Genomic DNA, 130,216 nt, shown 5'->3' on the forward strand with positions numbered 1-130,216 from the left:
GATCTGGTCTGTAAGGGCAGCCCAGTGCTGACTCAGGGGGCAGTGGGGGGGCAAGGGGCTGCCGTGGGCCACAGCTCACTGCCGCCGGGCCTGGGGCTGGGCTCAAGCAGCTGGGGACACCCTGGATCCCAACACCACCCTGGATCCCAACACCACCCTGGATCCCAACATCACCCTGGATCCCAACACCACCCTGGATCCCAACATCACCCTGGATCCCAACATCACCTTGGATCCCAACATCACCCTGGATCCCAACATCACCCTGGATCCCAACACCTTGGATCCCAACACCACCCTGGATCCCAACACCACCCTGGATCCCAACACCCTGGATCCCAACACCCTGGATCCCAACACCCTGGATCCCAACACCCTGGATCCCAACTCCTTGGATCCCAACTCCTTGGATCCCAACACCTTGGATCCCAACTCCTTGGATCCCAACTCCTTGGATCCCAACACCACTTTGGATCCCAACACCACTTTGGATCCTATCTTGTTGGATCCCAACACCCTGGATCCCAGCACCATGGATGCAAGACCTTGGATCCCAGCACCACTTTGGATCCCAACTCCCTGGATCCCAACACCATGGATGCAACACCTTGGATCCCAACACCACTTTGGATCCCACCTCCTTGGATCCCAACACCATGGATCCCAACACCATGGATGCAACACCTTGGATCCCAACACCACTTTGGATCCCACCTCCTTGGATCCCAACACCCTGGATCCCAACACCTTGGATTCCAACACCCTGGATCCCAACACCTTGGATTCCAACACCCTGGATCCCAACACCTTGGATCCCACACCCTGGATCCCAACACCTTGGATCCCAACTCCCTGGATCCCAACACCATGGATGCAACACCTTGGATCCCAACACCACTTTGGATCCCACACCTTGGATTCCAACACCTTGGATCCCAAAACCTTGGATCCCAACTCCATGGATGCAAGACCTTGGATCCCAACTCCCTGGATCCCAGCACCCCGGACCCCAGCACCTTGGACCCCAGCACCCCGGACCCCAGCGCCCCGACGCCAGATCCTGCCCCCTGCCCTTGGTGAGGAGCTGCTGCCTGTCGCCGTGGGGCCGATGGACAGTGCCTGGCAGCCTCCCGGGCCAGCCAAGCAGCCCTGGCATGGATGTGGCTGCCACCTGCAGAGCCCTTCCCGGGGGCTCTGGGGCAGGACTGCGGCCCGCGGGGCGGCCGCGGGCAGGGGGTCGCCGGCGCCGTCCCCTCCCGCACGCTCCGGAGCAGGGTGGCGGCGCCGGGAGGCGGCAGCAGGGCGCCGGCGGCAGGAGGGTGGCGAAGGGACGATGGCGACAGCTGCGCCTGGCAAGCAACGAACCCAAAGCAAGGAGGGAGCCGCTTGGAGCCGCCTGAGAAACGCTCAATTTGCACTTCCCCTGCCCCTGCTCCTCCCCGCGCCCGCCCCCCGCCCGCCCCCAGCCCCTCTCCCCTCCCCGGCACCCAGCTCTGCCCAGCCCCAGCTTTGCGGCGCTGCTGCTCCCGGGCTCTCCCGAAGAGGCTTTGGGGCTTTTTGGGTTAGTTTTGGTCCTTTTTGAGCGTTTTGTGTCACTTCGGGGGGGGGGGGGGTGGGGGGTGGGTTAGGGGGGTTTGGGGGGGGGGTTGTTTTTCGGTGCATTTTCTGCCCTGTTCACAATTTGTGCAATTCTGAAGCTCTCTCTTGCCTCTTGACTCCGGGGGTCTGGGGCAGGGGATGTCTCTGGAGTGCCCCCCCCTTAGGACTTTTCCCCCCTCCTCCCCAGCGTCGCTCCCCGCCCCCAACTCACTGAGCACTTAACCCCCGAGGGGCCTGGGGGGCCCTGCCCCACCCCCACCCCGGGGGGGGCCCCTCCGGAGGCAAAAGGATTTTCTTTGGGGTCTAATTTGGGGGTTTTTGGAAGCTAGTGAAGGTAGAGGCAGATCTAGAGCCACAGATGGCTATTTTTTTGGGGGGGGGCGGGGGGGGGATGATGAGCTTCATCTCCTTTACCACCCCCTCCCCTTTCTTCACACCCAGGAGCACCAAGCTCCTCTCCCCTCCCCCCCCTTTGCTTCCCCGGGAGCACTTTGGACGATTCCTTTCTTGGCTAAACCTGAACTTTTTGGTTCATTTGAGGGAGGGGGAGGGGGGGGGAATGTTATTTTTCTTTAACCAGTTTACCCACTCCCCTTTTGATGTGGTCAAACCCCCTCTTCCCCCCCCCCTCCCCCCAAAAAAAGCCCCTTTGCTCAAGTGCCATCCCCCCCCTCCCTGCAGGGACCTGGGTGTGAGGCTCGAGAGGAGACTCAGAACCGTAAGGAAAGGCAAAGAAAAAAAAGAGAGAAAAAAAGACAAAAAAAAAATATTATCCAAGTGCAATATTTCACCCTGAGCCTCTCCTGGGGGTGGGGGGTGGGGGGGGGATGGGGAGGAGCAGCTGACAAGAGATCAAGATGCCAACTTCATGGTGCTATACCTGAAAACCCTTCCCCGGGCCACGAGGGGAGCCCTGCTCTTGGGTTTGGTTCTTTTCTGTTGTTTAACACCCCCCCCACCCCACTCCCCCCCCCCCCCGCCTTTTTTTTTAACCCCTTCCCCCTTGGGGGGGGTGTCATGGGGCCAGGATGGGGCAAACACCTTGGCCCTGGGGTCTGCAGGCAGTTCCCACCCCCCCCGCCCTTCCCTCCCTTCCAACCTCCTCCCCTCCAACCTCCTCCCCAGCCTCACTCCAGCCCCAGCACGGTGCCGTGGGGGGGGGGAGGGGGGGGGGGGAGAGAGCTCTCCCCCGAGGCTTCAGCTGTGACCTGCAGAGTTTTGTTATTGCTGTTTTGATTCTTCTTTTGGCTTGCCCCCCCCCCCGCGCCCCCCTCCCCCCCCCCAGGGATCTGATCTATGGCAGAGAATCCTTTTTTCCCCCCTTCATTTTGGGGGTTCCCCCCCCCCACCCCCCACCCCGGATCCAGAAGGATTTCCCTTGCTTCACCTTCCTTTCACAGCTAGGGGTAGAGCTGCTTGTGAAGCTGCTTTGTTTTTTGGGGGGGGGTGGGGGTGAGGGTGGGTGTTTCTATGGGGGCTGTCTTTTGGGGGGGGGTGGGGGGAGAAGGGGTTTTTGGGGGGTGGGGGGGGGTGGGGAGGGGAGAGTTGGTTCTTTTTGGTTCCTCCAAAGGCATAAACCCATCCCCACCCCCTGCCCTCCCCCATCTCTCTTCTCCCCCCTCCCCCCATTAGCTTCCCACCTTGCTGCCGAGATGCTATAACCAGGACTCATCCTGTACATAAGCTGTTTCCTGAACACATTAAAGAAAAGGATTTAAAAAAATAAAAGGTTTTAAAAAAAAAAAACACAGAAAAAAAAAAGAAGAAAAAAAAAAAAAGGAGAAAAAAGCTAAAAAGGAGAAAAAAGCAAAAAGGAGAAAAAAGAAATGAGAAAAAAGAAATAAGGAGAGAAAGAAAAAAGGAGAAAAAAGAGAGAAAGAAAAAAGGAGAGAAAGAAAAAAGGAGAAAAAGAAAAAAGAAAAAGAAAAAAGAAAAAGAAAAAAAGGAAAAAAGAAAAAGAAAAAAAGGAGAAAAAGAGAAAAAGAAAAAGGGAGAAAAGAAAAAAAAAGGAAAAAGAAAAAAAGGGAAAAAGAAAAAAGGAAAAAAGAGAGGGAAAAAAGGAAAAAGAAAAGAGAAAAAGGAAAAGAAAGGAAAAGAAAGGAGAGGAAAACAAAAGGAGAGAAAAAGAAAGGGAAAAAGAGAAAAAAAAGGAGAGGGGGAAAAAAAAAAAGATTAAAAAAAGAGGAAAAAAGAGATTAAAAAAAGGAAAAAAATGAGAGAGAGAAAAAAGACCAAAAAAAAGGAAGAAAAAGGCAAAAAAAAAAAAAAAGAGGGAAAAAAAATTATATATATATTAAAAAAGAGCAAAAGAAAAACTTCCTTGTACATTGTGTAGAAAAAAAAAAACAAAAAAACAACGAAAAAGGCAAAAAAAAATTAAAAAACACCAAAAAAAAACCCAAAAAAGGTGAAAACGACAGAAAAAAAAACAAAACAAAACAAAAAAAAAAACCCAACCCCAACCCCACAGAAAACAAAAACCCCACAAAAGAAAAACAACCAAGCCCCGGACCCCGGGGGGGGGGGGTGGGGAGGGGGAGGGGGAGCAGAGCAGCTTTTTCCCCCTCCCCTCTTCTCCCCCTCTCCCCCCCCCCTCCTCCTCCCCCCGCGCCCCCCTCCCCCTTCCCCCCCCCCAGCCGCGGGTGTCGTGGAAGTCGTCACGTCCTGTAGTGTGACCTCGTGTGTATGACATGAAACGTGCAAAAAGGGGGGGGGTCCCGGCGGCTCAGCTCAGCTTTTTGTTCTGGGGAGTGGGGGGTGGGGGTGGGGGGTAGGAGAGGGGTGGGGGGAAGGGGGGAAACACAAAAAAACAAACAAAAAAAAAAAAGGGGTGGGGGGATAAACGGTGCTTGGGGGAGGGGGGAACACACAGGGGAGCGGCGACCCTCCCCCTCTCCCCCGCGCCCTCCCCCCCCCCGGCCCTGGCGATGCACTGGTGGCGGCGGCCACCTCCCGACTCTGTGCCTTTCACACACGAACCTGGACCCCCCCCGCGGCACCAGCAGCCCCGGAGGCAGGGAGGGGGTGTCCCGAATGGGGTTTTTTTTTTGGGGTGGGGGGGTGGGGGGGTGGGGGTTACGTGTAAAGTTGGGGGGGGCGGGGGGAGGGGAAGGGTGGGGCGGGGGGTGGGGGGGGGTGGGGGGCGGCGGGCAGAGCGTGAGCACGGGGGGAGAGGGGCCGGGGGGGGGAGCGAGTATTGAACTGTACCTTGTATTTGCACTGTTTTTATTGCATTGGCATCTCTACAATATACAGCTCCAACGACTGCGCCTGCGCCTCCTTCCTCACACACAGCTACCCCCACCCCGGCACGGCACGGCACGGCACGGCACGGGGACAGCTGCCGGCACAGCTCCCTGGGGACAGCTCCCTGGGGGCAGCTCCCTGGGGACAGCTCCCGGCACAGCTCCCTGGGGGCAGCTCCCTGGGGGCAGCTCCCTGGGGACAGCTCCCTGGGGGCAGCTCCCTGGGGACAGCTCCCTGGGGACAGCTCCCGGCACAGCTCCCTGGGGACAGCTCCCTGGGGACAGCTCCCTGGGGGCAGCTCCCTGGGGACAGCTCCCTGGGGACAGCCCCGGGATAGTTCCAGGGACAGCCCCGGGACAGCTCCCAGAACAGCCCCGGGATAGCTCCAGGGACAGTCCCAGGACAGCCACAGGGACAGACACCTGGGGACAGTTCCAGGGACACCCCAGGAACAGCCCCGGGATAGCTCCCTGGGGACAGCCCCAGGATAGCTCCAGGGACAGTCCCAGGACAGCCCCAGGATAGCTCCAGGGACAGTCCCAGGATAGCCCCAGGAACAGTCCCAGGACAGCCCCAGGATAGCTCCAGGAACAGTCCCAGGATAGCTCCAGGGACAGTCCCAGATCAGCCCCAGGATAGCTCAAGGGACAGCCCCAGGATAGCTCCAGGAACAGTCCCAGGACAGCCCCAGGATAGCTCAAGGGACAGTCCCAGGACAGCCCCAGGAACAGTCCCAGGACAGCCCCAGGATAGCTCCAGGAACAGTCCCAGGATAGCTCCAGGAACAGTCCCAGATCAGCCCCAGGATAGCTCCAGGGACAGTCCCAGGACAGCCCCAGGATAGCTCCAGGGACAGTCCCAGGACAGCCCCAGAACAGCCCCAGGATAGCTCAAGGGACAGTCCCAGGACAGCCACAAGGACAGACACCTGGGGACAGTTCTGGGGCACCCCAGGAACAGCCCTGGGGACAGCCCTGGGATAGCTCCAGGGACAGCTCCAAGGGCACCCCAGGAACAGCCCCGGGGACAGCCCCCTGGGGACAGCTCCAGCACACCCCAGAGACACCCCCACGACAGCACCCAGGGGACACCCCCGAGAAACAAGACCCTAAGACACCCCCAGGGACAGCCCCCCCCAGAACACAGCCCCCAGGCCCAGTCCTGACCGCTGCTTATGGCCCAAACCTGCAGTCCCAGCCCAAACCTGCAGGGTTTAGGCCAAACTCTCAGATTTTTAAGCCAAACTTCCAGGATTTCACTAAATTTGCAGCTTTTCAGGTCAGGTCAGCACAAATCTGCAGGATTTTAGTCCAAATCTGCAGGATTTTAGTCCTAACTTGCAGATTTTAGTCCCAACTTGCAGGATTTTAGTCTTAACTTGCAGGATCTTAGTCCCAACTTGCAGGATTTTAGTCTAAATCTGCAGGATCTTAGTCCCAACTTGCAGGATTTTAGTCCAAAGCTGCAGGATCTTAGTCCCAACTTGCAGGATCTTAGTCCCAACTTGCAGGATTTTAGTCTAAATCTGCAGGATCTTAGTCCCAACTTGCAGGATTTTAGTCTAAACTTGCAGGATCTTAGTCCCAACTTGCAGGATTTTAGTCCTAACTTGCAGATTTTAGTCCAAACTTGCAGGATCTTAGTCCCAGCTTGCAGGATCTTAGTCCCAACTTGCAGGATCTTAGTCCCAGCTTGCAGGATCTTAGTCCCAACTTGCAGGATCTTAGTCCCAACTTGCAGGATTTTAGTCTTAACTTGCAGGATCTTAGTCCCAACTTGCAGGATTTTAGTCCTAACTTGCAGGATCTTAGTCCCAACTTGCAGGATTTTAGTCCTAACTTGCAGATTTTAGTCCAAACTTGCAGGATCTTAGTCCCAGCTTGCAGGATCTTAGTCCCAACTTGCAGGATCTTAGTCCCAACTTGCAGGATCTTAGTCCCAGCTTGCAGGATCTTAGTCCCAACTTGCAGGATCTTAGTCCCAACTTGCAGGATCTTAGTCCCAGCTTGCAGGATCTTAGTCCCAACTTGCAGGATCTTAGTCCCAGCTTGCAGGATCTTAGTCCCAACTTGCAGGACTTTAGTCCCAGCCTGCAGGATTTTAGGCCCCGGTTACCTTGCCGCATCCCAGGCCAAGTCTGCAGAGTTTCAGCCTCCATTCGCAGGACTTTAGGCCAAGGTTGCTTGGGCAGCTGAGCCTCCCCCCTCCCCCCCATGATGCTCTTTGGGGGCACAGTTCCTCACCCCCCCTCCCCCCACCCATGCCAGAGTTGTGTGTCCCCCCCCTCAGGCCCCAAATCACTGCTCCCCCCCCCCCCGCTTCTTGACCCCGCCGCTGCCTCCTGCACCCCCAGCCCCCTTGGCTCTCTTCCCCTCGTCTACCTTTGGGGGGGGTGGGCCAAGCATTTCCCTCCCCTCCCCCTGAGAAGTGGGGAGGGGAAGCCACCAAGTGAGCCCCGAACTCCACCTCCCCTGCAAGAAAAGAGGGGGTGGGGAAGGGTGGGGAGGGGGCACAGCTGAGCTGCCCCAGGCCCGGGGTGGGTGGAGGGGGTGCTTGGGTTTTGCACGGGGTGGGGGGTGGGGGTGGGGGTCTCTTGCATCGCGTTTGGGCTTCAGGACAAACAAAAACCGTTGGTTTCAGAGGAAAATTCCGCCCCCCCCCCCCCTTTTTTCCCCCCCCCCCCATAAAGAAAGGAATTTAATTAATTAGTTAATTAATTAATTGAATTAAAGCAAGGAAGGGGAAAGGAAGCAGAAAGCGAAAGCAGAGAACCCTTTGTACTGTTTCTGACTCTCAAGTGCTGGACAATAAAAGAGCTGAAAGGTTTCTAACCCCCTGCGGCTGCTGTGGTGCCTTGGGGCTGGGTGTGGCTGGGGGGCGGGGCGGGGCGGGGCGGGGGAGGGGGATAGGTGCCCAGCTCCGGGGGAAACACACCCCCGCCTCGGTCCCCCCCCCCCCCCCAAAAACACAAAGCAGGATGGCCCAGACCGCCCCAGCCCTGCACAGCCCCGAGGGACATGGGAAGGGATGGTGGCATCGGTGCCTCCTCCTCTCCTGGTGGCATCGGTGCCCCCTCCTCTCCTGGTGGCATCGGTGCCCCCTCCTCTCCTGGTGGCATTGGTGCCCCCTCCTCTCCCGGTGGCATCGGTGCCCCCTCCTCTCCCGGTGGCATCGGTGCCCCCTCCTCTCCTGGTGGCATTGGTGCCCCCTCCTCTCCCGGTGATGTCAGTGCCCCCTCCTCTCCTGATAGCATCGGTGCCCCCTCCTCTCCTGATGGCATCGGTGCCCCCTCCTCTCCTGATGGCATCGGTGCCCCCTCCTCTCCTGATAGCATCGGTGCCCCCTCCTCTCCTGATGGCATCGGTGCCCCCTCCTCTCCTGGTGGCATTGGTGCCCCCTCCTCTCCCGGTGATGTCAGTGCCCCCTCCTCTCCTGATAGCATCTGTGCCCCCTCCACTCCTGGTGACTTTAGTGCCCCCTTCTCTCTTAGTGGCATCAGTGCCCTCTCCTCTCCTGGTGACATTAGTGCCCCCTCCTCTCCTAGTGGCATCGGTGCCCCCTCCTCTCCCGGTGGCATCGGTGCCCCCTCCTCTCCCGGTGGCATCGGTGCCCCCTCCTCTCCTGGTGACATTAGTGCCCCCTCCTCTCCTAGTAGCATTGGTGCCCCCTCCTCTCCTGATAGCATCGGTGCCCCCTCCTCTCCTGGTGGCATTGGTGCCCCCTCCTCTCCCGGTGGCATCAGTGCCCCCTCCTCTCCCGGTGGCATCAGTGCCCCCTCCTCTCCTGATAGCATCAGTGCCCCCTCCTCTCTTGGTGGCATCGGTGCCCCCTCCTCTCCTGGTGACATCAGTGCCCCCTCCTCTCCTGGTGACATCAGTGCCCTCTCCTCTCCTGGTGGCATCGGTGCCCCCTTCTCTCTTAGTAGCATCAGTGCCCCCTCCTCTCCTGGTGGCATCGGTGTCCCCTCCTCTCACCAAGCACACCCCCACCCCCACCCCCAACCCCATTTGTGATGGGGGGGGGGAGGGGTTGAACGGGAGAGAAAGTGCCAAAGATTTGCTACAAAAGAGTTTATTTGTCTCCCCTCCCCCCCCTCCCCTCCCCTCCCCTCCCCCCCTCCCCCCCTCCCCCCCCCCAAGAAGTCTATAAGGAGCAGGACCCCAAAGTAGGGAGGGGAAGGCACCGGCGGCTGCGGAGGGCACCCCACGGGGGCAGGGATGGGGCAAGGACAGCCTCGCCCCCTCCCCCCCCCGCCCCCCCGGCATGCTGTGGGGAACCAGGAGGCACTTGGGGACAGTGGGACAGACACAGGGAGCTGCAGGATGGACCTGGGGTAGCTGGGGAGGACTCTGGAGGCTTGGGGATGGCTGTGGGCACCTGGGGGACGGACTTGTGGGGTGCCCAGAGCTGGCTTGATGGACGTGGGGCTGGGGATGGACATGGGGCTGGGATGGACATGGGGCTGGCAGGATGGATGTGGGGATGGGATGGATGTGGGGCTGGCAGGATGGATGTGGGGCTGGCAGGATGGACGTGGGGCTGGGGATGGACATGGGGCTGGGATGGACATGGGGCTGGCAGGATGGATGTGGGGCTGGGATGGACGTGGGGCTGGGATGGATGTGGGGCTGGGATGGATGTGGGGCTGGCAGGATGGATGTGGGGCTGGCAGGATGGACATGGGGCTGGCAGGATGGATGTGGGGCTGGCAGGATGGACATGGGGCTGGGGATGGACATGGAGCTGGGATGGACATGGGGCTGGGAGGATGGACGTGGGGCTGGGGATGGACATGGGGCTGGGGATGAACGTGGGGCTGTCAGGATGGACATGAGGCTGTCAGGATGGATGTGGGGCTGGCAGGATGGATGTGGAGATGGGGATGGACATGGGGCTGGCAGGATGGATGTGGAAATGGGGATGGACATGGGGCTGGCAGGATGGGCGTGGGGCTGGGGCTGGATGTGGGGCTGGCAGGTGGATGGGGACCGGCAGGACGGACACCAAGGGACCCGGGGGGGGCACCGCTGCTGGTGGGCTGGACGCGGGTCGCTGTGGGGCACCTAGCGCCAGGACCCCCCCGGCCTAGGGGTGCCCGGGGCCGGGCACTGGGCGCGTCTAAATGCGGAAGCTGCCGTCCAGGACCCCCTGCAGCAGCGCGGGGCCCAGGGGCACGTAGGCTCTGGCGGCCTCGTCCAGCAGGAAGAGAGGGTCAGGGACGCGAGCAGGGTCAAAGCCCTCCTGCGCCAGCCGCACCTTCTGCTGCTTGAACGTCTCCGTCATCGCCAGGCGCTCCTGGGAGCGGGCGAGGTGAGTCGGGGACCTCCCTGGTCGCCCCCCACGTCCCCTGTGTGCCCCCCGCCCCAGCCCAGCCCGGTACCTGCAGGCGGAGGAAGCGGGGCCGGGCGTAGGGCGGCAGCAGCTGCTCCAGGTGCCGGTAGAGCGCGGAGCCGTCCAGCCGCCAGCCGGGGCGCAGCACCACGGCCGCCATCCCGGCACGGCCCTCGTGGCCTGCAGCAGGGGCAAGAGCTCGTGGGGGGCACCCCAGGGCTAGGGGGGCAAGGGCAGCACGGCCGGGGGGTGGGCGGGGGGGACGCCAGTACCTGGCACGGTGACACCATAGACGGTGGCTTCCTGCAGCGACTCGTGGGCCACCAAGACTTCGGACACCTCTGTGGTGGCCACGTTCTCACCTTTCCACCTGGGAGGGGACGTCAGGGATCAGCAGGACCGGGCTGAGCGCCCCCCCCAGCCCCACTCCGAGGCCACGTCATGGACGGGGCCGCAGTGCCCCACGGAGAGGAGCAGGCCCCGGCGGGTGCGGGCCCCTGGCACCTGTAGGTGTCCCCAGTGCGGTCCCGGAAGCGCACGAACTGGGCCGCATCCTGCTCCATCAGGTCCCCGGTGCTGAAGTAGGTATCGCCCTCGGCGAAGACTCCGCGCAGCAGCTTCTGCTCCGACAGCTCCCGGCTGCCAGCGTAGCCCAGGAAGGGGGTCCGGGAGGTCACCGGGGCGATCAGCAGCCCCGTCTCGCCTGCAAGGAGGGGGGATGCATGGTGAGGGGCACCCATGGGGAGCCCCCCCACCCCGGTGCCACCCCCCCCCCAACCCACCCCCCCCGCGACTCACCGGCCCGCACGCGGATGCAGCGCCCGGCCGCGTCCCGCACCGGGGCTCCCTCGGTGACATCGTAGCGAACGATCTCGAAGGGCGAGAAGAGCTGCGGGCAGCGGCGGGGGGACGTCAGCAGCCCGGCGCCGGGGGGGACACCGCGGCGCTCCCCCAGCCCCCTCCTCACCTTGTAGATGAAGCTGCTGCGCCCCACGGCCCCCGGGGTCCCGGTGTAGTTGAAGAGGGTGACGTTGCCCTCGGTCATGCCGTAGGTCTCCACGATGCGGACGGCGCCGAAGCGCTGCAGGAAGCTCCTCCAGACGTCGGGGCGCAGGCCGCTGCCCACCGCCAGCCGCAGGCTGTGGTCTCGCTCCCCAGGGCACTACGGGGGGCGGCGGGGGCACAGGGTCAGGCTCGGGGGGGACATTTCCCCGGCCCTGGACCCTTCCCCGCCTCATCCAGGCCGCCCCTCGGCCGGACCTGGGGCTGGTTGACGAGGTAGCGGCAGAGCTCTCCGATGTACTGGAAGACGGTGACGCCCTCGGCGCGGCAGTCAGCCCAGAACTGGCTGGCCGAGAACTTCTCCTTCAGCACACAAGTGGCCCCTGCGCAGAGCCAGGGCGGGGGGCGGGGGGAGGACATCAGCCCACCACCCCCCCGAAGCGTCACGGGGCCCGCGCCGGGGACCCCAGCCCTGCTCACCGATGCCGATGCAGCCAACGATGCCCAGGAGGGATCCGGCCATGTGGTAGAGAGGCAGCGCCAGGTACACCACGTCCCGGCCCGACGCTCCCACCAGCTCGTAGAAGCTCAGGCACATGATGGACTTGAGGTGGGAGACGCGGGCGGCTTTGGGGAGACCTGGAAGGGGAAACCGGCGTCGGGTTCCTCCCCCTCCCCGCCCCGCCCATGCTCACCCAGGGCACCCAGCCCCTGGGCACCCAGCCCCTGGGCACCCACCGGTGGTGCCAGAGGTGAAGATGTAGAGGCAGGTATCGTTCATGTCCTTGGGCTGCCAGACGTCCTCAGGCTCCAGCTCCTCGGAGGCTGCGTCCAGCAGTTTCTGAAGGGCCACCACGCCAGGGGGGTAGGGCCCCGAGCCCAGCACCCACACCACGATGCCATCCTCCCGCAGGCTGGGCAGGATGGGCTCCACCGATGCAAAGAGGTCTGGGATGGGGGAAGACAAAGCTGGCGTGGGGGCAGGTCCTAGGGCACAGCCTGCGGTTCCTCCCCCCAGCCCAGCCCAAGGTGAGGGAGAGGATGGAGGACCAAGCAGGGTCACTCAGATGGAGCCAGTTCGGGGGGACCAAAACATGGCACAACTGGAGGGACTCACGGAGACACCCACATTCCCCACACTGCACCCGAGCTGAACCACGCTGGACCCCCTGCCGCGCTGTCCAGAGCCTTCAGTCTCTGGCTGACACTGCAGGAGACCCCCAGCACTGCCGGAGCCACCCCTGTGCCCCAGAGCCTGTCTCCGATGGGGGCCCCTAAACCATCCCGGAGCCCACAGAGCCCATCCTGGCCCTCGTACCCAGGGCCAGGCACCTCCCCGCTGCCCCCGGTACTACTACCCTTTCCCAAGCCCCGGGCCCACCCCATCCCCATCCCCATCCCCATCCCCATCCCCATCCCCAGGAGCATTTACTGCCCACGGTACCCCGGGTACCACCACCCCAATCCCAGTACTTCCCCACCCCCGCCCCCCCGGCTACAACCCCATCCCCCCAGCTCCTCCCCAAGCCCCGGCTCCCAGCCCCATTCCCGATCCCGATCCCTCCCAGCCCCTCCCCATTCCCCGATCCCTTCCCATCCCCCGGTTCCCGCCCGGTTCTCACCGTCGGCCACCAGCAGCCCCCGTGCCCCGCAGGCCCGCAGGCAGTGCCGGAGCGCGGCGGGCGGCAGCGCCGTGCCCAGGAAGGCAGGACGGGCTCCGAGCGCCGCCAGCCCCAGCCAGCCCCAGACGAACCGCGGCTCGTTCCCCACCAGCAGCCCCACGGTGACACCGGGGCCCAGCTCCCCGCTCCCCGCCAGGGGCCACCCCCGCAGCGCGTTGACCACCCGGGCCACGCTCCGCGCCCCGCTCCCGTACGGCTCCGCTCTCCCCCGCGCCCGCAGGAACGGCCGCGCCGGTGCCTCCCGAGCCGCCCGCAGGAACCGAGCGGCCAAGGAGCGGCACCCCCCGGCCGCCGCCGCCACCGCCCGCCGCCGGCACCGGGCGGCCCGGAGCACGAAAGCCAAATCGTCCCAAAGGTGAGGCCGGAGCAGCCTCTGCAGCAGCGCCAGAGCCGCCAGCGCCGCCAGCGCCGCCGCCAGCGCCATCGCGGGGACCGGGACCGGGGTGGGGGTGCCACGGACACGCCCCCGGCGCGGGGCACAGGACCCGCCCCGCCCCGCCCCTCCCCCGCCTCCCAGTGCCGGCCCCGCGGCACCGTCCCAGCCCCCCCAGCTCACCCCCAGCCTGTCCCACTCGGCCCAGACCCCGCACCCCAGGCCCGCGTCGCCCACCCCCCGCGGAGTCCCTCCTCGTCACGTCCCTATTGTCGCCACCACGACCCCCACCGAGCCCACCCCAGCCCTGTCCCGCTGTCCCCCCCCCCCGCCTCCAGCACCGTCCCCTTCACCACGGTCCCCCCCAACCCTGTCCCCCCCCACCCTGTCCCTACCCCACTCCCCCCAGACCCCTCGCCCGTTCCCAGCCCTGTTCTCGTCCCCCCTTGCTGTGGCCCCCAGCCCTGCCCAGCCTTGTCCCAGATTCCTTCCCGTTCCAGCTAGGGGCTGGGCGGCCGGGGGGGGGTGGGGGACACACGACACACACCTGGCACTGCCACGGCCTCGGGGCAGCCCCACGCCACGGCAGGCTCCGTGGGGCAGGACGTGGGGGCCGCTGCTGGCCCCGGGGAGCTCCCGGAGCACAAGGAGATGAATTTCAGCACAGAGCAGAGGGAGCTGTGCTGCTGCTTGGCCCCTGGAGCCGCCCTGGGGAGGGAGGGGAAGGTCACAGCAGCCTCCACTCCCGTGGGGGCCAAGCTCCGGCCCGAGCAGACTCCATCAACCCCAAGCCGGTGGCCGCTGGTGCGCGCCCCCCACCCCCCCCCAGCGAAGGACACGAGTGGCCTTGGGCCCCCCCCCACCTGAGCCTCACTCGGTCTGCACTGTTTATTTACATTTCTCGTATGAAAATAAGGGACCTGTGAGATTCCGACCCCCCCCCAGGCCCACCTCCCCTCCTGGGGGTGCTGCCCCTCCCGCCCCGGGGGTGGGCAGGGGCCGGCGCCAGGTCCTGGGCGTGCGCAGGGCTCACTCTCTGCTCCCCCCTCAGGCGTCGATTAAAAAACAAGGAGCTAAAAAGTCCAGCGGGGAGGGGGCTGGGGGGAGCCCGGAGTCCGCTGCAGGATCCTGGGGGGAGGGGGGGAGGGGTCCTGTCCTCCTCTCCTCCTCCCGACGCTGGCTGCCGCGGCGGGGGGCCGAGGGGCGGCGGAGCCTCAGTCGCTGTCCGAGCCCACGGCGGAGGAACCTTTCCTTTTCCGCTTGGCCGGCTTGGGCTTGGTGTCCTCTTCCTCCTGGGCCACAAAAGGGGATAGGGGGGTGGGGGAGGGCGCTGCGGGCAGGGGGCGTCCCCCAACCTCGCCTGCTCCTCCCCCCCCGAGGCGGGGCGGGGGGGGCTGCCGTCGGGGGGAGGCTCTTACCGAGGCGCTGCTGGACGCCGACTCCTCCTCGTTGTTGGGGGGCTGGGCGGCGCTCTTGCGGCTGCGGGGGCTGGCCAGGGCGGCTTTCCGGCGGCTCTTGGGGGGCTTGCTGGAGGAGTCTTCATATTCCTCGGCCAGGGAGAAGAGGTCGCTGAACCTGGAAGGAAGCAGGAGGTGGTTGGGGGGGTGGGCAGCGAGCTGCCTCCCCGGGCCCGGGGCGGGGCCGCACTCACTTCATCTTGTGAGCTTCGTCGCAGCTGGCCTGGACGTGCTGCAGCGCCTGCAGGATCGGCGTCTGGCTGAAGACTGCCGGGGGGGGGAGCAGCAGCAGAGTCAGAGCCCCGGGGTGGGGGGCACAGCAGGCAGGGCACCACCTCCCCTCCCCACCCCCCACGCAGGGGGTGCTGCAAGGGGCTCCCGGTACCCCCCCCCCCCCCCCCGAGCTTCCCAGTGCCCATGGAGGGGTTGGGGGGCCCAGGCCGGGTGGGTGGGGGCTGGGGGGGCACTGGGGGGGCACGGGGGGGGCACTGGTACCTACAGTTCTGCTTGGTGTTGGTGAGGTTGAGGCGGAGGCTGTCCAGGTGCTCCAGGATCTGCTCCAGGGTGAGCTGTGCCAGCTTGCTGCTGGAGCTGCGCAGGCTGGGGGAGGGGGGATAGGAGCAGCACCCATGAGCCTGCAGCCTGCTCCCCACCCCCCAGCTGGACACCCCCCACAAGCTGGGTTTGGGTCATGGCCCCCCCCCCAGGGATGGGGCACTGCCACTCATGGTGCCCCCCAGCAGCCAGAGCCGGGGCTCCTCTTCCCCCCGGCACCCACAGGGTGTCCTGAGGCTGTTCTGCTCCACAGAGGGGATTAGGGGATCAATCCTGCACTGAGTGCCCTGTGCTGAGCCTCAGGAGCGTGGTGCCACCCCCCCTGGGTGCTGCCATAACCCCCCTAGCTGGCTGCCCCTTAATGACCTGGGATTAGAGTGGCACAGGCCTGGGTCCTGAGCAGAGTGCCAGGGAGCTGCCCCCCGGGGCTGGGGGGAGGCCCTTCGGCACCTGGGAGGGTGCAGAGCTGCCCAGCAGCCTCACTGGGGAGGCAGGGGAGGGCACCCCGGGGGGGGCTGAGGCACTGCTGGCAGCGGGCACTGCCCCAGGGCACGGGGGATGGAGAAGCTGTGCCAGGCACCGGGGCAGGAGGCAGCTCCGTGCCACGGGGCCGGCGCTGGCAGCTGCTGCTCTGCCAGCCCAGGCCGCTAGAGGTCCTCCCTGCGCCGGCAAAGGGCCTGGCAGAGCCTCCCCCTCCCCCTCCTCCTCTTCCTCCTCCTCCTCCTCCTCCTCCCCCTCCCCTCCCCCCCCCAGGCCAGCCCCCAGCAGCGCTGCTGTGCCCCAGCACAGAGCTGTGCCCGGGGCAGAAGCTGCCTCAGAGCCCAGGGCTGGACCCCAGAGTCCGGCTGGAGGCTGGCACCGGGCACCGGGCACCTGGCACCGGGCAATGGGCACCGGGCAGCGGGCACCTGGCACCGGGCACCTGGCACCGGGCAGCGGGCACCTGGCACCGGGCAGCGGGCACCTGGCAGCGGGCACCGGGCAGCGGGCACCGGGCACCGGGCACCTGGCACCGGGCAGGCCACAGCTCGGAGCCTGGGGCCAGGCTGGGGCCAAGGAGGACACCGAGAGGCTGCAGCAGGGCCAGGGAGGGGCAAAGCAGCGGCAGGGCGGGGGCGGGGCGGGGCAGGGCGGGGGCGGGGCGGGGCAGGGCGGGGCAGGCAAAGGCCTCCGCATGGGAAGGTCCTGCAGGTCCTGCCCCTGTGGGGCAGGGGGGGGCAGAGGAGCCCTGGGTGGGTACAGGGGGGGCACCTCTGGTGCTTGGGGTGGGAGGGTACAGGGGTGGGCACACAGGGGGGGCACGGGGTGGGCACAGGGGGCACACAGGGTGGGCACAGGGTGGGCACACGGGCACACAGGGTGGCACGGGGGGCACAGAGGGGCAGAGGGGGCACACAGAGGGGGCACAGGGGGCGCACAGAGGGGGCACAGGGGGCGCACAGGGTGGCACAGGGGGGGCACACCTCTGTCTCTTGCGGGGCAGGCTGTTGATCAGCAGGGACTGTCTGTAGGGGGGCAGGGGGCACACAGAGGGGGCACAGAGAGGGGCACAGGGGGCACACAGAGGGGGCACACAGAGGGGGCACACAGAGGGGGCACAGGGGGCGCACAGAGGGGGCACAGGGGGCGCACAGGGTGGCACAGGGGGGGCACACCTCTGTCTCTTGCGGGGCAGGCTGTTGTTCTTGATCAGCAGGGACTGTCTGTAGCGGGGCAGGGGGCACACAGAGGGGGCACAGAGAGGGGCACAGGGGGCACACAGGGTGGCACAGGGGGCACACAGGGTGGCACAGGGGGGCACAGGGGGGGCACACCTCTGTCTCTTGCGGGGCAGGCTGTTGTTCTTGATCAGCAGGGACTTGATGTGCTCGGCCAGGAGGTCGTCGTGCTTGAGGCCCCAGTGCCGCAGGACGCTGGTGGTGAACTGGTCCCCGGGGTGGCAGGGGCGGCTCAGCACCATCTTCACCATCTCCTCGCTGGGCCTGGGGGCGGGGCGGGGCAGGGCGTGGCTGGGGCGGGGCACAGCCGCTGCCGCCCCGCCCCGAGGGGGAGGCCGCGGCGGCGCCCGGAGGGAGCTGGCGCAGGGGAGCCCTGGCACGGCTGGGAGGGGGAGCAGGCTGCCACCTGGCACCCCCTGGCACCCCCTGAAGGGTTGGCTGCCAGGCTGAGGGGCTGAGGGGCAGCGTTGGGTGCTGGGGGCCAGCTGCCAGCAGGCTCCTTGCCCGGCGGTGCCCGGCGGTGCCAGCTGCTGCCTCCCTGCCCTGGGCAAAGGGCTCCTGGCCCCGGCCCCCCCCCCCCCCCCAGGGCTCTGTGCTGCCAGGGGCTGGAGCTGGGAGCAGAGTAAGGAGCCTCATGTGCTGCAGCCCAGCGGGCACAGCTCGATGCCAAGGCAGTGCCCACTGGAGGCTGGGCACAGCTCCAGGCAGGGCAAGGCGAAGGAAGCTCTCCCAGAGCCCTCCAGTGCCAGCATGGGAGGGTGGGAAGTGACCTCCTGCACCCTCCCTCCCCCCCCAACCCCTGCCCCAGCAGCTTGCCCAGGGGGCACAGTGCCCAGGGGGGGCACAGTGCCCAGGGGGGGCACAGTGCCCAGGGGGGGCACAGTGCCCAGGGGGGGCACAGTGCCCAGGGGGGGCGTTGGGAGCTCTCCACAACCTCCCTGGGCTCAGCCTGCTGCAGGCCTCCAGCAGCCTCCCCCCCCCCAAACAACTTTCCCCCTCCTGGCCTCCACTCTGTGCCCCTTGGCCTGGGCACCCCTGAGCAGATGCCAGCCTCTTGCTGGGCACTGCTCAGATGCCCTCTGGGGCTGCTCTCCTCCAGGCTCAGCCTTTTGCCCCCCCCCCACCCTGAGGCCCCCCCCTGGCACTTACTTCTCTCTCCTGAGGTGCAGCAGCAGACAGGACAAGGCCTCAGGGTGGTCTGCAAAGGGAGGGAGAGGGTGAGCAGGGCAGCTCAGGGCACCCCCAGGCCCGGTGCCCACCCCCCAGGCCCGGTGCCCACCCCCTCCAGGCCCAGTGCCCCCCACCCCCCAGGCCCGGTGCCCCCCACCCCCCAGGCCCGGTGCCCACCCCCTCCAGGCCCGGTGCCCACCCCCCCCAGGCCCGGTGCCCACCCCCCCCAGGCCCGGTGCCCACCCCCCCCACGCCCGGTGTCCCCCCCCCCCCAGGCCCGGGGCCCACCCCCCCCGGCCCGGTGCCCAGCCCCCCTCCAGGCCCGGTGCCCACCCTCCAGGCCCGGTGCCCACACCCCCCAGGCCCGGTGCCCACACCCCCCCGGCCCGGTGCCCCCCCCAGGCCCAGTGCCCACCCCCCCCAGGCCCGGTGCCCGCCCCCCCCCCAGGCCCGGTGCCCCCTCCAGGCCCGGTGCCCACCCCCCCCCAGGCCCGGTGCCCCCTCCAGGCCCGGTGCCCACCCTCCAGGCCCCGTGCCCACCCCCCCAGGCCCGGTGCCCACCCCCCAGGGCCGGTGCCCACCCCCCCAGGCCCGGTGCCCACCCCTCCAGGCCCGGTGCCCACCCCTCCAGACCCGGTGCCCACCCCCCTCAGGCCCGGTGCCCACCCCTCCAGGCCCGGTGCCCAGCCCCCCCAGGGCCGGTGCCCACCCCCCCAGGGCCGGTGCCCGCACCCTCCAGGGCCGGTGCCCGCCCCCCCCCAGGGCCGGTGCCCGCCCCCCCCAGGCCCGGTGCCCGCCCCCTCCAGGCCCGGTGCCCACACCCCCCAGGCCCGGTGCCCATCCCCCTCCAGGCCTGGTGCCCCCCCCCCCCCCCCCCCCTCCAGGCCCGGTGCCCAGCCCCCCTCCAGGCCCGGTGCCCACCCCCCCAGGCCCGGTGCCCACCCCCCCAGGCCCGGTGCCCCCTCCAGGCCCGGTGCCCACCCCCCCAGGCCCGGTGCCCACCCCCCCAGGCCCGGTGCCCCCTCCAGGCCCGGTGCCCACCCCTCCAGGCCCAGTGCCCCCCCCCCCCAGGCCCGGTGCCCACCCCCCCCCGGCCCGGTGCCCACCCCTCCAGGCCCGGTGCCCACCCCCAGGCCCGGTGCCCCCCACAGGCCCAGTGCCCACACCCCCCAGGCCCGGTGCCCAGCCCCCCAGGGCCGGTGCCCACCCCACAGGCCCGGTGCCCACCCCCCCCCAGGCCCGGTGCCCATACCCCCCCAGGCCCGGTGTCCACCCCCCAGGCCCGGTGCCCACCCCCCCCGGCCCGGTGCCCACCCCTCCAGGCCCGGTGCCCAGCCCCCCAGGGCCGGTGCCCACCCCACAGGCCCGGTGCCCACCCCCCCCCAGGCCCGGTGCCCATACCCCCCCCAGGCCCGGTGCCCACCCCCCTCCAGGCCCGGTGTCCACCCCCCAGGCCCGGTGCCCACCCCCCCAGGCCCGGTGCCCACCCCTCCAGGCCCGGTGCCCACCCCCCAGGCCCGGTGCCCACCCCCCCCAGGCCCGGTGCCCACCCCCCCCCGGCCCGGTGCCCACCCCCCAGGGCCAGTGCCCACCCCCCCCAGGCCCGGTGCCCACCCCTCCAGGCCCGGTGCCCACCCCCCAGGCCCGGTGCCCACCCCTCCAGGCCCGGTGCCCACACCCCCCCCGGGCCCGGTGCCCACCCCCCCCCGGGCCCGGGGCCCACCCCCCCCCGGGCCCGGTGTCCACCCCCCAGGCCCGGTGCCCACCCCCCGCAGGCCCGGTGCCCACCCCCCCCAGGCCCGGTGCCCACACCCCCCAGGCCCGGTGCCCACCCCCAGGCCCGGTGCCCACCCCTCCCGGCCCGGTGCCCACCCCCTAGGCCCGGTGTCCACCCCCCAGGGCCGGTGCCCACACCCCCCAGGCCCGGTGCCCACCCCCCAGGCCCGGTGCCCCCCACAGGCCCAGTGCCCACCCCTCCAGGCCCGGTGCCCACCCCCTCAGGCCCGGTGCCCACACCCCCCAGGCCCGGTGCCCACACCCCCCAGGCCCGGTGCCCAGCCCCCAGGCCCGGTGCCCACCCCAGGGGCTGCCCACCTTTGTACTTGAGGTGCTGCAGGATGGGGATGATGGTCTCCAGGGGGATGCTGTGTGCCAGGAACAGCTGCCAGGTGCAGTACTGCTCAAAGGTCTCCCAGTCCAGGCTCTGGACTGTGGGGGGAGGGCAGAGGAGGGTGAGGGGCAGCTGGCCCTGGGCACCTCCTGCCCCCACACTCTGCCCCCCACAGCAGGGCGCTGGGGCAGGGCACAGTGCCCCACTGGGCTCCAGAGGCTGTTGCCAGGGCAGCTGCCTGAGCTTGCAGCCCCTGTGCCAAGGGCTGGGCCTGGCAGGGGAGCTGGCAGGGGGGCACTGGGGGCTGGCTCTGCCAGCTGAGGCACAGGTGGCAGAGCTGCAAGGTCACTCCAGCAGCTGCTCAGAGCAAAGGCAGTTCATGAGGGGCTTCAGCTCCCTGCCTGCAGGGCTGGATCAGGGGAGCTGGGGGCTGCTTCCCCCTCCCCCCCAGCCCCCCAAACCCACCTGGAGCCAGGGGGCTGTGGGCACAGCAGAGGAACTGGGCACCTGGGGTGGGCTCTGCCTGGGGCCAGGGGATAGGAGGAGAGGAAATGGCCTCCAGCTGTGCCAGGGAGAGGTTCAGGCTGCCCATGAGGAACCACTTCTGCCCTCCCAAGTGTGCTCAGGGCCTGGCCCAGGCTTGCCCAGGGGAGTGGTGGAGTCCCCAGCCCTGGAGGTGTTTGCCCATGGCACCTGGGGCCCTGGTTTGGTGCCCATGGTGGTGCTGGGTGACCTGGGAGGGCTTCTCCATGACTCTCTCTCCCTCCCCTCTTCCCCTGTGCCCAGGCAGGACCTGCAGAGCCCTGGGGCAGCCTTTGCCTGGCACTGCAGCCCAAAGCTCATCAGGGCACCCAGCTGCATCACCCTGCTCAGCCCAAGCCTCTTAGGGCTGCTGAGCCTTTAAGCAGCAGCAGCAGCAACACCAGGAGCAGCCTCAGCCCCAGCCCCTGGCAGGGCTCCAGCCCAGGAGTCCCTCTCAGAAGCTCCTGGGAGCTGCCAGCCTCTGCCAGGCTCTTCCTCCAGCACTGTGCCCACGCCTGGCACTGCCCAGGCTGGCACAGGCCACGGCCCTCCAGCTCAGAGAGGGGCATGGAGGCCTTGGGCTGATGGTGGTTGGCCTTGGCTGACCTGGAGAGGCCCTTCCCAGCCAGGCTGAGGGGACCCTGGCACAGGCTGCCCAGAGGCCCTTCCCAGCCAGGCTGGGGGTGAGCCTGGCACAGGCTGCCCAGAGGCCCTTCCCAGCCAGGCTGAGGGGGACCCTGGCACAGGCTGCCCAGAGGCCCTTCCTAGCCAGGCTGAGGGGACCCTGGCACAGGCTGCCCAGAGGCCCTTCCCAGCCAGGCTGGGGTGAGCCTGGCACAGGCTGCCCAGAGGCCCTTCCCAGCCAGGCTGGGGGTGAGCCTGGCACAGGCTGCCCAGAGGCCCTTCCCAGCCAGGCTGGGGGTGAGCCTGGCACAGGCTGCCCAGAGGCCCTTCCCAGCCAGGCTGGGGGTGAGCCTGGCACAGGCTGCCCAGAGGCCCTTCCCAGCCAGGCTGAGGGTGACCCTGGCACAGGCTGCCCAGAGGCCCTTCCCAGCCAGGCTGAGGGTGACCCTGGCACAGGCTGCCCAGAGGCCCTTCCCAGCCAGGCTGAGGGTGAGCCTGGCACAGGCTGCCCAGAGGCCCTTCCCAGCCAGGCTGGGGGGGACCCTGGCACAGGCTGCCCAGAGGCCCTTCCCAGCCAGGCTGGGGGTGAGCCTGGCACAGGCTGCCCAGAGGCCCTTCCCAGCCAGGCTGGGGGTGAGCCTGGCACAGGCTGCCCAGAGGCCCTTCCCAGCCAGGCTGGGGGTGAGCCTGGCACAGGCTGCCCAGAGGCCCTTCCCAGCCAGGCTGGGGGTGAGCCTGGCACAGGCTGCCCAGAGGCCCTTCCTAGCCAGGCTGGGGGTGAGCCTGGCACAGGCTGCCCAGAGGCCCTTCCCAGCCAGGCTGGGGGTGAGCCTGGCACAGGCTGCCCGGGGGGAGGGCTGTGGATGCCCTGCAGCCTTCTCCCTTCCCAGGGATCTGGGGTCTGATTTGGGGGGGAGGGGGTCTCTCTCTTCAGCAGAGGGGGTGGGCAAGGGCAGGGAAGGGCTGGAGGAGGGCCCAGGAGCCTCTCTCTGCCTCTCCACCTCCAGCCTGCCCCTGCTGCTACTCACTCAGGATGTTGAGCACCGAGTCCTTGCGGAACATCACCAGGTTGCCCATCACCACGTGGCACATCAGCTCCTGCAGCTGGGGGGGCACAGAAGGTGGCATGAAGGGGGGTGGCTGGGGGTGCCCTGGCCCTGCACAAGCCTCTCCTGACCTGGGGGGGAGCAGCAGGGAAGCTTCTGCCTCCCCGGGGCTGCAGGAGGCTCCTCCAGCAGAGCCGGGCGGAGGAGCCGCGGGGAGAGGCGGCAGGAAGCCGCTGGAGGTTGAGGGCTTCCCACCCCAGCAGCCAGGGCAAGGGCCACCCAGGCTGGGCAGCAGATGCCCCACAGGCTGGGTGGGGATTGCCCCTGGGGTCTGCTCTTCTCTGTGCCCCCCAGCTGCACGAAGCAGCCTGCTGGGCTGAGCATCCCAGAGCTCCGCTGGCAGCCCTGCGACGTCCCTGGAGGGCAGCACAGGAGCTGGCACTGCCCAGGCACAGAGGGCTGCCTGCACTGCCTCAGCCCTGGCAGAGGTGGGGGCAGGGAGCAGCATTCCCTGGCCCTGGGGGCTCGGCTCCAGAGCAGCTTTTGGCTCCCACCTCCCTTCCCTGCCTGCTCCTGAGCCCCCTGGGGGCAGCGGCGCAGGGCGCTGGCTGCAGGCTCTGCCCCACGGCTCCACCGCGGGGTGGGCACGGGGGGGGAGGGGCAGGCAAAGCAGAGCACGGGGGGGGAAAGAGCTGAAGAATGCCAGGAAGGAACGAGGGGACTGGAGGAGGGAGGGAGAGGAAACGCCGCGGGGCTCAGCCGGGAACAGCAACCGCGGGGCAGAGCCCGGCGGCAGCAGGGCCCCGGGGCCGGGGTGGGGGGAGGGGGGCTCAGGGCATCAGCCACGGCTCAGAGCTCTCCTGCAGCCACCCTGCAGCTCGGCCCTGCCAAGCCAAGCTGGCTGGCAAGGAGTCCAGGCCCCTGGAGCAGCTGGGAAAGAAAAGCAACTGGCCAGGAATGGAGCAGGGAGAGGGCGAGCCCCAGGGTTAGCCCCCAGGCAGCAGAGACCCTCAGCCCCCCCAGGCAGCAGAGACCCTCAGCCCCCCCAGGCAGCACAGACCCTCAGCCCCCCCAGGCAGCAGAGACCCTCAGCCCCCCCAGGCAGCACAGACCCTCAGCCCCCAGGCAGCACAGACCCTCAGCCCCCCAGACCCTCAGCCCCCAGGCAGCACAGACCCTCAGCCCCCCCAGGCAGCAGAGACCCTCAGCCCCCCCAGGCAGCAGAGACCCTCAGCCCCCCCAGGCAGCACAGACCCTCAGCCCCTCCAGGCAGCACAGACCCTCAGCCCCCCAGGCAGCACAGACCCTCAGCCCCCCCAGGCAGCACAGACCCTCAGCCCCCAGGCAGCAGAGACCCTCAGCCCCCCAGGCAGCAGAGACCCTCAGCCCCCCCAGGCAGCACAGACCCTCAGCCCCCCCAGGCAGCACAGACCCTCAGCCCCCCAGGCAGCACAGACCCTCAGCCCCCCCAGGCAGCACAGACCCTCAGCCCCCCAGGCAGCACAGACCCTCAGCCCCCCAGGCAGCACAGACCCCCAGGCAGCACAGACCCTCAGCCCCCAGGCAGCAGAGACCCTCAGCCCCCCCAGGCAGCAGAGACCCTCAGCCCCCCCAGGCAGCACAGACCCTCAGCCCCCCCAGGCAGCACAGACCCTCAGCCCCAGGCAGCACAGACCCTCAGCCCCCCAGACCCTCAGCCCCCCAGGCAGCACAGACCCTCAGCCCCAGGCAGCACAGACCCTCAGCCCCCCAGACCCTCAGCCCCCCCAGGCAGCACAGACCCTCAGCCCCAGGCAGCACAGACCCTCAGCCCCCCAGACCCTCAGCCCCCCCAGGCAGCACAGACCCTCAGCCCCCCAGGCAGCACAGACCCTCAGCCCCCCAGGCAGCAGAGACCCTCAGCCCCCAGGCAGCAGAGACCCTCAGCCCCCCCAGGCAGCACAGACCCTCAGCCCCCCCAGGCAGCAGAGACCCTCAGCCCCCCCAGGCAGCAGAGACCCTCAGCCCCAGGCAGCACAGACCCTCAGCCCCCCAGACCCTCAGCCCCCCAGGCAGCACAGACCCTCAGCCCCCCAGACCCTCAGCCCCCCAGGCAGCACAGACCCTCAGCCCCAGCATTCCTCTGCTGCCCACCTCCCCCCCCAGCTCCTCTTGGGTTGCTTCCTGGCAGCTCACAGCAGCACCCCAGGGCACAGCAGCTCTGCCAGGAGGCCTTGCTCAGCCTGCAGGGGGAATCTCCCAGCAGCCTGGGGGGAGCTGGGTGAGGGTCTCTGCACCTCCCCTGCACGTCCTGCTGGGGCCCAGAGCTTTGCATCCCACCCCCCCCAGCACCTCCCTGCTGCTTCTTTCAGCACTGCTCACCACTGCCACTCCTCAGCCATGGCTGTGCCTTCTGCCAGTGCAGCTCCAGAGGGGATCAGAGCAGATCCCCCTCCCCCCTCCCCCTCCAGGGAGGTCCCTTGGGAGCAGCACTTTGGGCTCAGCCTTCTCTCAAGGCCTCTCCCCTCACGAACGAGGCCAAGGAGGGCTGAGGAGCGAGCCCCCAGGGTGGGTTTAAACCCCCTGGGAGTGGAGCAGCCAAGTCTCCTGGCAGTGTGTGTGTGTGTGGGGGGGATGATGTGCTGCCCCCAGCCCAGCCCCCAAGCCCCCTCCTCACCTGGAAGGAGTCTATGACAGCCACGATCATGTTCAGCAGCTCGCTGCTCCGCAGGGTCTCGTCTGGGAACTGCAGCAGGACAAGGGCAAGGCAGAGCTCAGCCAAGGCTCAGGGGGAGAGGCCAGGCCAGGCCCAGTTCCCTTCCTCACAGCTGAGGTGGCTGAGGGGCTGGAGTGGGGCTGGAGCTGCCCAGAGAAGGGCAAGGAAGCTGGGGAAAGGCGCTGGGGCTGCCAGGCAGCAGAGCTGCACTTGGGCACAGAGCAGGCAGGGCAGAGGGGCTGAAGATGGGCAGTGTGCTCCCTGTCCTCGCTGGATCTGCTCAGCAGGGCCTCAGCTTTTGTGCAGCAGTGCAAGGAACTGAAGGAAAAAAAACCCAAGCCCAAGAGAGGGGCAAAAGGGCCAAGGAGCTCTGGCAGCAGCCAGCTTGGCTCTGGCTGCTCCCAGCACCTTCTGCCTGCCTGGAGCTGCTCCCTGCAGCCAGAGGGGCAGCAACAGTCTGACCCCACAGAGAGGGGGAGGCTGAGGAACCCCCCCCCAGAGCACACAGCAGAGAATCCCAGCGTGGCTTGGGCTGGAGAAGCCCTTGGAGCCCCCCCCCCAGGGCCAGGCCCCAACTCCACCAAGGCTGAGGCTCAGCCATGGCCCTCAGCACCACAGCTCTGCCACCCCTCCATGGGGTGGGGATTCAGCCAGGGCAGCCTGGGCCAGGCTGTGAGAACCCTTCCAGGGAAGAAGAAGTTCCTCCTCATGTCACAGCCCCCAGGAATGCACTGGGTGGGGAGGGAGCTCCCAAGGCCACCCACAGCAGGGCCAGCCCCAGGCTGCAGCAGGGTGCTCAGGGCCTCAGCAACAGCCTGACCCTGGAGTGTCTCCAGGGCTGGGGGCCCTCCACCACCTCCCCCACCCTGGACAACCTGTTCCAGGGCTCCTCCAGCCTCATTGTGAAGAGCTCAAAGCACATCCAAGCTGCCCCCACCCCCTCTCCCCCCTCCACCAGGCTGGGCTGGGGGGATGCTGCCAGCTCTGTGCAGGATCCTCTCTTCTCCAGGCTGCTGCTCTGCCTCTTTCCCCACAGAAGCCTCAGGAGGAAGGGCTTGGATGGCCTCAGGGCCCAGCAGATGTTCCTGCTGAACCAGCCAGCAAGGAGGGAGGAGCAGGGCCAGCTCATTCCTCCCAGGGAAAGAGAAAGCAGAGGCAGAGCTATGACCCCTCCAAGCTGCTGCCCTCCCTTCCCCCAGCCCCCCCCCCCCCCCCAGCAGCCTCAGAGATCCTGGGATGCTTGCTGGGAGCAGCCTGCAGCTCTCTCTTCCACAGCCAGGTCTGGAGTGCAGCCAGAGGCTTGGCAGCTCCTGGCAGCAGCAACAGCAGCTCTGTCCCAGCACCAGGAGCAGGCTGTGACCCCAGGGGCTGCCTCCTCCCTCCCAACGTGCTCCCTGCTGGCTCCACCTGGCTCCAGCTCAGCACTGAGTGCTGACAGCAATTAAACCTCTCACTGAAGGCCAGGGGCTGGGGCAGGGCTGGCTCTGAGCACTGCTTCCCCAGGGTCTGATATGGCTGCTCCAAGCCTTCACCCTCCAGAGCAGCAGCAGCAGAGAGCAGAAGCTGCCCTGAGCAGGCAGCACTGGGAGCCAGGTTCACAGAACCACAGAATGAGAAGAGCTGGAAGGGAGCCCTGGAGATAATCAGAGAAGCAATGAGCTGGGAGAAGACCTCAGAGGTCACCAAGCCCAACCTAGCACCCAGCACCTCCTGACAGCCAAACCATGGCTCCAAGGGCCTCATCCAAGCCTTCCCTGAACACCTCCAGGGACAGGGACTCCACCACCTCCCTGGGCAGCACATCCCAAGGGCAAAGCTCTCTTGCTGGGAAGAACTTCTTCCTAACATCCAGCCTGAACCTCTCCCTGGCACAGCTTGAGGCTGTGGCCTCCTGTTCTGCTTGCCTGGGAGAAGAGCCCAGCCCCCACCTGGCTACAGCCTCCCTGCAGGGAGCTGCAGAGAGCAATGAGGTCTCCCCTGAGCCTCCTCTTCTGCAGGCTCAGCAACCCCAGCTCCCTCAGCCTCTCCTCCCAGGGCTGTGCCCCAGACCCCTCCCCAGCTTTGTTGCCCTTCTCTGGACCCCTTCCAGCAGCTCAACCTCTTTCCTAACCTGAGGAGCCCAGAGCTGGACACAGGACTCCAGCTGTGGCCTCAGCAGTGCTGAGCACAGGGCAGGATGAGCTCCCTGCTCCTGCTGGCCACACTCTGCCTGCTGCAGGCCAGGCTGCCCTTGGCCTTCTTGGCCACCTGGGCACACTGCTGGCTCCTGTTCAGCCTACTCTCAACCACTACTCCCAGGTCCCTCTCTGCCTGGCAGCTCTCAGCCCCTCTGCCCCCAGCCTGTGGCACTGCCTGGGGTTGCTGTGGCCAAGGTGCAGCCCTTGGCCCTGGGCTGTGTTCAACCTCCTGCCCTTGGCCTCTGCCCATGGCCTCTGCCCCTCTGCCCAGCCTGCCCAGGGCCCTCTGCAGAGCTCTGCTACCCTCTACCAGCTCCACTCCTGCCCCCAGCTTGGTGCCAGCTGCAAACCCAACTGCTGATGGACTCCATGCCCTAGGTCTTGAAGGTCTCTTCCAACCTGGTCTATTCTATTCTATCAATAGGGATCTTGAACAGAGGACTCCAGAGCTGCCCTCCTGCCCCAGGCTGGGGCTGCTGGGGCCCTGCCTCACCTCGGTGTAGATGGAGGGGGTGAGGTAGCAGAGCAGGCGCACGTCGTCCTCCTGGCAGGCCTTCATGTCCATCATCAGGCAGGTGTGCAGGTCCCCCAGCTGGGTGGCCTGGGCAAAGGACTCATAGAGGTTCATCTTCCCTGCTGCAGCTTTGCTGGAAGGAGGAGGATGGAGGTGAGGGAGGGCCCCAAGGAGCTAGGATCACAGGGGGTTGGGGAAGGGACCCAAAGAGATCATCGAGTCCAACCCCCCCCTGCCAGAGCAGGGCCACAGAAGCCAGCTCAGGTCACAGAGGAACACATCCAGAGGGGCTCTGAAGGTCTCCAGAGAAGGAGGCTCCAACAACCCCTCTGGGCAGCCTGCTCCAGTGCTCTGTGACCCTTACAGTAAAGAAGTTCCTCCTTGAGTGGAGGTGAAACCTCCTGTGCTGCAGGAGAGTGTGGCCAGCAGGGCAAGGGGAACTCTCCTGCCCAGGGAGCTCCCAGAGGGACTCAGCAGAGTGTGGTCAGCAGGGCAAGAGGAACTCTCCAGCCCAGGGGTGTCCTGGAGGGACTCAGCAGAGTGTGGTCAGCAGGGCAAGAGGAACTCTCCTGCCCAGGGAGCTCCTGGAGGGACTCAGCAGAGTGTGGCCAGCAGGGCAAGAGGAACTCTCCTGCCCAGGAGTGTCCTGGAGGGACTCAGCAGAGTGTGGCCAGCAGGGCAAGAGGAACTCTGCTGCCCAGGAGTGTCCTGGAGGGACTCAGCAGAGTGTGGCCAGCAGGGCAAGAGGAACTCTGCTGCCCAGGGGGCTCCTGGAGGGACTCAGCAGAGTGTGGCCAGCAGGGCAAGAGGAACTCTCCTGCCCAGGGGTGTCCTGGAGGGACTCAGCAGAGTGTGGCCAGCAGGGCAAGAGGAACTCTGCTGCCCAGGAGTGTCCTGGAGGGACTCAGCAGAGTGTGGTCAGCAGGGCAAGAGGAACTCTCCTGCCCAGGGAGCTCCTAGAGGGACTCAGCAGAGTGTGGTCAGCAGGGCAAGAGGAACTCTCCAGCCCAGGGGTGTCCTGGAGGGACTCAGCAGAGTGTGGTCAGCAGGGCAAGAGGAACTCTCCTGCCCAGGGAGCTCCTGGAGGGACTCAGCAGAGTGTGGCCAGCAGGGCAAGAGGAACTCTCCTGCCCAGGAGTGTCCTGGAGGGACTCAGCAGAGTGTGGCCAGCAGGGCAAGAGGAACTCTCCAGCCCAGGGGGCTCCTGGAGGGACTCAGCAGAGTGTGGTCAGCAGGGCAAGAGGAACTCTCCTGCCCAGGGGTGTCCTGGAGGGACTCAGCAGAGTGTGGCCAGCAGGGCAAGAGGAACTCTGCTGCCCAGGAGTGTCCTGCAGGGACTCAGCAGAGTGTGGCCAGCAGGGCAAGAGGAACTCTCCTGCCCAGGGAGCTCCTGGAGGGACTCAGCAGAGTGTGGCCAGCAGGGCAAGAGGAACTCTCCTGCCCAGGAGTGTCCTGGAGGGACTCAGCAGAGTGTGGCCAGCAGGGCAAGAGGAACTCTGCTGCCCAGGGGTGTCCTGGAGGGACTCAGCAGAGTGTGGCCAGCAGGGCAAGAGGAACTCTCCTGCCCAGGGGTGTCCTGGAGGGACTCAGCAGAGTGTGGCCAGCAGGGCAAGAGGAACTCTGCTGCCCAGGAGTGTCCTGGAGGGACTCAGCAGAGTGTGGTCAGCAGGGCAAGAGGAACTCTCCTGCCCAGGGAGCTCCTAGAGGGACTCAGCAGAGTGTGGTCAGCAGGGCAAGAGGAACTCTGCTGCCCAGGGAGCTCCTAGAGGGACTCAGCAGAGTGTGGTCAGCAGGGCAAGAGGAACTCTGCTGCCCAGGGAGCTCCTGGAGGGACTCAGCAGAGTGTGGTCAGCAGGGCAAGAGGAACTCTCCAGCCCAGGAGTGTCCTGGAGGGACTCAGCAGAGTGTGGCCAGCAGGGCAAGAGGAACTCTCCTGCCCAGGGAGCTCCTGGAGGGACTCAGCAGAGTGTGGTCAGCAGGGCAAGAGGAACTCTCCAGCCCAGGGATCTCCTGGAGGGACTCAGCAGAGTGTGGCCAGCAGGGCAAGAGGAACTCTGCTGCCCAGGAGTGTCCTGGAGGGACTCAGCAGAGTGTGGCCAGCAGGGCAAGAGGAACTCTCCAGCCCAGGGGGCTCCTGGAGGGACTCAGCAGAGTGTGGCCAGCAGGGCAAGGGGAACTCTGCTGCCCAGGGGACTCCTGGAGGGACTCAGGATCACAGGATGTCAGGGGTTGGAAGGGACCCAAAGAGATCATCAAGTCCAACCCCCCCCCTGCCAGAGCAGGGCCACAGAATCCAGCTCAGGTCACAGAGGAACACATCCAGACAGGGCCTTGAAAGCCTCCAGAGAAGGAGGCTCCAACAACCCCTCTGGGCAGCCTGCTCCAGTGCTCTGTGACCCTTACAGTAAAGAAGTTCCTCCTTGAGTGGAGGTGAAACCTCCTGTGCTGGGATGGCCCCAAGCCAGCTCCTGGGGGCAAGCATGAGCCAAGCTGAGGCTCCAAAGCTTCCTACCTGGCTTTCAAATAGTAGAGGAGGTGGTAGCCAATCTTGGGTTGCTTCTGGTAGAGCTCTGACAGGAGGTCCAGCAGCAGGGAGAAGCCACTGTTGTCCTCCTGCATCTGGCAGAGGTTCCTTGGGGGTAGGGGGGGACAGGACAAGGAGACAGCCACATTACACCAGACCCCACACACAGCTCCCAAGGCCACCCTGGACACCTCTGCAGAGGTTGTGCAGCAGCACAAGGCTCAGGAGCCAAGAAACTGCACCCTGGGTGGGCACAGGGGAACCAGTTGTGGGGTCCCTGCATGTTCTGAACACAAGAGGGGCAAGAAGGAAGCAACAAACTCCTCTGACTGGGGGGGGGTGTCAGCCCTGGGACAAGAAGGGATGTGGCAGAAGCAGACCCCAGAGTGGTGGTGGGCAGGAGGCAGAGGCAGCCCTGAGAGGAGCAAACCATTTCCCAGGGGACTTACCTGAAGATTAGGTAGAGAGGCTTCCCCACTGACTCCTCCAGGGACCTGGGGGACAGAGATGGTGGTCAGAGCTCTGGGCACTCCCCACCCTCTGTGTCACCCCACCAATGGCAAGGGAAAAGCTTGTGGTGCTCCTCAGGCCCTGGGCAGGGGGCTGGGATTCAGAGCTGCTGGCTCTGCTCACAGCTTCCCTCCTGGCTCTTTGTGAGCTGGGGCTGACACACAGCAAAGAAGCTGTGGACAGAAGCAGCAGCTCTGAATCCAAGCCCTGCTCCAGAAGGTCCCAGAGAAGCTGCACAGAGCTGGGTTGGGCACTCAGGACCTCGTGGGTCAGGTGGCCCAGAAGCTACCAGAGCATCACCTGAGCAGCTCTGCCACAGGGGCCTGCAGCAGCAGGGGCCCTGCCCTCGGGGGGAGGAGGAGGATGGACTCCTTCACCCCTTGGCTGGGGCAGCTGCTGCCACCAGGAGCCCTGGATGGCTTCCCAGGGGAAGCTGCCTGAGCACAGCCTGAGGCTGTGGGGCTGGGCCCAGGCCAGGTGGCAGAGTGAGAGGCTGAGACACCAAGAGCAGATCCTTACTCCTCTGTGATTTCTTCTGGCAGAACCTCACCACGGAAGTGAGCCTTGAAGAGCTCCTGCAGGCAGGAAGCCAGCACAGACAACTGCTCTGAGTCAAAGTCCTCCTGGTGGAGAGAAGGGGAGGAGGGGGGGGAGAGAGGAGACAGCAGGAGCTCAAACCCAGCCTGCAAGCACAAGCTGGGAGAGAGAACCCCTGTGGGGGTGGGGGAAAAGACCTCCAAGGTCATCCAGGCCAAGCCACCAAAGCCTGGCCCCAGGGCTGGGGACTCCACCGCCTGCCCCCCCGGGCAGCCTGGGCCAGGCCCCTGAGCGCTCCTGCAGCGAAGGATTTCGTCCTCATGTCCAACCCAAACCTCCCCCCTGGGTGTCCTCAGGCCTGCCCAGCCCACAGCAGTGCAGCTGCTCTGCTTTGGCAGCCAGGCAGAGGGCTGCTCCCCAGCTCTGTGGTTACCTCCAGGACCTGATCCACGATTTCCTGCATGACCTCGCACTGAGCTTCCGTGTCACTGGAGCACAACAACAAGAGGAAGTCCAAGTTACAGGGGAAGACACCAGGGGCAGGGCCAAGAGGGGCTCTGTGCTGAGCTGCCTCTGCTTGGGGCAGCCCTTGAGAGCCAGGGATTGGTTGTCACTGGTGCCAGAGATGCAGCCCTGCTGGTGTGGGGCTGTCCTGAGGAGGCCGTGGGCCAGAGGACACCAACCTTCCCTTCTGCAGCTGCAGGACTTTATCCTTCAGGGACTCATCCAGCTGGTCCAGGAAGGGGGTGATGTCCACAGGTTCCTCCACAAAGGTTTCTTTGATGGGGTGGAACCTGAACTCCCTCTTCTTCCCTGCAGCAGAGAAAGCAGCAGTGGAGCAGCTGAGTCTCCCAAGCTGCTGCCCCTAGGAAGTTCTGGAGGCAACCTCGGTCCCAGCAGCAGGAGCTGAGTGGGGCTGGGGGGGCTGCCACCACCCCCAGGACAAGCAGCATGTCCTCAGGGAGGTGCTGGAGGTTCCACCCCTGGAGACATTCTAAGGTCAGTCCTGATGGGGGGCTCTGAGCAACCTGCTCTGGCTGAGGATGTCCCTGCTGGGTGCAGGGGGCTTGGACTTGGGGCAGCCCCTCCCGGCCCAGCGCATTGCATGGCTCTGATTTCATGCCACAGGGGTGGGAGGGAAGGGCTGTGTGGGAAGACTCTGAGCTCCAGGCAAGAAGCAGACAGGGAGATGGAGCCCAACAGCCCTTCAGGCACAGATCTGGCTCAGATCCATCGAGCCAGGCTGTCAGGGATGGGGAAGCAGCAGAACCCTGCCCCTCAACACCTCCTGCAGAAGGCAACCTGGATCTCAAGAAGGGGATCTGGCTGCTGCTGCTGCTGGGAAGGGGGCTCTGCAGGAACTGTGCTTCCAGAAGCTTCCAGAAGATCCTCCCAGGAGCAGCCAGTGGCACAGGGGCAGCAGAGCAGAGCAGGGCAGGGCACTGGTGCCCAGCTGGCTGCGCTCCTCACCTTTGCTGCTCAGATCCTCCTCATCGTCACTGAAGGCTGCCTCAGCGTTGTCATAGCAACTGTCCTCCTTCTCTGCCATGTGGTTGTCCATCTCCATGGAAACAGGCTCCTCAATCTTGACTGCAGGAGCCACAGAGGGGTCAGAGCAGGCAGGGAGGCGCTGGGGAGCTGCCAGGGCAGCACAGGCTGTGCCACCCCCACCCCCGCCCCAGGCGAGCAGCCAGCAGCGCTTGGGGAAGGGGCAGAGAGAGCCTGGGCTGAGCCATGGGCCCTGGAGAGCTCCCACAGGGGAAAGGCTCTCCCACAGGCCCTGCACTGGGGGCCAGGCATGGCAGGAGGGGGCCACTCTCCAGCTGACCTGCTCAGCACCCTTGGTGCTTCAGCCCTCAGCCAGGCCCCCAGCAGAGCCTGAGCCCCTGGCAGCTCTGCCAGCTCCACGGGGCCTGGGGACGGCTCGAGCACCCCGAGCCCTCCTCTCCCCACAGCCCCAGCTCAGCCCTCCACAGGGCTGCAGGGAGCTGGGCTAAGTCCCATCTCTGGCAGGCAGCAGCTGCCACAGCCTGCCTCCACCCCCTGCCTGCTCCCTACCTTCGATGGGGGGAGAGGGAGAGCTGCAGAACTCAGGGAACTTCTCCCTCAGCATGGCACGGAGCTCCTTGTCCAGCTTGGGGTTGTCAAAGAGGGGGGCCAGGTGTCTGTGGTGGGGGGCAGGAAGGGGAGAAGAGATGAGAACAAGCTGGGACCTGGAGCCTCATGGCATAACTTCACCTTGGTGGACACAGCAGGGATCTCCTCCCTTCCCTCAGGGCTTTGGTTTGCTGTGGGCCACAAGCTCTGAGGTCCCACCTCCCTTCCTGCAGCTCAAGTGGGGTCCCCTCACTGCCACCAACAGGACTTGTGCCACCAGAAGGCACCTGGGAAGGGAGGGAAGCTCCCTGGGAGGGGAATGTGGCTGAGGCAGAAGCCTTCTGCAGGCTGGAGCACCAGGAGCAAGGCTGCTCCCAAAGGCCAGGAGACCAGAGAGGGCTGGGGACATCCCACCTGCAGCCCAGTGGCCAGGGCCTTCCTAACCCACCCCCTCCCTTGCTTCAAGGAGCAGCTCTCAGGAGAAGCCTCAGCACCATAAAGCCTCAATCAAGGCTTCTGCCACGGCTCCTACACAGCACCAATGTCCTCTGCAGCCCTTCCAGAGCCTGGAGGTCACTGGGACCAGGCTGGGGAGCCCCAGGGAGGATGGTGTGCAGCAGTGCACAGGCATCACAGAACAGGTTGGGTTGGAAGGGCTCTTCCAGGAGCACCCAGTTCCATCCCTCTGACAAGGGCAGGGGACACCTCCCAGCAGCTCAGGGCCTGCCCAGCCTGGCCCAGCAGTGCAGCTGCAGCAGGGCCCAGAGCTGCCTTACGCCAGGACTCTCTTCTCCACGATGTGGGTGAGGGAGTTGAAGACCCCTTGCCGGACGTGAGCCTCCAGGGGAGGGTAGAAGTTGGGAATGATCTGCAAGCAGGAGGAGGAGCAGCACATCAGTGCCCAGGAGCCTTCCAGCAGGACACAGCCAAGGCCACCAGGCAGCTTTTCTTGGCTCACCCTGGACTCAAACCACCACACCTCGGCCGACCCAGAGGGGGCAGCAGGAGAGCTGGAGGGGGACCAGCCCATGCCTCTTCTGGCTGTTCCACCCTGGTGCACCTTGCAGGGGTGAGAACACCACCCAAGTGCTGCCTCAGGAGCTGTGAGGAGCTCTGGGGCTGGCCAAGTCCATGCCTCAAGCAGCAGTGGCAGCTGCAGGTGAATCCTTGGGCCGAGTGTCCGCAGCCTGCCCCTGCTCCTGGCGGACCAGCAGAGGAGAACTCTCCCTCAGGCAGCCTGAGGTGAGGGCAGGCTGAAGAGGCTCTGAGGACACTGAGCTCCTCTACACCCACTGAGGAATGGAGGGGGGAGGCAAAGGGAGGAGCAGGATTTCGTGGGGTCTGGAGGCCAGCAGCCAGAGGACACTTTGGCAGCTCCAGCAGCACTGCCCCCCCAGGGGCTCCTGCAGTTCCCTTCCCGTGGGATCAAGCAGCAAGGGGGCTTTGCCCTGCAGCCCTCTGGGGAGAGGAGCCACGTGTCCTGCCTGGCTGTCCCTGCCCTTCCTGAGCAGGGGTGGCCCTCAGGGAGCTGTGCAGCTCAGCCCTGGCCTGCTCCCAGCTCCCGTCTTGGCGGGGAAGGCAGAGCGGCGCGGCGCCGCCGCCGCACCGGCCACGGGCGGCCTGCAGCCCCGGGTGGGGGGGGGCCTGGCTGCAGTCCCTGTGGGAGCAGCTCCTGGCCAGCACATTTCCACTCTGCTGCACACCAGGGACAAGTGGAGGAGGACAAACCAAGCCCCAGCCCGACCCCGGGGGGCGCTCCCCGCGCGCCGCCCCCCGACCGCGCTCCCGGCGAGCCTCCTTGGCCCGGCAGAGCCGAGAGCCGGCAGGCAGGGGCCGGGGGCCGCTCCCCCAGCCCCACATCAGCCCCTCCCCCACCCCCAGGGTGCAGCTCCTGGGGCAGGGCAGGCAGCCTCACCCGGCACATGAAGTCCAGCAGCGTGGCGGTGATGGCGGGGTGGGGCTTCATGGAGTGGTGCATCACCAGGATGGCAGGCTCTGCAGGGACACGGCAGGGCGCCAGGCTGACCCAACCCTTACCCCCCCGGGGCAGCCTGAGCCCAGCTCCTCCTGCCCTGCCCCTCGGCACAACAGCCCCACCCCCACCTGGGGGCTCCAGCCTCCCCCCCCCCCAAGGGAGCTGCGGACCCCTGGGAAGGTCACAGTCTCACAGTGTAACTAAGGTTGGAAGAGACCCCAAGGATCATCGAGCCCAACCTGTCCCAACAGACCTCATGACCAGACCATGGCACCAAGTGCCACTTCCAATCCCCTCCTGAACCCCTCCAGGGATGGGGACTCCACCACCTCCCTGGGCAGCACATCCCCAGGGCCAACGACTCGCTCGGCGAAGAGCTTTCTCCTCACTTCGAGTCTAAACCTCTCCTGGCACAGCTTGAGACTGTGTCCCCTTGTTCTGGTGCTGGGTGCCTGGGAGAAGAGACCAACCCCTTCCTGGCTACAACCTCCTTTCAGGTAGTTGTAGAGGGCAATGAGGTCTCCCCTGAGCCTTCTCTTCTCCAGGCTAAGCAACCCCAGCTCCCTCAGCCTCTCCTCCCAGGGCTGTGCTCAAGGCCCCTCCCCAGCCTCTTGCCCTTCCCTGGACACCTTCAAGTCTCTCAATGTCCTTCCTAACCTGAGGGGCCCAGAACTGGACACAGGACTCTGGACACTGGACACAAGTTAGGTGTGGCCTAACCAATGCAGAGTCCAGGGGCACAATGACCTCCCTGCTCCTGCTGCCCACACTATTCCTAATGCAGGCCAGGATGCCCTTGGCCCTCCTGACCACCTAGGCACACTGCTGGCTCATGTTCAGGCGGCTGTCAATCAGCACCCCCAGGTCCCTCTCTGCCTGGCTGCTCTCAGCCACTCTGCCCCCAGCCTGTAGCTCTGCCTGGGGTTGCCGTGGCCAAAGTGCAGCCCCTGGCACTTGGACTTGTTGAATGCCATCCTGTTGGGCTCTGCCCATCTGCCCAGTGGGTCGAGGTCCCTCTGCAGAGCCCTTCTGCCCTCTAACTGCCCAACCTCTGCTCCTGTCTCCTCCCGGCCTCCTCTCCTCAGCAGGGCAGGGGGCAGATGCCCTCCAGAGAGGGCCTGTTGGGCCCTGCCCTGCCAGAGCCTCCCCTCTGTGGCCCCAGGAGAGGCTCCCCAGCGCCCACCTATGTTCATGATGCTGTCCTTCTCGGGGTTGAAGAAGAGCCAGTCGTAGAACAGAGCCAGCTTGGCGTTGGAAGCAGCAACATTGGACTGGGGGAAGAGCAAAGCGACCAAGGGTGAGAGGGGCACTGAGCAGCCCCCAGGCAGGGGCTGGGGGGGAGGTGATGGCGGGGGGAGGGAGAGGGGGGAAGGGATGGGGGGGGAGGGAGGGAGGGAGAGGGGGGAAGGGACGGGGGGGGAGGGAGGGAGAGGGGGGAAGGGACGGGGGGGAGGGAGGGAGAGGGGGGAAGGGACGGGGGGGAGGGAGGGAGAGGGGGGAAGGGACGGGGGGGAGGGAGGGAGAGGGGGGAAGGGACGGGGGGGAGGGAGGGAGAGGGGGGAAGGGACGGGGGGGAGGGAGGGAGAGGGGGGAAGGGACGGGGGGGAGGGAGGGAGAGGGGGGAAGGGAGAGGGAGAAGGAGAAGGGGGAAGGGACGGGGGGGAGGGAGGGAGAGGGGGGAAGGGACGGGGGGAGGGAGGGAGAGGGAGGAAGGGACGGGGGGGAGGGAGGGAGAGGGGGGAAGGGACGGGGGGAGGGAGGGAGAGGGAGGAAGCGATGGGGGGGGAGGGAGGGAGAGGGGGGAAGCGATGGCAGGGAGAGGGGTGGTGGGAGGGGGGGAGGTGATGGGGGGGAGGTGATGGGGGGGAGGTGATGGGGGGGAGGGGGTGTGGGGAGGGGGTGTGGGGAGGGGGTGTGGGGAGGGGGTGTGGGGAGGGGGTGTGGGGAGGGGGTGTGGGGAGGGGGTGTGGGGAGGGGGTGTGGGGAGGGGGTGTGGGGAGGGGGGGGGGGCGCCCCCGTGCCCCCTCACCGTGCAGGTGGTGAGCAGCCAGCCGATGATGGCCCAGCGCGGCAGGATGTCGGAGCTCAGCACCTCGTTGGAGGGGTGCACCACGCCGCAGATGTAGCGGATGAGGTCGCAGCGCAGGGACTGGCTGTCGGGGGTGGAGAGGTACTGCCGCTGGAACCAGTCCTGGTAGCGCTTCTGCTGCCCGAAGCGCACCTGCGGGCACGGCCGGAGCGCGGTTGGTGCCCGGCGCAGGCTGCGGCACCCCCCCGGCGCCGCTGCCCACCCCCGGCTGGCCTCCACACCCTGCTCCGCTCCTCTGCTCCCACCTGTCCTGCACAGCTCTGCCCTCTGCCTTCCCTGCCTTGCCCTCTGCCCTCCCCTCCCATGCCCTATGCCCTCTGCTCTCCCCTCTCCCTGCCCTGCGCCCTCCCTGCCCTCCCTTCCCTTCCCTGTGCCCTTCCCTGTGCCTTCCCTTCCCTGTGCCCTGCTCTGTGCCTTCCCTTCCCTGTGCCCTGCCCTGTGCCTTCCCTTCCCTGCCCTGTGCCCTTCCCTTCCCTGCCCTGTGCCCTTCCCTGTGCCTTCCCTGCCCTGTGCCTTCCCTTCCCTGCCCTGTGCCCTTCCCTGTGCCTTCCCTGCCCTGTGCCTTCCCTTCCCTGCCCTGTGCCCTTCCCTGTGCCTTCCCTTCCCTGCCCTGTGCCCTTCCCTGTGCCTTCCCTTCCCTGCCCTGTGCCCTTCCCTGTGCCTTCCCTTCCCTGCCCTGTGCCCTTCCCTGTGCCTTCCCTTCCCTGCCCTGTGCCCTTCCCTGTGCCTTCCCTTCCCTGCCCTGTGCCCTGCCCTGTGCCTTCCCTTCCCTGTGCCCTGCCCTGTGCCTTCCCTGCCCTGTGCCCTGCCCTGTGCCTTCCCTGCCCTGCCCTGTGCCCTGCCCTGTGCCTTCCCTTCCCTGTGCCCTGCCCTGTGCCTTCCCTTCCCTGTGCCCTGCCCTGTGCCTTCCCTGCCCTGTGCCCTTCCCTGTGCCTTCCCTTCCCTGCCCTGTGCCCTTCCCTGTGCCTTCCCTTCCCTGCCCTGTGCCCTTCCCTGTGCCTTCCCTTCCCTGCCCTCTGTCCTCCCCTAACCATCCCCCTCTACATACATGCATAGAATAAACCAGGTTGGAAGAGACCTTCAAGATCATCACGTCCAACCCATCAACTCTGCTCTCCCCTCCCCTCCATCCCCTCTGCTCTGCCCTCCACCCTCCTCTCAATATCCTTATTGATGATCTGGACCAAGGGACTGAGTCCATCAGCAGTGAGTTTGCAGATGGCACCAAGCTGGGGGCAGGAGTGGAGCTGGTAGAGGGTAGCAGAGCCCTGCCAGGCTGGGCAGAGGGGCAGAGGCCAAGGGCAGGAGGTTGAACACAGCCAAGTGCCAGGGGCTGCACCTTGGCCACAGCAACCCCAGGCAGTGCCACAGGCTGGGGGCAGAGGGGCTGAGAGCAGCCAGGCAGGAAGGGACCTGGGGGCAGTGGTGGAGAGTAGGCTGAACAGGAGCCAACAGTGTGCACAGGCAGCCAGGAGGGCCAAGGGCATCCTGGCCTGCATTAAGAGTAGTGTGGCCTGCAGGAGCAGGGAGCTCATCCTGCCCTGTGCTCAGCACTGCTGAGGCCACACCTGGAGTCCTGTGTCCAGCTCTGGGCTCCTCAGGTCAGGAAAGAGGTTGAGCTGCTGGAAGGTGTCCAGAGAAGGGTAACAAAGCTGGGGAGGGGTCTGGGGCACAGCCCTGTGAGGAGAGGCTGAGGGAGCTGGGGTTGCTGAGCCTGCAGAAGAGGAGGCTCAGGGGAGACCTTCTTGCTCTCTCCAACTCCCTGCAGGGAGGCTGTAGCCAGGTGGGGGTTGGGCTCTTCTCCCAGGCACCCAGCACCAAAACAAGAGGACACAGTCCTAAGCTGTGCCAGGGGAGGTTTAGGCTGGATGTTAGGAAGAAGTTCTTCCCAGCAAGAGAGATTGGCCTTTGGGATGTGCTGCCCAGGGAGGTGGTGGAGTCCCCATCCCTGGAGGTGTTTAGGAAGAGCCTGGATGAGGCCCTTGGTGCTATGGTTGGGTTAGTCAGGAGGTGCTGGGTGAGAGGCTGGACTCGATGATCTCAAAGGTGTTTTCTGACCTGGTTAATCCTATCCTATCCTGTCCTATCCTACCCTATCCTACCCTACCCTGTGCTCCCTCCCTGCCCTGTGGCAGTGTGGGGCTGGGCAGGGGCTGCCCCCAGCAGGCCGTTACCCTCGAGGTCATGAAGAGCAGCTTGGTTTCCATGTCGGGAGTGAGGCGGCAGGCCAGGAACTTCCGAGAGGTCCTGGACTGGAGGAGCTGCAGGACACCTGGAGGTGGAGCAGGGGGGGACAAAGAGGTGGCTCTGTGCTGTGGGGGACAGCACAAAGGGCATCCAGCAGGCACCTGCCAGCATCTGCTGCCAGCTGAGCCTGGAGCGGGAAGCTCCACTCCCCCGAGGCTGGAAAAGGTCTCCTGGAGTCACCACCCAATGGATTGGGTCGGAAGGGACCTCAAAGGTTCCCAACCTCCCACCAGATCAGCCTGACCCCTACCTGTGAACTGGGCACTGAGGACCTGGGGGTTGTGGATGATGTCCTTCCAGAGCTGCTCAAACTCAGGGATCCTGGCCACGTTCTGCAGCAGCCTCACGAGGTCCCGGCCGATCATGAAGCAATCCATGAACTGGGGGGGGGGGGGGATGGGGAGGTGAGGGGGGAGGCAAAACCAAGGAGGCAAAAAAACCCTCATTTAGTGTTTTACCTGCTCCTGAGGAGGGGGAAGGGAAAAAGGCACTGAGTGGAGGAGGCAGGAGGAGGGGGAGGGAGGAACAGGGAGTCCTTCACCCTTCCCACCAGCTCCAGATGATTCACTCTTCGCACAGTGTCTCCACTCCTGGCCCTGCTTTGAAGCCAGCAGCTCCTGAGAGCTGGGGCTGGCAGCAGGGAAGGTCAGCAGCTATTTTAGAATGTTCTGCTCTTGGAAAGCAAACAAAGCAGCCATAAATCTGCCCCTTTCTCCCCAGGACTGCTGCCAGCCTCTGAAGTTAAAAGATCTGACACTTGGTCAAGGAGGAAGGGCAGAGCGGGCAGGATGCTTGCAGAGCTGGGGCTGCCCCACGGGGCTGGACGTGAGGATTGCTACCTGCAGCCAACCTTTGGTGGCCTCTCCTGCATGGTGCAGGCTAAAGAGTGGCCTGGAGCTGGCTGCTGACTTTCTCTGTAAAGCCTGTGAGGACCCTCAGAGCCTCCCCCAGGGATGGCCTTGGTAAGCCACAAGCACTGAGATGCCACAGCAGCAGCGAGGTGGTTTCATAGAACCCTGGAATGGGTTGGAAGGGACCATCAGGATCAGCCAGTTCCAAGCCCCTGCCATGCCCCATGGACACCTCCCACCAGCCCAGGCTGCTGAAGGCCTCATCCAGCCTGGCCTTGAACACCTCCAAGGAGGGGGCAACCTGTTCCAGGGTCTCCCCACCCTCACTGTAAGTCTTGTGCCATGGATAAGAGAGGTTGAAAGGAGGCCAAGTCCTTCAGAGCAGCTGCTCTGCCTCTCTACAGGACAGACTGGAACCCAGGAGGCTTCACTTGAGCTCTTTGGTGTGAGGGTGCTGGAGCCCTGCAGCAGGCTGCCCAGAGAGGTTGTGGAGCTCTCTGGAGCACCTCCACCCCTACCTGGAGGCATCCCTGTGCAACCTGACCTAGAGGGACCTGGTCTGGCAGGGCAGCCGGAGCGGACGAGCTCCACCGGGCCGCGACTCCGCAGCTGCTGAAGGTCACCTCAGAGGCCGCTCCCAGAGAGCTGGGAGGGGGCCCTGGAGGAGCCACAGCTCACTTGCCCAGCTGCAGGAGCACCGTGGGCACTGCCAGCAGCAGGGAGGCTCAGCAAGGCCTCCCCTCCCTGCCAGCCCCTGCCCTGCTCACCCGCTCCCGCAGCAGGGAGATGCAGAAGTCGACCTCCTTCTGGCGCAGGGCCTGCAGCTGGGCCGTGCCGTGGTGGTCCACGATGAGCCTCAGGTAGGTGTAGACAGCCATGGCCACCAGCAGGCTGCTCTTCAGCACCCACTCCCTGCAAAGGAAGCCAGCAGGGACCCTTCAGCCAGCAGGGACCCCTCAGCCAGCAGGGACCCCTCAGCCGGCACCGCGAGGGCCCCGCGGCCAGCAGCGAGGCAGAGTCCCACAGGATGGCATCGAACAAACCCAAGTGCCAGGGGCTGCACTTTGCCCACAGCAACCCCCAGGCAGTGCCACAGGCTGGGGGCAGAGGGGCTGAGAGCTGCCAAACAGAGAGGGACCTGGGGGTGCTGATTGACAGCCACCTAAACATGAGCCAGCAGTGTGCCCAGGGGGCCAAGAAGGCCAAGGGCAGCCTGGCCTGCAGCAGGCAGAGTGTGGCCAGCAGGAGCAGGGAGCTCATCCTGCCCTGTGCTCAGCACTGCTGAGGCCACACCTGGAGTCCTGTGTCCAGTTCTGGGCCCCTCAGGTTAGGAAAGAGGTTGAGCTGCTGGAAGGTGTCCAGAGAAGGGCAACAAAGCTGGGGAGGGGTCTGGGGCACAGCCCTGGGAGGAGAGGCTGAGGGAGCTGGGGTTGCTGAGCCTGGAGAAGAGGAGGCTCAGGGCAGACCTCATTGCCCTCTCCAACTCCCTGCAGGGAGGCTGTAGCCAGATGGGGGTTGGTCTCTTCTCTTGAGCAACCAGCACCAGAACAAGAGGACACAGTCTCAAACTGTGCCAGGGGAAGTTTAGGCTGGAGGTGAGAAGAAAGTTCTTCCCAGAGAGAGTCATTGGCCATTGGGATGTGCTGCCCAGGGAGGTGGTGGAGTCCCTGTGCCTGGAGGTGCTCAAGAGGGGATTGGAAGTGGCACTTGGTGCCATGGTCTACTCATGAGCTCTGTGGTGCCAGCTTGGACTCAATGATCTTTGAGGTCTCTTCCAACCTTGGTGATTCTGTGAGGCTGTAAATGCAGAGAGCCAGCCCAGAGGCAACTGAGGCAGAAAGGGAGCAGCAAGGGCAGGGCCTGCAGCCTCCTGTGCCACCTCCAAGGAGGGTCATCCACAGGCTCCAGGGTGCTGGGGTGAGGAGGCAGCAGCAGAGGCGCCACGGAAGGCATGGCCACGGCACTTGGGACAGGCTCAGTGGTGCTGGGTGGATGGTTGGACTGGGTGGTCTCAGAGGGCTTCTCCAACCACCCAGGTCCTGTGATTGTGACAGCAAGAGCTGGCAGGGGCTTACATCTGGCAGGGAATGCAAGAGTTGAGCTTAGCACAACGGGTGAAGAGCCAGGGGCCAGCCAAGCCCCGTGTGAGGGTCCCTCCGTGCACGCTGGCACTAGCTGGCACTCACAGCAGCAGCACACAGCTCCTCCTGGCATCAAAATCCCCAGGGCTGGCAGCTGTGGCCAAACAAGTGCTGGAAAGCCTGGGGTTTGATCAGGGTAAGCAGCACCCTGAGGAGGATTTGCTGCTCCTGGGACAGCACCGGGTGAGAGGCAGGGGTCAGAGCACCGCTCCTGGCCCCGGGGCAGGGCCGCAGGAGGAATTCTGCTCATCAGCAGCTGGTGGCTGCTTTGCCAAGGCAGGACAATGCTGAGCCCACAGGACAATACCTCCCAGATGGCCTCTCCACAACAAATTAAAGTTGCAGCCCTGATGAGGCAGGAGCTGTTTAAACACAGGAAGCTTTTTGGGCAATTAACTGCATCCGACTCCTCCAAGAGGAAAAACCTCCCCCACAGCCCAGAGAAGATTCCTGGCTGCTGCTCCAGAGCCAAGCTGCTGCTGGAGGGGGAGGGCTCAGCACCTACTGGGTGCTGCACCTCGGGGAATGGTCCTCTCAGGGACACCCCTACCCCCCCACCATGAAAGCTTTGGGTTGGATTAAGCTGCTCCAGGCCAAGCATTCTCCAGCTCCGAGGCTGGGGCTAAGCCATGGCCCTCAGCACCGCAGCTCTGAAACCCCTCCAGGGCTCCCCCAGCCAGGGAGCTGTGTCACAGCTTGGTCACACAGAGGGGACACAGAGGTCTCCAGAGCAGGAAGCCCTTCAGCAGGCTCCCACGCAGGCTGTCACCACCCCAGCACTGCCTCTCTCAGCAGCAGCAGGATGAGCTCTGCCCTGCTCCCCACCCCAGCCTCCAGCAGGGCCTCCCCATCGGCCATACCTCTGCTCAGTCAGGATCTCCAGGACATTCTCAGCCAGCCAGATATTCTTTGCTGTCACATCCCCACCTGGAAGGCCAGCAGGGAAGAGAAAGCTCATCAGAGGAACAGCTGAGGATCTACTGCCAGACTCAACCCAAGCACCTGAGCTAGGGGGAAGGTATCCCTGCCCACGGCAGGGTGCTGGGGGGGTGGGGGGTTGGAACTGGGTGAACTTCAAGGGCCCTTCCAACTCAAACCATTCTAGGACTGGGAGAACATGGGAGGCAGAAAATCATCCCTCTGGAGGGCAAACAGAGAAGGCAGAAAGGGATGGGATTCAGTAGCTGGAAAGGAGCAAACATTTCCAGCTGCTGAGTTGAAAGAAGCAAAGAGGGGGAACAACATCTGCAAGGAAAGGCCAAAGCCTCACGCACAAACCAGGTGTCCAAGTGGTGGCTCCAAGCCCCCAGCCTGGGCCTTTGGCAGGCAGCAGAGGGGGAGCATGGAAAAGACCTCAAGCAGGCAGGTCAGAACAATGGGATCACAACAATGGAAGCATCATGAACACGATGAGCACGGAGGGCAGGGGCCCCAGGCAGGGAGGGGGAAGGGAGGGGAACCAAGGGGATGCCTCTGGCAGCAGCTTTCAGTCCTTCCCTCTTTGCTCTGGGACTGCAGGGCCAGGGCTGCTTGGCTGCAGCTCAGGACTCTGTCCCCACTCCCTCCCCATTCTTCCTCCCCTGAAGAGCACACAGGACAATTTCCAGGCTGCCTGGCCCAGTGCAGCACAGCCCCAGTGGCAGGGCTGGGGGTGGAACATTGTCCTCCTTGGGGGGGGACATCAGCAGTGCCCAGCACGGAGCAGGCACTCAGCCACCGCTGCGGTGTCCGCGGGAGCAGGGTTGACACCCAGGGACACGACCACCTTGGGGGACCCTCAGCCACTGCAGGGGGTGAAGCAGCTTCCTGAGGCTCTGATGAGCTGCAGAAGAGCTGCAGAAGAGCTGCACAAGTGGCTCCTGCCGACCCCGAGGTCAGAGCAGGAGCTAAGGCTGCTCCCGATGCCCTCGTGCAGGGCTGGGAGGTGAGCGCTGGCAGCAGCAGGAACCAAAACTTCCTGCTGGGCAGCATCTGCCAGAAGCCTCCTGGCTCTGGTGAGTCACCCATGGAGGCTGTTGGGAGCAGCAGGCTCTTGAAGGCTGATCCCTGGCTCCAGCCTCCCTGGAGAGATTTCCTCACCAGACAGGTTGGGGCAGGCTCGGTGCCCATCGGCTGGGCACGGAGACACCGGGGGAAGCCTGCCCGGACCTGGCTGCGTGGCAGCTCTGGGTCTGATGTCAAGAGCAGCCCTGGAAGGGCATTGACAGTACCCAGCCTGCTGGCACCAGCTGGGGGGAGGCCAGCAGTGGTCACCTGGCTGCCATGGCACAACTCACCTGCGATCTGCTTCATGAAGGTCATGCAGACGCCGTCGGCGCCCAGCACCCCGCTCTTGACCAGCTCCCGCAGCAGCCACACCAGCTGGGCAGAGAGAGAGCAGCAGAGAGCAGGGCAGCTGCAGAGGTCCCAAATGCCAGCTTCAGAGAATCCCAAAGGCCAGCATGGGAGGGTGGCAAGGGACCCCCAGAGGTCATCTCCTCCAAGCCCCACAACCCCCCCCCCACGGCTCCAGCAGGGCACCCACAGCAGCTTGCCCAGGAGCACGACGGCCCAAGGGGGTCTGGGGTTGGAAGCTCTCCAGACAAGGAGACTCCAGCACCTCTCTGTGGTGCTGAGCCTCCAGCTGGCAGGTGGGAAAGGGACAGTTCTGGGCAGGGAACCTTGACCTTCTCCTCACCTGGGTCCGACAGGTGTCCTGCAGCTTCAGGTACTTCTCCATCAGGATGTGGTTGATCTTGTTGAGGACGATGTTCATCCCATCCCTGCTCACCAGGGCCAGGTCCCTGTAGCACTGCAGCAGAGAGGGGCAGGAGGTGGTCACAGGGGAAGGACCAGAGCCCAAAACACCCAGCACAAACTGCTCTTAGCAAGCCTGACTGCAATGAACTGATCTCAGAGAGCACCGAGGCCTGCAGACCCCCCCCTGCCCTGGGGGTAGCCCAAGCCAGCACCCCAAGGCCCTGCTTCAGGAAGGAGCAGTCAAGAGTGAAGCCCAGGTCACTGCTCCAGGCTCCCAGCAGCAGTGAGAACTGGGACTGCACTGAAGTCACTGGCACAGGGCTCAGGGGCACTGCCCTGTGCTGATGTTTCAGCTCCACGGAGATGCAGGAGCTGAGGGAGAGCATCCCCAGGCCACCTGCTGCTGACACAGGGGCCTGAGGTCCCTGGGGACCACCCAAGGCCAAACTTGATGTGGTCCTGGGTAGCCTAATCTCAGTTGGAAGTGTCCCTGCTGCCTGCAGGGGGCTTGGAGAAGGTGACCTTGGAGGGTGCCTTCCAAGCCAGTGCCACCTTTTGAGGCTGTGATTCTGTGCCTCCAGCAGCCAGGCAAAGCAGTGGCCACAGAGCAAAGGGGGCAGCTCCCCCCACCCCTTGCCCTCTGCTCAGGACAGCAGGGGGTGGTGGTGGGGGAATGATTAGGAAGCAATTGGCTAATTGGTGCTGCAGCAAGGTTAATTTGAGCCAGAGAATGTCAGGATACTGCAGAGAGCAGGGGTCTGGTCCCTGCATCCTCTGCCAGGGAGATAATGAGGCCTCAGAAGATCTCTTTGATGAGACTCCCTGATGCTGCTCTGGCTTCCTCCTCCCTTTCTCATCCAGCACTGTGCAAACAACAACAAAAAACCCCAACCCCCAGCAACTCTCTACCAAAACATCCCAGGCAAAGGCCCAGACCCCAGAGGTGGAGACAATCTGGGGCCATGAATTGCTCTGGGAATGCTTAAATGAACACCCACAAAGCAGAGCCAGACCCAAAGGCTCCACGCAGAGGACGACCTGGCCAAGGGAGTCACAACTGCTCCCTGGGCTGCAGCACCTTTGGGAGAGAAACACAACCACCACCTGCTGGGCTGCCAGGTGCCCTGGGGAGGGCTGCCAGGTGCCCTAGGGGCTGCTAGGTGCCCCAGGGGGGCGCTGCCAGGTGCCCTGGGCAAAGCTTCTGCTCTGTGTGGGTAAACGACCAAACGCCAACTCCTGCTCCTCACCCTGCCTGGATCCCACCTCCTCTGCTTGAGGATGGGATCACCACCACCACCACCCCTCCCCCTTGGCACACCCCTGGCACCCAGGCAGGTGGTTTCTGCACCCCTAGGAGCACCAACAAGAGGAACATTTGGCCAGCTTCAAAGCTTTCCTAAGCACTGAGAGGATTCTCTCCGGGGCTGCTCTCAGCCCCAGGCAGCTCTCAGCTTTTCCTCCTCACAGAGCTGCTCCAGGCCCCTCAGCAGCTTCCCAGCCTCCTCTGGACACTCTCCAGCAGCTCCCAAGGATGGCAGCAGTGATCCAAAGGACTGGAGAAGGCTTTCAGGGCTCATGGAGGGGCGGAGGGAGAACCTGAGTGGCATAACTCCTGCCGAGGCTGGGAGAATCCAGCGTCCCCCTCCCCGCTGCCGGCAGCCTGGAGCCACTCACCCAGGCCACTTAATTAACAGGAAGGGACAAATGACAAATGGCTGCTTGAAACCAAGGTGGGGGGGGGGGGGGAAGCAAAAGAAAACAGCCAAGGAGTGGAGGAGAGAGGCCCCAGAAGCAGGGCAGAGGAGGGACTCGATGGGCAGCTGCCAGAGGAGATGGGAGGGCAGCGCGGGCAGGGGGAGGGCTCGGCGCCCCCTGACCCCGGGGCAGAACCTTAATTAAGGGGTGGGGGGGAAGGAGAGCTGATGGCCAGCTGCTGCCCCTTGGCTATTTGAAGGTGGCCAAGTGTCCTTCCTCTCTCAGCTGGACAGCTTTAGCACAGCTGATCTCTCCTGGCTGGCAGCCAGGGGGCTGGGGGAGACCCTGTGGGCTTCAGCTGATCCTGCAGGCAGGGCAGGGCAGGGCTGGGCTCTGCCACCTCCTGTCCCATCCACTGCTGAGGGCAGTCAGGCCCCAGGGCTCCCAGGAGAATGTAGAGGTTGGAAGGGACCTCTGGAGATCCCCCAGTCCAGTTTAGGCTGGAGGTGAGGAGAAAGCTCTTCCCAGAGAGAGTCATTGGCCATTGGGCTGCGCTGCCCAGGGAGGTGGTGGAGTCCCCATCCCTGGAGGGGTTCCCAGAGGGGATTGGATGTGGCACTTGGAGCCATGCTTTAGTCATGAGGTCTGTGGTGCCAGGTTGGACTTGGGGATCTTGGAGGTCCCTTCCAACCTTGGTGATTCTGTGGTTGATTTCTGGAGGCCTCCTCCCCTGGCTTGCAGCAGGGAACCCACCCTGGAGCACACCGGGGCTGAGGGTGGTGGAACGCTGCCAACAGGCTGCCCAGAGAGGTGGCACAAGCTCCAAGCCCTGGAGCCAAGCCAACTGCCCTGCTGCAGTAAACACTGAGGGCTCCAGCCAGGAGCCTCCTGAGGCCTGCAGGAGACCCAAAACTTCCCCCAGCTCCTGGCTGCCTGGAAGGGAAGGCACAAAACCACCTCCGGGGCCTCAGCCTCCCAGGGGCTTGCAGCAGTCTCTTACCTTCTGGGCCTGGGCAGGTTCAGTCAGCACCAGGGTGAAGAGACCCAGGCAGATCTCCTCGTGCTGGGGGGTTCCTTTGCAGATCTGAGAGAGGAAAATGCCAGAGCTGGTTGGTGAGCAGCCCCAGAGGGGGGCTTGGAGGAAGCACCAGCAGCCCCACCCCCCCACGCCAAGACCACTCGCAGCGAGGCAAGGGAGCAGCCAGCAGCCTGTGAGGAGCTCCCAGCAGGATCCCAAGGGACTGAAAGCACAGCCAGGGGCTCCCCCCAAGCTGTGCTGCCTGCTGGGAAGTTGGCACTGGAAGCTTCCCAGGGGGTTCTAGTGGGCACCACTTCAGGGACAACCAAGCCCTGGGCACAAGAGCAGCAGCAGGTCCCTGGTGCCTGCCCTGCAGCTGGGGCCCTGCCCCAGGCTCTCCCTTCTCTCCAGGCCCTTCCACAACCTGCTCAGGCAAGAGGGGAAGGGATTCCCTGAGCTTCAGGGCCCTGCAATCCAGGTCTGCTGAGCCTTTCCCATGAAAGGAAGGCAGCTCAGCACAGCTGACTCCAAGGTGTTCTGGGGAGGGGAACAAGAAAGGCAACCAACCTCCCTGCAAGCCCCTGGCTGGGGCACAGCTGCCCTTATAGGGTAAGATCTGCAGCTCCCTTGGGAGCACTCTCAGGCTCTGCAGGCTTGGAAAGAAATGCTCCAGCCCCAGACAGAAAGGCTGAACCTGCCCTTTTCCAGTGGCCTGGCTGTGGGGAGGCCAGGAAAAAGCTGATCCCAGCAGTGCAGGAGGGCAAAAATACCCAAGCAAGATAAACAGCAGCAGAGGGAGAGCCTCAGGCTGGGTGTGGAGAGAGGCTCTCAGCTGGGCTGCAGCAAGAAGCTGCTCTGCAGGTGGCCAGGGAGGAGACAAAGAGCAGGGCCACGGTGCTTGGGGTTAACAGCTCTGGGAATCCTTGAGAGCTGCCAGGCTCTGAGTCCCTGCCTGGGCTCTGAGTCCCTGCCTGGGCTCTGGGCCTTGCTGCTGGGGGTACAGCACACCCTGCTTCCAGGCAGGCAGGATGCCCCTCTCTGCCCTCCCTCTCCCCTCCCCAGGGCATGCCACTGCTTCCAGGCAGGCAGGGTGCCCCTCTCTCCCTTCCCTCTCCCCTCCCCAGGGGATGCCACTGCTTCCAAGCAGGCAGGGTGCCCCTCTCTGCCCTCCCTCTCTCCTCCCCAGGGCATGCCACTGCTTCCAGGCAGGCAGGGTGCCCCTCTCTGCCCTCCCTCTCCCCTCTCCAGGGGATGCCACTGCTTCCAGGCAGGCAGGGTGCCCCTCTCTCCCTTCCCTCTCCCCTCTCCAGGGGATGCCACTGCTTCCAGGCAGGCAGGGTGCCCCTCTCTGCCCTCCCTCTCTCCTCCCCAGGGCATGCCACTGCTTCCAGGCAGGCAGGGTGCCCCTCTCTCCCTTCCCTCTCCCCTCTCCAGGGGATGCCACTGCTTCCAGGCAGGCAGGGTGCCCCTCTCTCCCTTCCCTCTCCCCTCCCCAGGGCATGCCACTGCTTCCAGGCAGGCAGGGTGCCCCTCTCTGCCCTCCCTCTCCCCTCTCCAGGGGATGCCACTGCTTCCAGGCAGGCAGGGTGCCCCTCTCTCCCTTCCCTCTCCCCTCTCCAGGGGATGCCACTGCTTCCAGGCAGGCAGGATGCCCCTCTCTCCCTTCCCTCTCCCCTCCCCAGGGCATGCCACTGCTTCCAGGCAGGCAGGGTGCCCCTCTCTGCCCTCCCTCTCCCCTCCCCAGGGGATGCCACTGCTTCCAGGCAGGCAGGGTGCCCCTCTCTCCCTTCCCTCTCCCCTCCCCAGGGGATGCCACTGCTTCCAGGCAGGCAGGGTGCCCCTCTCTGCCCTCCCTCACCCCTCCCCAGGGGATGCCACTGCTTCCAGGCAGGCAGGGTGCCCCTCTCTCCCTTCCCTCTCCCCTCCCCAGGGGATGCCACTGTTGCCAGGCAGGCAGGGTGCCCCTCTCTCCCCTCCCTCACCCCTCCCCAGGGGATGCCACTGCTTCCAGGCAGGCAGGGTGCCCCTCTCTGCCCTCCCTCTCCCCTCCCCAGGGGATGCCACTGTTGCCAGGCAGGCAGGGTGCCCCTCTCTCCCCTCCCTCACCCCTCCCCAGGAGATGCCACTGCTTCCAGGCAGGCAGGATGCCCCTCTCCAGGGGATGCCACTGCTTCCAGGCAGGCAGGGTGCCCCTCTCTGCCCTCCCTCACCCCTCCCCAGGGGATGCCACTGCTTCCAGGCAGGCAGGGTGCCCCTCTCTCCCTTCCCTCTCCCCTCCCCAGGGCATGCCACTGCTTCCAGGCAGGCAGGGTGCCCCTCTCTCCCTTCCCTCTCCCCTCCCCAGGGGATGCCACTGCTTCCAGGCAGGCAGGGTGCCCCTCTCTGCCCTCCCTCTCCCCTCTCCAGGAGATGCCACTGCTTCCAGGCAGGCAGGATGCCCCTCTCCAGGGGATGCCACTGCTTCCAGGCAGGCAGGGTGCCCCTCTCTCCCCTCCCTCACCCCTCCCCAGGGGATGCCACTGCTTCCAGGCAGGCAGGATGCCCCTCTCTCCCCTCCCTCTCCCCTCCCCAGGGCATGCCACTGCTTCCAGGCAGGCAGGGTGCCCCTCTCTCCCCTCCCTCACCCCTCCCCAGGAGATGCCACTGCTTCCAGGCAGGCAGGATGCCCCTCCCCAGGGCATGCCACTGCTTCCAGGCAGGCAGGGTGCCCCTCTCTGCCCTCCCTCTCCCCTCCCCAGGGGATGCCACTGCTTCCAGGCAGGCAGGATGCCACTCTCTCCCTTCCCTCTCCCCTCTCCAGGGGATGCCACTGCTTCCAGGCAGGCAGGGTGCCCCTCTCTGCCCTCCCTCTCCCCTACCCAGGTGCCACTCACGTGGGCATTGAGGGCATCGTTGGCCTCCCGCTCGGACAGGCCGCCGGTCAGCGACGTCACGATGCCCACACACCTCTCCAGCCTCTGAAAGAAGAGAGCCAAATGTGGCAAGCAGGGAAGGGCAACAACAGTGCAGCCCCTCCCCAGCACCAGGAGCTGCAGCAGCAGCTGCTCCAGGAGCTGCTCCAGGAGCTGCTCACACCTGAGCAGGCAGAGCAGCAGCCAGCGAGGCCAGAGCCCTTCTGGGCCCCTCTCGAGGCTCTGAGCCCCCTGCCAGCTGCAGAAGCTTCTCCATCAGCCTCCACTCGCAGGCCCTGGGGCTGCCTCCTCTGCTGGCACCACCTGAAGGGCCACAGAGTGGCTGTGTGGCTCCCCCAGCCCCACAGCTTCGCCCCCAGGGCCACGCTGCGAAGGTTGGGTCTGAGGCAGGGCTGCCCCTGAGCTGGGCCCTGCCCCCCAGGGAGCAGAGCTGGGCCCTGGGAGGAAGCTGGGAGAGAATCCCAGAGCTGCTCTGGCTGGAAAAGGCCTTTAAGGGTCACAGAAGCCTGGAATGGGTTGGCTTGGAAGGGACCTCAAAGCTCATCCAGCTCCAACCAGGGACACCTCAGGATCAGCCAGCTCCAAGCCCCTGCCAGGTCCCAGGGACCCCTCCCTCCAGCCCAGGCTGCTCCAGGCCTCATCCAGCCTGGCCCTCAGCACCTCCAGCCCCCCTGGGCAGCCTGTGCCAGGCTCTCCTCCCCCTCCCTCCAAAGAACTTCTTCCTCACCTCCAGCTTCCATCTCCCCTCAGCCTGGCACCCCCAGCCCTCGTCCCAGCTCCCTCCCCAGCTCTCCTGCAGCCCCTTCAGGCTGCTCTGAGGTCTCCCTGGAGCCTTCTCTCCTCCTGGCTCCGTTCTCCAGCCTCTGATCAGCTTTGTGGCCTCCCCTGGCCCCAGCCCAGCAGGCTCCACACCTCCCTTGCCTCGTCCTCCCCACACACTGCAGCCTCTTTGCTGGCTCAGGGCTCTTCCTGTGTACTCTCTGTTGTTTCCTGCTTGTTGGAGCCTTTAACCCCAGGACCTCCACAAGTGGTGGACAGCAAATCCATCACCCCCTGACCAATGCCCAAAGCCTCTCCCCCTCCCTGCCTGGCCTTGGAGGGGCAAATCCTGCTGCCCAGTGGTGCTTTAAGAGCTCCAGGAGGAAGGTTTGCTGGTGGAGCAAGGGCTGCAAAGTCTCCTTCTGGTGCTTGCCAGGCTCTGGCACCAGCAGCCCCAAGCTCCAGGAGCTTTCCCCCCCAACCCCACTCCCAGTGGCTCCTTCCCAGACCTGAGGATCTCAGGGAAAGAGCCAGGTGGGAGCAGCCTGGATCCCAAGAGATCCACACTGGATGCCTGCAGCTGATCTGCCAGGGAGGGAGAAGACTGGGGGGGGGATGGGAAAACAACACAAGTGGGCAGGTTGGATGTGAGGAAGAAGTTCACAGCCTCACAGAATCACCAAGGTTGGAAGAGACCTCAAGGATCACAGAGTCCAAGCTGGCACCACAGAGCTCATGGCCAGACCATGGCACCAAGAGCCACATCCAAGCCCCTCTGCAACCCCTCCAGGCACAGGGACTCCACCACCTCCCTGGGCAGAACATCCCAAGGGCCAACAACTCTCTCTGGGAAGAACTTTCTCCTCACCTCCAGCCTAAACTTCCCCTGGCACAGCTTGAGACTGTGGCCTCTTGTTCTGGTGCTGGCTGCCTGGGAGAAGAGACCAACCCCCTCCTGGCTACAACCTCCCTGCAGGGAGTTGCAGAGAGCAATGAGGTCTGCCCTGAGCCTCCTCTTCTCCAGGCTCAGCAACCCCAGCTCCCTCAGCCTCTCCTCCCAGGGCTGTGCCCCAGACCCCTCCCCAGCCCTGTGCCCCAGACCCCTCCCCAGCCCTGTGCCCCAGACCCCTCCCCAGCCTTGTTGCCCTTCCCTGGACACCTTCAAGTCTCTCAATGTCCTTCCTAACCTGAGGAGCCCAGAACTGGACACAGGACTCAAGGTGTGGCCTAACCAATGCAGAGTCCAGGGGCACAATGACCTCCCTGCTCCTGCTGGCCACACTGTTCCTGCTGCAGGCCAGGCTGCCCTTGGCCTTCTTGGCCCCCTGGGCACACTGCTGGCTCATGTTCAGGCAGCTGTCAATCAGCACCCCCAGGTCCCTCTCTGCCTGGCTGCTCTCAGCCACTCTGCCCCCAGCCTGTAGCTCTGCCTGGGGTTGCTGTGGGCAAAGTGCAGCCCCTGGCACTTGGACTTGTTGGATGCCATCCTGTTGGGCTCTGCCCAGCCTGGCAAGGTCCCTCTGCAGAGCCCTTCTGCCCTCTAACTGCCCAACCTCTGCTCCCAGCTTGGTGTCAGCTGCAAATGTGCTGCTGACTGACTCCATCCCCTCCTCCAGATCCTCAATGAAGATGTTAAAGAGGCTGGGGCCCAGCACTGATCCCTGGGGCACACCACTGGTGCCTGGCTGCCAGCTGGCTGTGGCTCCATGCACCACCACTCTCTGGGCTCAGCCTCCAGCCAGTTCCTAACCCAGCTCAGAGAGCTGCTGTCCCAGCCAGGGGCTGACAGCTTGGCCAGCAGTTTGCTGTGGGGGATGGTGGCAAAGGCCTTGCTGAAGTCCAAGCAGACCACATCCACAACCTGCCCCACAGCCACCAGGCAGTCACCTGGGCATAGAAGGATCAGGTTGGAGAGAGTCTTGCCCAGGAGGGTGGTGAGAGCCTGGCACAGGCTGCCCAGGGAGGTGGTGGCAGCCTCATCCCTGCAGGTTTTCAAGGCCAGGCTGGAGGTGGCTCTGAGCAACTTGGTGTGAGGAGTCCCTGCCCATGGCAGGGGGGGGTTGGACCTAGATGGTCCTGGAGGTCCCTTCCAACCCTGTGATTTCCAAGCCCAGCTGAAGCTCTCAGCTATGCTGGGCTCACAGAGCTGCCATGGGGTCCAAAGCTGGGAACATTCTGTCCAGACCTGGACAGGACCCAAAACACACATGGGGACCAAGGAGTGCTTTGAAGGGCCATAAATACCCTGCCCATGGCAAAGGACAGCTTCCAGACCTTGAGACCTTGCTATTCCTGCTGCCACCCTGTTTGAGTCCTGGAACTGAAAGCCAGCAGAGTGGTTTGGTGGTTGTGTCTGGACCATTCCATGAGCCCCAAACACCTCACACCATAAAAACCCAGCTTGGGGGAGAGCCCCCTGAACACTCCCTGAGCTGAGCCTACAAGGCAGATGCAAACCAGGGCCTGGGCACTGCATCCAGCTCAGCCAGGTCCAGCTCTCCCCCAGCTCCTCCACACCAGGAGCAGATCTCAGTTGTCCTGGGGAGAGCCCAAGCCATCCCCACCTGTAAATCAGGTCTCTCTTCCCAGTGCAGGAAGGAAAGCTCCAGGGGAAGCAGGACAGCACTGTGCCACCTGGGGCCTGGTGAACAGAGGGCAGCAGCACCCCCAGGTCCTTCTCCACACACAGAGCTGCTCCCCAGCAGGTCACTCCCTCCCCAGTGCTGGGGCAGGAGGTTGTTCCTCCCCAGGTGCAGGACCCTCCACTTGCCCTGCTTGAACCTCAGGAGCTTCCTCTCTGCCCAGCTCTCCAGCCTAGCCCTGCACCACCACCTGTGGCCACCCTGCACAAAGGAGCCTGGGGCAAGGTGGCCATGGAGACCCCACCTGGGAAGTGGCTTCTGCTTGGAGTGAGCCCCCTCCTGGCACAGGGATGGGCAAGGGGAGCAGCCTGAGCCCTTAACCCACCCCCTGGAGCCCCCCTGCCCCAAGCCCCAGGCACCTACCTCCTCCATCTCATCCTTGGCATCCAGAAGAGTGGAGACCAGCAACTTCCCTCCTCCTCCTCCTCCTGCTGTTCCCCCCTTCCCCTTCTGCATCTCCATGGCTGGGGCAGGGGGGGGAAAAAGGGGGGAAGGCAGCCCCTATCTAGGGGGCTCGGCCTGAGAGAAGCCCCCCCCCCCTTTTTGCTTGGCGATGCCTCCCCACCCAGCTCTTCCTCGTGGGACGACGAGGAGGGGGCGTTATCGGAAGCGTCCCCTCTCTGGAGCGCCCCCAGTCCTGCAACAGGGTGGAGGGCACAGGGGCACCCCTGTGTCCTGCTCAGGAGCTTCACCCCAGGGGACACGGGGGGGAGGTCGCCGGGCTGCCCCCCCCAGCAGGGGTGAAGGGGGCTGCTCTTTGACTAGGGCAGGCCTAGGGCCTGCGGCCGCACTGGGGGCGCCCCGTGCAGGACAGGCCCTAGAGGAGGGTGCTGGGGATCAGGAGGGGGCCGTGGAGGGATCCCGGGGGGGCTGTAGGGAGGCAGGGGTGCAGGTCCCCGGCCGTGCCAGAGGAAGCCCGAGGGAAGGGACCCCCCCAGGGGGAGGCCTGTCGGGAGGGGGGTCCCGGAGGCGCCCCGCCGAGGCGGGGGTGGCCGGGGGGGGTGACAGGTCCCCCGGCGCGGTGCGGGACAGGTCGGGGCTGGCGCAGCGGCTGCCGCCAGGGGTAGGGGGGGCTCCGCCGGGGCGTGGCGGGGGTCTCGGTACCGGGGGGAGGGGAGCAGCGGCGACTCCACACCCCCCGCCCAGCGCCTCGACCGGAAGTCACTGGAAGAGGGACGGGAGGGCCCGGCGGGAAGAGGAAGCAGCCGGCGGCCGGAAGTGCCCACCCCTCCCGCGTCTTGACCAATGGCGACAGAGAGGAGGCTTGGAGTGACGGCGCGGCTAGAGGGGCGGGGTCGCCGCCTGCTGTTCGACCAATAGGGGGAAGAGGGTGGGGCCTGCCTGCGCGGACGCTCCGCCCTCCGCCCGCTTGGGTTCCGCGCGCGGCCGGGATCCCCCGGAACTCCCTGAGACCCTTCCGGGACGAGCAGGGCTGGGAGCCCCCAGACCCACCTCGGGACAGCCCCGGGACGCGCACAGCCGGCACCAGCCCGAGCCCTCCCGGCAGCCCCCGGGAATTTTCTGCCCCCCGTCCCCGGAACGTGGCGTCCGGGACCTCCCGGGACCCCCGGGGACATCCTCGGGACCTCGCGTGGTTGGGCACCCGGGGGTCTCCTGCTCCCCAGTCGCATCTCCTCCCGCCCGGGCTGTGGACCACCGGAAGCCCTCCTCACCTCCCCCGCTCTGCCACCCCCTCCCGGTTCCTCCAGCCCTGCGGACTCCCGCCGCCCCGGGGTGCCCCCTTCCTCCAAAGCTCCGCTCCCCCTCCCCCGAACCTCCACTCCCGTTTCTTGGCCGTTGCTGCCGCTTAGGGGGAGAGACCCTCCCATGCCCCCTACCCCTCAAGGCCCCCCGACGGCCCGAGGAGGGGGGCGCAGGGGACCCCACAGAGGCGCGCGGCGAGTGCACACATTCCGGTTTATTACAAAAATTAGAGCTCTCGTGCCCTCCCCTCCCCCCACCCCCCCACCCCCCCCCGGGGCCGGGGGGTGTCCACTGCACCCCGCGTCCCCCCTCCCCGGCCTCGGCCTCGCTCCTCCGCCAGGGTCACCCTCGGGGGGTGTGCCCCACCCCGGGAGGAGTCGGGGTTCAGTTTGGTGCGGGTCGGGGGGGGGGGCACATCCTGCCCCTGTCTGCTGCTGGCGCCCCCCCCCCCACCCCTTCACAGTCAGCCCCGGTCTGGGCTTGGGGGGGAGCCCTTGGCGGTGGCGCCCGGAATAGCCCCGGGGGTCCTGGGTGCTGCTGGGGGCTGCCGGGGGGTCAGCCCCGGGTGCTGCTTCCACGCTCCCCCAGCAACCAATAAGTCCTGAGCTTGCCCTTGCCCTGGGGAGAAAAAAGGGGGCGTCAGGGGGGGCACTGCCCCAGGATTTGGAGTGCGGGGGGGGGTAGGGTGCAGGGGAGGGGGATGCAAAGGTGGGTGGTCCCCAACGGGGCAGCCACGGAGGTGGTTGCTCGGGGGTGGGGGCTGGGGCCTCACCTTCATCTCCACATCACCTCGCAGCTCCAGCTCGAAGCAGCCAAACTCCTCCAGCACAGCCTTGGTCACCGCCGAGATGTGGATCTTCAGCGCTGCGGGAGGTGCCCAGCCCAGATGGCACCCATGGGTGTCCAGCCCCAGCAGCACCCATGAGTGTCCAGTTGCAGTCCCAGCACCACCCATGGGTGTCCAGCCCCAGCAGCACCCATGAGTGTCCAGTTGCAGTCCCAGCACCACCCATGGGTATCCAGCCCCAGCAGCACCCATGGGTGTCCAGCCCCAGCAGCACCCATGGGTGTCCAGCCCCAGTAGCACCCATGAGTGTCCAGTCCCAGCAGCACCCGTGGGTGTCCAGCCCCAGCAGCACCCATGGGTGTCCAGCCCCAGCAGCACCCATGAGTGTCCAGTCCCAGCAGCATCCATAGGTATCCAGTCCCACCAACACCTATGGATGTTAAGCCCCAGCAGCGCCCACGGGTGTCCAACCCAGCCCCAGCAGCACCCATGGACGCCAAGTCCCAGCCCCAGCAGCACCCATGGGTGTCCAGCTCCAGTAGCACCCATGAGTGTCCAGTCCCAGCAGCATCCATAGGTATCCAGTCCCACCAACACCCATGGATGTTAAGCCCCAGCAGCGCCCACGGGTGTCAAGTCCCAGCCCCAGCAGCACCCATGGGTGTCAAGTCCCAGCCCCGGCAGCACCCCTGTGTGCCCAGCCCCCCCTCACCTTCCCCGTGGGACTCCATGCGCGAGGCAGTGTTCACCGTGTCCCCGAAGAGGCAGTACCTTGGCATCTTGAGACCCACGACGCCGGCGCAGACAGGTCCTGTGGGACACCCAGCGAGCCCCCACCCCTGATGGCCGCACGTCCCGGCCCAGGCCCCCCCTGCTGGGGGGCTCCCTCTGCGGGGGGGAGGGGGGGACTCCCCGGGGGTCTACGGAAGCACTGGGTGCCCTGGCCGCCGGAGTGCCAGGCGTCCCCTCCCCGTTGTCCCCCTGCGGACGCCGTGCCCCCTCCCCACCGCCCCCTGGAGGGCGGCCACGCCCCCTCCCCACCCACCCGTGTGGATGCCGATGCGCAGCTTGAGCTGCTGCTGCGGGCGGTGGCGGATGCGGAAGGAGCGGACGGCGTCCAGCAGCGCCAGGGCCATGCGAGCGACCTCCCTGGCGTGCAGCTTCCCGTTGCGCACCGGCAGCCCTGACACCACCATGTAGGCGTCGCCGATGGTCTCCACCTGCGGGCAGGGCGGCAGTGGGGAGGCGCCAGGGGGGCCCGGGACGCTGGCTGCGGGGTGCCCAGCCTGACCCCTGGGGCGCCTGTGTCCGTGTGTCCGCTCGGGTCCGTGTGTCCAGCCGTGTCCCCCCGTGCCCGTGTGTGTCCCTGCATGCTCACGTCCCTGTGCCCATCCATGTCCATGTCCCTCTGTCCATCCATGCCCAGGTCTGTCCGTGTCTCCATGTCTGTCCATGCGTCCCTGCATGCCCAAGTCCCTGTGTCCATCCATGCCCACATCTGTCCGTGTGTCCAGGTCTGTCCATGTGTCCATGCCTGTCTGTGTGTCCCTGCATGCCCATGTCCCTCTGTCCATCCATGCCCATGTCCCTGTGTCCACCCCTGCCCATGCCTGTCCGTGTGTCCATGCCTGTGTGTCCACCCCTGCCTGTGTCTGTCTGTCTGTCCATGTGTCCATGCCTGTGTCCACCCCTGCCTGTGTCTATGTGTCCATGCCTGTGTCCACCCCTGCCTGTGTCTGTCTGTCTGTCCATGTGTCCATGCCTGTGTCCACCCCTGCCTGTGTCTGTCTGTCTGTCCATGTGTCCATGCCTGTGTCCACCCCTGCCTGTCTGTCTGTCCGTGTGTCCATGCCTGTGTGTCCACCCCTGCCCACCTCTGTCCGTGTGTCTGTCCGTGTGTCCATGCCTGTGTGTCCACCCCTGCCTGTGTCTGTCTGTCTGTCCATGTGTCCATGCCTGTGTCCACTCCGCCCGTGTCTGTCTGTCTGTGTGTCCATGCCTCTGTGTCCACCCCTGCCCGCCTCTGTCCGTGTGTCTGTCCGCGTGTCCATGCCTGTCCGTGTGTCCACCCGTGCCCACATCCCTGTGTCCACTCCTGCCCGCCTCTGTCCGTGTGTCTGTCCGTGTGTCCATGCCTGTCCGTGTGTCCATCCATGCCCATATCCCTGTGTCCACTCCTGCCCGCCCCTGTCCGTGTGTCTGTCCGTGTGTCCATGCCTGTCCGTGTGTCCATCCATGCCCATGTCCCTGTGTCCGCCCCTGTCCGTGTGTCTGTCCGTGTGTCCATGCCTGTCCGTGTGTCCACCCGTGCCCATATCCCTGTGTCCACTCCTGCCCGCCTCTGTCCGTGTGTCTGTCTGTGTGTCCATGCCTGTCCGTGTGTCCATCCATGCCCTCGTCCCTGTGTCCGCCCCTGCCCGCCCCTGTCCGTGTGTCTGTCCGTGTGTCCATGCCTGTCCGTGTGTCCACCCGTGCCCACATCCTGTGTCCGCCCCTGCCCGCCCCTGTCCGTGTGTCTGTCCGTGTGTCCATGCCTGTCCGTGTGTCCATCCATGCCCATGTCCCTGTGTCCGCCCCTGCCCGCCTCTGTCCGTGTGTCCATGCCTGTCCGTGTGTCCACCCGTGCCCACGTCCCTGTGTCCGCCCCTGCCCGCCCCTGTCCGTGTGTCTGTCCGTGTGTCCATCCATGCCCATATCCCTGTGTCCGCCCCTGTCCGTGTGTCTGTCCGCGTCTCCATGCCTGTCCGTGTGTCCACCCGTGCCCACGTCCCTGTGTCCACCCCTGCCCGCCTCTATGTCTGTCCGTGTGTCCACGCCTGTCCGTGTGTCCACCCGTGCCCACATCCTGTGTCCACTCCTGCCCGCCTCTGTCCGTGTGTCTGTCCGTGTGTCCATGCCTGTCCGTGTGTTCATCCATGCCCTCATCCCTGTGTCCGCCCCTGCCCACCTCTGTCCGTGTGTCTGTCCACATCTCCATGCCTGTCCGTGTGTCCACCCGTGCCCACGTCCCTGTGTCCGCCCCTGCCCGCCCCTGTCCATGTGTCTGTCCACGTGTCCATGCCTGTCCGTGTGTCCATCCATGCCCATATCCCTGTGTCCGCTCCTGCCCGCCCCTGTCCGTGTGTCTGTCCGCGTGTCCATGCCTGTCCGTGTGTCCATCCATGCCCATATCCCTGTGTCCGCTCCTGCCCGCCCCTGTCCGTGTGTCCATCCATGCCCATATCCCTGTGTCCGCCCCTGCCCGCCCCTGTCCGTGTGTCTGTCCGTGTGTCCATGCCTGTCCGTGTGTCCATCCATGCCCTCGTCCCTGTGTCCGCCCCTGCCCGCCCCTGTCCGTGTGTCTGTCCGCGCCTCTGTCCGCCCGCGGGCGCCGCGCTCACCTTGTAGACGTCGAAGTTGTCGATGATGGCGTCGAAGCAGGTGTAGAGGTCGTTGAGCAGCGTCACCACCTGCATGGGAGTGCTCTGCGCCGACAGGGCGGTGAAGCCGACGATGTCACTGAAGTAAATGGTGACACTGTCGAAGGCCTCGGCCTGCACTGTCTCCCCCCTCTTCAGCTGCTCTGCCACCGAGCTGGGGAGGGGTGCAGGGGCTGGGTGAGGGGGGTGGACGAAGCTCCCCTCACCCTCCCCGGGGCCATGGTGTCCCCAGGTTCCAGCTATACCAGGAGGTCCTGGGGGGGTCTCCAGCCCTCTGAGGACACCCAGCCCTGGAGCCGTGATGGGGTCATCCCTGGCTCCTTTAGGTGCCCCAAGTCCCAGAGAGCCACCACGGAGGGTCCTTGATGTCTCCAGCCCTTCATGCATTCCCACCCCCAAACCACATCAAGGGGGGGGGGGGGGTCCTCGGGCTCCCTGGACTCTTCAGGCAGCCTGAGCCATGCAGCAGTCTGGGGGTCCTCAGCCCCAAGCCATACAGAGGTCCTTGGTGTCCCCAGCCCCTCCAAACACCCCCAGCCCCAAGCCATGTAGAGGTCCTTGGTGTCCCCAGCCCCTCCAAACACCCCCAGCCCCAAGCCATGTAGAGGTCCTTGGTGTCCCCAGCCCCTCCAAACACCCCCAGCCCCAAGCCATGTAGAGGTCCTTGGTGTCCCCAGCCCCTCCAAACACCACCAGCCCCAAGCCATGCAGAGGTCCTTGGTGTCCCCAGCCCCTCCAAACACCCCCAGCCCCTCCAAACACCCCCAGCCCCAAGGCATGTAGAGGTCCTTGGTGTCCCCAGCCCCTCCAAACATCCCCAGCCCCAAGCCATGCAGAGGTCCTTGGTGTCCCCAGCCCCTCCAAACACCCCCAGCCCCTCCAAACACCCCCAGCCCCAAGGCATGTAGAGGTCCTTGGTGTCCCCAGCCCCTCCAAACACCCCCAGCCCCAAGCCATGCAGAGGTCCTTGGTGTCCCCAGCCCCTCCAAACACCCCCAGCCCCTCCAAACACCCCCAGCCCCAAGGCATGTAGAGGTCCTTGGTGTCCCCAGCCCCTCCAAACACCCCCAGCCCCAAGCCATGTAGAGGTCCTTGGTGTCCCCAGCCCCTCCAAACACCCCCAGCCCCAAGCCATGTAGAGGTCCTTGGTGTCCCCAGCCCCTCCAAACACCCCCAGCCCCAAGCCATGTAGAGGTCCTTGGTGTCCCCAGCCCCTCCAAACACCCCCAGCCCCAAGCCATGTAGAGGTCCTTGGTGTCCCCAGCCCCTCCAAACACCCCCAGCCCCAAGCCATGCAGAGGTCCTTGGTGTTCCCAGCCCCTCCAAACACCCCCAGCCCCTCCAAACACCCCCAGCCCCAAGGCATGTAGAGGTCCTTGGTGTCCCCAGCCCCTCCAAACACCCCCAGCCCCAAGCCATGCAGAGGTCCTTGGTGTCCCCAGCCCCTCCAAACACCCCCAGCCCCAAGCCATGTAGAGGTCCTTGGTGTCCCCAGCCCCTCCAAACACCCCCAGCCCCAAGCCACGTAGGAAGTCCTTGGTGCCTCCAGCTCCTTCAAGCATCCCAAGCCATGCAGGGCACCCATGCCTGGGTCGGGCAGGGCATGCTGGGGTGATGCGTGGGGGTCCCCAGCAGCATCAGGGCACCCAGAGGTTCCCCTTCAGTGCTCACTGGGGCAGGATCTGGTAGAGCAGAGCCTCAGCCTTGCGCTTCTCCTCCAGGTAGGCCTGGGTGCGCTCCTCCACCAGCTCCTCCAGGTTGTTGGCATACTGCTCCATGCGCGACAGGAGGTTGTCCAGGATGTTGCTGCTGCTCTCCCTGCGGGCAGGGGGTGAGCACCCGCCCAGGGACCCCTCCTGGGGGTCACCCCTCAGCCGCGGGCTTGCGAGAGGGGGAGGTACCTGTTGAACTTGCGGAGCTGGACCTTGATCTGGTTGAAGTCAGGGCGCTCCAGGACGTCCTCCGCCCAGCAGTGCTGCATCAGCTGCCCCAGCTCCTCCATGTGGACGCCGACGTTGGCCGAGGGGCGGAAGCTGGGGCGCTCCGCACCTTTCACCCGCTCGATGATCTCTGCGGGGCCGAGCGCCCATCAGAGGGGCCGGGCACCCCCCCCCCCCCCCCCCCCCCCCCATACAGCCCCCTTGGCACCGTCACCCCAGCCCTCCTGCCTCACCCTTGGGGCTCAGGTCCATGCCCTCCAGGTAGAAGACGCCGCTGCGCAGGGCGATCTCCTGCAGGATGATGCCGAAGCTGTAGACGTCTCCCTTCTGCGTGCCGCGGGCCGGCGGCGACTCCATCCGCAGCAGCTCCGGCGCCGTCCACAGCTTCTCTGCGTGGCACCGAGGAGGGGCTCAGGCCAGGCAGGGGCCCCGGTAGCGCCATCCCCCGGGTTGGGGGGGGTGGTGCTGGGCACGGGCAGGGTGCTGCTCACTGGCGAAGAGCGCGTGGGAGTCGTCGCCGTCGGGGGCCAGGCGGAAGCTCTCCAGCCCGTAGTCGGTGATCTTCAGCACGAAGCGGCTGTCGACCACGCAGTTGGAGGACTTGAGGTTGCCGTGGGACACGATGACGCCGTTGTGCAGGAACTGCATCCCCTGCCGGGGGTGGGGGAGCACAGGCGGAGCAGGGTTAGACTGGACCTTGGGGGAAGAAGCTCTTCAGCGCCAGGGCGCGGAGGCTCTGGCACGGGCTGCCCAGGGGGGCTGTGGATGCCTCCTGCCTGGGGGGGGGGGGGTGTTCAAGGCCAGGCTGGATGAGGCCCTGAGCAGCAGAGTCTGGCTGAGAGGTGCCCCTGGGCAGGGCGGGGTTGGAGGAGATGAGCTCTGAGGTCCTTTGCGACCTGAGCCACGCTGTGATTTTATGACCTGGTTGAGTTGTTCACCCGCTCTGGGCACGGGGGAGCCCCACGGGACCTGGGTGCCTGGTGGCAGCCAGCTCATTACCTTGACGATGTCGTAGGTGAGGGAGTAGCGGAACATCCAGTCCAGCGTGATGCTCTCGTTCTCCAAGATGTCCTGGGCACACAGGGAGGCTTCATCACCATGGAGGGTGCCAGGATGGGCTGCAGCAATCCCCCTGCCTGCTGCAGCCACCTCCCTGCCACCCTGGCCACCGGCAGAGCAGCTCTGGGCAGCCCCAGTGCTGGGTGATAGGTACCATGAAGCCCCAGCACTGGGTGATGGGCACTGAGAAGCCTTGTTTCTGGGTGCTGGGCACTGTGAAGCCCTGTTTCTGGGTGCTGGGCACTGAGAAGCTGCAGCACTGGGTGCTGGGCACTGTGAAGCCCTGTTTCTGGGTGCTGGGCACTGAGAAGCTGCAGCACTGGGTGCTGGGCACTGTGAAGCCGTGTTTCTGGGGGCTGGGCACTGTGAAGCCCTGTTTCTGGGTGCTGGGCACTGAGAAGCCCTGTTTGTGGGTGCTGGGCACTGTGAAGCTGCAGCACTGGGTGCTGGGCACTGTGAAGCCCTGTTTCTGGGTGCTGGGCACTGTGAAGCTGCAGCACTGGGTGCTGGGCACCGTGAAGCCCTGTTTGTGGGTGCTGGGCACTGTGAAGCTGCAGCACTGGGTGCTGGGCACCGTGAAGCCCTGTTTGTGGGTGCTGGGCACTGTGAAGCTGCAGCACTGGGTGCTGGGCACTGTGAAGCCCTGTTTCTGGGTGCTGGGCACTGTGAAGCTGCAGCACTGGGTGCTGGGCACTGTGAAGCCCTGTTTCTGGGTGCTGGGCACTGAGAAGCTGCAGCACTGGGTGCTGGGCACTGTGAAGCCCTGTTTCTGGGTGCTGGGCACTGAGAAGCTGCAGCACTGGGTGCTGGGCACCGTGAAGCCCTGTTTCTGGGTGCTGGGCACTGTGAAGCCCTGTTTCTGGGTGCTGGGCACTGTGAAGCTGCAGCACTGGGTGCTGGGCACTGTGAAGCCCTGTTTCTGGGTGCTGGGCACTGAGAAGCTGCAGCACTGGGTGCTGGGCACCGTGAAGCCCTGTTTCTGGGTGCTGGGCACTGTGAAGCCCTGTTTCTGGGTGCTGGGCACCGTGAAGCCCTGTTTCTGGGTGCTGGGCACCGTGAAGCCCTGTTTCTGGGTGCTGGGCACTGTGAAGCTGCAGTACTGGGTGCTGGGCACTGTGAAGCCCTGTTTCTGGGTGCTGGGCACCGTGAAGCCCTGTTTCTGGGTGCTGGGCACTGTGAAGCTGCAGCACTGGGTGCTGGGCACTGTGAAGCCCTGTTTCTGGGTGCTGGGCACTGTGAAGCTGCAGCACTGGGTGCTGGGCACCGTGGAGCCCTGTTTCTGGGTGCTGGGCACTGTGAAGCTGCAGCACTGGGTGCTGGGCACTGTGAAGCCGCAGCACTGGGTGCTGGGCACCGTGGAGCCCTGTTTCTGGGTGCTGGGCACTGAGAAGCTGCAGCACTGGGTGCTGGGCACCGTGAAGCCCTGTTTCTGGGTGCTGGGCACCGTGGAGCCCCAGCTCTGGAGGCAGAAGCTGCGGCTGAGTACCTGCAGGCTGCCCCGCGGGCAGTACTCGGTCAGGATGCAGATGTTGGGGGGGTCGGTGCAGGCCCCGATGAAGCGAGTCAGGTGCTCATTTTGGACGTCCCGCATCTGAAGTGGAGCAGAGCAGGGCCCCAGGCTCGTGCTGTGCCCCCCCCCAACCCGGGCACCGCAGGCTGGGCACCCCCCTCCCCCAGGCCGGGGTCCACCTACGTGCTTCAGCTCGAACAGGACCTTGCGGGTCAGCTCGATGCGCTTGTGGCTGAGGTGCTTGACGGCCACCAGGTTGCCCTGGGGAGACACAGGGGGGGATGGTGCCCAGCAGCGTGGTGCTGGGTGAAGCCCCAACGCTGGGTGATGGGCACCATGCAGCCCTGATGTTATGTGATGGGCTCCATGAAGCCCTGAGGTGGGTCAAGAGGCCCCGTCAAGCCCCAGCGTGGGGTTGATGGTCACAACACAGACCCTGCACTGGGTGAGGGGCACCCTGAAGCCCTGATGAAGCTCTCCAGTGCCAAGTGATGGGCTCCATGAAGCCCTGCCATGGGTTGCCAGGCCCTGTGAAGCCTGGTGGGGTGGTGGATGCCCAGCACTGCTCCCCTGTACCTTGTAATACGCAGTCTTGGCATAGACCTGGAACTGCCCCTCCGTGGTCATCAGCGAGCCGTAGTTGGAGCCCCTCTGGGGGGAAGGGACACGGAGTGAGGCTGGCCCCGGGTCCCTGGCAGGGCAGCAGGGCTGGGGGCAGGGTGGGTGCTCACCAGGGACAGGGTGAGCTTGCTGCCAGCACTCCGGAGGTGCTTCTCCAAGGTGCTCATCTGCACATCCTCCCAGCGGACGCGCCACAGCTCGGCCGCCAGCTCCTTCTCCAGCTGCAGCTTCCTGCGCCGGGAGGGCAGGGTGAGACCCCCAGCCTGTGTCCCCCCCACCTCCGGGGACAGCGGCACAGCCTCAGGGTCACCCTCCCCGACCCCGGCACCCCACCTGTAGATGAAGAAGGAGGCGATGGTGATGGCCAGGAGGAACAGGCTGACCACGAGGGACAGGACCTCCAGGGGGGACAGGCTGGCTGCACAGAGAGGAGGGTGGTGAGGGGCTGGTGGGCGCCCAGGGTGGGGGGGGGTCCCCCGTCGCGGCCCCTGCCGGCGCCGCTCACCTTTGTGGCACAGAGGGTCGCTGCTTTCGAAGCCGCAGGGGGGGACGTCGGAGGGGACCACGTTCCCCGGCCAGTGGATCTCACGGCCCGGCACCATCTCGATCTTCTTGGTGGTGCCGTTGTAGTTGGCCACGATCTTGGGGGAAGGAGATCAGAAATGGGCGGGAGGAGACCCCCGGCCACCCCGCGGCTCCAGCTGCCCCCACCCCAGGGCTCACCTGGAAGTCCCCCCGGGTGGGGTCCATGTCCCACAGGGAGTAGTCGCTCTCCCGGTCCCCATTCTCGTCGATCTTCAGGAAGCCGGTGACGCCTGGGGACAGATGGGGGAGGTCTGGAGGGGACACCAAGGACCCCAGCCCATGGGTGGCGGCTTGGATCCCAAAGCAGCGTCCTGGGAGAGGGGCAGGCAGGCGCCGGGCAGGCAGCGCCCCGCGGGGCTGGGGACAGGGGCGGGAGCAAGGGCGGGGACAGGGGAAGGGACAGGGACGAGGGCAGGGGCAGGGACAGAGGCACGGACGAGGACAGGGACGAGGGCAGGGGCAGGGACGGGGGCAGGGGCAGGCTGGAGCTGACCGTAGAAGGTTCGGTTCCACATCTGGCGTGTGACAGCCGAGGCGTTGGTGGCAGAGCCTCCCTGCTCCAGCGTCTCGTTGACAGCCTGGGCGTAGAGCAGGACCCCGTCGTGGAAGGCAGCGGCGATGAAGTTCATCTGGGGGCCACGGAGAGGGCTCAGGGACGGGGTGCAGCCAGGGGTCCCTCACCTCCAGCAGCTCCAGGCCATCCTGCAGCTCCTCATCCCCAGCAGCTTCGGCTCCAGGCGGTGTCCCCTTGCCCCAGCTCCAGGCTGTGAGCCCCAGCAGCTCCAGCTCCATTCCATGTCCCCAGCTCTTGTATCTCCCCCGGCAGCTCCAGCTCCACCCCGCCTGCTCTTACCCCCCAGCTCCCCCTCCCGTCCCCCAGCTCCCTCCTGTGCCCCCCCAGCCTCCCCAGCTCCATGCCCTGTGTCCCACCAAGCCGTCCTTCATGGAGAAGTTGAAGTGGGTGAGTGCCTCCTCCTTCAGCCGTGCCAGGAAGGGTCGGTACTCAGGGTTCTCGGGCTCCTTGTAGGTGATGATGGTGACAGCCTGGGGTGGGGGAGAGTGGCTGGCAGCGGGGCCAACCGGACCCCCCCCCGCCCGGGGACAGGGACCCTGCCTGCTCCCCATCATGGGGTGAGCACGTGTGGGTGCCGTGCACACGCGTGTGGCAAGTGCCCATGGACACAGCTGCTGGGTGCCCACGGGCACGTGGAGGGGCGCCTGTGCCCACACGTCCGAGCTAGGTGCCCAGGGCTCACCTCGAAGGCTTGCCGGGCACTGGCATCGTGGCGGTCCCCTCGCTTCCAGGGCCGCTGGGGCTCGGGGAAGTGGCTGCCCTGCAGGCTGGCCCCGAAGATGTCGATGTAGAAGAAGGCGAAGTCCCCGCGGGTCAGCCCCTCTCGCCCTGCCTGCAGCATCAGCTCCCGCAGCGTCTCCGGGGCACAGCACACGTAGACAACTGCCCGGGGGGAGGTGGCACCTGAGAACTACGGCCCCATTCCCCAGGGTACCCCAAGACCCCCAACCCAGCACCCCCGGTCAACCTGCGATGCAGGAGGGGCGCGTGGCGGCTCACGCTGGCAGGAATGTGGGGAGCAGGAGCCCCTGAACCCCACTGCCTGCCCACCCCAGCCCCGTGCCCTGCCCGTCTGTGCCCTTTGCCGCGGGCGCCAGGCCGAGGTTTCCTGTTTTCCCGACTCCGTTTCCTCCTCCCTGTGGCCCAGATCCCAGCAGAGATTGATTCCTGGTGGCGCGCTGGCCCTGGTGGGTGCCGCCTGCCCCACTTCCACCGTCCCCTCGGCGCAGGGTCCTGGTGCCAGCGCAACCCCAGGGTGCTGCCCGTCACAGAGGCACAGCCCTGGCACCCACCAGGACCCCAGAATAGCACCCTCCAAGGCTGAGCAGGAAGATAGCGAGGCTGGGGACAGCCGGATGCCACCCACCCAGTGCCAGCCCTGCTGGCACCCGCTTCCCCGGTGCCACCCAGCATGGCTCCAACTGGAGCAGCAACGGGGATGGGGACAGAGCCAGCCTGGGGCGGAGGGGAGCCGGGCAGGCGGCCATGCTCAGCTGCTCCTGGTGGGCACGACACGGGGTGGAGGTGCAGCGGGGGGCAGACCAGGAGTGTGTGGACCTGGCACAGCTGCTGTCACCCGTGTGCTGCCACCGACAGCCAGGCACAGACCTGTGCTGCCAGGAACACTCGGGCACGGTCCTGTACACCTGGCTACTGTCACCATCACCTGGGTACTGCCACCCACACCAGGGCACGGCTGCGTTCACCCATGCGCTGCCACCAACACCCGGGCACAGACCTGAGCACCCAGGCACAGACCTGAGCACCCAGGCACCGCCACCCACAGCCGGGCACAGCCCTGCTCGCCCGCTTGGAGCCGTGTAGAGCTGTTCCCAACCTGTCCCAGCCGTGCTGCCGTGACCACCCGGGCTGAGCCGGGCACACCCGCGTGGGGCCGGGCACACCCGCGTGGGGCTGGGCACCGCCACTCCGAGCCACGGACAACCACTCTATGGAGAACCACCAAGCTCATCCCTGCCGGCACCCTGCTCCCACCGCTCCGTCCCCTCTCCCCGTGCCGGTGCCCGGACAGACAGGGCCCCCCCCGCCCCCCCGGTGCGTGTTCCCCCCCCCCCCCCCCCCAGCACCACTCACTGCGCCCCTTCTGCTTGATCTCCTGGATGACGAAGGAGAAGTTGCCGCCGTCGCGGAACACGACGTCCATGACGGTGAGGTTGCGCAGGGTGGGCAGCTGGACGTAGAGCCCCTCGGCGGCAAAGAAGCAGGGGCGGTCGTCCACCTTCTCGTCCCAGTACACCAGCAGCGCCCGGCGAGTCCAGTTGAAGCGGCGGTGCAGCTGCACCCCCAGCTCGCCCAGTTTGCGGTGGCTGGGGCCGGCGCGGGTGGTCAGCCCGAACTGCTCCTGCTTGTCGTCGAAGCCGTGGGCTTCGGCGCCCGCCGTCACCAGTGGAAGTCGCCAGTGGGTGGTGAACCGGGCGACCGGTGCCGCCGTGTAGACGCAGCCGGGTCCCAGGAAGGCGGCCGGGTGATGAGCGAGCCGGAGGTCAACGGCGGCCAGCGGCGCGGCCATTTCGGAGCAGACCCCGTGCCGGTCCTCGCTGCTCCCGAAAACCCAGCGCAGGGTGAAGCCGGGCAGCAGATCGGGCCGGGCGTTAACGGCGGCGGCTGCCAGCCGCACCGCCGGCCCCACGCGTGGCCAAGCCCACGGGTAGGTGAGGTTACGTTCGGGCAGCACCACCGCAAGAGTCAAGGCGGTCGTCCCGGTTGTCGCCGCCACCGTCACCGCGCCGCAGAGCACGGCCAGCACCGCCAGCATCGCCCACGGAGAGTGGCTTTTCCCACCCCCCACCCCCCACGCCGCCACCACCTCGGGGCTGAGCCCTTCCTTCCCCCCCCCCTCCCCGGTGACACAAAGGCCGTTATCATCCACACCGAGCTTAACTCCTTCCTGCCCGCCCCCCCCACGCCGCCCTGCCAGCCGCCGAGAACCGGGAGGGAGGTAGGATGGGGCCGCCCGGTGGCGGGTGCCGAGATCCCCACCCGGGGAGTGGGGAAAAGGGAAGCTGAGGCTGGACAAACGAGCAGGGAGCTGCCCCGCAGCGCCGGTCCTCGGCCCCACGAAGGTCCCTCCGAGCCTCCTGCTTCCGGCGGAGGGTCCCGGTCCCGGTAGTACCGGGAGAACGGGGAGGTTACACCGGCCAGATGCCGCTGCGGGGGCTGTGCGGTTGCCGGCGACATGCACAGAACGGGATTCAGGAGCGGCTCTAGGAACACGCAAAGAGCTTGGGGACAGGCGTGGCGCGGGGTCGGGCACAAGAGCTTGGGAACACGAGGACGTGTGGCTGCGTGGACACGCACAGCCCTGGGAGGTGGGGGGACATGGGGATGCATGTGGCTCCAGAGACACGGGGACACGTGTGGCTCCAGGGACACTCACCGTGTTGGGGGACACCAGCGATTCTGGGAACACTCAACGAACTTGGAGACACGCGTGGATCGGGGACACGCACAAGCCTCCGGCGACAAGCTTGGGTCGCGGGGTCGCCCACGGTGCTAGGGTGGCGGTGTCCCGGGACGCTCTCAAGCAGAATAAGCTCCAAAGAGTCAACCGCGCTAGAGAGGAGCGTAAGGGAGCGGCTGAGGCCGTAGCGATAGTTAATGAGGGTTTAATGAGGACGCTAATGAGGTTTTGTACAAAGCTTCCTCGGTGCGGTGGGAGAGGAAAAAAACCGTAGCTAGCAGAGGATGGTTTCGATCCATCGACCTCTGGGTTATGGGCCCAGCACGCTTCCGCTGCGCCACTCTGCTACTTGCCTACAGTCTCCTACCAGCGCTATGTGAAGCTATTGAGCCGTGCGCATGCGCTCGGAGTCTGTATTTCATTCATGAATGCCGTGCCCCCTCCAGCGGCCGCCTCGTTCATGTGCGGCCCGCGCCGTGAGTGGTCGCTTTCCCCCGCGCCCCGCCTCTCCGCCTCAGATTGATGCCTCGCCGAGCCAATGATCTGCAGGGATGTGCTGTGAGTGGGCAGACTCGCGGCGGGCGGAAGCCAATGGGCGGGCGGGTTGTTGCGAGGTGCGGGAAGCGAAGCCTGGCGGGGTCTGCTCGGCGGTAGTCTTCATTGTTCGGAGCGGCGGAACCATGAGGTGAGCGGGGAGCTGAGCGGGCCGGGCCGGGGGTCCTTGCTCCGCGGGAGGGGATGGGGACGTGGGGGCAGCCCCGGGGCGACGCTGGAGCCCTGGGGGGACTCTCGTGGGGGACTCTCGTGGGGGACTCAGGCTTTGGGCGGGCAGGAGCTGGGGGAACCCTCGGGGAAGGGTCCCCCGGGGAAGGGTCCCTGGGGGAAGGGCGCCTCAGGGAACTCGCAGAACCTCCTCTCGGGCTTTGTTCCCGCTCCGCTCACAGTGTTTCCCTTCTCTCTCCCGCAGGGGCGATCGAGGCAGAGGCCGTGGCGGACGCTTTGGTTCCAGGGGAGGCCCTGGCAGTGGGCGAGTCTGGCTTCTGCTTTAGCGAGGGTGGCTCTTTAGAATGCCAGGTTTAGGGGGGTGGGCTGCGGCCGCCCCAGCGGGGCGAGCTGCCGGGGGAGCGGGGCACAGAACCCGGGGCTTCAGCTTGGCAGTGTAGCACAGGATAGAGCTGAGGTGTAGAGCTGGGAGGCGGGCGGGGGGCTGCTGGCCTCTGCGGGCCGGGTCCGTGGGCACGGGGAAGCCCTCGGTGTGCGGCCACTGCCCGATGACACCGGGGCGGCGGCGGCGGGGGGTTAGTTACCGTCAGGGGAGGGTGGTTATAAAGAAATCTGTCCGTTTCTGTAGGGCCTTTCTTGCCTCTTCAGCGCGAATCTCTGCGGGGTGGCGATGGGCTGGGGGCGGGGGGCGGGGGGCTGGGGACAGCTCTGCAGAGAATAGAATCTGGTTTTCTCTTTCCCCTCCCTTTAGGTTCCGGCCCTTTGTGCCCCACATCCCCTTTGATTTCTATGTCGTGAGTAACTCTCTCCTACAGAGCTCTCCACAGGCACCAGCTGGGGGAGTTCTTTTGCCATGTTTAAAGCTGCCTCTTAAAGTCCTTGTTTGCAGACCTTGGTGTTTTGACTTCTTTTAGTGGAGGTGGAGGGCAGAAGCTCGCTGAAAATCCTCTTTTGCTCAGTGACTAACCCTAAGGAAAGCTCTTCCTGGCTCTGGTTTGGAGTAGTTGTGTCCAACCAGCGTGACCAGGATGGAGTCCAGTACAAAACCACGTTGGGGTTTTGTGGTGGCTGTTCTGGCAGCTCCCTGTAACACAGGGCTTGCTCTGGTGGCTCTCACCCAGCTGCCAGATGCTCTCCAGGCCCTTTTTAACACATTGGTCCTCCCAAGGACCAGCAGCAACACATTTTCTGCCTTTTTACAGGAGGAAATCATTTCATAGGTTTGTGGAATGGGTTGGAAGGGACCTTGAGGTTCATCCAGTCCCAACCCCCTCTGCCATGGGCAGGGACACTTCCCCCCCCAGCCCAGGTTGCTCAAGGCCTCATCTAGCCTGGCCTTGAACACCTCCAGGGAGAGGACACCCCCAGGGCTCCAGCACCCTCACACCAAAGAAGTTTCTCCTCTTGCTCAGCTGGACCCTGCTGAGCTTCTCCCTGTGGTGCCATGGTCAAGGAGGGGAAGAAGCTGCTGTGCAGCTGCAGCCTGTTGGAGAGCTTGCAAAGCAAGCAAGTTGAATTTTCCTTTCCAGTCCCTGCAGATCCCTTCATGGCAAGGGGAAAGCTGCAGCCAGCTGCAGCCAAACAGCAAAACCCCCTCCTGATGGACCCCTTTGGGTTAGGTCTGCCCCCACCTCGCACCCTGCTGGTGCATGGCAGCAGCTCCACTGCTGGAGGCTCGCTGTGGGCAGGGCTGGGCCTCCCTCCCTTAGGCTGCCATGGAAAGAGGGGCTGGAGAGCACCAGGAAATGGAGTAAATGCTGCTGCTGAGTGGCTTCAGCTCAGGTGCTGCCTGCCTGGGGCACTGCAGTCTGATTTCTGATCCCCTTTCAGTGCGAGATGGCTTTTCCCCGGGTCAAGCCTGCTGCTGATGAGACAGCCTTCAGTGAAGCCCTGCTGAAGAGGAACCAGGACCTTGCTCCCACTGCTGCTGAACAGGTTTTGTGCCCCAAGTTCCCTTACACTCTTGGCCTGTGGGCTTGGAGAGCACAGAGGCAGAGCAGGCTTGCAGAGGGCAGAGCCAGGAGCAGCCTGGTAATGAAGGACTTGACTCTGAGCAGAGCTCTGCTGTGGGGCTCCTTGGCTGATGATTGTGGAACCTGCTGTTTGATCTCTTTATCTGCCTTGCATCAGGGCTGTGCAGGGTTAGGGCTCTTCCAGTCATGCCAGACAGGTGGTAACACCACTCCTCTGCCTTCCCTTCCCAGGCTTCCATCCTCTCCCTGGTGACCAAAATAAACAACGTGATTGACAACCTGATTGTGGCACCTGGGACCTTTGAAGTGGTGAGTGGCCCAAGGGCTGAGCTCAGGAGGGGAGCTGCTGGGGGAGCTGCTTTGGCACAAGGGGTGATGGTGTCCAGCCACCAAGCCTGGCCCAGAGGAGGCTAAAAGTTCCTGGTGACTCTCCAAAAGTGCAGCAAGTGCCTTAAATTCATCCATTGGCTGCCTCCAGTTCTGGTGTCCCCAGCAAGAGGAAGGGCAGAGGAGGCCACAAGGATGAGCCAAAGGCTGGAGCAGCTCTGCTGGGAGGCTGAGGGAGCTGGGGCTGTGCAGCCTGCAGAGGAGAAGGCTCCAGGGGGACCTCAGAGCTGCTTCCAGGGCCTGAAGGGATCCTGCAGGAAGGCTGCAGAGGGACTTTGCATGAGGGGAATCTGAGACAGCCCCAAGGGGGAATGGTTTGGAGCTGAGGCAGAGCAGGGTTAGAGTGGAGCTGAGGAGGAAGCTCTTCGGTAGGAGGGTGGCGAGACTCCGGCACAGGCTGCCCGGGGAGGCTGTGCCTGCCTCCTGCCTGGGGGTGTTCAAGCCCAGGCTGGATGAGAGGTGTCCCTGAGCATGGCAGGGGGTTGGAGGAGATGATCCCTGAGCTCCCTCCCACCCTGCTTTGTCTTTGCCTCTTCCCTCCCCCCAGCAAATCGAGGAGGTTCGCCAGGTGGGCTCCTACAAGAAGGGCACCATGACCACCGGGCACAACGTGGCCGACCTGGTGGTGATCCTCAAGATCCTGCCCACCCGTGAGTGCCCCCAGGGCAGGTGCTGAGCCCACCACGGTGCTGAGCCCTGCTCTCATCTCCCCTCCCTCTTGCTTCTCCTCCCCAGTGGAAGCTGTGGCAGCCTTGGGAAACAAAGTGGTGGAAAGCCTGAGGGCGCAGGACCCCAGCGAAGGTGAGAGGGCTGCTGTGCCACCCGGGGCGGGGGGTGCAGCTCCAAAGCCCTGGGAGGTGCCTGGAGCTGGTGCCTCTCCTGCTTGGTGGCACCTTCCAGTCCCTCCATGAGGGCTTGTGGGCTCTCCCTCCCCCAGTGCTGACCATGCTGACCAACGAGACCGGCTTCGAGATCAGCTCTGCCGACGCCACGGTGAAGATCCTGATCACCACCGTGCCGCCCAACCTGCGCAAGCTGGACCCCGAGCTGCACCGTAAGGGCTCTGCCCCCTGCCTTGCTGGTGTGGGCTGGAGCCAGCCAGCCTGCCTCCTCCTCAACCTTTTGGGTCAGAACCCCAGGAATGTGTCTGCTGTGCTTTTGCAGTGGACATCAAAGTGCTGCAGAGCGCCCTGGCCGCCATCCGGCACGCGCGCTGGTTCGAGGAGAACGCCTCCCAGTCCACGTGAGTGCTGCCCCTGCTGGGCCAAGCAGCCTAGGGGAAGGGGGGTGAGCAAAGGGAGCAGGTCCTGGGAGGTGTTGGGCCTGGTGGGAACCTCCCCCCACCCTGCTGCTGCTGCCTGCTGCAGGGTGAAGGTCCTGATCCGGCTGCTCAAGGACCTGAGGATTCGCTTCCCTGGCTTCGAGCCTCTCACGCCGTGGATCCTGGACCTGCTGGTGAGCGCCGGGGGGGGGATGCTGGTGGTGGTCCAGAGCTGAGGGCTGGCTGCCTGCAGGTCCCTGAGCTCCTGCAGCAAGGGGGGGAGCTGGGGTTCTTTCCATGCAGGAAGCCACTCTCACCCCAGCTCTTCCTTTCCTCGCCTCTCCAGGGGCACTACGCTGTGATGAACAACCCCACCAGGCAGCCCCTGGCTCTCAACATCGCCTACAGGTCTGGCAGCTTCTGCTTCCCTCCTCCCTGTCCCTGCCACTGCCTGGGGCTTGGGTGTGCCTAATGGTAGCAGCAGCACCTTGGGGCTGGGAGGGGCTCAAAGTGGAGACAAAGCAGCCTCCTCCTGTAGATCATAGGAGCAGGGAGGGCTCAGGCTGGAAGGGACCTCAGGAGGTCATCTCCCACCTCTTCTCCAGTCTCGGTCTGCCCTCTCAACTCAAAAGCCATTGCCCTCCACCACCGTGGGCAGGGAGGCCTCTTGACTACACTCAAGGCCTCAGCACCCCCAGGGTGTGCTGCCTGGGGCCTCCCTGGCTGCCTTTCTGTGCTGGATGGTTCCATTTCCAACCCCCAGCTCTCGTCCTGCAGACGCTGCCTGCAGATCCTGGCCGCGGGGCTCTTCCTGCCTGGCTCCGTGGGCATCACCGACCCCTGCGAGAGCGGCAACTTCCGAGTGCACACTGTCATGACCCTGGAGCAGCAGGTGAGGCTCTGCCGGCCCCAGCCCCGCCCCGGGGGCTGTCCAGCCCCGCCCCGGCCCGCCCCGGGGGCTGCCCTGCCCTGACGCCGCCCCCCGCCCCCTGCAGGACATGGTCTGCTACACCGCACAGACCCTCGTCAGGATCCTCTCACACGGAGGCTACAGGAAGATCCTGGGCCAGGAGGGAGATGCCAGCTGTGAGTGGGGAGCTGTGGGTGGCTGGAGGCAGTGAGGATTGGATGTCAGCAGGGATGGAGGGGAGGGGAGGGTTGGAAGGGACCTTCAAGACCATCCAGTTCCCACCCCCTGCCATGCCCAGGGATGCCTCCTCCAGCCTGGCCTTGAACACCTCCAGGCAGGGGGCAGCCACAGCCTCCCCTGGGCAACCTGTGCCAGGCTCTCCCCACCTTCACTCTCAAGAATTTCTTCCCCTTTGCCAGTCTCAATCTGCTCTCTCCACTCAAAGCCATTGTCCTTCACCCTGGCACTCCCAGCCCTTGTCCAGAGTCCCTCCCCAGCTCTCCTGCAGCTCCTTCATGCATTCTGAGGTCTCCCTGGAGCCTTCTCCAGGCTGAGCAGCCCCAAGTCTCCCAACCTGTCCCCACAGGGGAGGTTCTCCAGCCCCTGCTTATCTTCATGGCCTCCTCTGGACCCTCTCCAGCAGTTCCATGTCCCTGTGCTGGGGTCTCCAGGGACAAGTGGCTCACTTCTTTTGTTCTGGAAGAAGCTGGATTGAGATACTGGGGGGAAGTTCTTCCCCAGGAGGGTGGTGAGACAGTGGATCAGGTTCCCTAGAGCAGCTGTGGAGGCTTCAAGGCCAGACTGGATGGGGGCCTTGAGCAAGCTGCTGTAGCAGGAGCTGCTTTGGACCTGGATGGTCTTGAACCCAAGCCACTCTGGGACTGTATGGAGCCCCAGAGCTGGTGAGGAGGGTTGTGATGCTTCCCCCACTGCCTGTCCTGGGGCTTGTCTGTGCTGCTTGAGGCCACCCTGAGCCCCTCTCTTTGCAGACCTGGCTTCTGAAATGTCCACATGGGATGGAGTAATAGTGACCCCCTCAGAGAAGGCTTATGAGAAACCTCCAGAGAAGAAGGAAGGAGAAGAGGAAGAGGAGAATCAGGAGGAACCTGCTACAGGGGAGGAGGAGGAGAGCATGGAGACACAGGAGTGACTCAGCCAGGCCCCACCTGGCAGCAGAGCCTGGGACAGGACAGCTCCAGCCAGGGAAGGAATGGTCCAGGTACCTGTGCCTCCTCTTCAGGGCTTGTCCCTCCTCTGCAGCAGGACCTCCCACCCCTGGGTGCTGCTGCTTGAAGGGACACCAAGAGCTAAGCAGAGGAGTTGAAGCCCAGCCCTGGCAGCCCCTGGCTGTGTTTTTACAAGTTGCACATAAAAATGTTGCCCTGTTTGGAGTGTGTCCTGCTGGGGCTGGGAGGGGGAGGCAGGAGGGGCACAGAGAGGGCACCTGGGCAAGGTCTGAGAGCAGGGAGGGGTAGGATTTAAGTCATGGGCTGGGGAAGGGTGGAAGAGGGGCAGCAGCCCCCCAACAGTCACTTTTATTTTGCTGCCTACAACTGCTGCAAGATGCTTTGAGGTCCCCTCCCCCCCCCCCTCCCACCCCCAGCTCCTTCAGCTGCAGCCTCCCTCTGCAAGGACTTCTCCCCCCTGTGCCGTGGACACTGCTGCAAGCAGGGACCAGCTGCTCCCCTTGCCAGCAGCTCACTCTGCTGTCCTTCAGGTGCTCCTTGTCACCCAGCCCAGCTCCTGGGGCTGCTGGCAGAGCCCCCCTGCAGGCTTCACTTGCCAGGCAGGCCCTGGGGGTAGCCCCCAGCTGCCTCCAGCAGGGCCTTCCTGCGCAGGGTCTCCTTGGCCACGCTGTGGTTCAGCCTCCGCAGCCGCTCCTGGGGCGGGGGAGCAGCAGCCGTCGGCATCAGAGGAGGGGGATGGGGACCCCCTCCCTGCCCCCTCCCCCCGGCCCAGGGCCGCCCCCAGCCCCGGGGGCTGACCTGAGCGTTCTGCAGGATGTTGTTGACCAGCACCACCCTGCGCCGCGCGTTCAGCAGCTTCTTCACGTAGGGGTCGAGGTCCAGCGCCACCTTCTGGTCCTCGTTGATGCGGCAGAGCTCTGGGAAAGAGCCCCAGGGGCTGGGAGTGGGCCCCCAACAGCCCCCCCGGGAGCTGCGGGGCAAGCCGCGGTGTGCCCCCCACGCAGCGAGGCTGTGGAGCCGACCCCTCCTGTCTCACCTGTGGCCAGGCTGTCGATGTGCTCCCGCAGCTCCACCTGGCTCTCCCTGTGAGGGGACATCTTGGGGACCAGGGCACAACCCTCCACCCCCTCCCATCACCCTCTACCGCCCCTCCCGACACGGAACCTGCGCCCCCCCAGTTGCCCTTAACTCCCTCCCCCCACCCAGTGCTCACCCGCATCCACCCTCAGCCACTTCGCCTTCTCCCCGAGCCAGCGGCAGGGGAGGTTCAGCTTGGCCATGAGGAACAATTTCTGCCCCTCGAGGGCCATCAAGGCCTGGCCCAGGCTGCCCCGGGGGGCAGGGCAGAGTCCCCCAGTCCCCCCGGGCGGGGGGCAGAGCCCCCCAGTCCCCCCGGGGGGCAGAGCCCCCCAGTCCCCGGCGGCTTTTCAGAGCCCTGCAGCTGCGCTGCCGAGGGCCAGGGCTCGGTGGTGCCCTGGGGCTTAGGGCTGGGCTGCAGCTCCCTTCCTCCCCGCACGGAGCCACGAGAGGCGCTCCGGGAGCCTTTCCGCCGCCTCCGGGCTGCCTTCCGCGGCCCCGGGCCCCCTCCCCAGCGCCCCCTCCCCGGACCTGACGGCGTGGACGTGTCCGTCGAGCTGGCGCACGGCGGGCCGCAGGAACTGCAGCAGCCCCTCGGCGAACAGCTCCCGAGCCGCGGGGCCGCCGCCGCCGCCGCCGCCGCCGCCGCCGCCCGCCGCCATCTTCGCGCCGCGCGGGGGCTGCCGGGGCGCGGCGGCCGCGCGCGGCGTGGCGGGAAACGCAGTCCGCGGCGGCGGGAAAGGCCTCCGCGGCCCCGCGTGGGAGGGGACTCCGCTGCGCCCTCTGCTTGAGACCTCCCCGCGGGGCTGGGCGGGGGGGGGGGGCGCAGCCCTCGGCACCGGCAGGGAGCTGCGGGAGCGAGCGGGGCCGAGGGGAGGCCACAGCAGTGCTGGGGCAGGGCTGGGAGCCCTCTGCTGGGAGGCTCCAGGCTGGGAGGGTTCAGCCTGGAGGAGAGGTGAAAGGCTCCAGGGAGACCTCCTGGAGAGCTTCTTAGAGCTGGGGACAGAGTTTGGAGCAGGACTCGTGGTGGCAGGACCGAGGCAGGGGGATTGGTTTGGGAGTGCAAGAGGGAGATGGGAGAGTGGAGAGGAGGAGGAAATTGGTGCTGCTGAGGCTGGGCAGAGCCTGGCCCAGGCTGCCCAGAGGGGTGGGAGATGCCCCCCCGGCTGGCACCAGCCCAGCTCAGGGTGGTTGGGGCTGTGGGCAGCCTGCTGTGGTTGGGGCTGTCCCTGCTGGCTGCAGGGCTCTGGGCTGGATGAGCTCCGAAGGTCTCTGGGGTCACTGCAATGTGGGGGACACGGCAGGTGACAGTGCCACTGTGGGGATATGTGGGGGGCATCGAGACACCCCCAGGGGACACACAGCCACATGTGGCCTCTTGCCCCCTTCCTGACCCTGCACTGGGTGTTTGTGGCGGGGGTCAGTGCCGGGCAAGGGCCACCTGGGCCCCGGCGGTGCCTGGGGCGCACCCCAGAACACAAACAGAGCTGGTCACAGCCTGGCACACCCCAACACTGCAAACACCCCAACTCCCGGCCCCACACCCCGGCACACCCCGGGCTCCGCTGGGGCAGGGGGAGGTGAGGCCCTCTGGGGGACACTGAGGACCTGGTGAACCCCCACAGCGTGGGGAGACTGAGGCACGGGGACAACGGGGGACGCTCGAAGTGACACCACAGCACCTTTATTGACCCACTTGTCCCAGGATTGGGGGGGGGGGGGGGGGGGGGGGGGGGGGAGGGGGAAGGGGGGAGTTACTCCTCATGGTCAGGGTGTGGAGGATCCACAGCAGCCCCCAGAGTCACCTGGGCCAGGTAGGTGATTTCGAAGCAGCGACGTCGCTCAGGGTCCCCCCAAGAGCAGCAGTCCTCGGGGTCCCGCCAGCCCTTCCCCACGCTGGCACAGAGAGTGGCAATGCCCTGGGACAGCTGGGGGACAACATGGGGGCGTCAGAATGACTCGGGGGGGGGGGGGGAGGTCCCCTGAGCTCCTGCACCCCTCCTGAACGACCCCAGCCCCAACACTCACCTGGTCCTGGGCGCAGTTGCTTTGTTCCTCGGGGGGCAGTGAGCAGCATGAGGTCGTCAGGGCCCCCAGCAGCTCTGGCACTGGTTTCCTGCAGGACACCAACACGGAGGGGGGGTCACCACTGGAGGGGTTCCCCTCTGAGATGGGGGTGGGGGCAGACACTTGGGTCTCCTCTGAGAGGGTGGGGTCTTCCCCCTGAGTGGGGGGTTCTGGGCCATAAGGCCCCCCTTGAGATGGGAGAGTCCCAGGGGAGAGCAGGGGGGGGGGGGGTCAGGTGCATGGAGCTCCTCTCAGATTGTGGGGATCCCCTCCTTGATGAGGAGCTCCTTAGTGCCCCTGGGGGGCAAGGGGGTCGCAAGGAAGTGGGGGTGCCCAGAGTGCCCTCTGGACCAGTGTGGGGGAGGTCACAAAGTCAGGGGGTGCTAGGTCACAAGGGTGCCCCATCACATGGGGGGACCCCTCCCTGCTGGGGGGGGTCCTGAGGGGCTCTCAGGTTATCTGGAAGCCCTCCGAGACTGAGGCTCCTCGGGACGGGGGGGCGCTGGGCGCTGGCTGGGGGGCACCCACCTCTTGCTGATGAGGACGGTGGGGCCGCAGAGGGTGCGCAGCATGGCGGGGCCGGGCCGGGCCAGGCTGACGTTGTGCAGCTCCCGGTCGTAGCCGGGGTAGGGGGCGGCGGCGGCGAAGCAGCGGCTCCGGGCGCGGCCCCCCCCCGCGCTGGCAGCATTGGTGCTGCCGAGTCTTCACCGACGACTCCTCCCGGCAGAACCTCTCCAGCCCCTTCCGCCACTGCCGGCGCGGGGAGGGGGGCGTCAGACACGGACTGGCAACCCTGTTTCTCCCCTGGACCCCTGAGTCCACCTCCCCCCCCCCCCCCCGAAACTCTGCCCTGGATGTTCCCCGGAGTCCCCTCCTTGTCACCCGGGACCCCTCCCCAGACACCTGCGTGCGTCGTGTCCCACCCCGAGTCCCCTGCACACAGCTGGATCCCAGCCTGGCTGCTTGGATCTCCCCTCCCTGGACGCCTGGGTCACTCTCCGGGCACCTGGGTCATGCCCGGGCCAGCCGGGTCCCCTCCCCGGATGCCATGCCTGGGTCCCCTCCCTGTTTCTAAATGCTTGGATCCCTTCCTGGATCTGGATCCCTGCGTCCCCTCCCCAGACCGCTGGGTGCTTCCTTGTCACCTAGGTCCCCCTGGATTCCTGGGTCCCTTCCGGACAGCTGAGTCCCCTCGGACCTGGCTCCCCCCCGGGATGTCTGTGTCCCTCCTTGACACGCAGGTCATTCCCAGGACACCCTGGTCCCCTCCCCGGATGCGACACCTGATTGCTAAGCTCCTGGAATCCCTTCCCGGACACCTGGCTTCCTGTCACCTGGGTCCCCCTGAGACCCCTGCCTCTTGCAGCCCACGCGTGTACAGGGGGCCTCACCCTGGACAGCCAGGTCCCTCCCCCACGTCCCCAGACGCCTGGATCCTTCCATGTCACCTGGGTCCCCCCATCCCCTGAGCCCCTCCCTTGGGTCGCTGTCACCTTGGCTCCCCTCCCAGGCGCCCGAGTCCCTCCCCAACCCCTGGAGCCCTCCCAGACGTCCCCCCGCGTCCCCCCAGCCACTCACGGCCTCCTGGGCGCAGCTCAGGCTCTGGTTGCGGCAGCAGCGGCCGAACTCCCGCTCCAGCCGCAGCCGCATGCGGTCGCGGGGTCCCGAGGAGCCGCGGGCGCCGCCGGGGCCGGGGCGCAGACCCCGCAGCTTGCAGATGTTGCCCATGTTGGAAGCCGTGGGCTCCCCTGGGGGGAACGGCAGCCTCTTGGTCGCCTCCCAGCTGGAAGCCAGCGGGGCGACAGCCTTGGTGGCCGCGGCCGCGGTGGCCCCCACGGCGACGGCGGCAGAGCTCCTGGCGAAGCAGCGGCGCCGGGCGTCCCCCAGGTGCCGGCAGCAGTGGAACTGCCGAGTCTTGACCCCGAACTCGTCGGCGCAGAACGCGTCCAGCACCTCCGTCCACTACGGGACAGCAGAACCACACCACCCCCCGCCGCGGTGTCACTCATCCTGCCCCCAGCCCCGGCTGTCCCCATGGCTTCCCTATCTGTGTCCCCATCCCTGAGTGCCCCCCGTGTGTCTCCCCATCTCTGTCCCCGTGGTGCCCCAGCCTTGGCCATGCCCCTGCTCCCTCCCGCCATGTCCCTATCCCTCTGTGTCCCCCTCTCTGGGTGTCCTCCTGTCCCCGTGTCCCTCCCATCCGTGTCCCCATCCCAAGGTGTGTGTCCCCCCCGCCGTGTCTCCCCATCCCCGTCCCCACATCTCCCCATTCCCACATCTCCCCATTCCCACATCTCCCCATCCCCACATCTCCCCGTCCCCACATCTCCCCATTCCCACGTCCTTATCCTTGGATGTCCCTCTCATATCCCCCTCCCCATGTCCCAAAGCTCCCACCCATCCCCAGCACCCGCTGTCCCCACGCCCCCTCCATCCCTGCCCCCAGGCTTGGCCGTCCCCTCCGTCGCCGTCCGCCGGTGACTCACGGCGCGGCGGGCGCAGCTCAGGGCCCCGCGGTGGCTGCAGCAGGCGTCCAGGCGGGGCCGGAAGGCTTCCAGGGCTGCCGCCTGCCGCCGCAGGTGAGCGAAGCCGCTGGCAGGCAGCGGCGGGATGGAAGGGTACCGCGGGGGCTGGTGGCAGTGCGAGGTGACAGCGGCGGCCTCCGGCCAGGCCGGGGGGAAGTCCACCAGCACCGCAGGCCAGGCGGGGCGCGGGGCCAGCGTGGCTCCCGCTGCCTGGGTGTCGGGGGGCAGCGAGGGGTCCTGCTCCTTCTGCCACACTGAAAGCGGGGGGGGGGAGGTGTGTGACACCGGGTGACACATGGCCCTGCGTGGCCTCTTGTCCCTTCACAGCCACCCTCCATCCCATCTCGGTCACTGTGTCCACCCCTGCCCCATCGCAGTGCCCCTCCACCCCCAGCCCTCCTTGTCCCCATGCCCTCCACGTGTCCCCAATCCATGTCCCCACCCCTGGGTGTCCCCACCCCTGGGTGTCCCCTCACGTCCTTACCCTCCTGCTGCTCTGTGCCAGCGTGCTGCAGGTCCACGCTCACCTGTGCCACGATCTGCTGCTGCTTTGGGTCCACCACTGTCACCAACAGGGGACACAGAGCTCAGCAGGAGCACCCTCCCCCCTTCCCCCTCCATGCCCCCCTGTCCCACCATCCCCAACCACCTCTGTCCCCTCCATCCACCTGAGTGTCCCCCCATCTGCACCCCTGGATGTCTCCCTCGTGTCCCCTCTGTGCCACCCCATCCCTGGCTGTCCCTACCCTCATGCTGCTCAATGCTGGGGGGCTGCAGGTCCACGGTCTCCTGTGCCACGAACTGCTCCGGGGCCACCACTGTCACCAACAGGGGACACAAGGGGTCAGCAGGAGCACCCACACCACCTCCCTGCCTGGAGGGATGGGCAGAGCAAGTGCGGACTCCCCACCAGAGGGGGTTTAGAGCCTCATAACGGGGAGGGGACCCCAGTGTGCTCAGAAGGACACAGGTGGCCAGGGAGGGGACCCAGCTGTTTGGCATGGGGACATAGGTGGCCAGGGAGGGGACCCAGATGTGTGGGCAGGCACCCAGACATCCGGGGAGGGCACCCCAGGCACGAGGGTGGGGTCCCAGGTGTCCGGGGAGGGGACCCAAAGGTGTGGGCAGGGACCCAGGTGGCCAAAGCTGGGACCTGGGTTTCCAGGGAGGGGACCCAAGTGTCCAGGAAGGGGACACAGGGGGCAGAGCTGGGAGCCAGGTGTTGAGGAAGGGGACCCAGATGGCTGGGAAGGGGAATCAGCTTTCCAGGGAGGGGACCCAAGTGTCTAGCAAGGGGACCCAGGTGTCCTGAGAGGGACCCAGGGGGGCTGGGGGAGGGACACAGACACCGAGGGAGGGGACACAGGTGTCCCAGTCGGGCCCCGGATGCCCTGAGAGGGACCCCGATGCCTGGGGGAGGAACCTCGGTGATAAAAGAGGGGACCCAGATGTCCAGAATGGGGACAGAGCCCAGGGGACCTAAGTGGCTGGGGAGGGGACCCCAATGTCTAGGGAGGGGACCCCAATGTCTGGGGAGGGGACCAAGATGTCCCATTTAGGGCTGAGGTGTCCAGGGAAGGGACCCAGGAGCTGTCCCGGGAGACACCCGGGGGTCCTGAGAGGGACCCAACAGTCCGGGGGGTGGGGGGCACCGGGGACTCACCGGCGGGGCCGAGCAGGAGGAGGAGGAGGAGGCCGATGGCCGCCATGGCGTCGGGAGCTGTGTGGCCACCGCCGGCTCCGCCGCCTTATGTAGGGCCGGGGCGGGCACGGGGACGAATCCTGCCGGGCTGAGTCACTGCCCTGACGTCGCGACGGGGCCCGGGGGTGGGGGTGTAGGGGTGCAGCAACGGGGTGGGGGTACTGGGGCTGCACCCCCCGCAGAGGGTGACGACCACCACCACGTCCCCGGCCACCACGGCCAGCTGGAGGACACTACAGCGGTCCTGTCCCCCACCCCGCTGGTCTTGTCCCCTCTTTTGGGTGGCCCTGAGCCCCCCCCTTGGGTGGCCCCAGTGTCGTCCCCCACCCCCCCCCGCGACCCCTGCGTCACGGCAGGGGGAAGCGGTCGGAGCTTGGTGGCTTTCGTGGTTTTTGCCCCCATTTCGGGGGCGGCCGCGCCCAGTGAGTCACCCCAGGCACCGGGAAGGGGGCAAAAGAGGGGGGGACACACAACCCACCCAGGGGGGGGGAATCCCCCCGTCCCGTCCCCGCCTGTGTGCTTGTTGTTGTTGTTGGGGGGGGGGGGGGGCGCTCGGCTGGCGTCCCCCCACCCCACATCGGGGGACCCCTCCCGCGGGGCAGCAGGGTGGCACAGCCTCAGTCACCTCCCTTCACCCCAGGACCACCGAGCTGGGGAGGGGAGGGGGGGGGTTTGTCCCTGTCGTGCGTGTTTCCCCACCCCCCCCCAGCCACATCCTGCTTGGTGCTGAGCCCAAAGTCTTGGGCAGGTGCCGACAAGGTGGGGGGGGGACAGCCCCTGCTCCCCCTCCCCCCCCCCCCCGATTGCCCAACGCCGCCGGGACGTGACCGGGAGCTTGCACAACCCCGGGGGGGGGGAAATCCCACGGACCCACACGTGGGTGGGGGAGATACCCAAACGTCTGGGGGGGGTGAACCCCGAGCTCTGAGCTGGGGGGGAACTCAAGTGCCTGGGGGAGAGGACCCGGAGATACGTCGGGGGGGGGGACGGACCCCCCCCCCCCCCTGCTGTCTGGGGTGGAGGAGATGACCCAGGCTGGGGGGCACCCAAGTGCCTGGAACAGGGGAAGCCAAGAGAGCAGGTTGGGGAGGGGGGGGACACATAGATATCTGGGGGGGGGACACACATAGATATCTGGGAGGGGGGCACCCGAGGGTCGGGGGGGGGGGGACACGACACCCGGAAGTCCCCTGGGGGGTTGTCCGCTGCTGCCCCCCTCCCCGGCGCACCCCGGGGTGCTGCCAGCCCCGGGGCAGAGGCAGCCGCCCGGCGCTCAGCTCCTGCCGTGCTCAGCACTTTAATGGGGGGGGGGTCGGGGGTTTGAGGGCGGGGGGGGGGAGGCGCACGCAGGACCACCACCCCCCCCAGCCCCCCCGGGCGAGGGGTGTCCGGGGAGGGGGTGTGGGGGGGTGGTCAGAAGCTCTCCTCGGCGTCGGGGACGCGGCCGTCGCGCAGCTCCCGCAGCCTCCGCAGCAGCCTCCGCAGCTCCACCTCCCCCAGCCGCCGGTTCTGCCTCGTGCGGACGCTGACGGTGCCGCGCGCGCGCTCCCGCGGCCCCACCACTGCGGGGCACCGGCGGAGGGGGGGGGGTGAAGGGGGGGGGTGGGGGTGGTGAGGGGCCGGGGCACCCCCGCCCCCCCCCCGGGCTTCCATTTACTCCATACACGTCCTGTCCCCAGCACCCACCCAGCTGCTGGGCACCCACACCCACGGGTGCCCCCCACACGCCCCAAGAGTGACCCCACAGAGCCTCAGGGGTGCCCCCACAGAGCCCCAAGGGTGCTCCCACACAGCCCCAAGGGTGACCCCACACAGCCCCAAGGGTGACCCCCACATACCCCAAGGGGTGCCCCCACAGAGCCCCAAGGGTGCTCCCACACAGCCCCAAGGGTGACCCCACACAGCCCCAAGGGGTGACCCCACACAGCCCCAAGGGTGCCCCCACACGCCCCAAGGGGTGACCCCACACAGCCCCAAGGGGGTGACCCCCACACAGCCCCAAGGGTGACCCCACAGAGCCTCAGGGGTGACCCCCACACACCCCAAGGGTGAACCCACAGAGCCTCAGGGGTGACCCCCACACACCCCAAGGGGTGACCCCACACAGCCCCAAGGGTGACCCCACAGAGCCTCAGGGGTGACCCCCACACACCCCAAGGGTGAACCCACAGAGCCTCAGGGGTGACCCCCACACACCCCAAGGGTGAACCCACACAGGCTCAAGGGTGTTCCCACACAGCCCCAGGGGTGCTCCCCCACACCCACGGCTGCTGGGTGTCCCCCCTGCAGCTGAGACCAGCAGCCACCACCCGGGGGGACAGTGGGTGCCAAGGTGGGGTGCCAAGGTGGGGTGCCAAGGTGGGGTGCCAAGGATGGGAAGGGTCTCAGGGAAGAGCCCCAGGAGGGTTCCAGAAGTCTCCCAGGGGTTCAAAGTGGGTGTCAGAGGGGTCTTGGGGGAGTCTATAAGGGGAGTCCCCAGGGGGTCTCAAGAGGGGTCCCACAGGAGTCCCAGGGGGGGGTGTTGGTGGGAGGGGGTCCCAGGTGATTCCCAGAGTGGAAGGGAAGGTCCCAGTGCCCCTCCCCAGCAGCTCCCAGCTGCAGTGTGGGGGTGCTGCTGGCTCAGCACAGCCCATCCCGGGGAGGGGGTCCTGGGGGGGTCTGTGGGCATCCTTGTCCCCCCTCCTCCCTTACCCAGCTGGAAGTTGTAGTGGGCGAGCTGTGCCCTGCGGATCTTCCTGGCCAGGGTGGCTCCCACGTCCCCATCCAGGTCTGCCAGGATGCCCTCCCCCTGCAGCACAGCCTGCACCTGCCCCAGGGAGTCAGCGTTGGGGGGTGGGGGGCACGGAGGGGGGGTTGGGGGACAAGGCGAGGGGGGGCACGGAGAGGTGGGGGACGAGGGAGGAGAGAGGGGGATGAGGGGACACAGAGGGATGGGGAGGAGGGGACACGAAGGGATCAGGGGGAGACAGGAAGGTGGGAGGGGGAAGGGGAGGGGGAAGAGGGGAAAAGGAGGAGGGGGATATGGCAGGGGCCATTTTGGGGAGGGGGCTGCTCACCTCCCGGGCATAATCCTCCACCTCCGGTGCCTGGGGGATGACCACAGCCTGCAGCGGGGACAGCCAGAAGGGCCTGGAGGGGGGGGACACAGGGCGCTGGGACCACAGCCCCGGGCCGGGGGGGAGGGGTGCCCCAGAGGGGGAGGTTGCTTCTCTTGGGGGAGGGGGGAGGGAGCCCACAGGACACCTCCCCCCATCCCGACCCCTCCCCACTTACCAGCGGCCGCCGCAGCTCTCGGCCAGCACAGCGACCATGCGCTCGACGGAGCCCAGCACCGCGCGGTGGATCAGCACCGGCCGCGCCGCCGCCCCTGCCGCGCTGCCGCGCACCGGGGGGGGGGTCACGGGAGACCCCAGCTCCCCCCCCCGCCCCGACCAATCCTGACCCCCACCCCCTCCAAGCCCCAATCCTGATCCCCTGCTCCCCCTGATTTGCAACCCGTTGGCCCGATCCTGACACCCCCTCGGCACCGAGCCTGCCCCCCACTCCCAGCTCAAACTCTGCCTCCCCCCGGCTCCAGTCCTCACCCCTGACCCTGTTCTGCCCCCTCAGCCCCAGTCCTGCCCCCCCCACCCAGCCCAAATTCTGCCCCCCTCCCAGCCCCAATCCTCACCCCTGACCCTGTTCTGCCCCCTCAGCCCCAGTCCTGCCCCCCCAGCCCAAATTCTGCCCCCCCCAGCCAAACTCTGCCCCTCCCTAGCCCAAACTCTGCCCCTTCAGCCCCAACCCTGCCCCTCCCCAGCCCAAATTCTGCCCCCTCCAGCCCCAATCTTCACCCCGACCCTGTTCTGCCCCCTCAGCCCCAGTCCTGCCCCCCCCAGCCCAAATTCTGCCCCCCCCAGCCCCAATCTTCACCCCTGACCCTGTTCTGCCCCCTCAGCCCCAGTCCTGCCCCCCCCAGCCCAAATTCTGCCCCCCCCAGCCCCAATCTTCACCCCTGACCCTGTTCTGCCCCCTCAGCCCCAGTCCTGCCCCCCCCAGCCCAAATTCTGCCCCCCTCCCAGCCCCAATCCTCACCCCTGACCCTGTTCTGCCCCCTCAGCCCCAGTCCTGCTCCCCCAGCCCAAATTCTGCTCCCCCAGCCCAAACTCTGCCCCCTCGGCCCCAATCCTGCCCCTCCCCAGCCCAAATTCTGCCCCCCTCCCAGCCCCAATCCTCACCCTGGCCCTGTTCTGCCCTCTCAGCCCCACTCCTGCCCCCACCCCGGCCAAACTCTGCCCCTCCCCAGCCCAAACTCTGCCCCTTCAGCCCAAATCCTGCCCCTCCCCAAACTCTGCCCCCCAGCCCAAACTCTGCCCCTTCAGCCCCAATCCTGCCCCTCCCCAGCCCAAATTCTGCCCCTCCTCCCAGCCCCAATCCTCACCCCTGACCCTGTTCTGCCCTCTCAGCCCCACTCCTGCCCCCACCCCAGCCCAAACTCTGCCCCTCCCCAGCCCAAACTCTGCCCCTTAGCACAAATCCTGCCCCCCCCCCCAGCCCCAATCCTGCCCCCCCAGAGCCCATACCTGGCATACTCCAGCTCAAACCTCTCTGGCATCTGGAAGTCCAGCTGGATGGTGCCACACTGGTGCTGCCTGCCCAGCGCGTCCCGGATCCGGATGTCAATCTGGTGGGACCAAATTTGGGGGGGGGGGGGGAGGAGGGAGGAGGTGTCCCCAGAGGGTCCCAGTTTGCCCCAAAGGCCCTTTGGGACACCCACCCCCCCAAATCTTGCCTCCAGGGTTCTCACCTTGGGGCCATAAAAGGCTCCATCAGCTGGAGCCAGCTCCCAGGGCTGGCCAAAGGTGCGAAGGCTCCGTTCCAGCTGCTGTGGGGACACAGGGGACAGTGAGGGGACAGGGGTGGAAGGGATGGGACACAGGGGACAGGATGGAAGGGATGGGACACAGGGGACAGGGTGGAAGGGATGGGACACAGGGGACAGTGAAGGGAGAGGGTGGAAGGGATAGGACACAGGGGACAGGATGGAAGGGATGGGACACAGGGGACAGTGAAGGGACAGGGTGGAAGGGATGGGACACAGGGGACAGTGAGGGGGACAGGGTGGAAGGGATGGGACACAGGGGACAGTGGAGGGACAGGGTGGAAGGGATGGGACACAGGGGACAGGATGGAAGGGATGGGACACAGGGGACAGTGGAGGGACAGGATGGAAGGGATGGAACAGAGGGGACAGTGGAGGGGACAGGGTGGAAAGGATGGGACACAGGGGACAGTGGAGGGACAGGGTGGAAGGGATGGGACACAGGGGACAGGATGGAAGGGATGGGACACAGGGGACAGTGAAGGGACAGGGGTGGAAGGGATGGGATACAGGGGACAGTGGAGGGACAGGGTGGAAGGGATGGGACACAGGGGACAGTGAGGGGACAGGGTGGAAGGGATGGGACACAGGGGACAGTGAAGGGGACAGGGTGGAAAGGATGGGACACAGGGGACAGTGAAGGGGACAGGGTGGAAGGGATGGGACACAGGGGACAGGATGGAAGGGATGGGACACAGGGGACAGTGGAGGGGACAGGGTGGAAGGGATGGGACACAGGGGACAGTGAGGGGACAGGGTGGAAAGGATGGGACACAGGGAACAGGATGGAAGGGATGGGACACAGGGGACAGTGAAGGGACAGGATGGAAGGGATGGAACAGAGGGGACAGTGGAGGGGACAGGGTAGAAGGGGTGGGACACAGGGGACAGTGAGGGGACAGGGGTGGAAGGGATGGGATACAGGGGACAGTGAAGGGACAGGGTGGAAGGGGTGGGACACAGGGGACAGTGAGGGGACAGGGGTGGAAGGGATGGGACACAGGGGACAGTGAAGGGACAGGGTGGGAGGGAGGGGACACAGGGGACAGTGAAGGGGACACCATCAAAGGACACAGGGATGTGACACAGGCACAGCATCCAGGTGTGACACAGGGCCACGCTGCACGGATGTGACAGCAAAGCTGGGAGGTGCCACACAGAACGTGGGCTGTGATGGCAGAGAGGGGAGGTGGCACACAGGGCAGTGCAGGTGACAAGGGACAACCTGGGAGGTACTGCAAAGTGATGTGCAGGAGATGGGGGCAAGGCTGGCACACGAGGGACAGCACAGGGGGGCAGCCAGGGCAGGATGCCCAGGACTTGGGGACCTGGCACGGTCAGCCTGGCAGCACAGCTGGGACAGGATGGCCAGGGGCATGGCACAGGGCACACTGTGGCCAGGCTGAGGCACAGGGACAAAGCTGAGGCAGCATAAGGGACACAGAGGGAAAGCTGTGACTTGGTGCATGAGACATGGGGACAAAGCTGGCACACAGGGACAAAACTGGGGTGGGCTGCAGGGGACACCGTGGGGCACACAGGCAAGGCAGGGCATGACACGTGGGGCACGCTGCAGGGGACACAAGGGGGAAGCCAGGATGTGATGCTGGGGACAGTGGCAGTGGCAGGGCCACTCCCTGTCCCTGTCCCACCTGCTCAGCACGGTCCCAGGCCTCAGGGTCCCCCAGGAAGCCAGGGGGGCGAGTGGCCAGCGCCAGGCGGAAGGAGAAGCCCAGGACGGAGTAAACAGAGCGGATGAAGTCCAGGCAGGCATCGATCTCGGCCTCCAGCTGGGGGGCAGGGGGCAGGGAGGGGTGACACAGGGTGGGGGGGACAGAATCCCAGACTGGTTTGGGTTGAAGAAGTCCAGCAGGGTCACCCCCAACCAGAGGAGGATGCTCACAGCCCCAGCCAACCTGAGCTGGGCTGGTGCCAGCCCTGGGGGCATCTCCCACCCCTCTGGGCAGCCTGGGCCAGGCTCTGCCCAGCCTCAGCAGCACCAATTGCTCCTTCTCTCCACTCCCCATCTCCCTCTTGCACTTCCAAACCATCCCTCCCCTCCTTGTCCTGCCACCACAGGCCCTGCTCCAAACTCTGTCCCCAGCTTTCTGCTCAGCACTGGGAGGTCTCCAGAAGGTCTCCCTGGAGCCTTCTCCTCTCCAGGCTGAACTACCCCAGAGCCTTCTCCTCTCCAGGCTGAACTCCCCCAACCCTCCCAGCTGAGGGCTTCCAGCCCTGCCCCAGCATTGCTGTGGCCTCCTCTGGCCCTGCTCCAGCAGGTCCCTGCCCGTGCTGAGGGCTCCAGAGCTGCCCTCACCCCTGCAGGGAGGTCTCAGCAGAGGGGGCAGGAGGTTCACAGGGTGGCTCTGGACGGATCCATCCCTCAAGGCACTGTCCCAGCCCTGCTCAGCCGGGCGCCCTGCTGCCAGTGCCCCTGAGGGCATCACCCAGCAGGGCCAGGAGGGGGGCCACTCACCTGCTCCATGGTGCAGAAGATGTGGGCATCGTCCTGCTGGAAGCGCCGGACCCGGGTGAGCCCTGCCAGGCTGCCTGGGGGCTCGTGGCGGTGCAGGACGCCGAAGTCGGCCAGGCGCAGGGGCAGCTCCCGCCAGGAGCGCGGCCGGTGGGCGAACATCAGGCTGCAGGGGGAGGGGAGGGACACAGCCAGGGGTGGGGGAAGGAGCCAACCCCTTCCTCAGCCTGTGCCCTCCCTCTTCCTTGTGCCCTGCAGCACTCACCAGTGGGCTGGGCAGTTCATGGGTTTGAGGGAGAGGGTCTCGGTGCCGGCGGTGAAGGTGAACATGTTGGCGCTGTAGTGCTGCCAGTGCCCTGACTGCTCCCACAGCTCAGGGCTGAAGAGGTTGGGGGTCACCACCTCTGAGAAGCCCCTGGCCCGGTACTCGCTCTGCGGTGCCAGGGATAGGGACATTGACCACCCCCCTGGTGCCCAGCCTCAGAGGGGGGCTGCAGGTGCCCACCGGGACAGGGCAGCTGCAGCCAAGGGTGGGGCAGCAATGGGTGGTACAAGAGGGTCTCTGGGGGGGGGGGGGGGGGAGTGTGGACAGGGTTGGGGGGCACAGCAGGAAGAGGGTCTGGACACAGTGGGGAAGGGCTGCAGTGGGGTGAGGCAGACGTGGGGCCACAAGGTCAGGGCAGGGTGCAGAGCATGGAGGGGCAAAAGCAGACCCCAATGTCTCCCCACCCAATGGTAACAGTGATGTTATTGGGGGGCCGTGGGGGGCTGTGGGGGGGTCGTACCCTGATGAACTCAACCAGGGTGTTGTAGATGTGGGCACCGCGGGGCAGGAAGAAGCAGCTGCCAGGGCTGAGCTTGTGGAAGAAGAAAAGCTCCTGCTCCTGGGGGGGCGAGGGTGTGATGTTACTGGGGGGGGGGCTGCTGGTGACCCCCACCCCAGCAGCCCCCCACCCCCCCCCCCCGAAGCCTGGGGCTCACCCGCCCGATGCGCCGGTGGTCCCGCAGCGCGGCCTCGTCCTGCGCCTGCTGCCAGGCTGCCAACAGCTGGGCGCTGGGGAAGGCGACGGCAGCCACCCGCTGCAGCCACTGCTGCGCCCCCAGCCCCTGCTGCAGCGCCCCTGGCCCCTGCTGCAGCGCCCCCGGCCCCTGCTGCAGCGCCCCCGGCCCCTGCTGCTGCGCCCCCGGCCCCTGCTGCAGCGCCCCCGGCCCCTGCTGCAGTGTTCCTGGCTCCTGCCGCAGCGCCGCCGAGCTCTGGGGGGGAGGAGGGGGAAGTGTTAGCTGGGGTCTCCTGGGGCCCATCCTCCCCCACCACAGCCCTGGCTCTGCCCTGGGTGACACCCACCCTGAGGGACCCCACCCTGAGAGGCACTCACCCCTGGTGACACCCACCCCGGGGTGACGCCGACCCGGGGTGACACCCACCCCGAGGGACACCCATCCCAAGAGACACCCACCCCAAGGGACCCCACCCTGAAGGACCCCACCCTGAGGGACACCGACCCCTGGTGACACCCAGTGGGTGACACTGACCCCAGGTGACACCCACCCTGAGGGACACCCACCCCGAGGGACACCCACCCCGAGGGACACCCACCCCGAGGGACACCCACCCCGAGGGACACTCACCCCGAGGGACACTCACCCCGAGGGACACTCACCCCGAGGGACATCCACCCCGAGGGACACCCACTCTGAGAGACACCCACCCCAAGCAACACCCAGTGGGTGACACCGACCCCGGGTGACATCCACCCTGTGTGACACCCAGCGGGTGACACCCACCGTCAGGACGCGGAGAGCGGAGATGAGCCCTGTGTGCCGGAGCAGGGGTCCTGGGCAGATGTGGAGCAGGGGGCCGCACCTGTGGGGACATGGGGACAGCTGGACAGACGCTGGGGACACCACAGGCCCTGTCTCTGCCCCCTCCCCACCACTCACCTGTAGACACTGGCTGTTGGGGACGTCACCTCCTCCTCAATCTGCTGCAGCTGGAAGCTGTTGTGCTGGGGGCAACAGGACACTGAGGTGGGTGACAGAGGCACAGGTGACACCGAAGGAAGGTGACAGTGGTGTGGGTCACACCAAGGGAAGGTGACACTGAGCTGGGGAGGGGAGGTGGGGGCAGGACTGAGGCTGGGGCACACCAAGGAGGGTGGCAGCAGCACAGGTGGCAGCCACAGAAGGCGACTCCGGTCCCCGTTAACGTCGCCCTAGTCCACAACCCCAAGCAGGAGGGTCCTGATGTCCCCGGGCTGAGGGCCTCTACCCCATGCTGGGACAGGGAGGGGACAGGCCATTAGGCTGTCACCTGGAAGAGCTCACGGAGCTGCCGGCGGGTGGCCTCCAGACGCTCGAAGCGGTGCCTGGCGCGGGCGAAGGCGGCACAGGCGTCCTCCAGCGCCGGCAGCTCGCTGCGCTGCACCGTCCTGCGGGCACGGCGGCAGGCTGGGGACGCTGCGCCCCACGGGGGACGCCCTCTGGGGCCCCTCCCCCCCCGCCATCCCTCCCTCCTTACCTGTCCCCCATGTGGAGGTCGCAGAAGAAGCCATCCTCGGTGGCCTGGGCGCCGCAGAAGGTGGCCCTGAAGAACCGCTCGGCCACCGCGCCCAGCACGCAGGCGCCCGACCGCCAGAAAGCCTGAGGAGGGGACAGGGAGGGCACGGGTAGGGGGACAGGCTGTGAGGGGAGGGGGCTGTGCCGTCACTCCTGTGTCCCCGAGGGACTCACCGCCCGCCCCTCCGGCGTGGAGAAGTCGAGGAGCTCCAGGCTGGCGTCGCTCGCCAGGGGCTGGTCGAGGTCCTGGAGGGTCCCGTTCACCCGGGCCACCAGAGCTGCCTCTGCCAGGCCACCACTGTGGGTACACCACGGGGGCAGTGGGGGCCTTGCAGGGACGCTGTGAGGATCACAGGGACGCTAGGGGGATGCTGAGGACACCTTAAAGACATGGGGCCCCCCCCCCGCCATGACAACACAGTCGGAACAATGGGGACCTCGTGAGGACCTCAGGGACAGTGCAAGAGAACATGACAGGGACCTCAGTGGCATCCCGATGTCCTTGTGGGGACATCACAGGGACACAGTGGGGAGACCTCGGGTACTGGGGGGACCCCATGGGGACCATAGGCTGTGGGAACCCTGTGGCCCTTGTGAGGAACCCTGGGTATACCATGCGGACGCAATGGGGATCCTGTGGACCTTGTGGGGACAGTGTGAGGACCCTGGGGACTCGGTGGGGATTACAGGGGTGACGCTGTGGGGAGGCTGTGGACACCGTGGGTGCGCCGTGGGGATTCTGCTGACTTTGTGGTGACCTTTGTGGGTACCCCGCTGCTGACCCTGGCTGCCCCCGGCCGGGCTCTGCGCCTACCCCAGCTCCGTGGCCACCTGGAAAGGGGTAGTCTGCAGGGCCCGGCCGGGCAGGCGGCTGCCCCCAGGCAGGGTGATGCAGATGGGAGCCCCCGGCGGGGGACCGGTCCCAGTACCGGCTCCATTCCGCTGCTCTTGCTCCGCTCGCAGCTGCTGGAAGAGACGGAGGCTCTCGGTGAGGCGGGAGTCGGGACCTGAGACCTGAGGGCGGGAGGTTAACAGGGCGGGTCAGGACCTCCGGAGAGAGTGCAGGAGGGTGGGGAGGACTCGGGAAGGGTGGGCCCAGGGTTGGGGTGGGGTTCGGGAGGGTCTGAGCGCACCCGGTGTCGCCGCGGAACTCCCGCGAAGAGCAGCCGGGCCGGGCCACGGGCGACAGGCATGGCGGTAGGCCACGCCCCTTCCGGCGCGGACAGGAAGCTGGGGGTTCTCGGGGGCGGAGTCTCCAGCTAGAGGCGGGACCAGACAAGCGACCCCCACGCAGAGCTGCAGGCAGCCAATGGTGAGCGGCCGACAGCCTCCGCCCCTCCCCGCAAGGCGTGACCGGAGGGGTGACTAACCAATGAGAGCTCCCTCGGGGCGGGGCCTGGGGGTTCAAACCCGGCCCAGCGCGCTTGGCTCCATCCCCACGCTGAGGGCGCCTTGGACTCGCAGAGGTCCTTGTTCCGCCGGGGCGAACCACGGGCAATGAGCGGCAGAAGGAGAACTGAGGCGCCCCAATCCCGCTGTCCCTGGGCGTGAGGGTCGCAGGAGTTCTACCCCCGTTTGGGACCCGGCCGCAGAAAGAAAAGAGCCACCAGCTGCTCGGGTTTAGTTTTTTTTTCGGTGATGTTTATGTGGATATCGAACCCTACACCTTTATCAAACATAGCTGATGGAGTCTAGCAACTAAAAAAACCCAACAACAACGGGAAGAAATAAAAAAAACAAAACCGAAAAAAAAAAAAAAGGCAAAACAAAATAAACCAAAACAAAAAAAAAAAGGGAGGGAAAAAAAAACCCAAAGAAAAAACGAAAATCAAGTCAAATTCCAACTTCATATAAAAGCTGCCGAGGCAGCTCTGGGTGAGGAAAGGGGAGTTGGGGGGGGGGGAGGCTCCTCCCAGCCACCTCCCTCAGGCTCTGGTTGAACGATCCGAGATGGAATTAAAAAGTGATCATCAATTATTGTTATATACACACACGTAGAAAGTCAACAGCGTTCCCAGGGACAAAAAAAAAACCAAACCCCCAACCAAAACCCCAACCAAACCCAAATGAACCAACCAACGGACAACAGGGGGGGGAGTTGTAAGGGGGGTGGGGGGCGCCACAGTCTGAGGGGTCCCCCCTGAGCTCCGGGGGAGCCAAACAGTCCGAAGGGATCGGCAAAAGGGTGGCGGTTTGGATCCTTTGTGTCTCTTGTTTGGGGAGGCTTTTTTTTTTGGCCACCTGGAGGGGGGAAAAGCATTGAGGAAGGCACGGGGAGGGGGAGGGGGCGGAGGAGGGGATGTCTCTGCCACTTCTGGCCCCTTCGCCCCTCCCTAAAGCAGCCTGTCGGTGATGGACTTAAAAATGATCGTCCTGAGAGGGGAGGAGGGGGGTGGGTGGGGGGTGTGGTCAGCTTTCCGGGGTGGAGGCAGGGTGGTGGCGTTGGGGATTTCTTTCTTGAGAGTTAAAACGTTTGGGTTGTTTGCAGTTCTTGCTTCGTTAATTTCTCCTCGTCGGTTTTGCTTTGTTTGTTTTGTGTTTTGTTTTTTTTTTTGTTTCAATTCTCTTGGTGAGGGGGAAAAAAAAAACACCAAAAAACAACAGAAAAGAAAGGGGGAAAAAAAAAAGGGGGGGGGGGGCAAAAAAGAGAGAGAAATGTTTAATTTAGGAGAAGGTTATTTTGGGGGAGGGGGGGAGGGGGGAGAGGGGGAAGGAAAAAACAAAAGAAGAAAAGAAAAATCAGGGGAAATCCAAGTGAAAAAAAAAATAGCAACTCTGCTGCTCCAGCTGCAGCTAGCTCAGGAGCTTCAGTACCTGGGGGGGAAGAAGGGGCGTTTGGGGGCAAAGAAAGGAGCCCCCCCCCTGCCAAAGGGTGGCCGGGGCCGCTTCAGGCTATGGAAGGGGTCTCTGCTAACAAAAGGCTCCCGCGGCCTGAAGTCAGCGCGGGGGGTCCTGACCAGCACCGCCCCACCCCCGCGGCCGTCCCTGTGAGCCGGGGGGCCCATGGAATGGGCGGCCCCCAGCTGCTCCCTGGGCAGGGGAGTGAGCCCCACGGTCTCGCGGGAGCGGGACAGGGGGGCCGCGGCGTGGTCCCGCTGCTGGGGCTGCGCCGAGGGCTCCCGGGGGGCAGGGTGCACGGGGAAATGCTCTTTCATCGTCCCTTGGTGGTCCACCGCCAGGGGGGGGGGCGCGGGGAAGGGGGGGCCAGCGGCGCTGTGGTCCCCGCTTGGCGGCGGTTGGGCAGGGAAGGGGACCCCGGCGTGCTCCCCAGGGACAGGGGGCGGCGGGGGCGTGGGGAAGGGGACCCCGGCGTGCTCCACAGAAGGAGGAGGGGGGACGCCGAGGGGCAGGGAGAGGGGAGCAGAGGTTTCCTTCGAGAAAGGGTTGGTGTGATCCACCGACGGCATGCGGGGAGGGGGCACCGAGTGATCCCTCGGGAAGAGGCTGCCGTGGTCCTTGGCGGGGGGAGGGGGAGGCCCGGCGGGAGGCCCCACCGGCTCCCGGGAGAAGGGAGCGGGGTGCTCGATGGGGGGCGGCGCGAGGGGCGGCGGCAGGTGGTGCTCGAAGGCGGGGCTGAAGCTGTTGGTGCGGAAGTTGTTGACGCTCTCCTGGAAGGGGGCCACGTGCTCCTTGTAGGGCGCTGGGAACCCCCCCATGCCCGGCAGCTCCGCCGTGGCCGCGGGGCCGTTGTCGAAGGCACCTCCGCCGCTGCCCATCTCGAACCAGCCCGTGGCCGCGCGGCTCGCCTCTCGCCCGTGTCCTCTGTTCCCTTTGCCCAGCACCCGGATGGACTCCACAGTCTGGATGGGCTCCCCGGGCATGCCGCGGCTGGAGGCGTTGTGGTAGCCCAGGGTCTCGATGGGAGCCCCCTTCTCCTCCGTGCTGTCGGGCAGGTCCAGGCAGGAGGAGGAGACGCGGGTCTCGATGCGGTAGTGCTCCTCCGGCTCGCCCTTGGAAGCCCCGGGCAAGCTCACCCCGTCTCCAGAGCTGCTCTTGGACAGGGGGCCGAAATGTTTCTCCTCAGAGGGCTTCCGGGAGGCGTTTTTGAGCATGTTCTTGAACTCGATGGTGGAGGTGGCAGAGATGGAGGCAGCCAAGGACTTCTCCACGCCGGCCGCCGGCGCTCGGCCCGCGGGGCTGGAGAGGGCGTTCTGAGAAGAGAAAAGCGAGCGGTGGGGGAGCGCGTGGGGGGAGTCTGGGTACTGCTTCTGCGAGAGGCCAGAGTGCACCCCGGACTTGCTCAGGTTGTTGTGGTTGGAGTCTGGGGTGAAGAACACCTCGCTCTTGCTGGGCGAGGGGGAGCCGTCCGAGGTGGAGTCGCTGCCCCTCAGGCCGTAGCTGCCGTACATGCCGGGGGACGCCGCCAGCGGGTCGCAGCTCTCGCTCTGCTCCAGGATGGACCTCATGGCCTGGGGGAAGGAGGACTTCACCCCGAACTCCTGCGACCTCTGGCCGTAGCTGGACAGCACCGGCTGGTACTCGGCGGCGTCGGAGAGCTTGCTGGGTTTCAGGATGGACTTGGTTGGCTTCTTCTCCAGGTTCAGCATGGCCGAGGGCGGCGGGCCGGAGTAGTCGAAGTCGCGGTAGTCCTCGTCCTCCTGGAAGGAGGTGTCAGGGTAAAACTTCTCCTGGGAGGAGTCCATCCCCAGCGACGAGGGCATCTCCATGCTGTCTGCAGGCTGCTTGTAGAGGCCGGCTGGAGACTCTCTGCCCAGGCCGAAGGGCCGGTAGGCGTGCACGGAGTTGGGAAGCTCTTGGGAATATCCGTCGTCCCGGCTCTGCAGGGGCGACCTGGTGCTGCTGGGAGTCGAGGAGCCAGGGCTCATGATTTTGGAGAGCAGGGAGATGGTGTCGACGTTGCTGGAGGAGGGTTTGTCCATCATCTCGTCCTGGGTGGGCGTCCCGCTCCGCTCGTCCCGCACCGGCGTCCCGTCCACGTTGTCCAGGGAGGTGCTGGTGGGAGCACGCTGGAAGTCGGATGAGTGACTCTCTGTTGCGATGCTGGACCCTAAGCTGCTGAGGATGGGGATATTCAGGTTCAGGCCGCTGAACCCGGGGTTTCCCTTCAGGAAGTTGTGGATCTTCATCTCCAGGCTGGGAGAAGGGGGTTCAGATTCCAGCTTTGCTTTTGAAATCTCAGAGGACTGAGCCAAGGAGGTTTCCGTTGGCAGCAGGGACGAAGGGCTGGGAGGGTGGGAGCTGGGGAAGCCCAGGGAGTTGGCCGGCGGCTTAAAACCCGAGCTCGGCAGCCCTGGGGCGTGTCCAACAGAAGCCTTATTAACTGAAGTGGAGGAGACCTCAGCAGCAGATGAGTTTGGAGAGTAACCAAAACCTTTGGAAATGAAGGACTGAGGATTGGGAGGAACACTCCTGCCCTTCAGGCAAGGGACGGTCGTGTTGGCTGGCGAGGCCGAAGTGCTCTGCGGCGCGGCGTCGCTCGACTGAACGCTGTTTCCAGCCACGCTCTGCAGCAGGGATGACAGACCTGGAACAAACAGTGCTGGGCTCAGGCACTCAGCTTAAGAGAAGAGGCAACCCAAAGTGGGGCAGGAGGCATCTCCCGTGGGTCGCTGCCCCACAGGTTTTGCTCCTTATGTGGTGTTTTACCCGGGAAGACAATTGGGTTTGGCAGGGTGAAGGTTGAGGTCAGCGCCCAGCCAGGTGCAAGCTTTCACCAGAGGCTCAGGCTGGCCACAGAATCCTCAAATGGGTTGGGGTGGAAGGCACTTTGAAGGTCACCCAGCTCCAACCCCATGCCATGGGCAGGGACACCTCCCACCAGCCCAGGCTGCTCAAGGTCTCACCCAACCTGGCCTTCAACACCTCTAGGGAGGAGGCATCCTCAACCTCCCTGGGCAGCCTGCTCCAGGGTCTTCCCACCCTCACTCGAAAGAATTTCTTCCTAACCATCTCAGTCTCTGAATCTTCACTTGCCAGAGGTGAAAGAAACTCCAAATGAGTTTTTCTCCCTTCCTTTGGGGATCAGGATAAGCTCAGCAGCAGGTCTCAGCGTGGCCACTGCCACCAAATCCCCAGTTAAATCATCACAGAATCAATCAGGCTGCAAAAGACCTCAGAGGTCATCAAGTCCAACCTAACACCAAACACCTCCTGACAGCCAAACCATGGCTCCAAGTGCCACATCCAAGCTGCCTTTGAACACCTCCAGGGATGGGGACTCCACCACCTCCCTGGGCAGCACATCCCAAGGGCCAATTCCTCTTGCTGGGAAGAGCTTTCTCCTCACCCCCAAACTAAACTTCCCCTGGTGCAGCTTGAGGCTGTGTCCTCTTGTTCTGGTGCTGGGTACCTGGGAGCCCAACCCCCACCTGGCTACAACCTCCCTTCAGGGAATTGTGGAGAGCAATGAGGTCTCCCCTGAGCCTCCTCTTCTGCAGGCTAAGCAACCCCAGCTCCCTCAGCCTCTCCTCACAGGGCTGTGTTCCAGACCCCTCCCCAGCCTTGTTGCCCCTCTCTGGACACCTTTGAGGTGTCTCAATGTCCTTCTTAAGCTGAGGAGCCCAGACCTGGACACAGAAGTGGACAAGGGTTGCCTCAAAGCCCACCCCAGTACCTTGCAGTGCTGGTGCAGTCTGAGTCTGGGTTTTGGAGAGCGCAGACAAAATACTCTCAGGAGTTATTTCCACCTTGGAGAGAATATTTGCCAAGGGATTTGAAGGAGCAGATGGAGTCCCCATGATGGGAGTCTTCAGGCCACTTGTAAGAGCTGTGGGACTTGTTGGGGTTCCTGGAGAAGGTCTGGAGGCAGGGCTGACACCTAGGATGGAAGCAGACACCGCTCACGTAGGTTGTGTCATCAGGCTCCAGACACAACACAGGCAGAGCTCCAGAGGGCGAGAGAGGAGAGGCTCATGAAGCCAGCAGAGACTGAGCCACATCTCTGAAGCAGCAACTTATCCATGCAGAGGCCTGGCTAGGCTGAGAGCTAAGGGTGAGGAACTTCATGAAGATCAACCAGGACAAGTGGAGGGTTCTGCTCCTGGGGAGGAACAACCTCCCCAGGAGGACAGGTGAGGGGGTGACTGTCTGGGAAGCAGCTCTGCAGAGGACCTGGGAGTGCTGGGGGGCAACAAGCTGCCCATGAGCCAGCAAGGTGCCCTGGTGGCCAAGAGGCATTCAGAAGATTGTGGCCAGCAGGGCAAGGATCTTCTGCCCCTCTGCTCTGCCCTGGGGAGGCCTCGTCTGGAGTGCTGGGGCCAGTGCTGGGCTACCCAGTGGTAGAGAGACTGGGAGCTACTGGAGCGAGTCCAGGGGAGGCTGGGAAGCTGCTGAGGGGCCTGGAGCAGCTCTGTGAGGAGCAAAGGCTGAGAAGCCCTGGGGCTGAGAGCAGCCCCAGAGGGGATCGGAGCAATGCTCAGCAAGAGCTAAAGGCTGGGGGGCAAGAGGCTGGGGCCAGACTCTGCTCAGTGGTGCCCAGGGACAAGACAAAGGGCAAGGGGCACAAACTGCACCCCAGGAGGTTGGAGCTGAGCAGGAGGAGAAAGTTGTTTGGTATGAGGCTGCTGGAAGCCTGGAGCAGGCTGCCCAGAGAGGCTGTGGAGTCTCCTTGTCTAGAGAGCTTCCAGCCCCTCCCTGGCTATTGTGCTCCTGGGCAACCTGCTGTGGGTGCCCTGCTGGAGCAGGGGGGCTGGGGGAGATGATGTGCAGGGGTCCCTTCCCACCCCACCATGCTGGGATTCGAGGACTTAAGCATGAACTCATTCATCTTTATTTTGAGACAATTCAAGCTTTAAGAGGTTACAAACCAGAACTCAAGGGGTTAGCCCCAGGGCTGGGGAGAGCCTCAGCACTCACCTGTGTTCTTCATTACAGAAGTTAAACTGCTGAGGATGGAACTGATCTTGGCCAGGTCCACATTGGCCAGGTTGGGCAAGGCCAGTGCTGGTGAGGGAGGGATGGGCACCGTGCCTGCTGCCTTCGGAGCCGGAGGGGTTGCAGGGGTCGGGGCAGGCATCGTCACTGTCACTGAGGTGGTGCCAGCTGCTGTGCTTGAAGGAACCACTTTGGGGACACTTTCAGCCTTGGTGGGCACTGCAGCTGGTGCTGTCTGCTTCTCCTTCCTCTCTTCCACTGCATCAAGAGAGAACGAGAGCAGCACTGTCAGTCAAGAATGGCTTTGGCTGCAGGATTTCAGCAGGATCCTCATCCCCTGGCCTGTCTGATCCCCACAGCCTGAGCAGCACTCTGGCAGATGGCAACCACCATGGTCACATTGGGATGTTCCTGCTGTTTTCAGGGCAGAAGATCAAAAGATGAGCTGGCAATGGTTGTGTGCAGCCCAGAAGGCAACCATGTCCTGGGCTCCATCAAAAGCAGTGTGACCAGGGAGGGGATTCTGTCCCTCGGCTCTGCTGAGACCACACCTGCAGCACTGCTTCCAGTTCTGCTGCCTGACCCCCACCAAAGACATGGAACTGTTGGAGAGGGTCCAGAGGAGGCCACAAAGATGATCAGAGGCTGAAGAACTTCCCCTATGTGGACAGGCTGAGGGGGCTGGGGCTCTTCAGCCTGGAGAAGGCTCCAGGGAGACCTCAGAGCAGCCTTCCAGTGCCTGAGTGGGCTACAGCAGAGCTGTGGAGAGACTTTTGACAAGGGCTGGGAGTGACAGGATGAGGGACAATGGCTTTGAGCTGGGAGAGAGGAGACTGAGACTGGAGAGGGGAAAGAAATTCTTGACGGTGAGAGTGGGGAGACCCTGAAACAGGCTGCTCAGGGAGGCTGTGGCTGCCCCCTCCCCTGCAGGTGGTTGAGGCCTTGAGCAGCCTGGGCTGGTGGGAGGTGTCCCTGGGCATGGCAGGGGGTTGGAACTGGATCATCTTTGAAGCCCCTTCCAACCCAACCCATTCCATGAGCGTGTGGAAGGCCAACGGCAGCGCCAGTTCCCAGCCCGACATGACCGCAGCCCAAGCACGGCTGGAAAGGGGCCCTGTCCCCTCCATGTCCCTTCCACCCTGCTGCCCCCCACAGCACCTACCAATGATTTTGGAGCTGTCATCCTCCACATCAGAGAGCTCCATGTCCTCCACATCCCGGTTGTCCGTCACGGCCTCCGGAGAGCCTGGCTTGCGGCCTGCCCCCGCCGGAGACCGCGAGGCCTCCTCCTCCCCCATCCCCTGGAACGGGGACTCGGAGCCCGTCGGGGATGGGGCATCCATGCTGGGGGAAGGGACAGGAGACTCCTCTGGGTCAGGAAGGGTGGCCTTCAGCTGGTCCAGCTTCTTCTTCAGGTTGCTCACTCGGTTAGCAAACGTCTTATAGGCCTGGAAGGCAAAGGCATGGGGCTGAGCGGCTCTGCCAGGAGCAGAGGGTGCCTCAGGCACCTCCCTGAAGAAGCTTCCTCTGCACTCCTGATCATTTGCAGGTCCTGCCTCTCCAACCTGATCTCCTTCTATCCTGCCTGCTGGATGTGGTCTGCCTGGACTTCAGCAAGGCCTTTGCCACCATCCCCCACAGCAAACTGCTGGCCAAGCTGTCAGCCCCTGGCTGGGGCAGCAGCTCTCTGAGCTGGGTTAGGAACTGGCTGGAGGCTGAGCCCAGAGAGTGGTGGTGCATGGAGCCACAGCCAGCTGGCAACCAGGCACCAGTGGCATCCCCCAGGGATCAGTGCTGGGCCCCAGCCTCTTTAACATCTTCACTGAGGATCTGGAGGAGGGGATGGAATCAGTCAGCAGCACATTTGCAGCTGACACCAAGCTGGGAGCAGAGGTTGGGCAGTTAGAGGGCAGAAGGGCTCTGCAGAGGGACCTTGCCAGGCTGGGCAGAGCCCAACAGGATGGCATCCAACAAGTCCAAGTGCCAGGGGCTGCACTTTGGCCACAACAACCCCAGGCAGAGCTACAGGCTGGGGGCAGAGTGGCTGAGAGCTGCCAAACAGAGAGGGACCTGGGGGTGCTGATTGACAGCTGCCTAAACATGAGCCAGCAGTGTGCCAAGGGCATCCTGGCCTGCATTAGGAATAGTGTGGCCAGCAGGAGCAGGGAGGTCATTGTGCCCCTGGACTCAGCATTGGTTAGGCCACACCTTGAGTCCTGTGTCCAGTTCTGGGCCCCTCAGTTTAGGAAGGACATTGAGAGACTTGAAGGTGTCCAGAGAAGGGCAACAAGGCTGGGGAGAGGCCTTGAGCACAGCCCTGTGAGGAGAGGCTGAGGGAGCTGGGGTTGCTTAGCCTGGAGGAGGCTCAGGGGAGACCTCATTGCCCTCTACAACTACCTGAAGGGAGGTTGTAGCCAGGAAGGGTCTCTTCTCTCTAGCAACCAGCACCAGAACAAGAGGACAGAGTCTCAAGCTGTGCCAGAGGAAGTTTAGGCTGGAGGTGAGGAGAAATTTCTTCCCAGAGGGAGCTGTTAGCCATTGGGATGTGCTGCCCAGGGAGGTGGTGGAGTCCCCATCCCTGGAGGTGTTCAAGAGGGGATTGGATGTGGCACTTGGTGCCATGGTTTGGTCATGAGGTCTGTGGTGCCAGCTTGGACTCGATGATCTTTGAGGTCTCTTCCAACCTTGGTGAGACTGTGATACCTCATCTGCACCCTGTGAGGCCTCTGCAGTTAGGAGCTCAGCCTTCCAGGGTGCCTTGCACACAAAGGAAGGGGAAGCTAGACCTTCTCCCAGCGACTCCAAACTGTTCTCACTCTGCTCTCTGCCAAGCAGGCTGCTGCTGCTTTGGGGCCTGGACTCTCTTGGGTGCTGGGGCTGAATGCTTTCTTTGTTTCCCTCCAGTTCTCATGCACCTAGGACAAGGGTACTCACATTTGCTACCACCTTGACCTCCTTGTACTGTGCCTCATAGAAGATGCCAGCATTCTCCAGAGCCTCTGTGAGTGAGGGCCCATTCTTCACTTGCTTGTCCAAGCCATTCACAAACTCCTCCAGCTTTGAACTGGCTTCCTCAAACTCCTTGGAGAACTTCTTGCCTCCTGTTTTGTCTGCAAGGAGATTTTAACAGCACAGGTCAGGAAGCTGCCCAGTGGGAAACCAGCTCCAGCAGCAAGCCCCCTCCCCACCCCCAGCAGCACCAAGGGGCAAGTTCCAGGTTCCAAGAGTTCCTAAGGCCTTGGGGGTTGCCATCTGTGAGTTACCCTCACTGCCCACACCCATTTCCCAAGGCTGCACTCCTGGATTCCTCAGCACAATTCCACTTCCTCTGAAGATGGAATTGTGGCCCCAGTGGTCTGCTGGAGGCATTCAGGGAGGCCAAGGGAGGTTCTCCTGCCCCTCTGCTCTGCCCTGGGGAGGCCTCATCTGGAGTGCTGGGGCCAGTTCTGAGCTTCTCAGCTGCAGAGGGCCTGGGAGCTACTGGAGTGAGTCCAGGGGAGGCTGGGAAGATGCTGAAGGGGCCTGGAGCAGCTCTGGGAGGAGCAAAGGCTGAGAGGCCTGGGGCTGAGAGCCTGGAGAAAAGCAGCCCCAGAGAAGATCTGATCAAAGCTCAGCAAGAGCTAAAGGGGCTGTGGGGGGCAAGAGGCTGGGGCCAGACTCTGCTCAGTGGTGCCCAGGGACAGGGCAAGGAGCACAAACTGCACCCCAAGAGGTTGGAGCTGAGCAGGAGGAGAAAGTTGTTTGGTGTGAGGGTGCTGGAGGCCTGGAGCAGGCTGCCCAGAGAGGTTGTGGAGTCTCTTTGTCTGGAGAGCTTCCAGCCCCTCCCTGGCTATTGTGCTCCTGGGCAAGCTGCTGTGGGTGCCCTGCTGGAGCAGGGGGGCTGGAGGGGATGATCTCCATGAGGAGGTTCAAATTAACATTTGGAGACTGAAGAGTCAGATGAACATTTGGAGCTTGCAGGCTCCTGCTGGGTGGTTCTTAACCACACTGTGACATGCTGGCTTTCACAGGCAGAGCCTGAGACCCAGGAGCTCCTGAAACTTCCTACTGCCACCCTCCTTTGAGCAGGTTGGGCTTTGGGATGTCTTTACCTTTGAGGCATTTCAGTGTTTCTGTGCTGCACACATCCACCCTCATGGTGGAGAGCTGCTTCTCTTTCAGCTCAATCTGATCCTCTGAGCGTTTGTACAACAGCAACTCATCAATCAGAGACTGGGGCTGCAAAACAAACCACACAGGAAAAGCATCCTCAGCACATTCCCTGGAAGAGTTAATGGCCAAAGCAAGCTGAGGGCGAAGAGGAGAGCAGAAGGGAAGCCCTCTGGATTGGTTTTTAACCCCCAAGGTGAACAGAGCAGTGGGCTCAGGCAAGGGCAGGGCTGCAGTGCACAGGAAATCAGGGTTTGGGTTGAAGGGACCTTCAGAGCTCAGCCAACCCAAGCCCCTGCAGTCAGCAGGGACATCCCCAGCCAGAGCAGGTTGCTCAGAGCCCCAGCCAGCCTGAGCTGGAATGGTTCCAGGGATGGGGCTTGTGGGAGGTGACCTCAAACGGTCACAGGGCTTCTACCACCTCCCTGGGCAGCCTGGGACAGGCTCTCACCACCCTCAGAGTAACAAATGTCTTCTACTGAGTGAAACAAAGGAGATGTGGCCCCTGGGGACACAGTTTAGTGGTCATGGAGGTATTGGGTAGAAGGTTGGATGCTTCCACTTGCAGACCTGGAGCAAGTCCAGGGGAAACTGCAAGGGTGAGCCAAGGGCTGCAGCACCTCTGCTGAGGCCAAGCTGAGGGAGCTGGGGTTGGTCAGTGTGGAGAAGGGAGGACTCTGGGGGGACCTTAGAGCTGCTTCCAACCCCTGAAGGGATCCTACAGGAAGGCTGCAGAGGGATTTTTCATGAGGGAGTCTAGAGACAGGCCAAGGGGGAAGGGTTTGAAGCTGAGGCAGAGCAGGGTTAGAGTGGAGCTAAGGGAGAAGTTCTTCAGTGTCAGGGTGGTGAGACTCTGGAACAGGCTGCCCAGGCAGGTTGGCTGCCTCCTCCCTGGGGCTGTCCAAGGCCAGGTTGGATGAGGCCTTGAGCAGCTGAGTCTAGCTGAGAGGTGTCCCTGCCCTTGGTGGGGTGGGGAGGTTGGAGCTCTCTGAGGGCTCCTCCAATCCTCTAAGGACTCCAGGACTTACTCTGAATTCAGCAACAATCTTGGACTTCAGAGCAGCTTTTGGGTTCGTGGATGCTGTTGGAATGAAGACAGAAGACAAATGATCAGGACCCTGAGGGACCCAACCCTGGCTGCAGAGAAGTCACAAAAGAGCATTTCTGGTAACAACTACTTAGCCTAACCCAACAGAAGACTTGCAGGGCTGCTGTCACTCCTGACACTTCCCCCTTCACAGAGCTGTGCCTCAGTGCTCTGGCTGTTAGCTGGGTGGGAGGTGGTCACAACCCCCATCCCCCACCCCCCCCAGATGATCCTCCTGCCTTCAGTGAGGGCTGCAGGAATGTGCTGTGCTCCACAGGGCAGGCCAGGCCCTGCAAGGCTCCATCTAACAGCTTTACCCCAGCAGCTAACACCTCTCTAGGAGGAGACTTCCTGAGAGCTGACCCAGCCCACAGCTCCCTTTGGATGGGGTCTCCCCTCTGGTCCTTCCCAGGCTTAACCACACTCTCAGCCTTAAACTCTCACACATCTGCTCTGGTAGGCAGCTCAGAGAGGTGGGGGAATGGATCCCACTGTCAAGAGATACTAAATCCATTGGGCTGGGGACAGGGCAGGAGCAAAGAAGCCTGAGGGGAGACCTTCTGGCTCTCTACAGCTCCCTGAAATGAGGCTGGAGCCAGCTGGGGTTGGGCTCTTCTCCCAAGGAATAAGTGACAGGAGAGGAAATGGCCTCAAGTTGCCCCAGGGGAGGTTGAGGCTGGACATGAGAAGAAACTTCTTGACTGAAAGGCTTCTCAAAGCCTGGAACAGGCTACCCAGGGAGGTGGCTGAATCCCCATCCCTCGAGGGGTCTCAAAGCCACAGAGCTGTGGTGCTGAGGGCCATGGCTGAGCCCCAGCCTTGGTGAAGTCAGAGAAGAGTTGGACTGGATGAGCTTAAAGGGCTTCTCCAAGCCAAGCCAACCCCTTCTAGGAGAGCATTTGCTAAGTGAACCACCCAAGCCCCTTCAGCCATGCTGAGCACAACCTGTTTGTGTTTGGGAGAGCAGCTCCTGCTGCTAAGCCAAGCAACAAAAGCCTCCAAACCCTTTTGTCCATCACCTGGACTCAGCACTCCTGAGCACATCTCACACCTAAGGTTTTTCCACCACCTGGCTTTAGAGACCACTCAAGGCTTTAGGGTGTGAGGACATCAGGCAGATCTGGACATGACAAAGGTGTTTCCTGCTAAGGCTCTGCTCTCAGATGCCAAAGTTCTTTATCTGCACTGCCAGCTTCCAGTTTGCTTTGCTCTTAGCACCTGGGTTGCTGCTGCTGCTGTGTTCCTGAGCACAAAGGTGCTGCCACAGCACCTGTGTCTGTGTCTTCTCTCCAGCTCTCACCAGCCTAAGGCCAATTCCAAGAGGTGCCACCAGCTCTTTCCTCTACTCTCCACAACCTCCTTGCTCATATTTAGTTGTTTGGGGTTTTTTTTTTTCCACTTCATTGCTTTAAAAAGTGGCTCTTGAGCCACAACTCCTTGGTGCTTTACAGTTTTAGCCTGGAAGGGCTTTGACAAGCCTGGAAGGGGCTCTGCAAGGCTGGAAAGGCTTTGACAAGCCTGGAAGGGGCTCTGCAAGGCTGGAAAGGCTTTGACAAGCCTGGAAGGGGCTCTGCAAGGCTGGAAAGGCTTTGACAAGCCAGCCTGGAAGGGCTTTGACATGCCTGGAAGGGGCTCTACAAGGCTGGAAAGGCCTTGCCAAGCCAGCCTGGAAGGGGCTCTGCAAGCCAGCCTGGAAGGGGCTCTGCAAGCCAGCCTGGAAGGGGCTCTGCAAGCCAGCCTGGAAGGGGCTCTGCAAGCCAGCCTGGAAGGGGCTCTATAAGGGTGGAAAGGCCTTGCTAATCCAGCCTGGAAGGACTTTGTCAAGCCTGGAAGGGGCTCTACATGGCTGGAAAGGTCTTGTTAAGCCAGCCTGGAAGGACTTTCACAAGCCTGGAAGGGGCTCTGCAAGCCAGCCTGGAAGGGGCTCTAGAAGGCTGGGAAGGCCTTGCCAAGCCAGCCTGGAAGGGCTTTGACAAGCCTGGAAGGGGCTCCATAAGGGTGGGAAGGCCTTGCTAATCCAGCCTGGAAGGACTTTGACAAGCCTGGAAGGGGCTCTAGAAGGCTGGGAAGGCCTTGCCAAGCTAGCCTGGAAGTGCTTTTGACAAGGCTGGAAGGGGCTCTGCAAGCAAGCCTGGAAGGGGCTCCAGAAGGCTGGGAAGGCCTTGCCAAGCCAGCCTGGAAGTGCTTTTGACAAGGCTGGAAGGGGCTCTGCAAGCAAGCCTGGAAGGGGCTCTAGAAGGCTGGGAAGGCCTTGCCAAGCCAGCCTGGAAGTGCTTTTGACAAGGCTGGAAGGGGCTCTGCAAGCAAGCCTGGAAGGGGCTCTAGAAGGCTGGGAAGGCCTTGCCAAGCCAGCCTGGAAGGACTTTAGCCAAGCCTGGAAGATGTGTGCTGCTGGCTGCTGATTTCTCCAGGCACTGTGGCCAGCCTGGGGCCAGCCTCTCTCCTGCCCTTTCCACACCAGGTCAGAGAGTTCCCATCATTGGTTCCTTACTTTGTGCTTTCTTCCACGGCTTATTCGGTTGTTTGTTCAGAGTTTCTTTCAGCTGCTTCTGAGTTTTGAAAGTGGTACCTGGAAAACATTTCAGTGTCTTTTGTTTTTGGCAGTCTGGCATGAAGGGGAGGGAAATTCCTTTTAAGAAACCTCTGGGTTTGTGTGCTTGGGGGTTTGGGGGTGGGGTTTGGTTTTGCCCCTTTCTGTTTTGGGTGCCAGACAGTCAAGAGTGAACAGAAATTTGCTTTAAAATGCCTTGACCAACTTCCTGTGGTGAGCTTGCTGGATGCCCAAGAGAACCTGAAGTTTACTCAGGAATGCAGCAACCTGCTGGGTGGTCTTCCAGTTTTAAATCAAGTTTCTGTTTGCCCTTAGCACTGAGAGAGTTCAAAACAAAGCACAGTCATGAGGAGAACAACACAAAGGGAGGAGGAGGGAGAAAAGAAACCCCACAAAGCCAACAACAGAAATGAACCCCACACCACTCAGCTCTTGCAGCAGGGCTCCCCAGGCCAAGCCTTTCAGCTCCTCAAGCATCTGCTTGAGGAGGGACTGGAAGGGGGGTTTGGGTTGGTTTCCAAGGGACACAAATCAGGCATTTCAGGACACACACCTGAACCTCACTGCTCCCCATGCAACACCCAGCTGAAGCCTTTCCACCTGCCACAGCCTGGAGCTCAGACCTTGCCTCTCTCCTGCCTCTCAAGAGCCACCTGTGAGGACCTCCTGAAGCACCTTCAGCTCCCAGTGGTGTGACCAAGTGAAGCAAAACCCTGGACTCCTTCCCTTGGAGTATTTGAGTATCGGCTCCCAGCTGGGCTGGGCTCCCTCTGGCTGCTCCCAGGCCGCTTGGGCTTTGAAGCAGAGTTCAGAAGGTACTCAAGGACCCTTTCCCCCTCCAGTTTTGCTTCCAGCCTCTTTCCTACTCCACCACCAACTGATTGCTGAAGTGGAACTCAAAGGCAGAGAGCCATGGACCCCAAGAGGCAGGGACACAAGGCCTTGACCCAGGCACCTTGTTCAGGGCCTTGGAGGAGCACTTTTCCCCTCGTGTTCTGTTGACTCTCAGCTGGAACTACTCCAGCTCATGTGAAAGGAGGCAGAGCTGGCTTTGGAGAGGCACAACAGCTGTGAATTCAGATGGCTCAGGTAAAGCAGCTCACTGCTTTAAAGCCTGGGCTGGCTGTAAAGGCAGGAAGCACAGACAAGCAGGTGAAAACTCCTCTCACTCAGTGACTCCAGGGACATTTTTGTGCCACCACCCAGGTTGGTTTGCAAGGGGAGAAATGCAAAGGGTGAACAACTTACTCAGAGCTTCTTTCAGGGCCAAAATGGTCTCCTCAGGGTACACATTTCTGTCCTCCCAGATTTTGAAGATCCTTTCAATAGATTTGGAGACAGATGGATCCCTAAAAGAGAAGAGCACAGCTGGTGGGCTTTTTCTTTTGCCCCTGCTTGTGATTCTGGAATGGATAACCCCAGAGGGAATGGATTGAAGCTCAAGGAGGGTAGAGTTAGACTGAATATCAGGAAGACATTCTGGAGAGTGAGAGTGGGGAGAGCCTGGCACAGGTTGCCCAGGAAGGCTGTGGCTGCCCCCTCCCTGGAGGTGTTCAAGGCCAGGCTGGATAAGGCCTTGAGCAGCCTGGGCTGGTGTGAGGTGTCCCTGCCCATAGCAGGGGGTTGGAACTAGATGAACTTTATGGTCCCTTCCAACCTCAACCATTCTGTTAACCTATGACTGCTCAGAGGACTCCAGCTCAGGATCACAAACTCTTAACTGGAAAGCAGAGCTGCTCCCTGTGGGATCTGGGTAGCAGCTGGCACCATGGCCAAGCTCAAAACCCCAGAGCAAAGCAGCTGCACCACAACCTTCAGCAGCACCTTGCAGGGAAGGTGCTTCACAGAACCATTTGGGTCAGGAGGGACTTTCACCAAGACCACCTGAACCCTTGGACCTGCTGGAGCAGGTCCAGAGGAGGCTCACAAAGATGATCAGAGGGCTGGAGAAGCTCTCATACAAAGACAGGCTGTTCAGCCTGGAGAAGAGGAGGCTCCAGGGAGAACCCCTAGGGCTACATTTCAGTATCAGAAGGAGCCCTACAGCAGAGGCTGTTCAGAAGGGCTTGGAGTGACAGCACAAGGGGCAGAGGTTTGAAACTGGAGCAGGGGAGGTTTAGGTTGGACATCAGAAGGCAGCTCTGCACAGTGAGGGTGGGGAGACACTGGAAGAGGCTGCCCTGTGAGAGCTGGCTGCCTTCAGCAGAACTATTTTGGCAGCGCTGCAGTCAGCCAGCAGCTCACAGAGGGATCAGCCTGGCATCTGCAACGCTCATCCTCGTGGTGGACCACAAAGATGTCCTCCTTGTTTACAGCCCTCTCTGCTGGGAGGGTTTCCCTGAGTCTCCCCCCTGTCCCCTCCCAGCAGCAGCACAAGCCTCTGGTGCCTGCACACCACAAGCTCTGCCCCTTCCCCTCGTCCCAGGATGACCTCCCCCCACCCCGCTGTGAATGAACCCTCTCCACCCCAGCCCCGGGCACAGCCCTCGTGGAGAAGCTCAAGCCCAACGCTCCAACCTAAGTTCTGCTGAGGTTTCTGCAGAGCCTGGAGCTGTCAGAAGGTGAATTCCCACCCTGGAGGGCCAGCCAGGCTCTCTCCCTGCTCTGTCACTTACTTCACCAGCGAGGCTGCCTCCGGGAGCACCTCGGCGAAGGTGTCGCGGAAGACGATGGCGTTCTTCCTCTTGCAGTTCTGTATCACGTCGTTGGCCAGGTAGAAAAGGTTCAGCCGATGAGGAAAGGCAGCTGAAGACAGAGAGGAAGGTCAAGACTCACCAAGCAGAAGCAGTCCCACCAGCCAGCTCTTGGGAACAACACCTGAAGGGCCTGGCTTGGGAGGGTTTGCGGCGCTCCCGTCGACGGAGCGCCCCGAGGCGAGGCCGAAGAGCGAAGGCTCGAGAGGAAATCCCCTTGGGAAACGTCTCCAGGTCTTCCCAAACCAAAAAGGTTTGGTAGCATCAAGCCCTGACTCTGGGCTGGGCATGGAAAGGACCCCAAAAAGCCCCTGTGCCTGCATCCTGAAAGGGCAGCTCACAGCCAGAGCGAGCAGCATCGCCCACAGCAGGAGCTCAGACACAAACCAGCACCAGCTTCTGACGGGGAGCAGCTCCAGAGCGTGGCTCTGCTCTGCTTGCCCAAGCTCCAGCATCACCCCTTGGGTTCCTGACTCAGAGCCATCACTCACTCAATGGTTCAGGGACCACTTACTCACACTTTCTAAAAGCCACCACCTAGAGCTGACCCTTTGCTTAAGCTGTGAGGGCTTAAAATGGTCTCTGGGACAGGCAGCGCTACCAGGGAGCTGGCTGCAGGTAGGAGAGAGACCTCCAGAGCCCTTCAGACACCTCCTGCTAATTAGCCAAGGTTTATCAACATATCCACTAAGTGCTGGCAGCTCCTCAGACTCAGCTGCCTGGATGGTCCACCCCCAATGTGTGATTTCAAACCACTTTTTGTGAGGCACACAAACCCCAGAGCCGAGCTGGGAAGGGAGCCTCAAGATCACCTCCTGCCAAGCAGCTTGCCCCGGGCCGGGGGCAGGGACACCTTCCACCAGCCCAGGCCCCATCCAACCCTGACTGCCAGCTTGGGAGCCACCAAAGCTTCTCTGAGCAGCCTGCTCCAGTGTCTCACCACCCTCAGAGGGAAGAATTTCCTCCTGTTTCACCTCAGCCCAGCTTTTTCCAGGCTGAAGCCATCTCCCCTCAGCCTGTCCTTGGCACAGAGTCACTTTAGTGGCCCTGGGTCAATGGCTGGACTCAGGTGACCTTGGGTGGTCTTTTCCAACCCAAACCACTCTATGGTTCTATTAAAAAACCCCACAACCCCCAAACAATCAAAATCCAACACCTTTGGGTCCAAGATCCACTTTGGGCAAGGGATTCTAACCACAGCATGCAGCTGCTGCTGCCTGAGGGCTGCTCTTGGCCTGTCCTGGCTTAAACCAGAGAGAAAACATCCACAAGGCTTCGTAGCTGAACCCAGCCCAGCCTCTTGCTCAGCCCCAGGACCACCACCAGCCTGTGCACAACAAGTCCAGCTTCACTCACATGGGGACACCACCACCACATGGGTGGAAGCTGTGAGGTCTTGGAGGCAAAGAATGGGGAAAGGAAGGGAAAAGCAGGGGGGGGAAAAACCAACACCACTCAAGTGGGAAGTCATGAACTCAGCAGGGGCTGGGGTACAGCAGCATCATGGCCACTGTCAGGGGTTGGGACAGGTGGGACCTTGGGGGAGATGTGCAAGGAGGAACTTAGACAAGCATTGAGAGGGGAGCTTTGTGAGGGCTGCACCAGGAAAGCCCTGAAGGGCTCATGACAAAACAAACCCAGAGGTCCAGGCTGGTACCAAGAGCTCAGGCACAGGAGCTGACAGCCCAGGAATGGACACAGACAGGCAAGGAAGGGACAAAGCATCAGGTGGGAGCAACTAAACAACTCCTGTGGAGAAGGGAAGGTAGGGGCAGTACCAAAGCAGCTTCTCTGGAAGCTCAGCTGAGTGTCAGCCATGGAGAAGGGGCAGGAGGGCAGGGAAGAAGAGTCCCTGCTCTAGGAGCCAGTGGCCAGGCAAAGCGAGGACCTGTTCCAAGGCACAGGCAGGGATGGAGCAGCTGCCTTGGGCTGAGCCTGACCTACAGTGAGGTTCAAGAGGTGCCAGAATGGCAACTGTGACAAAGGACACAAAGTCCAGAGGCATTCTCACCTCCCAAGGCCAGACAGGAGCTGGATTTAGTTTGGAGGGGGAGTGTGCAAGGCAAGAGGGAGGAGAAGAGGGAGAACAGCCCCACAGAACCCTCCTGGTGAAGAGGGCTGCCAGAGGGTTTCCAGCAGAGGTGGAAAACAACGGCAAGGCAAGATGGACCAGGGCCAGCTTCTCCCCACCAGCAGGTGGGTATGGACCAGAGAGCAGCCCTCAAGCTCTTACCTTACTCTAATCATGCAGGGCATGGACAGGAGAAAACACTCATCAGAATCGGGGGAGGACCCTGCAAGAAGGACCCTGACAGAGGACAGCAACTAGCCCAAAGTTCACAAAAGCCTAAGCACAAAGCTAGGCTCCGGGGTGGGCACAGCACCTTGGCCTTCCTGCAAAGCTCCCACGACAGCAGGGCAAAACCTTCCCGCGGCAGCAGACCAGCAGAGGGAACACCACCGTGTTTACACACAACAGCCCCCGAGGTTTCCCACCCCTGGGTCACCACAGCGTCACCAAAACCCTGGCCCCCAGCGCTTCCGACTGCCCACAACAGGCTGCTGTGCCCAGGGAAGGGAGCACGGCAGGCCCCTGCCCCTGCAGCGCGGGCAGCATCGCTGCCTGCGCCCTCTCCCCGGCTCTCAAAGCAGCGTTTAGGGAGAGCCTAGAGGACCACAAGCAGAATCCAAGGGGATGAAGGTGCAGGCACGCAGCTTGGGGTTGGCTAAGGGCGACGAGGTGATGCTGAGGAGCAACCCCGGGACCGCGCAGGGCTGACAGATCCCCGAGCGCTCGGAGAGCAGCAGCAGATTTCAGCTCCCTGCTCGACGTCGGGTCCAAACCCTCCAGCACGGCCACACACGCCGCCCCCCATCTCCCCTCCCCACCGCGGACCCCTAACTGCAACCAGTGGCGGCCGACAGCCTCGGCTCCGGCCGTGACAGGCACGGGGTGAAGCGGGACGGGGGGTCGCGGGCACACGGACGAGCACCTGCCCGAGCGGGAGGGACGGTGCCCGGCTGTCGCTCCCGTGTCGTCCCACCCAGACTCCACGGTCGCCGCTGCCGGTCTCTTCCCTGGCTCCAGGGCCCTCGGGTCCCGGTGTCGTCGGGTCCCGGTGTCGTCGTGTCCCGTCCCGCCTCCCCGCCCCCCCCCCGCCCGCCTGGGCCCCGCACTCACAGCGACGCAGCCACTTCATCCAGTGGTAGACGATGGTGTTGTGGTGCCGCTTGTTCTCCAGGCACCAGGAGGAGAGGCCCTGGATGGACTCCATCGTGTTGGTTACCGCCTGCAGCTTCCTGTCGAGCGAGGCCTCCAGCGCGCCGGCCGAAGACGAGGAGGCGGCGGCCGAGGAGGAGGAGGAGGAGGCCCGGCCGCCGCCTCCGCCGCCCGCCGCCATCTTCCCGCCCTGCTCGCCCAGCCGGGCCGCACGGACGGCGGCGGCGACGGCGGCGGCGCGACTCTCCCCGCTCCGCTCTCAGCCCGGCGGGGCCTACGCGGCGGATCCTCAGGAGAAGAAGAAGAAGAAGGAGGAGAAGAAGGAGGAGGAGGAGACGACGGCGACCGGGCCCTCCGCTGCGGTGGGGCGGGGAAGCGGCGGCCGCGCTACGCCGGGCCGAGGGAGAGACGGCGGGAAGCGGCGCCCGCCGTCAGCGCGACCTTTCGGCGGCCTGAACGCGTAGGGCCCCGTCCCGCTGGCTCGGGAGGCGGCGGCTGACGGCGCGGTCACCGGCCGGCCCCCCCCGCGCGCAGCGCCCGCCCCCCCGCCGCCATTTTGTGCCGGGCTACCCCTCACACGGGACGCGGCGGAGCCTCCCCCGCGCCCGCCGCGCCTGCGCCGGGCCCCGCGCGCGCCTGCGCCGGGCCCCGCCCGCGCACGCGCCCCGCGCCGCCCCGCCCGCGCACGCGCCCCGCAAGATGGCGGGCGGGCCCCCGAGCCGGCGGAGCGGCGCCCGGCCCCGGGCGGGGCGGCGGGGGGGAGCGTGGAGGCGAGCGCGGCGCCGACAAAAGAGCTGCGGGTCCGAACGCAAAGCACTTTGTGGCGCCAATAAAGGAGGGGGGCAGCGCCGCGCCCTGCTCCCCCACCCCCCCCACCGGGGGCACCCGCCGCGACCACCGCCGCCGGCGGCGGCTTCCCCTCCTCCCTCCCCTCCTTCACTTCCGCCGCCGCTCCCCCCCCCCCCGCAAGCACAAACACGCGTTCGCCGGGGGTTGACTTAAAAAATATGTCTTTAATGGGTGTGCTGAGGAGAGCAAAGAGGGGAGGGGGCTGGCCGAGCTCCGGCGGGGAGGGGGCGAGGGGGAGGTGGGGGGGAGGGGGCGTCGCAGCCCCCTCTCGCCTCAGTCTGTGGACTCCAGCACGGACTCGCTGAGGGCCAGGTCCCAGTAGTGCTCTGCACCGTGCTTTTTAAAGTGCTCCCGTGCCATGTTCTCCGTGGGGCACTGCTTGAATTTCATCTCGCCGAAGCTGCGGTCCTTGGCTGTGCCCTGGGAGAAAGGAAAGGGAGGATTTCCCCACCCAGCTCCCAGGGAAGGCTCAGGGAAACTGGGAATAAACCTTGTTTCCCATCCCCCCCCCCCCCCCCCAGCTGAAGCTGCTGCAGCCCGAGAAACGCTCTGGAGGAGAGCCAGAGCAGCAGGTCTCTCTCTGACCCGAAGCCCCATTTGTAACCTGCTGTCAGATGGGGCTGGCTTCTTCCCCAGCCTAAACCCCCTCAATAGTGAGCTGTAACCCACCACTCACCTCCCAAACCAGAGAGCATTTGTTTGTTTTCTTAACGGACTCCTCGTCAGACTCATCATCATCTGAAAGAACAACAACAAGCTGGAGAAGAGGAGGCTCAGGGGAGACCTTCTTGCTCTCCACAACTACCTGAAGGGAGGTTGGAGCCAGGTGGGGGTTGGGCTCTTCTCCCAGGCACCCAGCACCAGAACAAGAGGAGACAGTCTCTAGCTGTGCCAGGGGACGTATAGGCTGGAGGTGAGGAGAAAGCTCTTCCCAGCAAGAGAGATTGGCCCTTGGGATGTGCTGCCCAGGGAGGTGGTGGAGTCCCTGTCCCTGGAGGTGTTCAAAACGGGCTTGGACGTGGCACTTGGAGCCATGGTTTAGTTAGGAGGTGTTAGGTCTTAGGTTGGGCTTGATGATCTCTGAGGTCTTTTCCAACCTGGTTGATTCTCTGAAATCACTTTGGACCCCCCAAAGCAAAGCCAGCAGGCTCAGGGCTCCTTGTCCCCTGCGCCCAGCTCCCACTTACCCTCTCCCTTTGTGTTCGATGTTTGCTCGTCCCATTTTATTCGGTGAAGCATGAGACGTTTGAATTTCTTCTGTGCTTTGGGGCCTGGGGAAGAATTGAGACTCCAGGTTGACAAGAACTCCCTTCACTTCCCATTTTCAGGTCTGAAGGAACAGCAGAGCCAAGTGATGCCCACAGGCACCTCCCAGCACGCCTGGGCACGGCGAGTGGAGCGTGGCCAAGCTAATCCAGCGCTAACACCCCTAGGCTGGCCGAGCCTTTCCCACATCCTTTGGCACAACACTCAGCTCTGGGGCACCTCAGGATTTCCTCCTGCCAAACAGGCTCTTCAGCACCTTCCAAAACTTCAGCAGAAACCAGGAGGAACTGTGGCAGACTGAGAACCGAGGCCCTCCTCGCTCCGAGGGTTCAAGCCAAAGAGCTTTTCCCTTCAACGTGGACCGTGCTGGGCTCCCTCACTGGATTAGAACGAGCTCCAACCTCATTAGAGCCACAATTAAGGGAGCTTTCTCACTTCCTTGTCTTTCCATCACCCTCAGCCAACAATTTGCATGGTGAGTTTTGCCAGAGGCAAGCTGTTGGAGGCTGAAGTGTTCCCAAAGCCCTGCCCGTGAAGCGCTCACCTCCTTCTACCACCACCACGTTGACATCTTTGTGTAGCACCACCACGCCTGTCAGGTAGAGCTGGCCAGCATTTGCCTCAATTTTGAATTTTTTGGCTGGATTGCTCAAGTTTCTGACCCTGAAGAACACAAAACAGAGCAAAACTAACCAACCAAGCCCCAAATGCTTGGGGGAAACCCAAACTGTTCTCACCAAGCCAGGCCTCGACCGGGTTCGGCATTTCCTCCCCCAGCACCTCAGGGCTTTAACCACACTCTCAAGGTGACACCTAGTTGTTGCTGGACTGCTCAGGGAGGTAGTGGCTGTCCCTTCCCATCTTGTGGATGGGTTCATAGAATCACAGAATGGTTTGGATTCAAAGGGACCTTGAAGAAGATCCAGTTCCAACCCCATGCCATGGGCAAGGACACCTCCCACTATGCTAGAACCGGACACAGCCCTGCAGGTGAGGTCTCCCCAGAGCAGAGGGGCAGGATCCCCTCTAGCCATCTCTGGCCACTCTGCTTCTGATGCAGCCCAGGCTGCTCTCAGCCTTCTGGGCTGCAAGTACCCATTGCTGGCTCCTGTCCAGCTTCTCCCCCACCAGCACCCCCAAGTCCTTCTCTGCAGGGCTGCTCTCATTATCCCCCAGAGCCTGGACTGAGATCCAGGATCGCCCCGACCCAGGCACAGGACCTTGCTCTTTGTCTTATTGAACCTCATAAAGTTCTCTTCAGCCCACCAATCCAGGGCACCCTGGCTGCAGGATGAGCCATGGCTGAGAGGAGCCAGCCCTCACCTGTACACAGCTATGTGAACCCCCTGTGAAACATCTTCTTTCAGCTTTTTAACCTTCTTGGCTTTTCGCTGTTCTGCTGTGAGCTTCCTGGCAGCGTTTGCCTCTTCGTGAGCTCTGCATGCAAAGAAGAGAGGCAGCCAGTAAGCAAAATGCAGCCTGCAACATACCTGGGATGACACTGCAAGGGATCCTCCTCTCCCATGTTCCATCATGCTAAAGGAGCTGCAATTCCTGCCCAGACTTCTGCCTGAATTAAAAGCAAGTAGGGTTTAAGCCAGTCCCCAGCCCTGTTCAGCCTCTGGCTCCCATTACTGAGTGACTTGGAGGCCAACAGTAGTGAGGCAACTTGTGCAGCAGGATTAATCCTTCCCCTCCTGGCAGGGAGAGTAAATTCAAGCCCTGTAACTTCCTAAAAGCTAAACAATCCACTTCAGTAACAAATCCACCTAAACCCAGCCTCCCCCTCAAAGTGGTAGCAATGTGCCACCTACTTCTGTCTCTTCGCCATCTGTGCTCTGACGTGAGCTTCCACCTTGGTTGGGTCTTGAACAGCTTCTGTGCCCAGCACTCTCATCAAGTTGGAGATTCTTACTGCAAGGAAAAGTGCAGGAGAAGCCATGGGAGGCTCCCTTTGGCCACTGCTTGGAAAGGACCTCCAGAGGTCACCTAATGGTCCACACAGTGGTAGAGCACAGGACCACTGGGCAGGCTGGCAGCCTCATTAACCAACTGTGTGAGCAGGTATTGGATGCCACCACCACAGTGATCTGTGCAATGCCCTCCAGGCTGAGCTGCCTGCAGCATTCCCAGCCAGCACCCAGCCCCAGGCTCCTGGGTTTGATGGCTACAAGCCCCAGGTTGGCCTGCAGCTTGCCTGCTGTAGACCTCACCTTACCTTTGGGCTCTGGTGGTGGCATCAGGCCCAGCCTGACTTTCTCTTGCAGCTCCTTCTGGGCTTCTCTCCGAGTCTGTCGCCGTAATTTCTTCTGCTCTTTCTTGGTTAAATAAACACCCAGGGTCACTGGTGTGTCACTGTCCACTGGGAAGAGAAAGGAGGCAAGATCAACACCCACCTGCTTTTAGGAAGCAAGAGAGAAAACCCCACCACAACCATTTTGCTCCCCACTCGGGGACATGGTACTTGGTCCACGGTTCCCACCGTGGACGTGGTGCTTGCAGGCTCTTTGCCCCAAACACTGAAGCAGGAGAACCAAGTCAGGGCTGTTCCTTGACTGGAAAGCCACATTCTGGTTCTCCACTCCAAGCCCCAGCTGCCTGAAGGATTCAGTTTCACACCAGAGTCACCCAAACCCCAGGAGGGTACCTGGTGGGCTGAGCTGTGCCGGGTGCTCCACGAGGTTTGTGATCCCAAAGTACTCGTCCCTCTTGGAGGATGTTCCACCTTTCCTAGAAAGGAGACAGCTGGGTGTCACTGCAAACCTCCCAGCTCCACTTCCTCTGCTCCCTTAAACACAAGCCCTGGAGAAAACCCAAGGCTGCCCTGAGGGCAGGGGTGACACCGCACACAAACCCCTACGCAAAGCACAGAGTGCTGCTGTGCTGACCGAGGCGTCTCCCCCCCCATGAAGTGTTCCCCCTCATGGTTCCTGGCTTCCCACAACTCCACCAGGAACAAGACTTGAGCAGAACACTCATTGCTTGGCCACCTGGGCACAGCCTGGCTCACCTGCAGCCCCAAGAAGCTCCCTGAGCTCTGGGCAGTAAACTACTTACAGGTCGAGGCCGTTTGGGATGATGTAGGAGTCCCACCACTCGATCTCGGGGATCTCCCCCTCTTTCAGCTCTTTTTTCGGGGTGATAAGAGCCAACTTGGTGGAGGTGTGGATCCCTGTCTTCCTGGCAGCCTGGGAGATCTCAGCCTGCAGCTTTTCTAGTTGAGCCTGAGAGCATGGGAGAGGAAAAATGCCATGGAGAGGTCGTTCCAAGACAGGACAACCTCCTGGAAGCAGCAGAGCTCCGTCTCCACCGCCGCGTTTCTGAAGCAGGCCACAGAAGAAACCACACAGAGCTGATGGCAGCCCTGAAACCTGCCCCAGATCTCATCCTAGATCACTAGGAGCATGGAACAACCCCCAAGGAATGGCTCCCTGGCCATCATATCCCTGGATCTTACTGTCTAACAAAGCTCTTCTGTTCCCCTTCCCCCCCCAAGAATGTCCACAGTTCCCTTAAACCTCCTCCTCTGGAGCAAGCACCTCTGCAGGGAGCACCCCCAGCTGGCTCTGCTCTTGGGGAGATTATTTACCACTGGCCAACATTTTTGCCTTTCAAAGTGGCAACAGCTGCCAGGAAATGCTTTCTGTTCTGATTTGGGCACCTCCCTGACACAAAACCAAGTAACTGAGGCGCCCTTACTGAAGAGCTTCTTGCTCACAGCTCCCTTCACCAGCCCAGGAGAGCAGAGCCAAGCCCCAACCCCTCTGCATAGAATAGGAGTAGAGTGGGAATGGAGTAGAGTGGGAATGGAGTAGAGTGGGAATGGAGTAGAGTGGGAATGGAGTAGAGTGGGAATGGAGTAGAGTGGGAATGGAGTAGAGTGGGAATGGAGTAGAGTGGGAATGGAGTAGAGTGGGAATGGAGTAGAGTGGGAATGGAGTAGAGTGGGAATGGAGTAGAGTGGGAATGGAGTAGAGTGGGAATGGAGTAGAGTGGGAATGGAGTAGAGTGGGAATGGAGTAGAGTGGGAATGGAGTAGAGTGGGAATGGAGTAGGACCAGGTTGGAAAAGACCTCAGAGATCATGGAGTCCAACCTGTCACCCAGCACCATCTAATCAACTCAACCATGGCACCAAGGGCCTCATCCAGGCTCCTCCTAAACACCTCCAGTGATGGTGACTCCACCACCTCCCTGGGCAGCACATCCCAAGGGCCAGTCTCTCTTTCTGGGAAGAACTTCTTCCTCATCTTCAGTCTAAACCTCCCCTGGCACACCTTGAGGCTGTGTCCTCTCTGTCTGTTGGTGGTGGGTGCCTGGGAGAAGAGCCCAGCCCCCACCTGGCTACAGCCTCCCTTCAGGGAGTTGGAGAGAGCAAGGAGGTCTCCCCTGAGCCTCCTCCTTTCCAGGCTAAGCACCCCCAGCTCCCTCAGCCTCTCCTCACAGGGCTGTACCCCAGACCCCTCCCCAGCTTTGTTGCCCTTCTCTGGACCCCTTCCAGCAGCTCAACCTCTTTCCTAACCTGAGGAGCCCAGAACTGGACACAAGACTCTAGGTGTGGCCTCAGCAGTGCTGAGCGCAGGGCAGGATGCGCTCCCTGCTCCTGCTGGCCCCACTCTTCCTGCTGCAGGCCAGGATGCCCTTGGCCCTCTTGGGCACACTGCTGGCTAGTCTCAGTCAGCAGGGCAAGGCCTCAGGTACCTTTGTCCTCAGCCTCTGGGCAATCTTCTCGAATTTGCCTTTCTCGTGGAACTTGAAGGTTCGCTTCTGCCGCTGGGCTGGGCTGATGGAGACCCGGGGGTCAAAGTAGGTGTTGGACTCCATGTCCTCTGAGGGCTTCTCTTTCAGCTGCTGCTTGAACTGCTCTCTCTTCACAGCTCTGATGTTGGCTTTCAAGGTTGGCATGCGGTGAGTCAGCTCAATCTCCTTGCCGGTGGCGTCGACGGTTCGGCCTTGCTCGTCCAGGATCAGGGGGGTGGGTTTTGTCTGATCCTTCAGCTCCACTTTCCTGGGGCAGAAGGAACAAAAGCAGAGAGGAGATGTTGCTCTGCTCAGCTTTTCATGCATTCACCCAAAGGAAAGGTGAGGTTGGGTAAGGACCCAACCAGTCCATGACCTGCAAAGGCCTCCTCCGAACGTTACATCCTAGAATGGGTTGGGTTGGAAGGGAGCTCAAAGCTCAGCCGGTTCCGAGCCCCCTACCATGGGCAGGGACACCTCCCACCAGCCCAGGCTGCTCAAGGCCTCAACCAGCCTGGCCTTGAACACCTCCAGGGAGGAGGCATCCACAACTTCCCTGGGCAGCCTGTTCCAGGCTCTCCCCCATCCCCACTGTCAAGTATTTCTTCCTTCTCTCAACTCTCCATCTCCTCTCTGCCAGCTCAAAGCCACTGTCCCTCACCCTGTCACTCCAAGCCCTTCTCTGAAGTCCCTCCTCAGCTCTCTAGAATTTCTTCCTCCTCTCCACTCTCCATCTCCTCTCTGCCAGCTCAAAGCCATTGTCCCTCACCCTGTCACTCCAAGCCCTTCTCAAAAGTCCCTCCTCAGCTCTCTAGAATTTCTTCCTCCTCTCCACTCTCCATCTCCTCTCTGCCAGCTCAAAGCCACTGTCCCTCACCCTGTCACTCCAAGCCCTTCTCTGAAGTCCCTCCTCAGCTCTCTAGAATTTCTTCCTCCTCTCCACTCTCCATCTCCTCTCTGCCAGCTCAAAGCCACTGTCCCTCACCCTGTCACTCCAAGCCCTTCTCAAAAGTCCCTCCTCAGCTCTCTAGAATTTCTTCCTCCTCTCCACTCTCCATCTCCTCTCTGCCAGCTCAAAGCCATTGTCCCTCACCCTGTCACTCCAAGCCCTTCTCAAAAGTCCCTCCTCAGCTCTCTAGAATTTCTTCTTCCTCTCCATCTCCACTCTCCCAGCTCAAAGTCATTGTCCCTCACCCTGTCACTCCAAGCCCTTCTCAAAAGTCCCTCCTCAGCTCTCCAGAATTTCTTCCTCCTCTCCACTCTCCATCTCCTCTCTGCCAGCTCAAAGCCACTGTCCCTCACCCTGTCACTCCAAGCCCTTCTCAAAAGTCCCTCCCCAGCTCTCCTGGGCCCCCTCCAGCTACAGTAAGGCCGCTCTGAGGTTTCCCAGGAGCCTTCTATTCACCAGGCTGAACAGCCCCAACTCTCCCAAGCCTGTCCCCACAGGGTTGGCTCTCCAGCCTCTGCTCATCTTTGTGGCCTCCCCTGGACCCTCTCCCCGCAGCTCCACATCCTCCTTGTGCGGGGCAGGGGCCGGGGGGGGGAAGCCTTTGGTCAGACCTTCCACCGGCATCTGGGCGCCAGCTGCGGGAGCCAGCAGCGGTACTCACGGCGGCGCGATGCCCATGGCGTGCAGGTTGGCCAGCCCCACCATGTTGGCATTGCCAATCAGCCCTGGCTTGAGGGCCAGCTGGGCCTGGATGCGGGCCTGCAGCTCCGCAGCCTTCCTGGCCTTCTCGATGGCGTCGTTCATGAAGGTGGCCGCCTGCGAGGGCTGGATGGTGTTGCCGATGGGCAGCCGCTCCGACTGCGAGGAGGAAGAGATCTTGGGCTGTGGGCAGAGCAGGAGGTTTGTTACCTTTCTCCCCCAGGGGTGGCACTGGGGGAACAGCAAGGTGCCCTGGAGCCAGAAGGTGCCCTTCTGGCCAAGGAGGCCCCAGGCGGCTGCTGGAGGCAGTCGGCAGGGCCGAGGGAGGATCTGCTGCCCCTCTGCTCTGCCCTGAGGAGGCCTCATCTGGAGGGCTGGGGCCAGTGCTGGGCTTCCCAGTTGTAGAGAGACTGGGAGCTACTGGAGCGAGTCCAGGGGAGGCTGGGAAGCTGCTGAGGGGCCTGGAGCAGCTCTGGGAGGAGCAAAGGCCGAGAGCCCTGGGGCAGAGCAGCCCCAGTGGGGATCTGATTAAAGCTCAGCAAGAGCTAAAGGGGGCAAGAAGCTGGGGCCAGACTCTGCTCAGTGGTGCCCAGGGCCAGGGCAAGGGGCACAAATGACCCCAGGAGGTTGGAGCTGAGCATGAGGAGAAAGTTGTTTGGTGTGAGGGTTCTGGAGCAGGCTGCCCAGAGAGGTTGTGGAGTCTCCTTCTCTGCAGAGCTTCCAACCCCCCCTGGCCATTGTGCTCCTGGGCAAGCTGCTGGAGCAGAGGGTTTGGAGGAGATGATCTCCAGAAGTCCCTCTTCCCACCCTCCCCATGCTGGGATTGGAGGATTCTATAACCAGGGAGCACAGACTCTGCCCACTGCTGCCAGCAGGTACCTGTGGGGCTGGGGGGCTGATGAAGCTGAGCTGCTTTTTCCTCTCCTCAATCTGCCGGGTAGCTGCTTCCATCATCTGCTTGATCTGTGGGAAGAGAAGAGGACAGCCAAGTGTTATGCCCTGGCCAGTGGATTTTGAGTCCCTCCTGCTGAAGGAGACCCTCAGCAGCCTTTTTACAGCTGCAAGTGCACCTGAGCAGGCTTACTGAGAACAGAGTTGTGTGCAACCACCCTTAAACAACAACCTCCAGCTGCAGAGAGGGAACCTCACAGCACAGCCACTCTCCCCCAAGACCTTTAAGTCCAGCTCAAGCAAAGATCCAAACCCCTCCCACTCAAACCCTTTGCACCATCACCAGCCCAGTGCACAAACAGCAGTGAAAGCAACACAGGCAACGACTGCAGCGGGCAGGAGAGTCTCAGAAGCACCTCAGCATTTGCCTGCTCAGCTTGTGACACATGCTGGGGGTCCAGATGTCTGGGGCCCAGCCTGCTTAGACTGACCTGCAGCTTGGTGAGCATCCCAGGGCTCTCTGAAGGTGGGCCTGGAATGACCTCTGGCTCATCCTCCACCTCCTCAAATCGTGGTATCCGTCGCTTCTTGACGCCGGAGGACTCCTTGGACACCTCAGAGTCATCACCAAACACATCCTGATGGAAAAGAGAGAGAGAGAGAAAACGTGGGTTAAACCCACAGTGTTCTCCTCCACAGCCCCTGGGTTTTAGGTGAAGAAACAAACCAGCAGATTTGGTGGCTTCCAAGAGTTTGCAGAGCAGCACTTGCAGGCTCATTTCCTGCTAATCCCATGTGAAACCCATGCCCACCAGAGAAGCATCACTGCTGATCAGCCAAGAGGGTGAAAGACAGGAGACACCACAGGGACATGCCTGTGTGAAAGCCACCACTGCTCCCACAGGTGGTCAAAGGGGTTTTCTTTTGACACTGAGGTGGTTTAAGGTCTCACTAAGCCAGCTGGAGAGATGGAGAAAGCCTGCCCCGAGCTGGCCTGACTGGGCCACAATAGCTTCCAGGTCTTCCACCAAGCTCAGAGAGTGTGGCAAAGTAAGCTGGAGAACAAGCCCTAGGAGGAACAGCTGAGAGAGCTGGGGTTGTTCAGCCTGGAGAAAAGGAGGCCAAGGGGAAGTCTTCTGGCTGTCTGCAACTCCCTGAGAGGAGGCTGGAGCCAGGTTGGGGTTGGTCTCTTCTCCCCAGGAACAAATGATGAGACAAGAGGAAATGGCCACGAGCTGCCCCAGGGGAGGTTTATGTTGGACATGAGGAACAATTTCTGCCCCTTGAGGGTTGTCAAGGCCTGGCCTGGGCAGTGGTGGAGCCTCCAGCCCTAGAGGGGTCTGAAAGTTGTGGAGATGTGGTGCTGAGTGCCAGGGTTTGGCGGTGCCCTGGCAGCGCTGGGGCAGGGCTTGGACCCCACGATCCGCAAAGCTCTCTTCCAACCCAAACCACTCCACGATTCTACGATCCTGAGCTGCGCTGGCCCTACCATACCCCAGACCCAGGGTGGGTCAGGACAGCCCTGCAGCACTGCCTCAACTCTCCAGCTGGGATCCAAAGACTGCTCTCAAAACCAAGCTGCTCAGCTCAGCTCAGCCCAGCACCAACCGCGCCGACGGACCCCGCGCAGCACGAGGGTCAGGAAGAGCGAAGATGAGGTGGGGCTTTTATGTGGAGCTCTGATCCATCTTGTGAGGTTGTGGATTTCATCTGGGGTTGTGTTGGGGTTTGGGGTGGGGTTTTTTTGGGGGGGTGGGGGGAAGGGGGGAAGGGTCAGCTGAGTCTGTCCATGCCACTCTGTGTGAGTGTGTGTCAAGGTGTTATTGGAAAAGAAAACGATACACACCGGTCGTAAGCGTTAGTTGCAATCCCTTCTTCACTATACCGGGCTCATATCCTACAAGGACACTTCCTCATCCACAGGTACTCCTTGGAAAACCTACAAGTTCAAGAGAAAGGACTTGCCCATAGTATAAAGTGTGCAAACCATTCCGTTTCACCTCCTGAAACTTCCCAAGCAACGACCTACCCCACGAGAGTCAACCAAGGAGAGAAGCCGGAGGCCCAGGCAGGGTGCTGCAGGCAGCCCACGCCAGCAGCAAGAGGCAGCTGGGGGGCTGATCCACTGCTGGGTGCTGGGTGTGAAAGTAGAGAATCACCTCAAGCACCTGCACTGGGGGGCAGGGGTGGGTCTGGCTGGCTGGCTGTGAGGATAACTGGGAGGTGACAGGCTCGCTAGAGCGGCTCGGGTTACAGCAGGGTCAGGACAGGTCTAGATCTTGATGAGGCCTCCAAGAAAGGTAACTCTGGAGAGAAGAGCCTGCTGGTTGGGCAGACAGGATGCCTGCCCCCATGCTAGGAGGAAGAGAAGAGGATCATCTGCTTTGCTGCTTCCCACTCCTACTGTTGGGTTAAGACCATCAGCCATCTGCAGCCACGTGAGATGCCCCAGAGGATGCTTCGCTGGAGAACAACCACCGAGGGCAGAGCCAGCCCCATCCCTGCTCTGCTCTGCCAGAGGTCCCCTCTGCTCCCTCCCCTCCCACTGTCCTGCAGCCATGGCCAAGAGGAAGAGCAGAGGATGAGGCACAAAGAGGGCACAAACTGAACTCCACTTGTGAAAGAGGTGGGATCCATGCACGCTGCTGGGGCTGCAAGAGTCACCCTGCCCCCTGCAATCCTGCTACCACCAAGGGATCGATGATGTCCCTTCCTCTCTGTCACCTCCTCAAAGAGCTCAGAAGCAACAGGAGCTGAAGGCAGCAGTGAGGATGCCCCAGCCCTCACCAAACCCTCACTTTCTACCAGCCCAGTGGCAGCTCAGCCAGGCTGTGGCTGTGCCAGCTCTGCAGGAAGCTGTTTTAAAGGCAGCACTCTGGGTTATGCCAGACCTACAGGAGACTCTCTGTGGCTCTGGTTAAAGCTTCAGAAAGACACTGAGTTTCTCAACAGAAAATCATGGAGGCAGCTGGCTCCCAACACACTGAAGTGATCCAAACCCTGACCAGGATCATTCTGGCTCACTGAGGTTGAGAGCTGACTAAAACTGACCCAGACTGACACGGAACAGGAACCTCAGGAGCGAAAGGGAACTCCCTGCGTAAAGGGGGAGCAGGATGAAGAGAGGCCATGAGGTAATCCACCTCCTGCTACAAGAGGAGGTGTCAAAACCCAGTCTCTGCTGACTGAGGATGGGGGAAAAAAAAGAGGATGAAGCCCCAGTGGATCACCCAGCACAGAGCCCAAAGCAGTGGGCTGGCAGAGCGAGACGTGCTGTGACCGGGCAAGGAAGAGCGATGAGAAGCTGGCAGGAGCTGGGCTGCTGTACGAGGAGAGATGGAGCCCTGTGAGGTGACTCTGCTGGCAAGATCATGAAGGAAATCAAAAGCCCAAGTTTCCACCTTGGTGGCCAGCAAAGGAGAAGAGGCCACTGCCTTCAGGGGAGGGAAGCAGAAAGGCCAAGGCTCACACACTTCATCATGGAGAGAAGTCTTTTCTCTTGAACTTGAAGCCGGTAGGAGATGTACCTCTCCGGAAGAGGAAAGTGTGGCAGAGCCTCAAGTGCTGCCTCCAGGGCCACCAAACCACAGGAGGGGAAAAAAACAACAACACAACAACACACCAAAAACACCAAAGCAGAGCAAAACCAAAGCAAACCAAAGAGAGCAAAAGCAAGGAATGCTCAATAATCACCTTGAGCTCTCGCTTGCGGCTGCGGTCGCTGTTGGACTTGGAGTGCCTGGAGCTGCGGCCTTCCTCCACCGCCTCGAAGAGCTTGTCCACGAAGCGCAGCGTGGAGTCATCCAGGAAGGGCTTGAGGTGGTCTGGAGGATCACACAATCAGGCAGCTGTCAGGGTAGGAAGGCTCAGCCAGCTCCAACCCACCCCTCACACCAGGGCGGGTTGCTCACAGCCACCTCCAGCCTGGCCTGAAACACCTCCCCAGGGATGAAGCTTCCACCACCCGCCCCGGGCAGCCTGGGCCAGGCTCTCACCACCCTCATGGGGAACAACTTCTTCCTCACACCCAAGCTGAATCTCTCCACTTCTAGTTTTGCTCCATCCCCCCCCCCCAGTCCTATCCCTCCCTGACACCCTCCAAAGTCCCTCCCCAGCTTCCTTGCAGCCCCCTGCAGATCCTGGAAGGCCACAATTAGGTCTCCCTGGAGCCTTCTCCTCTCCAGCCTGCACGACCCCAACTCTCTCAGGCTGTCCTCACAGCAGAGCAGCTCCAGCCCTCTGTTCCTCCTCATGGCCCTGCTCTGGACACCTTCCAGCACCTCCAGATCCTTCCTGATATAGAGGCTCCTCCAGAACTGGACACAGAGCTCCAGCTGAGGTCTCACCAGAGCGGAGCAGAGGGGCAGAATCTCCTCCCTCTCCCTGCTGGCTCTGCTCCCCTTGCTGCAGCCCAGGATGTGATTGGCTCTCTGGGCTGCCAAGTGCACACTGCTGGCTCATGCTGAAGAGCAGAGTTAATTCAGAGACACCCCTGCAAAGCTGCAACACCCTGACTCTGAGTGGATTCAACCTTGCCAACACAGCAGGGGCTGTGACCTGGGCTCTGGAAGCCTCTGGGATCCCAGCATGGTGAGGTCAGAGGGGACCTCTGGAGAGCACCTCCCCCAAGCCCCCTGGCTCCAGCAGGGCACCCCCAGCAGCTTGCCCAGCAGCACAGTGCCCAGGGAGGGCTGGAAGTTCTCCAGAGGAAGAGACTCCACAACCTCTCTGGGCAGCCTGCTCCAGGCCTCCAGCAGCCTCACACCAAACAGCTCTCTCCCCATGCTCAGATGGAACCTCCTGGGGTCCCTTGTGCCCCATGCCCCTTGTCCCATCCCTGAGCACCACTAAGAAGATCCCAGCTCCATCCTCTTGCTCCCCACAGCCCCTTTAGCTCTTCCTGAGCACTGATCAGATCTCTGGGGCTGCTTTCTCTCCAGGCTCTCAGCCTTTGCTCCTCCCAGAGCTGCTCCAGGCCCCTCAGCAGCTTCCCAGCCTCCCCTGGACCCTCTCCAGTAGCTCCCAGTGTCTCTACAACTGGGAAACCCAGCCCTGGCCCCAGCACTCCTGAGGTAGCTTTTCCAGGGCAGAACAGAGGGGCAGAAGATCCTCCACACTCTTCTGACTGCCCCCAGCAGACCTTTGAGGCCTCCCTGGCCATGAGGGCACCTTGCTGGCTCCTGGGCACCTCGTTATCCCCCAGCACTCCCAGGCCCTTCTCTGAGGAGCTGCTTCCCAGCAGGTCACTTCCTCCCCTGTACTGCTGCAGGAGGTTGCTTCCCCCAATGGCAGGACCCTCCACTCACCCTGGTTGAACCTCTTGAGGTTCCCCTCCCCAGCTCTCCAGCCTGGCCAGGCCTGGCTGGATGGCAGCACAGCCCTGACAGGGTGCAGCCACTGCTGCCAGTTTG

At 63.9% G+C, this 130,216-nt stretch overlaps 9 protein-coding genes and 1 non-coding gene across 11 annotated transcripts in view; 1 reads left to right on the forward strand and 9 right to left on the reverse strand.

Moving 5' to 3' along the window:
• Positions 1-9,924: 9,924 nt before the first annotated feature.
• Positions 9,925-13,297, reverse strand: SLC27A3 (solute carrier family 27 member 3). Its single transcript, XM_054177563.1, has 10 exons — positions 12,801-13,297; positions 11,917-12,126; positions 11,659-11,817; positions 11,437-11,561; positions 11,144-11,338; positions 10,975-11,065; positions 10,681-10,879; positions 10,449-10,546; positions 10,226-10,356; positions 9,925-10,140 (listed from the first exon to the last, which is right to left on the reverse strand). The coding sequence occupies exons 1-10, from the start codon at positions 13,282-13,284 to the stop codon at positions 9,964-9,966; spliced, it is 1,869 nt and encodes a 622-aa protein (XP_054033538.1). The 5' UTR covers positions 13,285-13,297; the 3' UTR covers positions 9,925-9,963.
• Positions 13,298-14,411: 1,114 nt separating this feature from the next.
• On the reverse strand, positions 14,412-55,675 carry INTS3 (integrator complex subunit 3). Its single transcript, XM_054177511.1, has 30 exons — positions 54,921-55,675; positions 51,118-51,201; positions 48,227-48,310; positions 45,470-45,583; positions 45,069-45,153; positions 43,653-43,719; positions 41,419-41,563; positions 40,051-40,180; positions 39,728-39,825; positions 37,494-37,685; positions 36,648-36,735; positions 35,405-35,484; positions 34,266-34,357; positions 33,451-33,557; positions 32,863-32,982; positions 32,076-32,205; positions 31,826-31,880; positions 31,375-31,478; positions 30,795-30,839; positions 30,334-30,453; positions 27,801-27,954; positions 25,092-25,160; positions 22,418-22,493; positions 20,228-20,341; positions 18,113-18,161; positions 17,060-17,227; positions 15,190-15,290; positions 14,885-14,957; positions 14,652-14,808; positions 14,412-14,525 (listed from the first exon to the last, which is right to left on the reverse strand). The coding sequence occupies exons 1-30, from the start codon at positions 55,017-55,019 to the stop codon at positions 14,448-14,450; spliced, it is 3,078 nt and encodes a 1,025-aa protein (XP_054033486.1). The 5' UTR covers positions 55,020-55,675; the 3' UTR covers positions 14,412-14,447.
• Positions 55,676-56,719: 1,044 nt separating this feature from the next.
• On the reverse strand, positions 56,720-69,549 carry NPR1 (natriuretic peptide receptor 1). The gene is made up of 21 exons (XM_054177510.1): positions 68,851-69,549; positions 67,439-67,638; positions 67,113-67,226; positions 66,676-66,811; positions 66,321-66,412; positions 66,103-66,238; positions 65,931-66,015; positions 65,708-65,828; positions 65,553-65,627; positions 65,160-65,237; positions 64,953-65,057; positions 63,407-63,478; positions 62,899-63,058; positions 62,641-62,796; positions 62,369-62,537; positions 62,139-62,285; positions 60,429-60,621; positions 58,094-58,268; positions 57,761-57,859; positions 57,034-57,125; positions 56,720-56,879 (listed from the first exon to the last, which is right to left on the reverse strand). Exons 1-21 carry the CDS (start codon positions 69,530-69,532, stop codon positions 56,817-56,819), a joined length of 3,150 nt encoding a protein of 1,049 aa, XP_054033485.1. The 5' UTR covers positions 69,533-69,549; the 3' UTR covers positions 56,720-56,816.
• A 903-nt stretch (positions 69,550-70,452) lies between these two features.
• On the reverse strand, positions 70,453-70,524 carry TRNAM-CAU (transfer RNA methionine (anticodon CAU)). Its single transcript has one exon. It is a non-coding gene; the product is annotated as a tRNA-Met (tRNA).
• Positions 70,525-70,779: 255 nt separating this feature from the next.
• ILF2 (interleukin enhancer binding factor 2) lies at positions 70,780-76,665 on the forward strand. The gene is made up of 14 exons (XM_054177554.1): positions 70,780-70,862; positions 71,145-71,184; positions 71,650-71,694; positions 72,731-72,835; positions 73,105-73,182; positions 73,808-73,910; positions 73,996-74,061; positions 74,198-74,314; positions 74,425-74,503; positions 74,628-74,715; positions 74,868-74,929; positions 75,299-75,413; positions 75,517-75,607; positions 76,421-76,665. Exons 1-14 carry the CDS (start codon positions 70,858-70,860, stop codon positions 76,579-76,581), a joined length of 1,155 nt encoding a protein of 384 aa, XP_054033529.1. The 5' UTR covers positions 70,780-70,857; the 3' UTR covers positions 76,582-76,665.
• A 530-nt stretch (positions 76,666-77,195) lies between these two features.
• Positions 77,196-78,357, reverse strand: SNAPIN (SNAP associated protein). The gene is made up of 4 exons (XM_054177547.1): positions 78,227-78,357; positions 77,655-77,701; positions 77,417-77,535; positions 77,196-77,311 (listed from the first exon to the last, which is right to left on the reverse strand). Exons 1-4 carry the CDS (start codon positions 78,355-78,357, stop codon positions 77,207-77,209), a joined length of 402 nt encoding a protein of 133 aa, XP_054033522.1. The 3' UTR covers positions 77,196-77,206.
• A 1,090-nt stretch (positions 78,358-79,447) lies between these two features.
• Positions 79,448-84,105, reverse strand: ECM1 (extracellular matrix protein 1). The gene is given in 9 exon segments (XM_054177588.1): positions 79,448-79,623; positions 79,724-79,811; positions 80,291-80,436; positions 80,438-80,512; positions 81,341-81,724; positions 82,249-82,541; positions 82,772-82,849; positions 83,034-83,105; positions 83,951-84,105. Coding segments are annotated over 9 exon segments (1,356 nt in total). The 5' UTR covers positions 83,997-84,105; the 3' UTR covers positions 79,448-79,449.
• Positions 84,106-85,372: 1,267 nt separating this feature from the next.
• Positions 85,373-95,088, reverse strand: TARS2 (threonyl-tRNA synthetase 2, mitochondrial). The gene is made up of 18 exons (XM_054177553.1): positions 95,013-95,088; positions 94,694-94,893; positions 94,054-94,177; positions 93,842-93,963; positions 93,635-93,752; positions 93,265-93,329; positions 93,109-93,187; positions 92,305-92,451; positions 92,109-92,207; positions 91,589-91,755; positions 91,327-91,489; positions 90,503-90,640; positions 88,776-88,853; positions 88,552-88,652; positions 87,263-87,364; positions 87,046-87,118; positions 86,681-86,795; positions 85,373-85,551 (listed from the first exon to the last, which is right to left on the reverse strand). The coding sequence occupies exons 1-18, from the start codon at positions 95,070-95,072 to the stop codon at positions 85,403-85,405; spliced, it is 2,100 nt and encodes a 699-aa protein (XP_054033528.1). The 5' UTR covers positions 95,073-95,088; the 3' UTR covers positions 85,373-85,402.
• A 1,540-nt stretch (positions 95,089-96,628) lies between these two features.
• Positions 96,629-115,723, reverse strand: RPRD2 (regulation of nuclear pre-mRNA domain containing 2). 2 transcript variants are annotated; one of them, XM_054177599.1, is made up of 11 exons: positions 115,374-115,723; positions 112,115-112,244; positions 110,748-110,848; positions 109,440-109,517; positions 106,890-106,942; positions 105,804-105,930; positions 104,647-104,822; positions 102,875-103,160; positions 101,695-101,970; positions 100,454-100,657; positions 96,629-99,364 (listed from the first exon to the last, which is right to left on the reverse strand). In XM_054177599.1, exons 1-11 carry the CDS (start codon positions 115,591-115,593, stop codon positions 96,687-96,689), a joined length of 4,329 nt encoding a protein of 1,442 aa, XP_054033574.1. In that variant the 5' UTR covers positions 115,594-115,723; the 3' UTR covers positions 96,629-96,686. The 2 variants fall into 2 exon arrangements, with proteins under 2 accessions (XP_054033574.1, XP_054033575.1); XM_054177600.1 differs by lacking the exon at positions 109,440-109,517.
• Positions 115,724-116,498: 775 nt separating this feature from the next.
• PRPF3 (pre-mRNA processing factor 3) overlaps positions 116,499-130,216 on the reverse strand; it is a 15,244-nt gene continuing 1,526 nt past the window's right edge. The window contains exons 2-15 of the mRNA XM_009908373.2: positions 128,499-128,629; positions 125,297-125,443; positions 124,794-124,877; positions 123,877-124,097; positions 122,228-122,534; positions 120,585-120,751; positions 120,175-120,257; positions 119,746-119,889; positions 119,342-119,441; positions 118,851-118,964; positions 118,072-118,190; positions 117,449-117,532; positions 116,938-116,999; positions 116,499-116,681 (exon numbers count right to left, since the gene is read on the reverse strand). Coding sequence (XP_009906675.1) covers positions 116,535-116,681; positions 116,938-116,999; positions 117,449-117,532; positions 118,072-118,190; positions 118,851-118,964; positions 119,342-119,441; positions 119,746-119,889; positions 120,175-120,257; positions 120,585-120,751; positions 122,228-122,534; positions 123,877-124,097; positions 124,794-124,877; positions 125,297-125,443; positions 128,499-128,629 — 1,910 coding nt within the window. The 3' untranslated portion in view covers positions 116,499-116,534. The remainder of the gene's footprint in view (positions 116,682-116,937; positions 117,000-117,448; positions 117,533-118,071; positions 118,191-118,850; positions 118,965-119,341; positions 119,442-119,745; positions 119,890-120,174; positions 120,258-120,584; positions 120,752-122,227; positions 122,535-123,876; positions 124,098-124,793; positions 124,878-125,296; positions 125,444-128,498; positions 128,630-130,216) is intronic.

The sequence above is a fragment of the Dryobates pubescens genome, chromosome 41 (assembly GCF_014839835.1).
Source record: "Dryobates pubescens isolate bDryPub1 chromosome 41, bDryPub1.pri, whole genome shotgun sequence".
Taxonomy (NCBI): Eukaryota; Metazoa; Chordata; class Aves; order Piciformes; family Picidae; genus Dryobates; species Dryobates pubescens.

Bases quoted from the DNA above. Each gene is read 5' to 3' on its own strand.
- SLC27A3 (XM_054177563.1), bottom strand. From the start codon at position 13,284: ATGGCGCTGGCGGCGGCGCTGGCGGCGCTGGCGGCTCTGGCGCTGCTG. The intron at 11,339-11,436 runs GTCCGGCCGAGG...CGCCCCCCGTAG, and splicing joins ACCTCGTCAACCAGCCCCAG to TGCCCTGGGGAGCGAGACCA. The intron at 11,066-11,143 runs GTGAGGAGGGGG...CGCTGCCCGCAG, and splicing joins GCAGCAGCTTCATCTACAAG to CTCTTCTCGCCCTTCGAGAT.
- INTS3 (XM_054177511.1), bottom strand. From the start codon at position 55,019: ATGGAGATGCAGAAGGGGAAGGGGGGAACAGCAGGAGGAGGAGGAGGA. The intron at 48,311-51,117 runs GTGAGTGGCACC...TTCCTCTCTCAG, and splicing joins ACGATGCCCTCAATGCCCAC to ATCTGCAAAGGAACCCCCCA. The intron at 15,291-17,059 runs GTGTGCCCCCCC...CCCCTCCCCCAG, and splicing joins CTGCCCCGCAAGAGACAGAG to CCTGCGCAGCTCCAGCAGCA.
- NPR1 (XM_054177510.1), bottom strand. From the start codon at position 69,532: ATGCTGGCGGTGCTGGCCGTGCTCTGCGGCGCGGTGACGGTGGCGGCG. The intron at 62,538-62,640 runs GTGAGGCAGGAG...TCGGCCCCGCAG, and splicing joins CATGGACCTGAGCCCCAAGG to AGATCATCGAGCGGGTGAAA. The intron at 62,286-62,368 runs GTACCTCCCCCT...CCCTGCCCGCAG, and splicing joins CAGCTCCGCAAGTTCAACAG to GGAGAGCAGCAGCAACATCC.
- ILF2 (XM_054177554.1), top strand. The intron at 73,183-73,807 runs GTGAGTGGCCCA...CCCTCCCCCCAG, and splicing joins CACCTGGGACCTTTGAAGTG to CAAATCGAGGAGGTTCGCCA. The intron at 75,608-76,420 runs GTGAGTGGGGAG...CTCTCTTTGCAG, and splicing joins CCAGGAGGGAGATGCCAGCT to ACCTGGCTTCTGAAATGTCC.
- SNAPIN (XM_054177547.1), bottom strand. From the start codon at position 78,357: ATGGCGGCGGGCGGCGGCGGCGGCGGCGGCGGCGGCGGCGGCCCCGCG. The intron at 77,702-78,226 runs GTCCGGGGAGGG...GTCCCCTCACAG, and splicing joins GGACACGTCCACGCCGTCAG to GGAGAGCCAGGTGGAGCTGC. The intron at 77,536-77,654 runs GTGAGACAGGAG...GCTCTTTCCCAG, and splicing joins CATCGACAGCCTGGCCACAG to AGCTCTGCCGCATCAACGAG.
- TARS2 (XM_054177553.1), bottom strand. From the start codon at position 95,072: ATGCCTGTCGCCCGTGGCCCGGCCCGGCTGCTCTTCGCGGGAGTTCCG. The intron at 94,894-95,012 runs GTGCGCTCAGAC...TCCCGCCCTCAG, and splicing joins GAGTTCCGCGGCGACACCGG to GTCTCAGGTCCCGACTCCCG. The intron at 91,490-91,588 runs GTGAGTGCTGCA...CTCCCCCTGCAG, and splicing joins ATGAACTGCCCAGCCCACTG to CCTGATGTTCGCCCACCGGC.
- RPRD2 (XM_054177599.1), bottom strand. From the start codon at position 115,593: ATGGCGGCGGGCGGCGGAGGCGGCGGCCGGGCCTCCTCCTCCTCCTCC. The intron at 112,245-115,373 runs GTGAGTGCGGGG...CTCTGTCTTCAG, and splicing joins GATGAAGTGGCTGCGTCGCT to CTGCCTTTCCTCATCGGCTG. The intron at 101,971-102,874 runs GTAGGTGCTGTG...CTCTTGATGCAG, and splicing joins TGACAGCTCCAAAATCATTG to TGGAAGAGAGGAAGGAGAAG.